This window comes from Cyanistes caeruleus, chromosome 1, assembly GCF_971803275.1.
Source record: "Cyanistes caeruleus chromosome 1, bCyaCae1.hap1.1, whole genome shotgun sequence".
Taxonomy (NCBI): Eukaryota; Metazoa; Chordata; class Aves; order Passeriformes; family Paridae; genus Cyanistes; species Cyanistes caeruleus.
The window spans coordinates 7,490,900-7,635,078 of record NC_141701.1 but is presented as its reverse complement, the minus strand read 5'-3'; the positions used below and the strand labels follow the sequence as shown (position 1 = coordinate 7,635,078).

The window sequence follows — 144,179 nt, the reverse complement described above, 5'->3', positions numbered from 1 at the left end:
GTGGTCTGGATTCAAGGAAAAAAATAGTTCTAATTTTTCTCACATATTTGTCTCATTATATAAAAGACAAGTAACAACACAGTATTGGCATAATTTGGTGAGTGATTTGATCAAGGATGAGTGAGGCAATGGGGGCTGGAACTCATTCCTTGAGCTGTTCTATAGGTTTACTGTAGAATCACAATCACAATGTGATTGTGATTCTACACAATGAAAGAATCACAAATTCATTTTGTGAATGAATCACAATGAAAGAGGAGAAGAAATGGTTAACTATTGTGCATTCCTGAGGTGCAGTTTAGGTGGGGAGAAATTAAAGTCCTTGAAGATTTTTGACAGTTCCTAGTGAACAGCCAACCACTGGATGTGGAGCTTCTAAATTCCCACTCATGTCACAGTTACTGGCTCACACCATCTTTTATAACACTCAACAATCCAATGTTAGAAAAAAAGATTTTGAGGATTTCTGCATCCTGTGTACTCTACAGAACAGCTTGAAAGGAAGATGAATCATAGGCAACCAGTTGGCACCTTAGTCTCCTGTTTATTGAAGTGCATAGTTGAAAAGAGAAAATGTAACAAATATAAATTGGATGAGCTATAAAATTAGTATAATCCTTTAATAACTGGAACTACAAAACATCCAGAGTGTGAAGTTTTAACAAAGCATGTTTTTTGGACAATTGCCATTCTCTTCATTGAGTAAAATCAAAATGATGATGGAGGAAGACTCACTGGGCACTTGTGAAGCTTCTGGACACAGAGTTCCAACATAATGAATCCCTTTTCATGGATGTAAAAGCTATTGTCAGCCTGTTCAAACAAGAACAAAACCCTACAAAATAATGTTGTGTGCTCAGGGCTTGGTTCATCTGTTTGTACAGGCATGCCTGCTCTTACAAAGTCATATTTGCCATATATTTAATTATATCTCTGTCCACTCCTAGTGGCTCCGCATTTAGGTACCAATGGAGGATGGTATTGGGTCACACTGAAATCTTCCTTTGTTTTCCTTCTAATTAGAAAATTGTACTGTGCCATAACAACTATGGAAGGACAATGTTGTACTGTGAGAAAAAAAAAAAAAATCCCTTTCCTTTTTTTTTTTATAGTATCACTTGTATAATATTCCTTTTTGCTTCCTCAAGAATACTGAAACCCAAATGGAATTAATCATCCAAATGAAATCTAAGACATGATAGGGTTTGGTCTTATGTTCAACTGACCTAATTTGATAAGTGTTTTACCAGGATTCCTGTGATAGGAATTACATGGCCTTTGTGTAGTGTAAAAGTCACAAGAAGGGAGGAATTGTGAAAATAACAAAGAGCTTTTAACTGCAAGCTGAAAATAGAAACCACAGCACTTGACAATCTTTTGAGCAGAAGGGCTTTTTGAAAAAGAGCAGTTTGTAAAGGGAGAAACAGAGGTCAAGCGACAAAGAACAGGTCTGTGTTACAGGGAAAGCAGCTGAAAAGTGAAGGTACTGAACTGCAAAGCAAACAGCAAAGGAATTTACTGACTTTACAAATCAGGCACCAGAAGCCCTGCAGAGAAGTTACATTATTTCCTTTTCTCTTGGCCTTTTTTTTTGAGGGGGGGAAAGGAGCATATACATTTCAGAGCAGTGCAGTATGCTGATAGCTGCATTCCACTATTTAAAATTACTCTTTATACCCCTCACTTATTTTCCTTATCATGATTGAGGAGAGTGCTTAAATATGCAATGAATCCTTTAGCAATCAACTGAATGACATGTTTAAATTTTGGCAACTATTAAAATACCTAAGTGAAATGGGGCCTTAAATGAGATTTGGTATGTGACCGAGATAGGCCTTACATAGATATGCAGAGATGACATGTAATGGTCACATCCATTTCTGAAATATTAATATACCTCCATGCATTTCAAAGTCACAATGATTTATGCTGCTAAAGACTTGTCTCACTGTATATATCATATATAAAAACTGTGGGTGTGGGTTGTTAAATAAATATCACTTTTCAGATGAATGAAACACTATGTCAGACAGTATAAAAGCAAAGCTTTTCAAGGAATATTCTGTGACAAGGTCCAGAACAGAAGGTTTAGAGCAAGTTAAGTTAATTTTTAAATTATTAATAAGAAAATTTACACTTTCCCTTGATTTTTTGAAGGGCTAGACACCATTCCTGTCACATGCTGTTGAAATTGAAACATGTCATAATTGAGAAATGCAATATTCCATCAAAGTATAAGAGAAACTGAATAAGGGTCAAGAAATAAAGTCAATCAAAACAACTGTCTATAATGCTGAATTTGTGTTGTTTTCTGCTTAGCACAGATCCATTCTTAATTGGTCTTATTATTAAAACGTATGACTAATAATAACTTAGAATTATAGAAACTTGGAATAACATTGGATGGGTAAAGACCTTGGGATGTCTCCAGCCCAGTTTCCAGCAGTGTTGGTTATGGGGTCAGTCCAGGTTGCTTTGGGTTTTATCCAATTGTGTCTTAAAACCCTCCAAGGATGGAGATGGCACAGCCTTTCTGACTGGGCAGAAGCTCCAGATGGACCATCTCAGTGGTCAATGCCTTCCAGCTTGCTGTCTTTCTTGCACTGGACTGTGGAAAACTGGGTGTGCACTGTCCTAAATGCTTCACAGATTCCTCTGGTATTTGATTTATAACAGCTCAATACTGTTTTGTTTTTTTTTACCACTGACTGTTGAGGTACCATGGTGTAACTGGTTCCCCCAGGGCTGGCAGCAGGGAGCAGGGTGAGCTGCCCCACAAGGTGGCCAGGGCAGGGCCAAGGCAGATCCTGCCCTCCAGCCCAGGTAAGAGCACCAGATATCTCTGTGGGGCTGGGGATAGAGATGGGGATGGGTTTGGACAAGGCCAGGCCATTCACCTGTGGCTCAGGAACAGCAGCTGCCACAGCCAAGCAATGCAGGGCTGCATCCAGCACAGCCACAGCTGGGGCAGGCACTGAGGACCAGAGCTGTGGGGCATGGCAACTCTCCCAAGCCACAAGTCAGCCCAAGTCAAGGTCTGCCCACAGTGCTCCCAGCAGGTTCTCCCCACAGTCACCCAAGGGAAGGGGCTACCAGAGGAAAGGGCCACTCTTGTCCTCACTGGTGCTGAAATGGTCCCCAGCCCTGGCTCTTAAAGGCTCATAGGTTGGGTTTTATCAAAAAAGACAGAAATTTGCCTGCTTAGAAGAATGTCTGTGAAATAAAATCTACATAAAACAAGGTATTAATTTCTTTCAAGTAGGATTCCTCAGATGAGAGAGACAAGGCCCCACGAGAAGGTGAAACAGACTTCTACTCATTCAGTTCTTCAATCTGGTGGAGAGATTTAACACCCTGAGGAAGAAGTTTCAGCCTTATGAAACCCAAGGATGCATGCTTTACTCTGGACTCTGTGCTATTGATCACTTGTGAAGTTCAGAGCACACACCATCACTATTTCAGATATTTTTCCAGCAGAATGGGAACATTCTTTCTTCATGCTGGAAGTGTAGGATCTGTCCATACCAACATAATACTACAGTGCTCTCCACATGAGGATGTCACCCCACAGATGATGATGCTCTACACTGTACCCCTTGACATTTTTATCTCCAGACTGTGAGTTGCAGAAAAACAAGTGTAGAAGCAATAGCAGACCCTCTAGGTTTTATTTATTTCCCTCCTGGGAAAGACACACCAGCAAGTCTGGCTTCCATCACTCAAAAGCTGGTTGAAGCTTTAACAAAGAGTAAGATCACTTTGTTCATGGATAAACACAACACATTGGGTAAAAGTTGCCAAGGGAAATCCTGTTTTACTACTCCAGTCACACTTTCATGGAGATTCAGTATGTGTGTGGCTAATGGATGTGCTGATTACCTTTTGAAAGGTTTTTCATAAGATTTCCATAACATTCCATAACATTATTAAGGAAACCATGTTGTCAAATGACACTAATCCAAGTTTTTGGACTGAAGCTGCTAAAATAGTAAGAAATCACACATTGCAGGACTTAGCAATGGGAGGCCCTTGGATCCTAAGTCAATATCTAAGTCAATAATTCTTAAAAGTAAACAGAACATTTGGAGTGGGGGGATAAGACAGAGATTGTAAGGAACTAAACTTGGAAAGTGCATTAATACACAATTAATTGAGAAGACAATTCCCTGTATCCTTCCCAGGTATCAGGAATTATCATGACCCCTATAGCTGTGAAGAGCTTATGAGTTAACTGACCACTGCTCCCTCCTGTACACCTTCTCACAATTGGTTGTTCTGGTTTGGAGACAGCATTTTGAACCTACCTCCCTGCTTCTCTTCAAAAAATTTCAGCTAAAGTGTTCTGTGTCCCTCATGTTTGGTCATAAATAGGCCCCACACTGGACTCCTTCAATTAGGCTGCCAGTGTCAAAACTCAAGTAATCTGAGGCCCTTACCACTCATGGGGTAATATCCTCCTGTCTCAGCTTCCCAGAGAAAAATCAATGTTATAAAGAATCACATCGATGTTTTGTCCACAAATAAGCCTTTTGAGCAGAAAAATGCTTGTTTCTAGCTGAACTAGTCAAGTTGGTGTTCAAGGTTACTCACCTCCTCCCCAGTCCCTGAATCCCTAGACATGATTCATTTGCCATTTCCTCAGCAGACTGAACTAAGAGCTTCTTTACTATTAAACACAAATATCTCAAAAATCAACAACAAAGTCAGAGAGCATCAGTAGGTTTCTCTTGTCCCACAAAGGTTTCCTCCTACCTGAGTTATTGGATTATTATCTAGGTTTCTCAAAAGCATTTCTGTTCATCTACCAATTCCTCCTTCATTCTCTGAAGATTTAAACTCCACACTTTTCACCTCACACCTTCAGGTAAATTCTGAGAGTGAATGCAATATGCACAGCACAGTCTGCATATGTAACTGTTACAAATCAATATGAAATAGTCACACTTAAATAAACAGAATTAAAAGCTCAATTGAAACTGCACCATCATAATCAGTAACAAATTTAGATGAGAATTCATACTATGTTCAGCATGAAATATGGGTATCATAACAGCTATTTCCAGATGTCTTTCAGTCTGATAAGTAATAACATACTATTCAGAGACACAGAATCAACCCCTTCAGCCCTCCTAACAATGTGAGAACAAATTTCTTTTTGTTCAGTATCTCATTATACTTATTTTGCTGTAGATAATTTTAGTCCTAAACATTCTCTGTGATTGCTGTTTACATTGTGCTTCTGTACCTCAAAGTGACTGTGGAGCTCCATAGGCATTGCATGCCAGTGCTTTCATATTGAATAAGCCCAGTTTAAAACCCAAGGCTTTTTTCTTTTCACTACTTCCAGCTCTACAAAGTCAAGCCAGTGCCCACACTGTGATACCCAGAGCTGGGCTTTTCCACAGTTAGAGCCACACAGACAACTTCACCAAGGGTCTGGAGGATGTGTTTCAGGGCCATGTTTGATCCAGTGTTTTCTTAAACATCCAGTGTTCCTGACTCCCAAAGCCATCTCCCCAAGAGCCAGCTCGCATATCTGAACCCACTGGATACACACAGCTCAGATGTTTGTTTTTATTCTGTGTCACTGCTGGCAATAAAGGTGGTGTCCCATTTTTATCCATATTGTCTTCAGGTCATGTTCCAGCATCTCCACATGATGCCAATCTCCACCTCTACAAGGACATTTTCTGTAGATAAGCTTTTCCTTGGTGTAACTTCGGGGATGAGCAAATGGCAATAGGGTTATGGAGGTGTTATTGAATTGTTACTGCTGGCAATAAAGTGCCAGCCGATCACAGCACAGTGTGACTGCCATATTCCAAACTGAGTTACCACCACTGACAGCTATGAGTACATATCTTTGTGCTGATAAAGTGATCACACTTGACTCAAAGGCCCTGGAACACTGTGTATTTGGGATGATATGTTACAGCCTTTATAGCTACTAATCACAGGAGAAACGTGATTTGCTATAACTTCTTTTAATGCAGACATCTGGATGATACAAGCTAACTGCACTTAGAAAATCTTACAGAAACTTAAATTCTGATCCAAAGTTTTGCAATAACCATGCACACCTACAGCAATGGCTTGAGCTCCCTAATCATTATTGCATGTGTAGTGCACCACTGTGGTAGAATAGTATACTTTATAGTAATTTGTTTTTCAGCACTGAAAATTTAAATATTGTTAACGTCCCTTTAGATTTGATGTAAATTTAACTTGCTTATATAGCAAACTCCAATCTTTCCCTGGATAGATTCTGCATTCCTCTTCTGTCTTGACCTTTGAAAATCTTCCCCATGACTACCAGTCAAAACATTCTAAACATCAGAAATTCTTTCAGATCTTGCTGGAAGATTAATCATTCTGTGTTCCAAAATATTCAGTTGAGAGCCTTTTAGTTAGTTAATTTCCTCAAATCTCACTCGAATAGTATCTAAGTACTAAAAATTGACAGGAATGATTAGTGGCAGTACCCTGCAATTGCCATTGAAAAGGATGTGAATACTTCCTTACCAAAGATATTCATTCCCTGAAGTGTACTTTTTGCTTTCTAAGCTAGCTCCAAAAAGAGACTCCTATGCCCGGAAGCCAATATATGATATTTAGAATCTGTTTCTCCCTAGGCAAAATACTGAACTCTTTCCTGTGTGTCTGAACTCTGGGTATGAGACACAGAGAATCACATTCCACAAAATGAGACCAGGGGCAGCAACTGTGCTGAGCAGAAAACTGACAGGAGCATTTATGCCCACAGTGCAGCCACCTAGGAGCTATCATTAAAAAAATAAAAAAAAAAAATAAAAATAACTGTGGACATAGCTTTAAAACAAAACACCTCTGCTCTGGCTCCTTACACACACTAGGTTCTTTTGAGGAATGCTGAGATTCACAGATAATCCAAGTATAGGAGCAGACAGGTTTAAGAAAGAGCTGTCAAGCTCTATCCAGAAGCTCTCCCAAAGCACATTGGCAATTAGCACAGACACATTCCAAACAACTTGTTGAAGTCAAGCCTCACCATACCCACAAATACAGGATGAAAGTCTGTGTGTGTTTGCAGAGAGGGTTCATGCTGACCTTAATCTCCTGCTCCTTCATCTGTTTGATGGAAGGTAGAAAGATAATTAGATAAAAAGTAATCAAAAAGGGGCTCTGGGATTTGCTGTCCTAACATGACACACCCACTCATGCAGGGGCACACAAGTCCAAGAGATCACTATTCCCACAGGTCTGATTTCTCATTTCTACTGCACTGGAAGCACACATGTCCAAGGAAATGCTCTGAATTTAGAGCAGAGCGAGACAAGTCTTCAACTGCAGGTTCATGTAAGTGTTCATCCCCCCAACACTGCACTTTTCCCCAGAAAGTTATTTTATTTGTAATTCCCTTGTATATCAAAAATCACGTCTGTTATAATTCCTCCTTGGAAATTACCTGCAGGGTCATTCAAGATGAGAGACACTTCAGAAAAAACATTAATTATCTAGGTGATATCAGAATTTTTCTTTTGCAAAGTGTATAACTAATGTCTTAGTAGCTTTCCTTAACTTTGTTTTTGCTTCCAGTAATTGGTATCTCTCTTGGGATTCATCACCACCAGATGGGTAACCATATGGATAGGGACACTTGTTTATAAACCCTGTTATATATGCACCTACAAGGCTACCTAAGGAAAAGAAACTTCCTCTAGATTTTATTAGGAAGACAGACATTAAAGTATTGTCATTCCATATTGGTAGGAATTACGTTTTTCAATAGGAGTTAGAGAAAAACTTGGGCTTTGGTTAGTTTTTGGAGGGTTTTTATAATAACTTCTTAAAGAAAGTGAGGATTTAAATTAAGGTAGAAAGTTACTTGTGCAACTGCATCACTTTTTCTTCTCCAAAGAAAGAGCACACAGAATGGTGAAAGGAAAAAAAATGGGTTTTGCAAGAAGGCTGACTCTAACAAAGAATAGTGTGTTTGACTATCGGTGAGCACCCCAGAAATACCAGCTGGAAAACCAGCAAAGGAAACCTGCATTTTAAATCCCACCAGGAAGAAAAAGGGGTCTGGGGTCTGGTCTATTCCATAAGAAAATATTAAGAAAAGTTTAGTAGCTCTAAGTTAACAGCCATCTGCACTCACACCAGTGTAATTAAGATCAGCCTCTGCCCTGGAAGCTGTAGTAAAACTAATAATGTTAGAATAGCATTTTAGGCTAATGATAATTTACATTACTTAATTTGCCATCTACCTAAAGTCATTTAATCCACCAGAAAAATTAATTCACTGTTAAAAGACCTCTTATATCCCATTGACTTCAGTGGACATCAGATAAACCTTTGTAAGTTCACAGCATTTTTCAAAGGGGATTGATGACAAGTAGCAGGACAGTTTAACACTGGTGAACTGAGCAGTACAAACATTGGCACAGGCTGCCCAGGGCAGTTGTGGAGTCACCATCCCTGGAGGTATTTAACAGATGTGTAGATGTGGCACCTGGGGACAGGGTTAAGTGCTGGGTTAATGGCTGGATTTGGTGATATCAGAGGTATTTTCCAACCTGCAAGAGGAACACGATTAAGTATTTTACACCAAATAATTTATATATAATTCCTATAAGCCAACAAAAGAGTTTTTTCTAACATGAAGTTAATAATTGCCTTACAAACACATACAACAAATGCTATTGCACAGTTTTGCATTCCTGTGTGTGACATTGACTCTGTGTTGATACAACAGATGAGGAAACCTTGTAAAACTATCAACCCAAGTAACAAAACATCTATTCATATTTTTTCTGCAAGCATTAAACAGTCTGATGCCAGGGTTGGACTGAAGGACTGAAACATATGCAATAAAAGGCAGAGTTATACCTTCCCATTCCCATGCCATAGCAGGCCTGCTATGATCCTCCCTAGGCATCATTGTCAAACCTCAAAGACCTCATCCAGCATCTCTTAGCTCAGGTCATCCAGGCTGAACATTCTACTGGCCCTTCTCTTCCCAGTTAATAGACAAAGAAAAAAAAAAAAAAGGTTTCTAGTCCTCATCAGGGCATGAAGTGAAATGTGAGCAGGGTCTGAAAGTTAATACAGAAGCTGGGAACACACAACTCAGATTTGTTTTGGTTTTTTGTTTAGTTTTGTTTTGTGCTTTCAGATATAGCTCAAGAAACTGCTTGATTTGTGTTTAGCCTCCACAGCCACTTGAAAGTGAGGTTATAGCAAAGCTGAGCTAACATTTTCAGATTGTTGGCTTCAGCAACACAGCACTGCAGGGAGTTTTCACAAAGCAGCTCACCTTCAAAGCCCAGTGTGCAGGAATGCCTTACTTCCCCTTTGAAGCCCTGGAAGGGAAAAAACTAGTTGGTGTGAGACAGGGAAAGAAATCTTCTGTTCTGCGATTCTCCACTTTATTTATCTGAAATTCTGCTTTACTTTGATATCAGTTAACTCAGCTGTGAGGTTAAATTTAGGTAGAAGGTTTGCATTGGCACTCCTCCCTCTCCTGTATAATCCCCCAGTAATGCTCACAGCAAATGTAGCAGCAGGCTGGGTACCCAAGAACTGATTTCTCACAACTGTTTAAAAGATACACACTTTCAATGACAGAGCAGCACAGAAAGTGTTTTCTAAGGTCAAAGGTTTCTTCCTGTTTACCTAATAGCCACATTACTGTAGCTTTCCTATAGAATTTATGGCTGTGTCTGCACAGTGCATTAAACAGTGCCAGGAAACATCCCCAGACATGGATATTCAATTGTGCTGTTAAATCACCCAGATGGTCCCTGGGGCTGTTTTGGTCCATGCCAACCAGCAGTCCTCTGAACATTTTGGGAGTTAGCAGAGCCCAGGGATCACTTCTAAGACAAAGTTTGGATGTAGTCACCCTGGTTTGGAAGCCACAAAGGTTCATCAGGATAATTGCTTTAGGGGCAGATGATGGTCTTGGTTACTTTTGACTTTTTAGTATAGCAATAGTCTTTGATTTTGTTGTATGAAAATGTTCATGCCAAGAAAGAGATGCTTAGAAAAGGGTAGAATTTATAGCCATCACAGACCATAAAAATCACATTTCTGTTGTAGTAGGCAGCAGTGCATGTTATTAAGGCAGTTTATAAAAATAATGATAGGATGTAGGGGATGAAGACAATTCCAGACAAGATGGATCCAACAGGTAAAATATACTGTGAGGGTGACCGAGCACTGGCACAGGTTGCTGAGGGAGTTTGTCTCCATCCTTGCAGATATTCAAAAGCCATCTGGATGTAGTCCTGAGCAAATGACTCTAGATGGCCCTGCTTGACCTCCAGAGGTCCCTTCCAGCTTCAACCATTCACTGATTCCATGATTCAAATGAAGAAAAATAATTTTAATTTCTTCTAATTTAATTGTGTCAAAGGCCACAAAGAAGATGAAGGAAAATATCCTTCCTTCTGGACTGTATGGCAACAGAACTGGATGTTTGACTGTGACTGCATAAGGCTTAGGCAACAGAGAGCTTGATCCATGGAAATTCTCTACTCCTGGGTATGCTGCATTACAATGGGCAGGAAAAGAGGAAAAGAGACTGGTGGCCAGGTGAGCTAAGAGAGTAGAACAAAGAAGAAAAAACAGCTTTGCCACTTTTCCCTTTTGTTGATAAAACATCAAACATCAGTACTGACTAACTCCAGCTGGAATGTGACATTTCCCTTTAAAGGCAGAATGTATTACATTACAAAAGGTAATGAATCGTTCAGCTTCTGCCTGGAATGGGAAAAGAACAAGGAATAAAAAAAGAAAACTTCTTTGTCTTGAATTGACAAGCATGTTATTAAAGCTATTTATTCTGCAAACATGCCTCCAGAAGTAAGTTGTTATCTTGTCATCTGAAAGGACTGCAGAGGCCAATGAGTAGGGTGGACATCTGACCACTAGAAACAGGGCTGAGATCACTGCACTCACTTTTGAACCACAGGTTGCAGCATAAAAGGTCTCACATCCAATAATTCATCAGTTTTATAAAGTCAGAAACATGGCCACATTTGTGGTCCTATTTACTGAATATACTTGAGCATCAAAGTACTGAAAAATCTACTTTTAGGCAAAATCTGTAAGAGAAACATTTCAAATATGTCTTGATATTTCACAGCTGGAAGAGGATTATTAGCCCCTTACCTCTCAAATCTCAGAGGGCTGAGAGTTTGGAAGACATGTCTATATCACCCCCTTCTAATAGCAACTGCACCACGATATTCCATCTAAATAATCTACATTTTGGACTAAATACATCAATTTTTTTGGATAACTAAATTGAAATATTTTGACCTTGGACAATTCAGCAGTTGCAGGTACTAGGCAGAGTAACAGCTTGTGAAATGACTGGTGTCAGAGAAATTTGAGCTAGATCAGGGTGGAGGGGGGTGGAAAGGTGTTGGCAAGTGAAACAGAAGTGGAAGGAGTAAATCCAAATGGGGCTCAGCCCAGCTGGAACCCACCACTGAGGCACCTCAGGCAAAGCAGGTTTCTCCTCCTAACCTTGAACTCACTGTGCATACCTAAAATTGCCCTGGAAAATAGGGTAGGTCCCTATCTTTATTTCTACCTGGGCTGGAAGGTAAAAAGAGTAAGAAAGTAGGTTTGCAGTGTCCTGATGATCCCATCCAGTCTGTCCAGAGTCACATAATCATTTTTCCAACCACTGTCTGGAAACTGCAGATTCTGTTTATATTTGCAGTGATACCTGATGGCACTACCAACATTTTCTGTATAACATATCACCTAGTAGATTCCTCTCAGGCAGCAGACTGCACTAGCAGATAAAAGGCTTTCCATCCTTACTGGTGGCATAGATAATCCTTGGAGAAGTACAGCTTCTTTAAAACCACTGTGCCTGAGCAGCACCTTGGACCAGGGTCACATTTTGTAAGTTTCCAACCACTTGTATTGAAGGTAAAGTGCAGCTGCTCCTGCATCTTTAAAAGGACAAGAGTGAATCATCATCACATGAGCTCTTTGATGGACTGTAGGGGCTTTTCCTAAAGAGGACTTCGGGCTCTACTTTCCAAATAGAAGCTCTCTAAAAGACATTTATTGGGACTGCTCATTTCTGGACAACAGTGAAGGTTGGAGAAGCATCCAGATGCTCTGAGCTCTGACAGGGTAGAGTTGATGTAATACCTCATGATAATTAGGAGTGACCTACCTATTGTTACATGTTTTCATTGCATCTTACGTCCATGGAGATCTTGCATGTCACTAATTCAGAAGAAAAATGTTCAGTGCCCCATCTTAGAGCAGTTTTCTTCAAGCACAACAGAAGGAAAAAAAGGGAGAGGAGAAGGAAGAAAGCTGTACCTCTTGCTGAAATGAAACCTCATCCATCCTCTGAGTGCACATTCCTAACTTGTTTTCTTTGCTTAAATCTCTCTTTACATCACATGAAAAGGGAAACCTCTGAGGTCTGGATGCAGTCCCAGGCATCAGGGAACTCCACTTGTAGGTACTTAAGTTGTACACTGAATTAATTCAACAAGAGTCAATAGTGCAAAAAATCTCAATGCCCAATAACCACAGGTCAAACCACAGTAAACAGATCTGAGCTCTGCTGCACTTTCCTAATGACCCTCTGGCTAAGTTAAATTTTCTTCTTCATTGCTCAAAGACAGTGAGTAATGCAGAGAAAGTGATATATCTTGGCATGTGGAAAACACTTTGGAAATCCCCCAAGAAATGGGTATTTCATTGTGTAAGTGAAAACCATTCTCACCACTGTTTGAAAAATAGGCCTTTGTGTCAATCTGACTGATCTCATGAAAACAGATATTACAAGTAGATAATTTAACTTTTCAGTAACTCAGTATTTAGCATTTTTATTCTTGTTATTAATAATGTTGGGATCATTGTTAATCCAGTATCTTACTTAATTTTGTGCCATTAGGATTAAGTCAGACTGGAATTAGTTTGTTTTTTTTCAATATGTGTTAAATGGTAGTTGTTGCTCTTAGACAAATCCTAATGGACAAGCAATAAGAGGTGAGTGTCAGCACCCTCACAAGTGCAATTACTAATGGGAAAGATTGGAGAGCTGAATGGGATTAAGAAGCAGTGTGTGAAAGCAGAAGAGAGGATTTTAAAAATAAACATATTATTTCAGCATTAGTCATCAATATGCATAATTTAGAGCTAATCAATAGTGGTAATTACAACTCCTTACTGACCTAACCATTATCAGATGGCAATATTATATAAACATCCATGTTATTAGAATGGATTGCCACTATTATCCACAGCTGCATAAATTTTTATAGTGACATAATGGTCAGAATCCTTTTCATTCATGCATGGCATATTAAAATTTTAGTTTTGGTACAAAGAAATCTGCACCATCCATCTTAACATAATTCAGCTGCTGCTGATTTTTCTGATTACTTAACCCAAAAGAATTATTCCCACTAAACTTCCATTTTCTCTCCTCTAGTCACAATCTGCATTTCAGAATAGCAGGACAAGCACTGGGAGGTGTCAAGCATTTATAATTTGACTTCAGTGAAAGTTACAGATGCTTGATACTTTTCAGGTCATGAACCACCGTCTGCTTCTCCAGCTCCGGGAACACTAATGCTGTCCATTGTAATTTGAGTTCACTTTCAAATCATGGACTTGATTGTCAATTGCTGGAGTTAATGGCTGTCTTGCCATTCATCCCACACAGGCAAGAGAGAGCTGCATGCAAAGCATAACAGATTAATTTTTTATTTTTTTTTTGCATTATTTCATTGAGTGTTCCATGAGGGAACTAAGTAATAATAGAACAGATTTTATACACAAGTCATAAAATTATTTTGCCAATAGCATGGGGTTGCACTTCATATCCAGCTCCCAGTAATTCAGAAACACTCTTGTGGTAAGATTTGGTTTGGCTTTGCCCCAAGGTCAAGGATCCAGGTAAACAACAAAGTATTCATTTACCAACAAAACAAAATCAAATGCTTCTGTAAATAATTACTTAGTTGGATTATTCAGTAAAACCATCCAAAAAATTAAAAAAAAATTGGCATAAAAATTAGATTAAAATCTGAAAAGAGATAAATACAGAAAGAAATTATTCCAATGCTCACATATGGCCATGTGTTTCTGTGCATACAGATTAGATGGTGTAATGGAGAGGGTCGTATTAATCTCAAATGTTTATCTTTAGGGTGTACAGTACTTCAGCTAAGCATTTTTTAGGCAAAAATACAGTTACATTGACGTTTCAACAAGGGTAAGATCTGATGCACCACTGTTTCTCAGTTGATCTATGTTTACAAAACAGTTCTGAAACTTTCCAAATGGGCTGACCATCCAAGGACTAAAGTCTGTGAGTCCCACTGTGAATGAAGAGGCACTGAGCACATTGCAGTTGCCCAGAATTGCACAACAAAATCTTTTAACTTCACTGAAACTGAAGCTTCATGCAAAAAAAAAAAAGTGACTGAGAAAATGTTGACATCTGGTAGCCATAAACCACTGTGCTCTGCAAAGCAGAGATATGAAGCAGAAGGAGAAAGGTAAATTAAATGTCTTGCATGATGCTACAAATGAAAAATAGTTTCATTAAAAGCTAAGCATTAAGGAAATCTCAGTGCTGAGGTGACAAAGACAGTGTACTACTGTCAAGACCACTGCAAGTTCACAGCTCTCTATTTATTGTATTTTTGGAAGGATTTTGATCTTGAGAGAGATCTTCATCACTTATAAATGAACTAGTCATTAGTAGTCTGCTATGTATCTCCAGAGAGCGATCACAGCTCTCATTAACTGCTGTATCTAAACAACTGAAATCTTCTGTTGCAGCGGCATGTGTTTTCAAGTCTGAATCCTTACCCACTACCATCTCCTATCTCAGAGAAGCAGAATAAAGCCTAAATAAACTAGGGTAAACCACAAAACTTTCATTACTGCCTCAGTTAGTGTTTAGGATGTATACAAGTTATATTGAACTTAACGGTTCAGACTCAAAGATTCCCTCAAGAAAATAAAGGAAAAAGGAAAGGACCACCACGATTTTTTCTTCTGAACTGATAGAACTGAGTTTTTTCCCCAAATTGTTGGTGACCTACTTTGTATCAGTCATTTGCTAGCCACGAATGTGATCATTTAGGTCAGAAAAGAGAACTGTAATAAGAAAATTTTTATACAAAATCAACGTGGACAACTATGGAATTCTATCAAGAAAAGCAGCTGTGTTGCTTGTTTGCTCTTTGTCACAGTTTCCTAGAGGGAAAAAAAAACAAATTCAGAAATGAGTTTTCATCTAATTCTCAGTTTCCACATTGCCCTCTGCATGATTCTTTGTCCTAGAGTGTGTGTGAAAACACTCGATGTACTTAATAAATGAAATAATTTTGCTTCTCTCAGTCATACTATTATCCTTTATTTTAGTTAGAAATTTAAACTATGTCCATACTGAGTTAGAGAACAGGTCCAGACTGACGAGTCCTGTCTGCAACAGTGGCCAGTAGCTGCTTTTTATAGAGAGGCTTAAAATCAGACTGAGATCCAACTGTGTTTTCCCTCACACACATTCCCAGTTTCCAGCAAAAATATAATGTGTTGCTTTGTACTCATCTTTTTTCCCCAATTTCTTCCCTTCCTGCTAACTTGAAGGATTTTATGAAGCACTATAACTACACAATCACTGTCCTCTTTTATGGGCACAGACAACATTTCCCCCCCACCCCCCTCTTTTATTACATTTATAGTCTTTGCCTGCCAAGATACTTTTTATGGCGGTGGAAATGATTGCCTCACCCTTGATAAAGTCTGGAGTATCCCTTGGTGCTCTGTATAACTTGTCACAGCGCTCTCAACAACAGCTCCTCGTGTGCTCCTGAGTGACTGACACTTGTACCAACTCCCCTGATGTGCTTCCTGGCACAGGCAGAGAATATTCTTCTTTACAGCATCTCCCATACAGGGCTCTGCACCCGCTCTTTCCAATGGCTGCTCTTGCTTTCTTCGCTTGTCTTAACTCCTGGGCTTTTGCCTTTGGAGACAATGAAAATTTATATGTTTGCTTTGCACAGTAACTACACAAACAATTTAAAGGAAATCATTTCCTTTGCTGCCTCACATTTCTTTTGAGAGTGTTGTGTGAGAGGTATATCCCCAACCCTTTTTTTAATGTAATCAGAAACCAGGTAAGTTTACCTCATGGTACCTTGTACAGAGCAGCCTGCATTGTTGCAAGCTCTTGGCTTTCCATTCAGCACAGCCTTGTTACCTGCTTCATCTGCATTTTGACTCACAGAGGATTACAAGCGTGCTTTCTGTACTGAAATGTGGGACCTAAAGGCAATAAAAGACCAGGCAACAGTATAAAATTGATTCTTCTTCAGAGATCTAAATGGGAAAGAATTATTGAAGATACTTTTAGGGCCCCTTGCTGAATCATCAAACTATTTTGCAGTGGTAATTGAGACAGCATATAAATACTGCATATATATCTCTTCAGGCCCTCTTCATAGAACAGTTGTATTCCATTAAAGTGCTTTTCTTATACAGGTTAATCTCTCAAAATAAAAGTGGAAAATGCAGCAACAAAACAAGATGATATTTTCACTACTCAATAAACCTCTCTTTCCTTGTCTGTAAATAAATGATTCCCAGAGGCACCCTCTCCAGGGCTCCTGAAAACTCAAAAGGGCAAGGAAAGGAATTAAAAAAATATCACAGACTGTGCCTCACAGTGTTTATGAAAACAAACAAACAAACAAACAAACAAACAAACCAGCACATCAAAGGCTGTCCTGCTTTATCCTGAATTTACATGGTATGAAAGTTAAATCAGATTTGGGTCCAGTCTGCCTGGGGGAGAACACTCCTTGTACCCACCCCCACTGATTGACATAAATGTGAAAACAACCTCCCCATTGATATGAAGCAGGAAAACTGAGGCTTTTTTGAAAATGAGAATGACAAACCAGGCTTAATGATCAGGATGAGTCCTAAATATGAAGAAGGCATAGAATAAGTGCATTATCACCCATTGTATATTTTTGCACATCCTTCATTTTCTTTTCTTCTTGTCCTGTGATTTTTTTTCCCCAGTTCCAGAACTATATCTACAGCAACTGAACAGCATCTGATTTATTTTGGATACTAAGACAGTGTAACTACCAGAGACAAAAATACATTCTCATTACAGCTGCACACATAGGAAGGTATTTCAACACTCAGAGTTGGATTGATTTCACATTATATGTTAAAAAATACAAACATCTCTCCTAAGGGAAGTGAACTCCTGCAGTTTAATGGTTATATTCCAGTAACAGGGTGCTTAAATAAATTGCTTTAATTCATAATATATCTAATTAAATGTACTATCAGCCATTCTGTTTTGACACCTTTGTCCTTCTCTTCCTGTCCCAAACTGGTGTACTGGGTATTTTTCCAGACAACTGTTTCTTGCTCAAGAATTTCTTCACGGGCCTTCTATTTCCTCTCAAAAAGAGTGTTTGAAGGAGTTCATAAAATGCTTTGGGATATTTGAGGGATGAGAAGAACCATATAAATCTTAGTTCTTATTAAAAGAGCACTGAATGAGTTGTCTAGTGTATGTGGTTTGGATCTTCATTGTAAATCATAGAAACCTGCATTACTGGTCTGCTTTACTGTAGATGAAACAAGTGTTGGATGACACCTTGTATTTCACCAGCTGCTTTCCTGCAATTTTTCAAAGAAAGTAACACAATATATGGTCCACCTGCTGTGAGAACATCTGAAATACCACAGACAGTAAAAAGCCTCTGAGTAAAGTTCTTCCAGAGAGTGTTTTTGTTGATATGCTTTATGGCATATGCATATACCTTACATATAACATATACATAACATATACCTTACTCAGTTTTCAGACAGTATCTCTAGTTTCCCATGAAAAAGAACTATGCTTATATCACTATTAACTTTTTTTTTTATGTGAATGGGAATTCAATGAGAATATTATTTTAAAATGTTCTTTTCCTTTTGTTTTAGGCTTCTGGATTTTTAAAAATTTTAATTTAGGTTTCCACAAAGGATCAATCAACCCATTATTTACTCATTGCTATCAAATACAAATTTAGGTACTGCAAGAGTCCTAACAAAGGATTAATTTTGTATCCTTCACCTACGTAAATAAATTGTCAGATGTTGATGGAACTAATTACGAGAACATTGCTTTCTGCTTTCATCAGGACTTCAAGGCCTGATTGAAGCATGGTCAATACACACCACTGTCTTCCAATAACTTTTTTATTTCAGATCTTGATTTAAAAAGTAGTGTCCTCTTTGAAGAGTGTGAAAGAACTTTATAAGAATTAATTCCTGTAGTGACCTGGAAGGGGGCTACAGCCAGTTGCAGCAAGGCTTGCTGGTTCATGTGATAGATCCTCATCAGCCACGTTTTTCATAACCCACACAATTCTCATCATTAAATTCAACTCAATTCTCTACAAACACTCTGTGCCTTTGATTTATACTCAGTTCCTTCAGACCCACAAAGCAGACACTAATTGTTCTGTATGTACACAGTGGAATGGGACCTTAAGGGATAGGTTTTTAGTAACTCATATGACACCTTCCTAGTTAGTGTAGTGTAGCAGGATCCTATTTAAGATTGCTTTGTTTAATTATTTAAGAGCCATTATGGTAACTGGATATATTCTAACTGTAATTTATTAACTCATACACTTGAATTATCCAAGTCTCTACATCCACTTCACAGAATTACAGAGGAACTAGAATAAGATAATGGTATTGAAACACTACAGAATATTCCCTCTGCTGAGAAGTAGAGAAGCTCTCTTATCTCTTATAGCAAAGGGGTTCATAAGCTTTTTAAAACTATGCACTAAGACTACAAGAATCATTTTATACTAGCAGAAGATGTTCATATAGACACTATTAAGAAAATGTGTGCATTTTCTATATATGTATATGTATATATAAGTAAATACCTACACATATATATGCATACATAGGTAAGTCTGCAGTCTAGTACTTCAATTTGCTTTCCTTTTTTTGTGTAAGAAAATGATGCTGCATCAATCTGTTCATTCCTCTTTCTCTGCTCTTCTGGATATGCTTCTTCTTCATGCTCTGATCCTTGTCTCTTTCCACCTTGTGCTTTCTCCTTTCTCCACTAAGTTTGGATGTTGTGTTAGAAGTTTCCTCACTCACTGTAAACACTGCCCATTCCCCTGCATCCTCTTCAGCACTATCCTCTGTGCACACTGCTTGTCTGCCTTCTGCCTGCCTACATGGAACATCCTTTTCCTCTGGAAAATGACTGCTCTGGGAGCAGCACCTTGAGAGTGCTCTGATATAGTGTCTGCTCTTGCCATCAGCAGCTGCATTTTCTTCTTGTCATTTGGGCACTTTTGAGAAGAGCTGTCATTTGCAAAAAGAATAGAGACATACAGAGCAGCAGACAGAGGAAAAAATATCTAGACTAAACCATGTGATCAGCCAGCCCCCTGAAAGCCATAGCAGGTACTCACAGACCAGCTCAGTGTCATAAATTAATTGGGAACTGATTAGAAGGGAAAGTTTTCAGCACTCTGGGTTCTTGTTTACATCAGTCTCTTCAACAGAATATTGCTTTAGTTTCAGCATGTATCTTTCTTAACCTGAGATGCTTCCCACAATTCTGCTGTGCTCCAGACAACAGGTCATAAACATCAGGAATGTGAAGCAGACTTACTATCCAGTCCTGGGCTGGAGCATCCCTGCTGCTCAAATATACTGGCATAGGACAGAAAACTGATAACAGTAATTCTACAGAGCTTTTGGGCCAGGAGAAAAAGAGGATTGCAAACAATTACTGCCTTAGAGGCACAGATGTTCTAGAGCAAAAAGGGGGAAAACTCATAATTTACCTGGACTGACCACTTTTGCAATAAAAAACTAATTTTTTTCTAAATTAAGAGCCTGCCAAAACTGGAAAGTTAGACAGGCATGCCTGAGAAAGATTATTAACAGATACAGAATGTTTTCCTGTGTTATCACTAATGCACAATATCCCTCTTACACTTAACCTTTATGTGCCACCAAAGGCCAGCATCAAGATTGTCCTTCCAGCACATGCCTGTTACTGAAAGCTTTTAATATCCTCCTCCCATCTCTATCAAAGCCAAGATATCAGGAACATAGAAAGATTTAACCACTTATTAAACAGGGCTATCATGTCAGGCAATATGTTCTTTTCTACAGGGCACTAGCAAATTGAATGTGCAAGAGAGACAAAGTGTCTAACAAAGAGAAAGCTGCTGCAGGACAAGCATTGCCTCTCCTCTCCCAAGTAACTCGACTGGCAAGGAAATGTTACAGAGTACAAACCAGAGCAAACCAGTGACAGGAAATGAGGCAGTGGAAAATCACAGAAATAAAGGTGTAGAAAGAAACTTGTGAACATGAACCATTTTGTTTTGGTTTTAGTTTTTGTTTGTTTGTTAGTTTGGGTTTTTGTTTGTTTGTTTAATTGTTTGGGGTTTTTTTAGGTTTTTTTCTTTAAGGATTTTTTTTTTATATATCAATATTTTTTATCAATAATAAACAAAAACTGCTTAGAATCATAGATTCATAGAACAGTTTGGGTTGGAAGGGATCTTAAAGATCATCCAGTTCCCACCCTTCTGCTGTGGGTAGGGATGCCACACATTAAATCAGGTTTCTTAGGGCCCCATCGAAACAGGCTTGAGCCCCATACAAAGTTACTTGTTGGATCCAGCTTAGGATCTAATTGATTTGATTACTTGACAAGATAAACTTGACCTTCCCTTCATCTTTTTCTGCAATGTGGACTTGGAAAACCAGGTCTCACTGTCATGTCTCACATAACCATTGCCCAAACACGGGGCACACCAGACCAGGTACAGAACACAGCTAAAATCAGGCCCTGAGGCAGTCACTGCTATCACAGAACCCCAGAATATCCTGAGCTGGAAGGGACCAACAAGGATTATGGAGTCCAACTCCTGCCCTTGCACAGGACACCCCAAGAGTCACACCACGTGCCTGAGAGCATTTTCTAAGTGCTCACTGAACTCTGTCAGGCTTGGTGCTGTGACCACTCCCCTGGAGAGCTTGTTCCAGTTCCCAACCACCCTCTAGGGGAAGAACCTTTTCCTGCTATCAAACCTAAACCTCCCCTGGCACAGCTTCAGGCCATTCCCTTGGATCCTGTCACTGTCACCTGTCTCTGCCCCTACTTTTCCCCTCATGAGGAAGTTGTAACTGCAATGAGGTCTCCTCTCAGTCTCCTCCAGGCTGAACAGACCAAGTGACCTCAGTCACTGTTGGTATGGATTCCCTTCAAGGCCCTTTTCCATCTTTGCAGCCCTCCTTTGGACACTCTCCAATAGCTTTGTACCCTTATATAAGAGCATGAAACAAATAATTATATAACAACAGATATTTAACATTGTGGGAAAACTGTCATCAGGGATGGTTCCAGTGGAAGAAAACACAACAGAGAGCTCTCCTCAGGCAATATTCACACATCTTTATTGTGCAGCACATATGCATGCACACATACTGACACAGAGAGGTCAGAATGAGCCTGTATCCAGCTAAACTGCCCCACAGCTTCAGCATACTAACACCTGCACTGTCTGAGGACACAAAACAGTTCAAGCAGTCCAGGACTCCTACATTCCCATGCTGCTAACTCTCATCTGCCTCTGAAACTGCTGCTGATACAGATTCACACTACCTGACATTTGTTTCTTGTCTTTAAAGCTGTGTCTAAATCCATAATTACCAGTTGATGCATAGTCATGAGTCATACAGACAAAAGCCACCAGCAATTCCAGGCTCTTCAGTTTCTGAAAACCAACCTGAGACATGTTACAACCTACAACATCTCTCCTCTCCTCTGCAAACCTCTGCTAAACTGGAGAACACAGGGGCTTGGCCACATTTTTGGACAGAATTCTATCCAGGAAAGAAAAAAATGCAGCCAATAATGTATGGGTGCATGGCAGCCATGAGTTTTAGACTTACATTTCAAAATCGTTACCTAAAATCAGCAACTATTTAAGACAAATGTTACCTGTAACTTTTATAGGCATTGGGGGCAGGCATTTTCTCATGGTCATATGAGATCCCAGGTGCAGTACTAAGGTGAGAAAAAAAACAACATCAAAGAAACCCCCAAAACTTCACCCCCAAAGAGAAATTCACTTTCATTTCAGTGGAAAACTAAAATATTAATATAAAAAAATCAGAATCAATTATATTTCTTATTTCACTTTCAAAAAAGCTAATTTTTTCAGTCAGCAAAACAGGCATTTAATTAGGCTTTTCAATTCACATACAATTGAATAAAATACATAGAAAAGAGGTATAACTGCCTCAACTCATTATGCACTATTGTTTGAATGAATACAGCTTGCCCCCATAGCCCCTTCATAGTGACTTTCCACAAATCATCTCTCTGAGGGCTGAGGGGTTGAGTGGGCTTTGTGCAGACAGGTCAAGTGGACCTGTCTGTTCTTGGAGAGTCATAAACATCACAAAAATCTAGTGCATGTAATTAAGCTAAAGGATACAGATTCATTAAATCATTTCCACCAAATGACGAGAAATTTCCAGCAATCAGATTGCTCAGGATGCTGCAAAAGGAATTGCTCTGGATGAAAATTTTTTTCGAGGAATAGAATGCTTTGTGCATCTTCCTTCAGAATCATGTCAAGGCAGAATGAGAAGAAAACAATACATTGAAGTTTCCAGCCTGAGTCTCAATTACTGCAACTGTAGTAAAATAATCATATAAAAAATTCAGAAAAAAGCATCCTGCAGAAGCAGGTAGGGAGGTTCCTGCAGCTCGTTGAACACAACAAAAGTAGGGTACATGTGTGCATTTCGTATTCAAAATACAAAAAGAAACAATTCCATTTATTTCAGCCGAAAATAAGCTGTAAAATGTGACGGCGTCGGGGATGAATGAGCGAGGAAGCCACCGGGAGGCACTATTGCCACTCAGCAAGTGCCGGATCAAAGCCTCTCCTGCAGGTCCTCGGCCATCCTCGTGTGCAGCTCACCTTAGGAGCGACAGCATCACTGGGCAGAAAATACACTTATTTAGAGGCTGGGGCACTTTTACCTACCTCGAATGGTGCTGAAAATGTTTGCAATAAAAGTGATGTGTGACTTTTACTAGTTACCAGAGACTAAAGTGGTTGTGGTTTTTGCTGTTGTTCTTTTGTTTGTTTTTGTTTGCTTTGTTCGTTTTATTGTATAGCATCATCTAACCTTATCCTGAATAAAAAAGAGAGCTGTCATGAACAAGCCGAAGACTTAAGGAATTATGAACGAACTTATTTGTAAATTAGAAATCTAGGAATGTCTGCAGAATGAATACTTACCTTTCAAATATTCAAATTGCTATGCAAAAAAGGAAAATGAAAGTAATGATAATATGACTCTCCTTGCAGTTGAAAAAAAACCCTTTAATTTTGTGTTTTATTAATTTTATACTATATCAGCCACTTTGATTTTAATCTCAGAAGAAAATAACAAAGCTGAGTGCAGTACAGATGAAAAATCAGAAACCACAGAAGCCTGTTCTTATACTGACACTCATCAGAATAAAAGTCCACAAAATCCAACTTCCTTTTTCTTCCATGTACAATTAAATAAAGTCTTATTTTCCATGTAATTAACAATTCTTTGGCAACTTAGAGAATACTGTACATCTTTTAAAACTCTGCATTCAAATACTTTGAAGGAACTTCATAAAAAAATTTGAACTTCACTTATGAAGCATCACAGTAAAAGAAGGGTTTACCTATTATAATTGTCTTATGCATTTACTTTATTTTTAAATGTTGCCATAATCTAGAAAAAATCATATTATTTAGGATTTTTGTCCTTTTATAATGAAAACAGCATATGAAAATTCCATTTAAAATAATGCTTTATGATGTCTATTGATTCATATGTACAAGAGTTTAATTCCTGAATCAGATAACACATATAAAATTTTCCTTTTCTGCTGTTCTCCACAATATTTCAGATGCAGGACATTTCCCCATTTTCACCTCAAGGTAGAAACACATCTTTAATTATTGATAAATGTGATATCAGCTGCCTTGACTGCCCAACAACAATTAACACAGAAAGACTGGCTGATAGCATTAAGTATAGAAATACAATGCCAAGAACCCAAAGTGAACAATTTTAAGGCACATTGTACTTTGAATTATTTAATTCACCACACAGAACTCATTCAGGGTTTCTCAACTGAAACTCCTCCTAAGTGTAGAGGTGTAATGTTAAAGTGAGTTTGGGAGGTTAATCCATGCGAATATCAGATTTTATCTGGCAAATTTGCCTGTGCCAAGAGTGTGTGCTCAGGCAGCTGGAAACAGCTGGCTTAAATTTACTTCTACACAAAGCAAGAAGAATGAAAATCAGCTCCAGGTTTGATAGCTGTGTTCCTGCAAGAGTGTGTCACCTGAGATGATGTCTGTGAGCACAAACTGGAGTCGATGACACTAAATAGCTTTGATTTTATGGCACAACCACACACCTGGTTTGGGCTCTGCTGTGCGACAACGCAGCAGAGTTAGCCCAGGTCAGATGAGGATGGGCACCAGAGGAAAGTGGTTTGTTCCGTGGGGTGCCAAATGAAAGCTAATTGCTGCTCTGCCATAGCTTACCTTTGGACAATTTTCTGTGCCTTGGATCCTCATCTCCAAAAGATTAATTCTCCAATTATCATAGAATTGTACAGATAATTCAATTTATGACTGCATGCTCTTCAATAATGTTGTAATAAGGCTCGTATAAAATACTTGAGAGAGGTCTTTAGAGCTATCCTCTACATAAGCTGGGCAGGCAGAAGTTACATGCCTCAAGCACAAGATAACCAGCAGCTTCAAGAAGAGCAAAAATATCTGCTTATCTCAGGTACTTATTTAGTTCTTATTGCTGGACAAAGGAAACAAAGAGTAATCATTTAGTTCTACTCCAGAGAGAGAGGAAAAAAAAAATGCTAAATTCAAGAATGTATCCACTGAAGAGTGGTGAGGCATTGGAACAGGCTGCCAATGGAAATGGTGGAATCATCATCCCTGGAAATGTTCAAAAAACATTTATAGCACTTGGGGACATGGTTTAGTGCGGGACCTGGCAGTGCTGGGTTAATGGTTGAACTTGATGATCTCAGAGGTCTTTTCCAACCTTCAGAACTCAATGAATCTGTGAAAATATTCTGCCTGTTCTCTTCTACCTTTATTAAAAACACTTATGAAATTATAGTCAAGTTAAATGTGGGATTCAGACCCTCTTGTCTTTATGGAGGATTTCAACTTCCCAGATAAAATTGGGACTATCAACCTGCTGTGACAAGCTGACAGGTATTGAAAATTCTTGAAGTTTGTAGGAGATAACTTCTTGTCACAGGTACTCAGTGAGCCAGCCAGGAAAGATGCCCTCCTAGATCTGTTGTTTGTGAATAGAGAAGGATTCATGTGGGATGTAAGTGACTGTATTGGCCACAGAGATTACAACCATGGTTCTGTTTAAAGTTTTCAGTGCAATGAGAAAAAGGGACAGGAGAATTGTTACCCTGGACTTCAGGAGAGCAAACTCAAAGCTATTCACAAGCTATTTTACAGATTATCCTGGGAATCTGCTTTTGAGGACTTGGAAGTCCTCAAGTGCTGATCAGTCCTCAAGAAAAATCTTTTGGAAGCACAGAGGTTGGCAATTCCACTGTTTTAAGTCAAGCAAGTGGGAAAGAAATCCAGCTTGGCTGAACTCCTCATGGGGCTCAGGAGGGAAAACAAACTGTATGATCTCGTAAGTGAGCTCAGGCTTTTCAGGAAGAATACAGAGATTTGTTTATTGTCCATCACAGCATCTTCTGGAGAAGTTGTCCATCTATGGAAAGATCAGGTACATGGAGCACTGTGTGAAGAACTGGCTGAAGGACAGAGTTCCAAAGGTTGTCATTAATGGTGTTCCTCTGGGTTTGTTTCTAGGGCCAGTCCTGTTCAATATATTTATAAACAACCTGGATGCATTTGGATGCACCATTAGCAAGTTGCTGAGGATACCAAAATGGGAGATGTGGTTTGCTTTTTTGAGAGACAAAAAGCCTTATAGAGGAAACTAGACAGATAGGGGATATGGTTAACAGGATGAAACTTAAAAGCTGAAACTGTGGATTCAGTACCTAGAGCAGTGCAATGCCCTGCAAAATCTAAATAGGGAGAGCAGTGGCTGTAGATCAGCCCTGCAGATATGGATCAGATCTCCAGGAGCCAGCAGTGAGCCCTGGCAGCCCAGAGGGCAAATCCCATCCTGGAGTGCATTAAACACAGCATGTCCAGGCAGGAAAAGAGAGGATTATCCTGCTGTGCTCAGCGTTGGAGCCCTGAGTGCAGGGCTGGGACCCACCAGGTGAGGATGTGAAGGTTCACAGCTGTATCCAGAGGGAAGCAGAGATGGTGACAAGGCTGGAAGTCATGTCCATCCCCCTGTGAGGAGCACCTGGGGACCCTGGGCTTGTCTGGTCTGGAGAGGAGGAGGCTGAGGGGTGACTTCATTGCTCTATAAAAGCTTCCTGAGCAGGGAAGGGGAGAGGGGCTGAGCTCTTCTCCTTGGGATGCAGTGATAGAACATGTTGGAATGGTTCAGAACCATTCTTGGGAGGTGCAGACTGGGCATTGGTAAGTATTTCTATTCTGAAAGGGTATAGACAAATAGGTCAAACAGCAGAAGAGGCTTCCTAGAGATGTGGTTGATACTCCAGGCCTGTCAGTAACATTAAAACACTTTAACTTTTGGTCATCCCTGAACTGGTCAGGCAGTTGGATTAGACAGTCTTGTAAGTCACTCCAACAGAAATAGTCTATTTTGTTTAGTTCTATTCTTGTGACTTGCAGACAGTGATTAGAAATCAGTTCTGCCCCCACACTGCTCATTGTGCTGAGAGCCCCCGAGTTCACTCAGGAACCTGTGACGAGCTGTATGTGTGCTTCCATCTCTGTGCTAATGAGAGTTAACAGGATTACAGAATACATTGCAAAAGCTGCCCTTTCCAACACTGATGTCAGAGGTAACCTGCAGGTAGGAAATAGTTTCATTTGTTTTATTAAACAATTTAGTTGTTCACTTAGCCTAAGCCTTCTGGGGTTACAGGTAACCAGAGCAGGATTCTTGAACCAGTTGCACCCAGTACATCATTGGAGAACCTTTAGAAGATCATATTTCCAATGTTGTTCTTACAAATTAGGCCATTCAGGGTAGATAGTTCCAGAAAAATCTGAAATTTTACCAAATGAAACTCACCATTATTTGGAAGATTAATTTGTACAGGACTGATGATTACTTGCCCTTTTTCTTTTTCTCTGAAGGATTGTTTCTACAAATTGGTACAAATTCTACAAATTCTACAAATTTGAGCTGGTGGGAGCTGGTGGGCGTAGAAAGCTATAAACAACTCCTGATGGGTTGTGAACTGAATAGAATAGTCATAATAATTAATAACTTAGTAATATTCACTACAATGTCATGACCTGGCAGAAACTTTAATCTATAATTAATTCTAGTCCTCATTTTGGGTAGGCTTTTGTTTTAGAAAACGGAATGACAGTATTTGTGCTTATCTATTTAACTGCTAACATGAGTAAAATTTTGGGTTTGATATGCAACAATAAAAACTCAGATGCATGAGCCCTGAAAATTACCTTAAAACTAACTAAAGATTTTCTTGCTTTTACCAAGGTACAAAATTGGATTTTTGTTAATATAAAAATAAGTTAAGAAAATATGTACTTGCATACACATACTGTCTGGAAATTGCTGTCCATTTTTTCCACATGAACAATGAAGCTGTTAGAGCTAAAAGATAGGCTTGGAGGACATTTGTTTTAAAATTTACTCCATGGAGAGTTCCTGGATTTATATGCTTTTATATGGGAAAGGGCAAAACAAAAACAATGTTGAAAACTAGGTTATATAAATAGAGCATGCACCTAGTTATGTACTATAAATCATGCAGATGAGTATTTTTAACTGGGGGAAGGAGACACAAGAACAATGAAGAAATATAGACGTTCCTAAACCCTAAGGTGATGTAATTCTGTTGTTCTGGACACACCAGAAATGCACATAGACATTGAGCTTGCTTCTCAATGAGAACTGAGAAATGTGGGAAGGCATCCCAAGGGGTTCCCTTAGGTTCCCTAATTTTAACAAAATCAAAAGTACTCTTTAGTACAATGCTTTTTCCTAACGTCTTTTCTCAAATAAAATGAATTATGCACAAAGAATGTTTATTTCAGTTTGGGTGCTTTGGAATTTTTGTTATAATAAACATGTCTCTGAGGACTTCTCTGTAAATGCTTTTCCTGATATTTATTTATATCATTTTTATCAATTATCTCAATCCCAACATCTTATCTCCCCCACAAAAAACCCCACAAACCCAAAGATTATTAAATTGTAGATGCTGACATGTTTAAGTTGCTGCCTCTCTGCATCTTTCTATCTACAGAACAAATGGAATCAGAAAGTTTACATTCCTGCAGGATTGATAATTTTTTTTTACATTCATTATATACTTAGAAAATGAATTCTCTGGCTGTTTAAGCTAATTTTAGAACTAAATTAGCTGTAGAATTTAGGAATAGTCATGCACAATTAAAAAGAAAAGTGCAAATAAAAAAAACAACCTGAGGATATTTTTATGGTAACTCCATTCTTTACACAAATATGGCTTTTCTTTTTTTTTTTGCTTTTTTTTTTTTTGCTTTTTTCCCCCCAAACAGATGTAATTCTGTCTGTCTTCTTTTCCTCACCGTCCAAAGCACGAGCTCTGTCAGGATCCAGAAAATATGCACAGCAGTGCCTAAGACTCAGACACCCAGTCTGGAAATCGTCTTCTGAGAATAGTCAGGAGACATACTCAGAAGGACAAAAGCTGCCAAAATACATTTGTAACTTTTTTCTTTATAAAAACTGAGCTGCAGCAGTATCTGTCATTATATTAGCCCAGTAGCCGCAATATTTACCCAGAAACTGTTGAGAACTAACTTGTATTCTTTGTAAAGATTTTCTCTCTTGGAAAGCTACCCTAGTCAGCAATTCATTCTTTCACATCCATTCTCCTCTTGCCATTTGAATCTTTCCTCCTTTTCAACACAGGCAAACCCTTTGAATGTACCCACAGGCTACCATGTTTTGCATTCAATAGATATTGAATTCAAACAGGAAATAATCTTGAGGGCAAGATGTGAGACTCCAGAACTCCACACTCTAAATTCAAGGCATTAAACACTGGTGTCAAAGGGTTTCTGATTGAGTTTTAAACTCAGGTTATTTTGCACAAGAGCATCACAATGCTTTTAGCACAAAAATTTTTCCATTTTTTAGATTAGACATCATCCCTCACAACTGGTTTTGACTCTGGACCCTGAGAAGGTTATTTAGGATGTCCTTTACAGAATTCTGTATGGTGCCTATATTGCGGAAAGGACAGAAAAAATGAACTTCTCCCACATTCAGTGTTTTCCACTGGAAACTTCTGAGGTACCAGCACTGCCCTAGTGAATCTGATTGTCTCCTCAAGGGAAATAGTTCTTCCTGGAGCAATGCAGAGAAGGCATATGGTAGGCTCTGGCTTCCATTTCTTGGGACCAGCCACCTAAAAAAAAAAAAAATTACAAAAAAATCACTGCAGTCCTTTATCCATCTGTCTTTAGTGTGCTGGTGTGAGACAGTTTCACTCCAAATTGCGCATATTGAAGGATTCCTACTTAACTGAAGCACTGCCATGGAAAACAGCTGAGCAGATCAGCTCTTCTTGCAGGTTAACTTTGCTCACTGAAGCAGATGATAGTCATCCACAGACTTACACAATCTTAAAAAAAGCAGGAAGACCCAGAAGGTTCATTTCAGCTAAAATTTTGGTGGCTCTCTGCTCCCATTGTAAGTGTGATCATTAGAGTCCATCATAAGAGGCCTTCACATATGTTTGAAGTTAAACACCTACACAACCTTTTGCTTAACAAGGTCATAGATATTACCAGTTATGCTGGTATTTATTTTTATCTGCTCTCATCCCAGTTTGTTTATAATAGGTTACCAAAGAACTGTAATGTCATTAAATACCATCCAGACATGAAAAGCTTGGTGGAGAACTTCAATCCCTACAGAAAAAAAAAATATGGCTAAGCCACAGATGAACGAGTATTTACATTTTTTAAACATTTTTTTAAATCACTAGCCTTACAGAGTAGACAATCTGTGAAAAGAAATCATCTTATGATAGATTTCTTTGGGGTTAACATCAAGGAAACATCATGTTTTCATTGGATACATCTCAGCCATTTAGAGAAGAATAAATATTGTCTGAAATCAATATATTTGTGTCTTTAACCAAGATGAGAAATCCCAATCATTCCAATAATTTTTGTCTGTAAAAGGAGATGGTGTTTCTCAGAGACTTTCCATAAGCTACAAAGAAATTCTCCACAGATGGGAAAGGTTCAATTCAGTTGTGTAAGCAATCTAGTGCTACTAAATGCTAAGGTGCAGACAGGTAGATAGGCATAAGAGAGAGAGATATCTATATATGTATATATGCACCCTAAGGAACACATATGAGTTATATGTATATATTCTATCCAGCTGGAGGTCAGGTGTGCTATTCCAGATTTGTCACATCACATCAAACACGTGTTTGGTCCCTGCCTCCCTGCCAAGTGAATGCTGTCTCACCTTTGTGCTGAAGAAGAGCTCAATCCTTGCTGTGCACTCGATGCTGAAGCACAGCTGGTGACCTCACTGCCCACCTTTACTGATGGTCAGTAATTCAAACAATGAAGCCAGAACTACACCCATGATTGTCAGCAATTCTTACTTGCCTTCTAGTCTTTCTCCTTCACCTCTACAAGATGTGTTAAGATCTAAGCTAGAGGTAATAATTTTTCATATATGAAATTTAAGCTATACATTTTTATTTCTCAGACATAGTTCACGCAAAACCCAGTTTAGAAATGAGTGTTTTGATTCAAACATTCATTAGTAGGTTTAGATTGACAGCAAAAATAATTCACTGAGAGTTTCTAAAAAAAAAATGTCACACAATTCTGGTGACCCTGTTATAAAATGTAAGAGATCACAGTTTCACAAAGTAAATAGCAAGTCTCATTTTCCTAGAAATTCTCCTCTGTTCAGATTCAACACACTAAAACTGTTCTCCAGTGGTAGAGCAACACCTGCCTGCAGGGGAGCATTGCAGAAAACTGACTTCTACAATGTACTGAAACTACACCCTGCAGACAACAGAGGGGTATAAACTAAAGCTGTATCACCCCACTGAATATTGAAATAATGGGAAAAATTGAGATTCCAACTCCTACTACCAAAAAAAAAACCAAAAAAAACCCACCCCAAAACAGAAACAAAAAAACCCCAAAAAACAAAAACAAAAAACACAAACAAAACCTACAAAAAACCCAAATGAAACAAAAAGCTTCAAAACCAAAAAAACCCAAAGCAAACCTTCAAAAAATCCCAAAATCCACCAAACACCCAAAAAAGCCATCTATCTTAACAAGAGCTCGACAAATGATTTTTTGCATATTGCTGTCAGACCTTACTGTGAAGGAAATAAAGGAACCCAAACCAAATGGTCCTATATTATGCTAATAAAAAAAAAAAAGTCTTTTTTGCAGAAAGAAATCAAAAGACAGGGCCTAAACCCATCAGATAACTCAGACCAAATGGACCAGAAAGGTATGGACCCTTGTTGCACTCTAATGCTCCCTTGCTCATGCCACAGTCTTTAACTGTAAGACAGTTTTACCACACACTACCAACTCTTCATCTCTTTTTTCCCAGGGTGTTAATAAGGATTAATTAGCAAAATAACTATTTGCAGTAGAACTACATTTCCCAGAGTGGTTTTCTTTTTGCAAAGCATTTATTTTTCAATACCTGTCAAGATCCATATAACAGAGAACTTTCTTCTTGAACATTTGTCAGGGAATGGATTTTAAGACCCAATTGAATCAGTCAATATCATTGGTACTGTAGAGTTGTTCTCAATTTAGGATTTTCAGGTATCTATAAATGAAGACAAAAGATGAAGTTTTTACAGGGGCCTTATCTTGTCTCAGCTTACTCCACTGTTGCATCTGTACAATGTTTTATATTATAACTGACTACATCATAACAAAAGTTAAAAGAGGAACACAATTTTCTAAGAATTTCCTCAGCCCAGGAAGTGTTAAATGATATTTGGCATAGGAAACATCTAGGGTTATATTTTGAGATTTTTTGGGGGGCTTAAAAAGTTTTAAAGCACACAAAGGGTTTTTTTAGTGTGAGACAATATTATTTTTCACATTTTTAATGCATATTAACTTTTATTTCTTCCAAGATTTCTTATATTTGAGCTAATGGCCCTTTTGGTGGCTTGGTTCTAAGACTTGGGAGAAGCAGAAATGGATTCAAAATTTCAGGGCTTCTTTTATTCTCAATTTGGATAAAGAAATACATTATAAATAGCAATAGCTCTGTGTGAGGCCTTAGGGTTTTGTGGGTCTTAAGGGTGGACATTAATGGCTTTTTTTAAACCATGTTAGAAATTATTCCAGTAAAGACTCCTGCTGTGTCAGCAGATCTGGATAAAAGTAATCAGTACAAAATGATGTATGGGCTTCTTGTCTTTAATAAAAAACCCATACTAAACCAAACCAAACAAAGCCCCAAAAGAAAACACAAGTTGAGAGCTCAATGTAAATAAGGAAAAGCTAGCTGCTACTGCCACAAATGAGAGGTTTAGGTTGCTTAAAGAATCACCAGCAAGGGATCAGCAAAAGCAGGTTTGATATAAATTTGCAAAAGCATGACAAAGTTTGATGGTTTTACTCTACCACTGACTATATAAATAAAGCCCACAATTAAAAAATGGTTGAGAAGCAACCTACAAAAACTTTTGCTGAGACCAGGGACACAAATGGATAAGTAGGGAAAAGAGTAAAGGACACAACAGGTTAACAGAGATCCCCAAGGTTCTGAGTGGCCCTTGCCAAGCTTATCCCCAGACTGGATCAGCAGTTTAGGTCTAATGGATTTAATATAATAATATCACAGAAAACATTTTCCATATATAGGGAGGAGCACTACAGTGGCTGGTGAATTTAGGCTTTTATCTTTATCTTTTGTTAAATATAAGAAAGGGTAACTGGGCACTTCAATAGAAACTAAGTTTGAAAAATACCACATCATTGTTCACATTCTTTAGGTTGGGTGAATATTACCAAGCAAGATACATTGTGCATAAAATCACCCTGCATAACCTGATCAAGTGGGATAAACTTTATTGTGTTACAGCTGCAGGGCAGAAGCTCAGCTCCTGAAGAGAGCTCTCTCCTGGAGCACTCCAGTGCCTTACATCAAAGCAGGAGTCTGAAGGTGCAAGAGAAGGCCATTACTGGGGGCATTATATCCGAGTTTTGGCAAGGCAGTTCAGCAGATATTAGTGTTCCCTGGACTCTTTCCTTGGGCAAACTGTTGGATTAGATGATCTTGTAGGGTCTGTTTCACTCTCCTTTTCTTTGGTTCTGTATCATGTAGGTCACTGTAAGATTGCACTGTCATGAAAAAAATATTCACGTAGATATTTTTCCTCCCTGTAAAGGACAACATCTGGCAAAGCAATGTTTTATAAAGCTGCACTTGACCACTAATTTGTTAAGGACATTTGAATAGTCTTCCATATTGAAAAACCAGTAAAGACTTTAACACTGCTGTAGATAAATACCATAAATCTTGAAATGAAAGCATATGTTTCTTTCACACATTCCCACTTTTTGCTTCAATTTGTCCCACCCTACCTGAAGTGTTCTTACTGAAATTAGATCTGTTACTAGTATAAAATTATAGCTGTTCTATTTCTGTGATATTAAAAAAAAATAAAAAAATAGAAATGTATCTGGTTATACTTAGCACTGTATATTTTTAGTAATGTTTCCAAATCTTGCTGTGGAAATCTAATGCAATACAGAACATAACAGATCACATTATTATACTTATAGCTATAACATAAGCAATCAGGAATAAAACAAATCAAACAACAAACAATAATGGATATTAAAATCTAATTATTTGTGTCATTTTGAGCATAGTATTTGTTTTATAATACAACCGTGAATATGGCACATTTGTGTAACACATTCTGTTTATTGAAAAACAAATCCAAGATGAGATAATTTTAACTGCATATGGTATCATGGGAACAGGAGATTTGTGGCAAAACACCAGGAAAAAAAATCACAGTAATGAATGAAAAAATCAGTAGCTGAGAAACTTACAGCAAGGGACTCATTTCTTCTTTAGGATTGTTATGCTAATTTTTGGGACTTGCTGGAGCAGCAAAGTAGAGATTTTAGGATGAAGGCATCAATTACCAAATACTAATGTTATAAAGATATCATTAGCTTCTCAAGGTAATTTCAAAAACCCATTCATACCCTACTTTTCAAGCACTGCACTTTTACTTGAACTCTGTAATTGGCAAAACTCTTCAAAAGTCAATAAAACTTAACAGTTTCCTTAAGAAAACAAAAGTGGTTTCCTTGGGAAATGTTATGTACTAATCCCCCACTAATTTGAAAAAATATAATAAACTATCCAGAGGCCTCTAAATAAGACCCAGAATTGAGATATTAAACTACTGTTGTATTATTTTTAAGGAAGTGTGTGCTTGGATACATTTTAAGCCTTACTAAGCACTTCTTACCTGAGTTTACCTTTCTGGCTGTTCACTGCCAAAATAAGGCAGTGCATGAATAAAATTCAAACTATTGATTTTTAGTAACTTATTTTGACAGCAATGTATTTCTCAATATAAGTCAGATAACTGCATTAAGTCAGAATCCCAAATTATTAGGGGAAATGATGGGGTGAGGGGGGGAAACTGCACCTAATGAAAATATTCTAGAAGGAAAGCAAAGATATATTTTTGCCTTAACATTTCACTTTATATATTGATCTTTAATGAAATAGTCTTGCTATAATGAAACAGTCCTGCTTCTTACTTTCCCTCATTTTGTGAAAACTTAATACGTAGATGGAAGTGTTGTGATACTTCCAAATGTATGGTCAGGACTATTTTCTTTCCATTTGAGTTCTAAATTAAAAATCTGAAGTCAGGCCATTATCACCCATTGACTTCTCAGGCATAGTTTATAGAAACAGGTGTTCAGGGGTTTTGCTGGTTTTTGTTTGTTTTATTTTGTTTTTCCAGGGATTTCTTCTCTTCTCACAGCTACATTTCCTTTAACATCCCCCAAACCAACAGCTCTCCCAACTCTTCTTGCAGTATCTTGCAAAGCCAGCTCTTCTTCGGGTGTCCTGTGCAGGGCCAGGAGTTGGGCTCGATGTATTTGGGTCCCTTCCAACTCTGAATATTCTATGATTCTGTCTACGAACTGTCTAAAGTTAAAGAACTACTAACTTAAATACAGAAGACATAGTTTTCTTACTGCAAAAATTTAAAGTAAATTTAAGTAAGTAAACATTTTATTTCAAAATATAGAAGCAAAACAAAATTATTAGAAGTTTCAATAGAAATTACTCTAAACTTAAGTAACAGATTTAAATAACAGATTTCTTGTGAGATAAAATCCATAAATATAGAATGTGACAAAACTCTGCCTTGCTACCCAAGATATTTTTAAAATTAATAGCAATTACCAATGTATATACAGCTGAAATATTTTTAAAAACAATTGTTTTGCATATATCATCTACTTGGCTTAGTGATTTTAAAAAATTAGGCAATGTCATACACATGCAACAGTCAGATCAACATTGTTCAGATGGTATTGATGGGTAGGTTAAAGAAATGGCCTTAGAAAGAAGATGCATTTTGTATTATAAGTGCAAATGACATGGTTTGGAGCTGGACATAAAAACACAACAGCCTTCTCAGCAACTGCTGCTGAGCAAACCTCTGATGGCAAAGGCTGATGATTCTCTTTCTGGTCCTTAACTCTTTGCATCACAAAAGATACCAGGAGCAGGATGCTGAGAACATTTTGCACTGCTTGATCCTTCCACTGTATCCTGGCAGAGTGTATAAAATCCACATTTCACAGACTGATGTGCATGTGTGCTTTGAGAGGGAGCTAAGTCTTGCTCTCTTACATGGTTTCTCTTTCACCTGTTGCCTTGTAGAAGGTACAGAAGGAGCATGGTTCCATTTCCAAACAAAAAATGCTTTATATCTTTTTTGTTTATTTTTTCCACCCCCCATGCTTCCTTTGGGGCTCTCCCACAGCTGCTGCATTGTTTCATAATCTCACTTCAAGTATGCAGAGTCTTGAAGGTCACTAAAGAGCAGCATTACTTTTGTACTCTCTTTGGTCTCAACATAGTATGTGAAGTTTTCATGAACTATGTTTTGGTTCACCCTCCAGCTTTTCAAATAAGACTTTTATTCCAGGAGAAAATGGACATTTTACTGCTATCCCTCCTCCCTCTTAAGAGAAGCCTAAGAAATGCTTTTTTTAAGACTGCTTTTTCACTACTCTGTAAAGTTAAAGTTTAAAAACAAATGCAATAAACCACCATCACCAAAAGGCCTCTATTATATAATAACTTTAGTTTACTCTGACTCTCTGAGGATCTGGGCACTCTGAACAATGTTATTTTCTGATCTATTATCAGAAGAAAAGAAACTGTGGTTTTCATGCAGAATAATGAAAGAAATAGGCCATGGGTAAATCAGAAATGAAATATTGCAGAAAATAGTGGTATATAGAAGATATTAATGCAGCAGATTTATTTCAGGGTTGGAGTAGCTAATATTCTTCACCTTGGTTCCATGAGGTAATAAGGAAAAAGGCACGGATATTTTCAAAGCTCAAGTATCCAGTAAGCTCATGCAAGCAGAAAGGAAAATACAGATTGTAATTTTGAATTGAGTTCTGTTTCTTTTTCAAGGAAACATCACCATACAAAGATAAATGTTGGGAAACACATCACGGTCTTACCAAGACAATGGATAACTTATGGCTGATGAAGCCTTGGTAGTTAGGAAAGACAGTCTGTGAGAGACAAGCTTTTAATGGATTGAATATAAGAAAAAAATAGCAACAAACAATTTCACCCTGTAAAAAGCTGTCCTAAGAACAAAAGAGAACATTCATTAGCACACAACACAATGTGCTAAAAGATGTGAAAGCAGGAAGAGGACAGGTATAACAGAGATAAGGGTATACTGGATTTGACATCACCCACGTTCAGAGCAATAAAAGGAGTATGTGGGAGGACCAGATGCATCAAGGTTTGTAATCCACATTGATTGTCCCAGCACCAGAGAAGGCAGTCACAAAGTGCTCAAAGCAAACCACTTTTGTAAGCATACTAGGCAGGAATATAGGAAATTAAAGAGTATACAATTTTGCAAAAGCTCCTAGCAGAGAAATTTAGCAATAGTATAACATTCCTTTATAGCTACAGTATAAAATCAAGGAAGAGTACTAAAAAAGTATTTATATTCAAATATGACACAAGAGAAAAAGACTATCTAGAAAAAGGTTTTTTTTGCCATGTTAATGTTGAAATCTTTTCCATCATTAGAACTATAGGAAGTGTGTATCTGCAAGTACATAATAGAAAATGACAAAATCTATTTTTTTAACAAATACCTGTACAAAGCAACAAGTTTTAAAATCATTTAACATCATCAATCAAAACCTTATTCAAAACAAGATTAGAAAAGACCCTTTTGATATGACAAAATGCTTCAGAGCAGAGAATACAAAGTTCATCAAGATGCCTCCAGGCACATCATATGACCAAGGCACATGTGTGTGCAGCTCCAGGACTATGTGCACTGCTACAACTGCCATTAGCAAAATATCTAGGGGAGTAAAAAACCCTTCAGATGGTGGCATACTTGAATATAATGACAAAGGTGGTGAGCTCACCGCTCAATGTGTGACTCAATTACTGCACTAGAAATTGGAGAGACTGCTCTGATACAGTGTGTTAGCCTTTAAGACCTAGAAAGAAAGTGACCTGCTCCAGACAATGTAATCGTTTTGCTCTACAGGTCTCATACATTCTGTGTACTGTGTTCTACATTAACTTGGCTGATTACCTTGATTAGGTACAAAAAAAGCCTAAGCTTTGAGTTCAAAGGCAAAATGAGTTCATGAGACAAAATTTGTAAAATGTATAAAAGAGAAAGACGTGAATTTTTAGAGAAAACTCTTGAAAACAATTTGTCATGGATGTTTTGATATGACTACACTTTTATTTGCTTTTTTTATATTTTAAAACACATGCAAGCTTAAACTTTTTTTTTTAATTAAAAAAAAAAAGAAAAAATCCACAGGAATATTGGAGAAAGGAGTACAGTGGTACTTTCATCATGCCTAATAGAAATTGGCAAGTTACACACTGTAATATTAAGGAAGCCAGAACCCTCTTAGCAACATGCTAGTCAGGACTGTGGTGAGTCACATCAATCACTAAATGTGGTATTTGTGACACACTATTTCCCCAAACAGACCATGCTTCTATAGGTCTTCAGCTGTGTGCATTTTATTGAGCTGAAGTCTCAAATAAATAATAATTCTGTAACAGTCTGTTGTGGTCTCAGATTTAAATCAGGAATCCAGGAGTTAATCAGAGGCAAGAACCACATTAGAGGTATGTAAAATCTACCACAGAATTGGAAATGACCCCAGCAGGGTGATAGCCCATGAGTGCAGTGCCTTCTGTATCTGGAGTGAGTGTGCCTTGTAGTAGATCCCAACCACATCCCAACCACAAGGTTGATTTTTCCTAAATTACTGTCTGCTCTGTTTGGTTTTTGTCCTGTGACAAGTGCTCCATCTATTCAATGATCACACCAAGCTGTAACTGACTGTGGTGTGCTTGTATCCCACAGAGCCAACCCTGTCCTGGGCTGCATCCAAAGCCCCATGGGCAGCAGAGAGGTGATTCCAATCCTCTGCCTGGCTCTCATGAGACCCCACCTGCAGTGCTGCATCCAGCTCTGGGGTTCTCAGGACAGGAAAGAAATGGATCTATTGGAGTAGGTCCAGAGTAGCCCACAAAGATGGTCAGAGGTCTGGAACACCTTCCCTGTGAAGACAGGCTGAGTGGGTTGGTACCGTTCAGTCTGCAGATGAGATGGCTCTGGGGAGACCTTATAGCAGCATTTTGGTACTTAAAGGGGGCTTATAAGAAAGATCAGAATAAACATATTGGCAGGAGCTGTTGAGACAAGGTTTTTAAGTAAAAGACAGTAGACTTAGACTAAAGAAATTCTTTACAAAGAGCGTGGTGAAACCTTAGACCAGGCTGCCCAGAGAGGTGATAGATGCCCCATCCCTGAAAACATTCAAGGCCAGTTTTGATGGGGCTCCCAGCAACCTGATCTAGTTGAAGATGTCCCTGCTCATTGCAGGAGCAGAGTTGGACTAGATAACCCTTCCAACCCAAAGCATTCAATGATTCCATGGAAATGACAAATTTTCAGTTGTACTTGCAATATTTGGAACAAAGACTTAAAGGTGAAATTACTGCTTGTAATCACTGCTTGTTATGTTGATCCAACAAACAAAGAAGATTTAAGTTGATTAATTTGTACAGAATCCATATTCCAGAGAGAGGACACAGCTCCGTTTCTGCCTCTTTACACATGATGCCCTCACATCCTGTTGGTATAAGAAAGTGCATCTCACTCCTGAGAGTGATGATACCAACACATACTGATGTTTCTAGCACGTATGAGTATTAATTTTGGCACCTACAATTTTAGCCTATAGATAGGCAGGCACACTGTCAGGTCAGATAACTGGTGCTTAAAAAGGAGCAATAGGGTATTAGTCTGACATGGTTCCTGACTGATGTCTCCTACCAAACTAACTCCCTGAGACTACCACATGCATTAAACAGTGAAGCAGATGTGTACAGTTTAAGAGAAAACACATTTAAGTCATGAGTTATAAAAGTTTGGACTTGTGGCTTTTCAATATTCATGAATCCTAAAGCTAATACTTACCAGGCAGGTCCTTGAGCAAGCTGCTTTTCAAGCTTTGCATACATTTCAGCAGGAAGAAAGCAATCAATCCGTAAAATGGTGTTTCCTGCCTTTCCTGGACAGTAAAAGTGATTCTCAGCAGGCTTTTCCCAGCTAACCACATCCTGGGCTGCTTTCTAGGGCCCAAGGCTCTTAATTTCCCATCCCTTCTGCCCTCGTCATATTTTATTGCATCCTAGTGAATTTCACTGAAGAAAACAATATCCTGCACTTGTTGTGTGCAGGTTTGAGTTTGAACAATAGGGTACAATGTGGATCATTTTATAATTCCTATATTATTACAGACCTAGAGAGAACCAAGTCTCAGACTTCCAGTAAGTCTTTCTCTGTTGAAAGACAGAGGGATTGGTATAATTTGGGAAGAAATACTGTGGTTTCTTGAAACAACAAATGTTTATTTAATCAGTTACCAGGGAGAATATGACTCTTACCAAGAAAGGTGAATTGTGTTTTACACAATTTGTAATAACATAGCTACCCTTCTATCTGAAGTCCTGCACACTTTAGTATGACTTTAAGTACATTTAGGCTTAACAGGCAAAATACGGATTTTTTTGATCCAGGTCACTCAATAAAGATTAGACTCCTACATATTGTTCTGTGTCAGAGTTGTATGTGCCTGCCTGCTTCACAACAGATGGCTGCATTTCAGTGCTTTTATATAGAAGACATATATGGAAGGTTGAAAAAAACATTCATTTTAATTCAACTTCTTCCAGCTGCTTGTATGCTTTAGTTGTATCCATCGAGCTTGATGTCATGCAAGACAATTTTTTTAATAGAATTTTGCAAATGTTTTTCTGTTCATTCTGGATTAAGATTTATTTGGAATGGTTGTACAGAGAGTGTAAATCGAGCATGTTTCATGTTGGAATGTACCAGACACTGTTTCACGGGGTATTGCAATCTGTGAAATACAACAAAGAATAAAATACCTTAAAATATAGTCCTTTGGTTTGTGGGGTGAAAGAGCACTTGCAGTTCTGAGAAGGGAGCCTTAACCTCTGCTTCCAAGCACTCACTTTGAGTGACCATTTCTCATGCTGGTTTACCTTTTCAGGGCATTTTTCCTCCCTGTATTGCAAGGATATGAGTAAGATGCATCGCAGATTTTTTTTTTTTTCATGAAATACAGAAGTAAACATATGATTATTCAATTCACAGATATAAGAATATTTTCAGTGGTCTTTTAAGTCTAGATCATCAAAGTTCCTTATCGGCTTTTCCAGTAAGCATTGATTTAAAATGCTACTTTATGGGTTTGGCTTCAGTGATTTAGTAATTTTCCTCTGCTTTGCCCTTGTGCTCTGTGACAGAGAAGAGCTGGGCTGGCTTCCTCCGGGCTTTTGTCACCAAGATTCATTGATGAGACACCTAAGGACTAATAAGGAAGCGATGTAAAGCCTCAAAGCTGAAGAACAGAGTGAATCATGACCTTGTATAACGAATGCGTTCTCTGAAAAAATAGAAAAAATAGGCTTGAGCAAGGTCTTTTAAACTTTGCTTCTCTTCACTCTTTTAGAACAGGGTGAGTCCCAAATCCACTTAACAGCCGCACATCTGGACATCTCACCCGAAATACGGTTTTCTGGCTGGTATTTATAAAGTGGTTTGTATTACTAGAGGCACAAGCACAGAACGCTGGATAGAGGATACCGCTGTTTGGGTGAGGGAAAAAGAAAATAAAATCGCCTTTGCACTCCTCTCAACGTAGTATCTGCCTTTCTCCGTAAGATCTGATAGGGACGGAAAGGACGCCGTCCTGGATCCCCGACCCCTCTCACAGATCCTACGGCCCCAGGGAGGGTTCCAAAGGGGATTTGTGTGTCGGAGGGGTCGCTGTGGGGTCTGAGAGGGCTCCACAATTCTCGCTGGTCCGCACACAACCCCGAACCCGCCCGGCTCCCGGAGCGGAGCCGCTCTGGGAGTGCTCCCTCAGCACCGGCCCCTCACCGCCCGCGGGGAGGCGGGGCCAGCATCAGCTACCAATGAGAAGCTTTGGATGGCATTTGACTGACAGGTCGCGTCATCCAATAGGAGCCTTCACTTGAGGAAGGGGGCGACACTGGGGGGGCTCTGCTATCCCCGCCCATTGGACGGAGCCGGGGCGGGGCACGGCTCCTGGGCGGGGCTAAGGGAAGCTGAGGGGCGTGGTCTGGGCGGTTTATAAATGAGGTGCGGCGCGTTTTCGCCGCTCAGTCCGCGCAGCGTCGCCGGGCGCACTGTGTGTCCTGCGGGTGTGTGCGCAGCGCGTGCCGCCGCCTAACACTCCTTTTATTGTGTGCGCGGCCCCCGTCTTGCCTCGGTCAGCGGATCCCGGGGCACGTCTCTTCCCTATCTTACCTCCTTGTGCGCTTCCGCAGAGTGGTTTGTCCGCTGCCCTTGCCCGCTGAGGGGGGGCGTCCCCCCAGCCCTCGCCCCTTTTCTTCCCCCTTCCTGGCCGGGGGCTTGCGGCGCTTCCTCCTGGATGCGTCCCCGCAGCCCCGGGCGGGAGGCGGCCAGGGGGAAGCGCTGCCTCCGAGGATTTACCGCTGCCTGGGACTCGGACCGTCTCCTTTCCCGCCGGCGCCCCGGCTCCGCTGCTGCTCCGGGCCGCTGCCATGGACGAGAAGTACCTGCCCGAGCTGATGGCGGAGAAGGACTCGCTGGACCCGTCCTTCACCCACGCCTTGCGGCTGGTCAACCAAGGTGAGGGGCGGCGGGGCACGGCGGGGCGGAGCGGGGCGCCTCGTCCCGCGGTGGGGACGGGCCGGAGCGAGCGGCGGCCGCCGCGGATGCTCAGGCGGAGGCTCACCCTTCCTTAATCCACCGCTTGGAGGGGTTTGTTGTGTTCGGGCTCCTGGTGAGGTTCTCGGTGAGGGCTTCACCCTTGCCTTGTACCGCTTGGTGGGGTTTGTCTGTCAGGCTGTCGGTGTTTGCCGGCTCCCGGCACCTTCCCCTGCCGGGCTGGAGCCTTCCCGCATTGCCCCTCTCCCACCGCTGTTTGCTGTGCCATCGCTCACTGCTCGAGTCGTAGATTATCCCGAGTTGAATGGCTGGGCAAGACGGCTGGGTCTGCTGTGCTCTGCTCGGTCTGCAGTTACAATAGCAGAAGGTTTTCCTATTTAACTCGTTTCTGACCAATGAGCAGCCGATTGTTTACATGTGTGAGCCTTAAGAACGAGCCTACTACCGATGGCTTTTCCTAGAAACTTTGGGCTCTGAGGTTAAGATATTAAGGAACCAATAATGCATTTTATTAAACCTTTTAAAAAACACAAAGCTTATTTTATTTTGCAATTATGTAACTTTAGATAATAAATTATTCCCACCCCTTCTGCATCTCTCACGTCAGGTTTCAAGAGCTATCTTTTTGTTTCAGTGATGCAATACTGACTAGAAAAGTCATTCCATGTGAATTAAAGTATCAATTAATTTACATTTGGAGATACTGTATAATTGGCAGGTTACTTTCAAGTACAGTACTGGAGAGATAAATGCTTGATCTGGTGCTTAGGATGCTCAAGTGAAATAAGCTATGAACTGATCCTCTAATACACCAAGCAGTGACAGCCAAAATGATTCTGGCTCCAACTGCAATGATTACAAAGCTGTGCTTGGTGTTCTTTACATCCTTTAACAGGAACAGGTTTAAGTTAATGTGGGTTCTTCTAAAGCATTATAGGCTTTGGTGTGTAATAGATGGAAATGCCTGTCTCAGAATCAGAAGGAGACCTGCTGTTGTCTGAAATACTCTGGAGTTAGGGGTAGCTGTCAGTTTTAACTGTGGAATGCATTTACTAAGTGAATTGAAGGTCCGTGTCCATGGGTGGTTGGTGTTTTTGCACGTTTTTCAGAACTTTGAATCTGTAAAAATGTCCCTGTTGACTGTAGGAAAAGGAGAATTATGTTAAAAAAAGCAGTTATTTGCTCTGTTTGCTGTAAATGAAAAAAATTTGTAAAAATTAAACTTGATGGCTACAAAGTATTGAAGTTCCTCTCTAGGTAGTGAAGAATATTTTTGCATGTGTAAATTTTTCCAGGGAGTTACAGAAGTATGTGATTTACTCTTTCGTAAACAGTGTTAAAGGAACTAAATCTTTGGAGGTCCTTATTGAAATGATAAATTGGACCACTGAAACTTTTGCCTTTCATCACGGTATCTGTATGTGTACATTCAGCTCCAAAAAACAAAATTATATTGTCAATGAAAAAATGAAGGTGTATGTGCATCCAACCTCTGTAATCTATTAGGCATCTTGATTTTTTGTTTAGTTTTCGTTGGTTTTTTGTGAAGTTTTTGGATTATATCTGAAGTGTTTCACATGTTAGAGGTGGGGAAGAGAAAGACTGAAGGTGACTAAACAACTGGGTAACTGTAATTTGAAACGTAAATTTGTATAATATCAATGTAGAGTAGATAGCTGAGTTGTAGAAACACCAAAAAGCCAGATATAATGAACTGACTATATAATACAGGTGAGAAATATAACTTCAGGAGGGGCTGATTTACAAACCCTTCCTGCCATGACACTAACTTTATCAGGAACTGTTTTGTTTTTTTTCAATTGTAATAATTCTCTGCACTTGAATGACAGTTATAAGGGAAAATGTATAAATAATGGTTCTGGCTTGGATTTTGTGTGCCAGGTCCACTGAGTATTTTCTATATTAATTCATGTGGAGGCAAATGAAATAACTTGTCTAATTTTTTTAACTGGATTTGTTTATCTTTTAAGTTTAAAATGAAACATGTTTCCAAGTTTGGCTTCTTTTGGGTATCTGTGAGAATGTCTTAGCAGAGGTTTTAAGTGCTTTAAATAACCAGCTTAATTATGTAATAGCATTTTGGTGTCTTAGTGGTGTTAAAATTTGTCTGTATTTACTTAAACTTAAATATACTGTACATCAGCTGGCTTTCTTTAAAAACTCAAGACTAGTTTGTAAGGGTTCTATGGATGAGGTAGAATCCTTCTGAGGTGCTGAAGTAATTCAGTTGTGTTTACTGCTTAGACAGAAGAGCCAAATTGCTAAGAAATTTCCAGTCATGTTGAAATTTGGTTTCTAAGGAAAATCCTGTGTCTAGACTTCTGAAATCTAGTAATTATAGTTTTCAAATTGAAGTGGATGGATTTGCGTATTATGCTTATAATTACACATTATAATTTGTGTACACAGAAATTGCATAATTTTAAATTAAAAAAGTGGATCTTGACCTGCTTCAAGTTCTGGAGTAGCATTTCAGTTAAAAAAGAACAATGTAGTAATAACTGAGATGCTGTAAGAATATTTTCATCGTCAGTATTATTAAACCATCTTTCTGAATTAAGATATAACAGAAATTTTTTTGCCTTAAAGCCTTATTTTAAAGCACTAAAATCAAATATCATTATCCTTCAATGTTCCTGCATAGTAAGTCCTAATTTTTCTTGTTAAGAACTTTGTCCAAGGATTTGATGCCCTGTCTCCTTGGAATACAAATACAATACCTAATGCTTAAATTTTGTTTTAAAAAGTTATTGAAACATTTGGCTACTGCTTAAATTTTAGAACAGTGGGAGTCTTTTCCAGGAGACTAGACTTTATCTCCTGTTCTAATTAAGAAGATGTATTTGTATACTTGAACATGAAACCATCCTAAAAAGGGGATTTTTTTTTTGCCTGTAAACCATTAAACATGTTACAGATTGGAAGTAGACTTATTTGCATATGTAATAAGATGATCATGCTGGTAAAATTAATTTGCAGCTGGTACTAGACAGTGGGAACTGGAACATTTTGTCCAGTTATTATCTTATACTAAGTTCTGTAAATGGAGGACCTTGGGAAAGATGAGATTCTGTGATGAAGCAAGAGCTTAGTAAATTTGTGTTTTTCCTATTTTCAACACTCATGTGCTCATCTTTATGCAAAATCTGAAAATTATTTGTCTGTGGGAGTGATGGTAGTTCTGAAATCAAGCCTTATTTTGAAGACTGACTTTGCAGTTGTGGTTGTATGTAAATGTTGGTAAATGTGCAAGTATAGTGTTGTCATAACTTGGTTCATCAGTGATGCTCTAAAAATACTGAAGGATCCGTGAGAGATAAATTACTTTACCTTCTTTCACATTTATTTATAGTAGCGATTCAAGATGAGCAGTTTGTGAATGTTGAATGAAGTATGTGAAACTGCAGATGGAAGAAGCTACCTGTAAATAAAACATGGTGTTACCAGACACAATTCTAGCAGGGGAGACATGAAAATGGGTGCTTGGCAGTTGTTTGGTTTGTGTAGATAATGAAAGTTAGGGCTACTGTCATTGCTGCAAGACAACTCTTTTGTGCAAGCTGGACTCTGGAATTCTTCCTTACAAGCTCATTTTAGCTGCTTTGAGATTTGAGGTAATACCTGAAATTGGCAAGGCTTCCTTTAAAATGTCAATGAGACGATGTACAGGAATACCAAGCCTTCCTATCAATAGATGGCTGTATGAGGTAACTGTATGTTGAATAGCTTCCCTGAGCCACATATCTAGTGGTGATCAGCAGGGGCTTGCTGTTTCTTGTGTCAAATTTTTCTTGGGAGTTCAGCAATCAGAGCTGTACCTCCCTAAATATCAGGGAGAATGGAGTGTGAGGGAGTGTACTTGCTTTCTGCCTTGTGGAGGATATGAGTGGTCTAATATTTATTTATTTTTTTCAGCAGAGATGGCTTTGTAAAAGTGGTTAAGTAGGAGCTTAAAAATCAATTAAGGTTCCATATATATTACTCATTTTTGTTGTGATTTAAGCTCAGCTTGGATGGTAGATACTGTGCAGCCACTTGTTCCCTTTCCCCTGGTGGAATCTGGGGAGAATTGAAAAGAGGTACAACTTGTGGGTTTAATGACTGAAATAAAGTAAAATATAATACTGGAAATGAAAAAGAGGAATAAAACCCAAGAGAAACAAGTGGTGCGTAATGCAGTCATTCCCTGTCTGCTGACTGATGCCCAGGCTGTCCCTGGGCAGCAATCAGTGGCTCTGAGTCAACTCCCCCTGTTTATGTACTGGGCATGCATCCTGTGGTGTGCAGTATTCCTTTGTCCAGCTCAGATCTGGCCATGCTCCTTCTGGGCTTCTTGTGCACCTGCTCCCTGGGAGAGCGTGAGACACTGCAAAGTCCTTGATTTAGAGTAAGCACTACTTAGCAACAACCAAAACATCACTGTGTTCTCAGCTCTCATACTGAATCTGAAGCACTGCACTCTACCAGGCACTAGGAGGAAAATGAACTCTATCCCAGCCAAAACCAGGATAATTTTCAATAAATCCATTTAAATATGCAATGGATGTCATGGTTTTCTTCAGTTTATCAAAAATAAATGAGATTGTTTAGTGTCATATATATGTTGTAATGTAAGTAATCAGTTTACCACTGAGCCATCCACTTTCCCATGTGGACAAGTTGCATGGCATGGCACAGACACATGGTGCTGCTTATTTGTAGTCTCTAATGGTGTTAAATGTACTCCAGCAGTGTAACCTCAAACTCTCCTTGTTGTCCTTCTAGTATCAATCACAGAAACAATACTTGTTTCAAGTGTCCTATTCTTTGAGAATTTCAAAGCACTTCATGAAGGTCATAGGTGTTTTGAAAGTTGATATATGGCTGTGGAAAGCTGATGGTGTTTTAAAATTACTCAGAGCATCATATGAAATATAGTAAATTTGGTGCTCCTCAAATTTTTTTCAGACAGCTTTCAGTTGTCATTCTTAGAGGTTAACCAGAAATAACTCTTTTGATTTTAGTACTAGAAGACAACAGTCAAAGCAAAACGTTTTGGTGGAATTGGATATTATCCAGGCCAAGTGTGATGAGAAATTTAAGTGACAGTAATGGTAATGGATATGATGTAATGGTTGCACCATCAAGCTAGGGAAGGCAGACTTGGATTTTATTTCTGTTTTCTTAAAGCAGCATAAAAAGTAAAAACTCTTGGAGGGCAGAAGGGATGTTTCAGAGTCTCTCACCTCAGCTATCTGTATTCGGTAAAACTTCTGAAGTTTACATTTTTATGGTTGCTCTTTGCCTTTACTTCAGTGAAACTGTATTGGAACAGTCAGAAGGCTTCCTAAAAGCTAGATTTCAATCTTGCTCTCATAAAAGGCTGGGGAAGAGGTTTATCAGATATTCCACTCATGGTAACAGGGCTTCTGCAAAATGCAGCTGAAGCTAATCATACATTCTTTACCCCTGGGCTTGTCTGTTCTGAAGCCTGACTGAGCCTAGAGCCACTCACTGTGCTCACAGTTAGTGTGAAGCTGACTCCTAATTCACTTGCACACTCACTTTGGCAGTCAATGAGAGAGATTGAATTTAAAGGTTTCAAATGCAGGCTGACATGGTTTGTCACTTTCAATCTTTTTTGACACCAGCCATGCAAATTAAAACTGTAACCTTCTGAGTACTTATTTACTGGGGAAATCAGAAAGAAGGTCACAGCACTGTTCTTCTGGCCTGTGGCTTGTTTGACTTTTCTTGCATGTACTTAAAATTTATGTATGTGACCTTTCTGCCCTCTGACTTCGAGTGTAATTAAGAAACAAAAGAATTTAGGATACACTTCTGTTTGAAAGAATTGGGTGTCAAAGTTCAGAGTTGAGAAGCATCTGTAAAGTATTCAGTGTGGTACTGCATGACTTTTTAATTAGTATTTAGCAGGGTTCAGTAAAAAGCATGTTTAAATAGTTTAACTAGTAACTGACACACCTAATATTTTATGGTGAATTAACTGACTGTTCTTAGCTGAGCTCTGCAAGAATCTTGCAAGCTTAATGTTTACATTACTAATACTGTTTTTCAAATAGAAGATACCAAAGGACAAGGCTTCTATACTGGGCACGTGGAGTATCTTGATAAAGTGGGGTCATCTACAGCGAATCATGGGAAGGCAAGTCTCACCCATACCATGAGAGCTGTTTGCTAGGGGTGGTGGTAGTTCTGGGAATTATTTTAGAGCCGTATATTTCTAGCCAAGTGTAGCACTAGCTAGAAAATTAATATCTTTATGGCCTTAAGCTAAGGCCATAAGGGCATATGGACTCAGGAATTTAATTTTCTTGTGACATTCTAGTTCCAGAAGTCCATATGTCTTAATCTTTGAGGAAATCATGGAAAAAATACAATGCTTTGCAAGCTTGAGAAGGTCTGTAGGCCTCTTCCTAGTCTGATTGGTGTGTGAAAGTGATCATTGACTTGTCCTTTGAGAGCCTGACTGCCTTCAGGAGTGAATGAAGGTATGAAGAGGCCTTTTAAACTGTTGGTGAAATGTCTGGCCAAGAAGAACAAATGAAAAATGCACAATACTTGAGCAATGGATGATTAATTCTTAAATCAGATCTAAGGACCAGTAGATTTTGCATGTCTTGACATCTTCGGTTCAAAATGACTTGCAGTTATGGACATTTGATCTCTGCTAAATTGTTAAGCTCTTTGAGCTGTCAATGTCTTGGGCTGTACAGTAGCTGAATGTTGCTTGTTTATGCCAAGGAGAAAATTAAAGAGCAGTAACTGGAGAGGTAGCATGAAGGAGCATTGTTAGACTGACTGATGTATTTTTATACCTCAGCAGCTGAACAGTGCATGTTTTATTCTTTGTGTGTTTATCCTATCTTAAAATTTTCCTTTGCTTACTCACCTTTATCATATTTATCACTTGTGGTTCTTGTGTTGTTGTTTTTCAGCATTTTACTTTATTGTTAAGGTAAACTTATTAAGAAACTAGGCAGTTAAATGGATTTCCTTTCTATTCTCCATCTCTAGTTGCTATTTGCTGGATGCCTTTCATTTCTTATTTTGATGTGTTTATCAGACTTTTGGCTGCAGGTAGCAACTCAACTTCAACAAAGTTGCAAGGCAGCAAAACAATGTCAGTTTAATTCTTGTAGATGGTAAATCTTTCACTTTTTTGGCTTGTATAGGTGGTTTTTTTTTATAGATCTTTATTTTCCAGGAAGAATTTGTTGACAAAGTAATTGGAAATGTAAAAGATTAGAAATCATTTCAGTAAGCCCATTGTACTTGATCCAACAGAAAATTTGTTGCAACAACTGCTGCTCTGCTGATCTTGGTATAAATATAGTGACAGTGAAAACCTTAAGTTGCAAATCCTTTGAGGATTTACTGATTTTATTCAACTTCAATAATCCATCAGGATTGTTCAAAAGGGGTAGTCTGAGGAAGATGCCTTTATGTGGACAAGACAAAGAACTTAGGAAAATGTCTAAAGTCCTGTGTGCAGTTTCAGACACCACAATATAAATCAAAATACAGGAAAGATATAAAACTACTAGAGGGTGTTCAGAGGACTGTGAAAATGATGGCTCTGGAGGAGAAGCCATATGAGATGTGGCTGAGTCTTGGTCTATTCAGCCTGGAGAAGAAGAGGCTGAGGGAAGGCTTCATTGTAGTCTGCAACATCCTCATGAGAGGAAGAGCAGGAGCTGGCACTGATCTCTTCTCTCTGGTGACAGTGACAGGACCTGAGGGAAGGGCCTGAAGCTGGGTCAGGGGAGGTTTAGGTTGGATACTGAGAAAAGGTTCTTCCCCCAGAGGGTGGAACAGGCTCTGGAACCGGCTCCCCAGGGAGGTGGTCACAGCACCAAGCCTGACACAGCTCAAGAAACATTTGAATAATGCTTCAGCCGCATGGTGGGATTCTTGAGCTGGTCTTGTGCAGGGTCAGGAGTTGACTTCAGTCCTTGTGGGTCCCTTGTAACTCAGGACATTCTGTGATTCTATAAATTGAAATTGCTTCTCCTCTCACTGCTGCTGCATTTGTTGAATGCTTGGAGAGTAAATGTGTCTGTAGCCTTTTACTGCCTCAGGCCATTCAGTAACAGTACTCTGGGAAGCAGATGTGTTTGAAAGCAAAAGGTTTTAGATGTTTTCAGCCAATTTTTCCTACTGCTTTGGGATAAAAATGATGATTTTTCAGGTATAGGAATAGAAGGATGCTTTAATGTGGTCATTCTTCCTTTAATGTGTCCTTTTCTGTTTGCTGGTAGTGGACAAAGGTTTTTGTTACTGGTTCATTTTGATCCATGTCCTAATTAACTAGAGGTGGTCAAGTACTGATCCTGATGCTTGTCCCTGGTCAGAAGCCCAGTTTCTGCTCCCTGCAATCACATCCACAGTATTTGAGGTTAAGGAGATTTTTGTTGCCTTTCTTCTGCTATTAAGCAGAAATGCTGTGGTGCCCTCTATGCTGACTTCAGTGATACTGCTCCATGGGGTAAAGCAGTGAAGTAAAGAATTCACGCTTTCCTTTTCTACCCACCTGCAGACTAATGCTAAATGAGAAATTTCACTCCTGTGAAAGGCACTATGGTTCATCATGTCTGTTTGGTTGTTTGACTTTTTATTGTGTTTAACTGTACCCCATCTCCCCTCCTGAGCTTGAAGGAAAGCAGATTTTTCTCAGATACAGAAACACAGTTTGGGTATGATGTTCTTGATCCATTTGTAGAGTCATGAAAGTTCAGAAAGCATTTTTTTTCACTTTACTAAGAATCCAACTGCTTCATGACCACTTCCAGCTTATTATTTTAGGCTCAAGAAGCCCTAATTTTGACAAAACTTGGTCACAAATCAGTTTTCTGCCTTCCTTAAAAGGGTTCCCCAAAATCTTTGTGGTAGGTGGAGATGTTTCTCAAAGCAAAAGAGTTGTTTTTAACGATTGATTCAGTTTCTCTATTTAAGCCTGGTGTATCTGGAGGAGATGCTCTGCTTCCCAGCAGATGGACCACAGTGATACCTTTGGCCCTAGATAACTCTTGCTCCCTGTGTGGAGTTATGGCAGTAACAGCCTAGGCTGGGTAGTCTGTGAGGTGAAATGCAGCACCTTAGTACCAGATCTTAAGGACTGCTAAGACACAGCTGGGACAGCTGACCCCAACTGATGCAAGAGATGTTCCAGACCATATGGCATCATGCCCAGCATATAAAGCTGAGGGGAAGAAGGAAGAGAGGAAGTTTGGGGCAATGGTGTTTGTTTTCCCAACTATGTGTGATAGAGCTCTGCTTTCCTGGGAGGGAATGGCTGAACACGTGGCAAGTGGTGGATGAATTGTTTTGCTTTCCTTATGTGCATGGATTTTGCTTTACCTACTGTTAAATAAACTGTCTTTATCTTGACCCACGAAGTTTATTAATTTTACCCTTGTGGTTTTCTCACCCATCATCCTGGTAAGAGGGGAGCATCTCTGTGGGGCTCAGCTGCTAGCTGGGGCTAAACCATGACAGAGAATTAATGGCCTCTGAAGACTTCCTCCAGCCTTCTATCACCTGTGAGTTTGAGGATCTTGGGCGACTACGAACAATTAATATGGGCAATATGTTCTTTGGAAAGAGTAGAAGCCTTCCACAGTGCGTTTTTCTACAAGATTCTAATACAGCATCTTAAATGTAGCGATGCAGAACTCGTGACGATGTAGCTTATGCAGAAAGATTTGTGAATGCTTCTTTTCCAGGCAACTCTATTACGATTAGGGCACTAGTTATTAGAGGAGGCATTGTGTGTTTCATTTCTGGGGAGCTATTCCGGGAGGGTTTTAGAGCTTTTCGGGATTTCGGGAGCGGTGCCGAGCGCTCCGAGCGCTGCCAGCAGGGGGCGACAGCGGCCCGGCCTTGGGGGGCTCCTGGGCTCGGCCGGGCTAGGCCCGGGAGAGGCGGGCTCGGCCGGGCTAGGCCCGGGAGAGGCGGGCTCGGCTGGGATCCCCCCGGGAGAGGCGGGCGCGGCTGTGGTAGCCCCGGGAGAGGCGGGATCGGGATCAGGTGTCAGCCCCTCGGGAGGGCCGGGATCGGAGCTCCCGGGAGCGGGTGTCGGCCCCTCGGGAGAGCGGAATCGAAGGGGGTGGGAGCGATTGTCAGTGTCCCGGGAGAGACAGGACTAGGGCTCCGGGGAGTGGGTGTCATTCCCGGGAGAGCTGGGATCGGGGGATGGGAGTGGGTGTCAGCCCCTCGGGAGAGCGGGGTCGGGGCTGGGTGCCATGGGTGTTCGCCTGTCACAGCAGCTGTCGCAGCCAGATGTGTTCTGTCTGTTCCGTGTCTCCAGGCTCAGGTGTGTCCCTGTCCTGCTGTAACCCCAGCCCGCAGCTCGGCCCCCGCAGCCGCTCGCTCCCTCCCCCGAGAGGGAATGGGGGAGGGAGTCCCAAGAGTAAAAGCTGCAGAACTCCGCGTTAAGATAGGATACTTTGATGAGCAAGGTACAAGCTGCTCACACAAGCAGATGAAAATAAGGAATCCATTCACCACTTCGCATGAGCAGGCAGATGTTCAGCCATCTCCAGGAGGGCAGGATTCCATCACACCTGATGGACAAACGCCTCCACTTCGAGCATCCTCCCCCTTCCTTATTCCTCCCACTCCGAATGTCCACCTCTTCCTTCTGCCCCTCATTTATATATTGAGGATGGCACCGTACCATACACAGGGATGGTTTTAAACTAAAAGAGGAGAAAGTTGGATTATATATTAGGAAGAAATTCTTCTCCTTGTGCTGAGGCACTGGCACAGGTTGCCCAGAAAAGCTGTGGAAGCCCCTCCCTTGGAGTGTTCCAGGTCAGGTTGGATGGGACTCTGAGAAACCTGGTCTAGGGGAAGGTGTCCCTGCCCATGACAGGGGGCATGGAACTCAATGAGCTAGAAGGTCACTTCCACCCCAAACCCTTCCATGACCTCAAGTAGCTTTGGCCTGTGGTGTTTTCTTCATCTATGCTTAAGACTGCTGTCCGTCCAATTTGATAAATGTTGAATAAAATTTTAAGATAAACTTTCCCAGACTTTTAAACTTTAAGCTCTTAGAATATTCCTTTATTATCAGCTGATGAAATGGAGGGTACAGGGAAATTACCATCATGGCATTTATAAATTATTTATTTATAGATGTGCTTGTACAGTTTGTAGACCTGAAATAATAGGCCTTGTTTGAAACCCTAAGTAATAGTTCAATATAAGGTTAATTAAAAATGCTGGTGTGTATTTCATTACTTACATGAGTGGCACGTAGCTGTCTCTGGGATCAGCTCTATAAAGAATTCTTAAGCAAATCATTCTTTAGATTAAAGCCCTGACAGTGGAAAATGGATGTGATTTGCTTTCTTAACTGGTAGATCATAGTTTTTTTAGACTTCAGTGGTGTGCTGAGCATTGTGCTAACATAATGTATTTTCTGCCTCTGAGTAGGTTGTAGGTCCTGAAGGCACCAATCCCTTATTCCTGTTCATGTGTTCAAAGCAATGACCAAAGCTTCCAATGACTGCCTGGGCTAGGAGGCTGCTTGCTATGATGCCTTGCATGAGGCTGATGCTGAGTATTTATTTAGTTACTCTAGGCAATAGCTAAAGTACTCAACTTGCTGGATAGCTTCCTTTTGGTCATTTTTCTGGGGAAAGCAGTGAAATGGATAGGAAATAATTGAATCAAAGAATTTCTTTCCCACTTGGATAAAGTGTAAGGTAAAACTGTAGGCTCAGTTTTTTACAGCTCTTTCAGAATATTTTGCTTAATATTATTGTGCTGGAGTATTAACAGGCTAGAGGTCCACCCTGTAGCTTGGATTTCAGTAAATGTTTTAGCAGTAATTATTCATTATTTCTAAGTCTGTGCAAATGATGCTAGTCACGTAGATATGTCTTGTCAGAATCTGTATGAGGTATTTTTTGGCTCCTCATTTGGAAAGGTTTCATTGCTGTTATCAAAGCTGAGATTTGAAGTTTTTGTGCAGTAATTGGAAAAGCTGAGTGGAGGGAATGCAGAAAGCAAACATAGTTCCTTTATTCAGATTTGGTACCTTAAACATGGCTGTGCATACTGTTAGTAATGGATGTCAAACTGTGCTGTAATAAAACAAATGTTAGCATTATTTTTCTTTCATTTTATTGATGACTAATTAGCTGTTTGAGCTGTATCAATTATAGTCAATCAACTTTGTGTAATAATACCTTTTCCCCTTACAGTATTTCATCCTCAAGACAGCCATCCTGACATGGGAGAAATTTTACATGTACCTAATTGAAATCCTAACAGAATAGTGAATGCAATTTCAAGCTAAGCTATAAAATGAAGAATTAAGAGCAGATGGCCCCTTCAGAAAAATAGATTAAACAGAATAGATACTCCTGGCCAGCTACATAGTTAATCTCATGCTTCTTGTTAAGGGGTACTGCCAATGGATAGTTATTATGCAAAGGTAAAGTAGAAACTGCATGAATTTACTGAAAAAAGCTTTTCTTCATTCCCAACTCTTTCTGGTAATTCAGTCTTATGTTTGTATTTTTGTAGTTAGTTATAGCAAGTATGAGTGGTAACTTACTAAATTTGTTGTGCCTTGCTTTAGAAAGGGATCCTGCAAAAAGAACAGCTCTGTGAATGTGGTTCCATTTATGATCAACAAAAATTCATTGCAGCATTTCTGGTATTTTCTGGCACTGTGACACAATGATGATTGAGTCTTTAAACTCAAATGTCAGATTTGGTAGAGGGATTTGTGAATGTGTCTTTCCTGTTGGCAGGAGAAAGAACTTATATTCCCTGTGGTTAAATGTTCCTTTCAGATGTATTAGTAGATAGTCAGATTTTTCAATTCAGTGAAGCACCTTTATTTCTTGAGTGTATGCAAAATAAGACATTCCAGCCTTTTTAGGTGGCTGTTCTGTATGTGGCATGCCATTCCTGCACTTGCTCTAAGGTCAATGAATCCAGAGGGGAAGTGAGATTTGAAACTCAGCAATACATGATCCGTTCTCTAGGAAGAGTTCTTTATGGGTAGGCAAGTATCCATTGTGACCGAATTTCTTCCCAAACTCACTTTTTTTTTGCTTTGTTTCTCTCTAGTAGCAAGGAGCAATAAAAAAATCTACCCTATTAATTGGTTATTGCTGTCTCAGCTGTCCTTCATCTTTTAGGTACTCACTCTAAATTTCTTAGGCAGCTGTATTTTTTAAAATTCATTCCCTTTGTCCTCTGCCACATCTAGAAGTTAACTTCTTTCTGTACTTTTGGAAAATGGAGCATCAACATTTTCTTTCCCATATAAAAGCAATTTAAGCATCACTGAATCAAGAAGTAATGGCACCTCAGGTAGTTTGCGTTGGCACTTTTCTTATTGTTTCTTGGCAGACAGAAGTGATGAAGGAGCAGAAACTTGAATATATGGGGCTGTGAATGCAGGTGGGGGACAGGCAGGGCAGCTGTCTGGTTAGAAGCAGCTTCTGCCAGTTCCCAGCACTATTGTTAAAAATATGATCATTTTTGTTTTTCCTGTCGCACCTTGCATGTAGGTGAACTTCCCTGGCTGCGATTTGTCTTGCTGCACTTAAAGGTGTCAGCTGTCTTGTGCCTGTGACACTTCGTAGTAGTTGATTTTTTGGCTTATGATTTGTAGAAATGTACTGAAATCTGCCATTTAAACTATTGAATGCAGGAATTATTCCCCTAAAAGCACACATACTCATCACTGGGAAAAAGTTGTGTTTGGTAAAAATTGGCATTTTGAAATTAACTGGATTAAAACTAAAACGAGTAACGTGTCTAAAGTTAATTCATCAAATATCTACATGACATAATTTGGCTACAGTAAAACTCAGGAATCACATTTTAGAATTCTGTATAAGCATTTGATTTTAAACTGTCTTCAAAACAAATTAGTAAGATGAATGAATTTACAATGTCTTGACTGCACAGAATATGCAGTTTTCCTGATTCTTACAGCTATACCATAACCATGTCTGTTGGAAAGAAACTTAGACCTTTAAAAATACTTTTTACTGAACAAAGATGCTTTCTGTAAACAAATTTACTAACCTGAAATACAACTTACTCAGAAGGAACTGCTTAGTTCTTTTTAAGGTAAACATGAAGATACTTTGTGGAAAAATTTTGAGTCAGAGCTGTTTCTTATGGCAAATAAACCCATACCATAAATGTTATTAAACTGTACTATATTTTAGCTTTGTAAGGTGTGTTTCAGAAAAAGCTTACTGGCATAAGTTGATAGTTACTTCAGATATTTTTGCAGGTATAAAACTTAGTTTGTTTCATTTTTTTCTTAAATATGGAAAGATGAATATGTTCTATTAGGTAAATTCTAGAATTACTAGTTTGAGGGAAAAAAAAACAACAACCCTTTCTTCATAGACGCCATGGAAGTTGGAAGATTGCCTTCTTCAGGAAAGAAGTCGTCTTCTTCTGTGGACAGACACATGGTCCTGCAGAGGCAGAGATTTATTGCAGCTGTAGATGTGGCTGCTTTCCTGCAGAAACAGGTCTTGAAAGATGTTTGGTCCCTTCCTTATGATTTGGAGCTGGATTGAATCCATAAGATGGAATTTCAAGTTTTATGACACTTCTTTGGGAGTCTGATTTGTGAGTTGCACAATTCTGTGAAGTGGTTCAACTAACTTCATGAGGATAAGTTTAACAGCATAGTATTTGGGAAAAAAAATTGAATGTGGTAGCAATATGCATTAATTCTGTGTAATATGTGTCTTCATACACAGAAAATAATTTGGATTTGCATGCTATTGAGCATTTGGAATGCATTATAATTAATGTTATCCCTATGCTAGTTAAAAATTAACTTGGATGCTAGAAGTTTTTAACATCCAATTTATGTTGAAACTCATACATAAAATTACTGCACAAATTTCTTTAAGCACTTTCCCATAGGACAGTAGATGTGCAAGCTGCCTTTGTACGTTTTTCCTGCCAAATTACATTACTGCAGCCCAGGACTGTAATGGGTGACAAAAAATAAAAGGACTGCCTACAATAATTTTGACATAAGTGGTGCTTTGCCTCTTTATCTGCTGGATAAAGTGCACAGTGGAAGTGCCTTCCTTCTGAAGGAATCATGGAGTGGTTTGGGTTGGAAGGACCTTAAAGGCCATCTAGTTCCAATCACCTTCCACAGGACCAGCTTGCTCAAAGCCCAACCTGGCTTTGAGGTTAGAGGATTAAGGTTGTGTTATCCTAATCCAGGATGGTGTGTTGGAATTAGTCCCTTTTCTTTCACATGTGCCAACTAATGTCCATAGGTTTGTTTCTTACATCTGTGGATCAGAATGCACAAATGCTTTAGGATGCTTTAGGTTGTTACCTTTTCCATAAATATTATGAAAACATTTTGAAAAAATTTGTGATTTTTTGTTTGTTTTACAGAGTAATATACAGTTCATCTATTTTACGACCCATGACATCCACCTGTTTTTGTGGTTTTGTGTTCTTTCTGTACAAGATTTCTTTTTCACAGCTTACTTGCACTTCAATAGTTTGTTTTAAAAAACAAAGTTTCAGACATTTGAGTCTCAGGATTCTGAGAAATTTCCATCAACGGACCAGGAAGCTTGTTTTAAAATTCAGCAAGATGAGAAAATTATGAACAACAGGTTGAAACAAGAGATTATACAAGAATGTTACTCCAGTGTACACTGTTTCCAATGGCTCATCTTTTTGAGACTTTAAGCAGCGATTGCATTCACTTTGAGTTCACTTCATCAGTGCAATGCCACAGAATATATAGATTTTTTTTAATCAGTTCTGTAGTAAGATTGAGGTTATACTTGGTGGTAGAGCTTACGTAGGATCAGTGGGTGTGAGTTTCAGTCATAAGTGTCTGGTGCTAACTCTGAATTTCACTGACTTATATATAAGAATTAAAAAACATAATAATACTTGAAATAGCAGGTATTCTGTGTGGAATATGGACAGTGACAAGTTTTTATTGGACAGAAAAATGCATTTTGCACAATGTGGTGTTCTGGGAAGCAGTGGGAAGAGCTGCATGCTGTGTACATTTTCAGCCAGGCACAATGGAGAGGGAAAACAATGGACTGCTTTACTCTGAGTCTGTCCATATCTGTTTTTCTAGGCTGTTTTAGCATTCCTAAGGTGAGTGAATAACATTTATCTCTACTGTGCTTTCAGGTTACAAATCATGGCTTTCTATGTTCCAGTATTTCATGAGAAATAAATCTTGGGCTGGAGGCAGAATTTATTAGAACTAGTATTTTTTCAAAATACCAAAGATGCAAAAAAAAAAATCTTTCCTTCAAAAAATAATTTTAAAACTCTACAGCAAAACAGAAGAAATCAAGATGCTTTCTAAAACTTGCATGAGACGAAGGATCACCACTTCCAAAGTGCTGGCAGTGCTGTTCTGGTGCAGCCCAGGTTGTGGTGGCCTTTGCAAGTGCACCTTCCCTGCTGGTGTTGGGCTTGTTCGAGCTTCAGGTCCTCTTCTGCACAGCTCCTTTCTGCTTGTTTGGTTTCCAGGCCATTCTCTTGTATGGGGTTACTCCTTCCCAGGCACAGGGCTTTGCACTTCCCTTTGAGCAGTGTAGGACTGCTGTCAGCCCATTCCTCCAGCTCTTCAAGGCAACCCTCTGGTGTTTGAATCGCTCCCAGTTTCCTCTTAAGTGTAAAGCTGCTGAAACTTCACTCTGTGCTATCAAGCCAGGTCATTGATGAAGATATTAAATATCACTGATCCTCAGAGCTCACCACTGCTGTCTGGCCCCTGGCTGGCCTGGTTGTGATACCCCTGCCAGAGTCCTTTGAGCCAGGCAGGTCAGTTTTCAGTCCCCCTCAAGGTCCATGTCTCCATCCTGTGCCTCATCAGCCTACATGAGGATGGGGTGTGGGAGGCTTATCAAAAGCCCTGTTACAGATAGGGTGGACACATCAGCTCTTGTCTCATCTCATATTGTTCATAGCACTGTTTAGTACCTGTGACTTCCCCGCCATAAATTTGTGCAGGCTGTGCTCTCATCTTGTCCTTCTATGCTTGGAAATGGTTTTCAAGAGCTGTTTACTCCATGACCTTCTAAGACATCAAGGCGAGTTTTACCACACTGTGGTAAAGATCCTCCTCCCTGCTCTTGAAGATAGGATTTGTACTTGATTTGCCTCAGTCCTCAGGGACATTCCCTGGTGACCATGACCTTTCAAAAACAGTGGCCTGGTGATGGCATCAGCCAGCTCCCTCAGTATTTGTGGATGTTTCCTGAAACACCTACTTTGGTGATGATTTCAAGTAAATTGTGACTTAAAGAGGTGTGAGTTGGGTTTTACTGGTATTTATCAGTGGGATATGACATGTTAACTGAATTAAGGATTGCCAGAGTGTGGGGCTCTACCTTGGCCTTCTGTCATGGGGATGGAGGCTCCTGGCAAAGCTCTAGTTGCCTAAAAATGATCTTTAGAGAAGTAAAAGATAACACTACTTTGTCTTGCTGACGGCTACATAAATCTTGCATAATGCTAAGTAAACAGCTGTACACTTACTTGTGTAACTATCAATTATACAAAACACAGGGATGTGTTTTGTTAGCATAGCTATCTTCTATCTTGTTTGAATCTGCTGGCAGATTTTTAGACTGCAGTCTTTGCCAGTGCCTTAAAGTGTGGTCTTAATAGTGCTCAAGTCTGTCTGTTTTAAGGGTCAACAACTGGATGTGCTTTGGCTACTGCTTCACCATGGCAATAGTTTAAAATGTGATATTTGCATATTGGGAGCTGCAGGTTGTATCCATTTTTCAATCGAGATCTGACTTACATGTTTTCTTGTGAAAGTTGTCAGAGGAGTCAGAGAAAGTTTGTAGTACTCTGCAGTTCCATGTACATGGTAAGGAAGAAAGATTATAGACCCTTCTTGATGTCTCACCAAAATGTCAAGTGAAATCTTGTGTAAGAGCTACCTGTCTGTGTTCATATGCATAAATAGAAAAGGTGGAACAGCTGCTTGTAAGGACTCCTGATACATAATATTAACTTGAGTCCTGTGCACCAAGTAGTGTAAGATGGTCTGTATATTGGATTTTAAGTTTCAAAAGTAATGAGTTGACTTTTTGTAGTTAGTGGATGCCTGACTTTGCTAATTTAAAAATATTGGTGCTTAAAGAAAGATCTGCAGTAGGTAAATGTACAGTTGGTAAATCATACAGCTGACTTCAGCTTTTTGTTATAAGTTAGCTTCACAATGAGATAAATAATTTTCAGTGGAGTAGGTTGAGGATATGGGACTGAAGTCTATGTCTGCATCTTGTTTTCTTCCTGAGCAAGACTGATTAAACATCTATTAATACCTTATACATGATTTTGACAGTTCCTACTGTGGTACTTCCTACCTTCCTGCTAATATTAATCAGTCTAAACAGATTTTAGTGGAGTAATTTTTGATGTGAAGGTAATAGGCGTTCAATTAGTTTTGAATTGCTTAAATAAAAAAGCCCATTCAAAATGTTTGTCATTTTGGTGACTGAAATGTATTTTCAGATCAGTGCAGATAGTAGTACTTAGACTGTAAAATAGAACTTATAATGCCTGTGAATGCAATTTAAATAAAGATTGGTTTGAGTTCTTCAACAGGATATTATTATTAATTTGAGGATTCTGAATGCTGTAGACATCATTCTAGCATGAACTGCTTATTTTATTGTAAATTGAAATTAGATTCATTGTCAGTTGCTTTTACAAAATTAAGGTGGTGTGTGAAAGACAGTTATTCGGAATTCAACTGTTGTAATAATATGCATTAGTTGAAGCAAATTAGTGTGGTTTTTTTATGCACAATTCATGGTCTTAATGCATTACTTTCTATGCCAGTTCAGAATTAGGACCTATTATGGATGCAGAACTTGTGATTTTTAAAAAGTCTTTTTGGAGGATTAAAATGTTGGCTGAGGAGAATTGGTGAAGTTTTCTGAGGCTCTTAAAGAAATGGGTGTGGGTGCAGTAATAGAGTAACAGCATTAAAAATTGAAAATTCTGTTGAATTTTTTATTTGTGTTTTAGACCCATTCAGGACAAGTCTAAATGTTGCCATTCCACATATACTTAGTTTCCTTATTTTAAATACTTGGAGGCTATTTTTTTTTTGATTTTGAAGTTTGATTACTTTAGTTTTCTAATTTTTCTTTCTTTTTTTTTTAAATGAGGATATGCTAATTAGTATTTACTTTGGAAATATCTTGGAGGGTGTAAAAAGGGATATTTGTCTAAGCATTTACTCATATCAGAAATTGTTTAGTTGCTGAACTTAATTGTGTGTTTTTCTGAGGGATTGTCATGCTCTATACAGTTGAAACTGGGACATTATGCATTTTTTTGTGAATGTCTTCACAGAGAAACTGCTTTGAAGCAAACTAGACTATGCTAGACATGTTTTAAGGTATTCAAAAGTAGGAGGCTAAGGTTGCCTCTTCTGTTTAGTGCAAAAATTGGGAAGGTTGTCCAGCTTCATGCTGATCAAGAGGATGGGGAGTGAGTAGTAGGTCTCTTGGAGGCTGCTGCAAAGAAATCTGTGGGGTTTATTTCAGCAAGTCTTTTGAAATGTATTAAAGCCTTGGTGTGGTGCTTCTATTTCAGGTTCATGCTGTGCAGTACTGTTTTCAGCTCAAAAGATGAGAAATATTGGTTGGAGAGGTGCTGATTCAAAGAACTTTTAATCATCCCCTAGTAGAACAGGGAATAAAGGAGTTGAGGGTAAAAAATGTATAAACTGAATCAAGACCATTTTACTACAACAATAATGAGATTAAGCTTTCATCAATTTAATTGAACTTGGAATTGTAATTGGGTTCACCATCTTGTTTTACTGTACTCTGGTTTTACAGAACTCCTGGAATTAGTCAATGTGAGCAATTAGCATCTGGCACAGCAAACTTCCTATGACTTGGCTTAGTTGGGAAAGCTGTAATATTTTTTTAAGAGTAGTTATTCTTGAAATGTGTCTTCTGAGATAAGTTATGGTTTTTGCCACAGCAAAAATTTCCAAATAAACAGTATGGAATGCTGATATTCCATTAAGGAAAACCTATTTTTTTTCTGAAATCCTGCTACAACTGACTTGGAAATCCCCCTTTTCCTCTGGGAGCTTTTCTATTACCAAAGCTTGAATGCGTTCATTAAAGGAGGTCTTCATAAAATGCAAACTAATACATCAAGGTCTGTTTTTTGTAGTACCATCACTTTGATTTTTTTTTTTTCTAAGGTGAAACCAAAAGGAATCCTGCAGCCAGAGGAGCTGGTCATCCAGCTCAATGTTCTGTCTCCAGCAATGGTGAAAAGCAGTGAGTTTTCAAGAGCTAAAAGGACAGGGGAAGTATGTAAAGATACTCAGCCTTCAGTTTGACTTAAGAGCTTTCTGAATTGAGGGGGGTGTGATTTTTCTAAGTCAACTGTGAAGGTTTGAGGAGTCACTGAGAAATATTATTGCTCTTGGGCTATGCTTCAGTAGTTGTATAACATGCTTGATTGAGTCAGTTTAAATTTTGATGTTTCCTTTTCTCAGATACAAGGCAATAAAATTGCCAAAATAAAGCAAAATCTATTGCTTCTATTGTATAATGTCAGTAATTTTCAAACCCACTTGATTTTGGAGTATTTTTAAAGGATAATGTAATTCTTAGAATATCTTCACTTTGAAAATGGATGTAGAAACTACTTCTAGTGCAATTGCAGTGCAGTTCCATTAATGCCGTGTTCTCTTAAGCCATGATCATGTGGATATCCTTGAGTAGCCTTGCATTTTTCACTTGTTCTTCCATCTGAAGTAGGAAAAAGTTAGTACAAAATTATTTGGATATTATGGAGTATTTGGTAAGACATCTGAATCTCAGGAAATATAGTAGGAACTTTCTTAAGGATTTGCAGGCAAATTGACCTGGTTTCTGCTTCTCCTGATCTTGTGTAAAGGAAATATTGCCTTAAGGACAAATGCAGTAAACATTTCTGTTTACTTTGAGGTTGACATTTGATCTTGTATTTATTATATTGATTTACTACAGACAAATAGGGCATCACTTGGCTCAGTGTTAAACACAAGTATTTATATTGGCTTAGCCGAGGGAGCTGGAATCCTGGATTCCAGTAGTTCTGCCCCAGGAAGATTAATTCTAACTGTAGAATAATATGAAACAATTCTACTTCGTCATTATCTGATGTATCTACCACTGTTACTTGGTGAATTATCTGGGGACTAATCATTGCTTAGATCTCTGCTATGATTAAATGTAAAGAAAAAAAAAATCCATGGAGTTAAATTCCTGTTGCATTAGCTGCATCCTTGGTCTGAGAACATGAGATTTTAATCTCTAGCATTATGGGAAGCTTTAATCACATGTTTATTTACTGTTTGTGATCTAGGAAATGGCATTGCTTCATATAGCTAAGCAGTGCAGAATGTAATCTAAGGATTAAGAAAAGGCAAATCTTCCTATCCATTTGACCTTGAAAATCTGATTGGATTTCCTGTGTGATCTGGCATGATTTTTCCCTAATTATCTAAAGCTTGATGTATGTGAATGATATTGCAAGAGCTGTGCAGATATGGTTAAAATTCTAATTCTTAGCAGTATTTCCCGTTTATCTTGGATTTCAAGTTCAAAGAAATAAAAAAAAAGTAAAAGCTGAGATAAACTGTGATCAGTGGACTGGACTTTGTTCATACAAAACTGAAGTCCTTTACAATACCAACGAAGAGGCAGAAAGTCGTAAATAAGTTTGATTAACATTAGGCCATAATAGGAAAAAATTACTTAATCTTACTTTGCACTGCTTTGGTAATGGACTGTGGCTATTTGTTGGTGAAGTGATTTGTCTTTAAAACAAATGGAGAAAATTGTGATCCATTTTGCTGAGAGCTTGTTTTGCAGCCTCTTAATGGGTTTCAGTAGCTTCTTCAAGCAAAAAGAAAGTTGTTTAAACAGTGCAGGTAAAAGAATAAAGGGATTTTGCACAAAATGTTCAATAAAGTATGTAGATACTTGGCGTAGGAGAACTGATTTTTGGAGTAAATAATGTGTTTCTTTTAATAATTACTTTAGGGACTAGAAGTTCAGTATCTACTAGAGCAAGAGAAAGGTCTTTTTATGATTTTTATTAGTCAAAGTAGTCCCATATTATGAGCGTATTTAGCATTAGTCACGTTGTTGCAACCAAATACCTAAATTCAAATACCTAATTCAAATAACTTTTCTAAGCTAAAGTATTTAGGAAATACAATTAGCAGTTTATTGATCTCTTAAGAATTTATGCAGCTGGCTCAGCTGAAGAATGTTACTGAGGTAGAGCTCTGTGCTTAACTCTTCAAGTGCATTTTAAGTGCATCTGAGATGTCTGAAATAACTCATTTCCAGGTGTAATATTTTTTGGCAGTTTTTAGGAAGTTCCTCAAACCACTGTTGATTCATAAATTTGTGGTTCTCACTTTCAGGTAGGCAGGGGGATTGCATTGTATGCCATGCTGTGTATTTAGGGATAACAGCATATGACTCAACATGAGAAAACAAATTTTTAGCTTTATCAGTTCATAAAAACTTGGCGGGCTTTGTTGTTGAAGGTACTTTTATTTTATAAGTTTAGATTCTTCAGGAAAATCTTTTACTGTAATTACAGTGACTGAGAACTTGTAAAGGTCTTGTATCAGACTAGGATCAATTGAACTACATGGGGGTCTTGATGAACTGCTCTGTCACAAAAAATACAGCAAAATGCATTAATGGAACTCAATGTTGAGTGGAGTTTCATTGTGCTTTTTGGATTTGGAACAAATTTTAGTCCTAACACTTAAAATCAATATTAAATGAAGAAATATCAAATTTTGTTGCAACTGCATTTGCCTCATTCATAACAAATGGATGTATTTCTATTACAGTTTTAATAATCAGCATTTTGTGGTATAAAATATTGCTAAAAACCAGCAGATTTCTGGTCAATTTTAAGCTTTGAATGTTTATACTGATAGTGTAATACCAACAGCAGCCTTAAAAATTAATGTTGTGTTTTTACTTGTAAAACATAAAAACCTCTAAGTAACTAATCTTGTTTTTCAAGATAAATTAGAGTTTTGTCACTACTGCCTGCCCTTGTTACATGAGGAAAGAGGGGTGTTAGATGTATATCTGTATATGAATGCTGTGATAGTTTTATACTTTTACAACTGACTGTGGTATTTGGAAACTGACTTATGAAAGCTATCAGTCATCTGATTTCTGAGTGGGAGCATCACTCTCTATAAAATTTTAGTCTTGATTTCACCTGGAAATGAGTTCCAAATTAAACTGATGCAACTTTACATCTGTTTAATTGCCTGTAATTCCCTAGTCTGTAATTGTGGCATTTCCAAATTTCCATTTTTACCTGGATCTCGACTATTACAAAGTTCTTCAGTTGTTGTTAGCTGGTGGGATAATGGTGCTGGAGGCTTTTTTTTACTGAGCATGATGAAACAAAGGACATGCTTGAGCATGGAGGTTGTTTTGAAAGGGCTCCTCTAGAATTTTTAAATTGCTACAATCCATAGGAATCAAAAAATTCCTAGAGACTTGACAAGAAGTTTTGAAAGTACAGGTGGGGAATTATTTTCCTTCAAGAAACCTTCAGATAGTTTGAGGCTGGTTTGACTTTTTTAGTTTTCAGACACTGAACAGTAACTTAGATCAATTGTCTATTTCCTGTTATGTGTTAGTGAAATTAAAATTTGTATGGAAGTTTCAGTTATTAAAAAATATGTTGGCATCTTAATTTCCACAGTGGTACATGGAAATGAACTGGTATTCATTAAACAAATCTGATAACAGTGCTTGGATCTTATTCCGTAGTTAGAAATTTGTTGGTTTATTCTGGTTTTCATTGGACCTAATTTCAAACCAGATTGCCTTTGAAAGTGTTCTAAAGGCTGGTTTTGCCTATGTTTTTGATTGGTTTCTTTGTGCTCAAGTTTTCATTACAGTCTCCTCTTGGCATAAGACCACATTCCCATTAAAGAAATTATAAGGTCTTGATGAATATCCTTCATTCTAGTGGTTGAGTAGATTAGAAGGGTGTTTCTTGTTGTGGCAAATTAACAAGGTATATGGAAGTGCTTGTGAAGGAAAAGTGCTAGATTCCCAAAGAAGAACTGCTGTGGCACTTCTGAATTGGGTTGGGTTTTGGTGTGTGCTAACAAGTTTAATGCTGCAGCTCCCAGCATGATGGACCCAATCCAGCAAATACCTCAAGAAGTGCTTCAGTTTGTCTCCCTGTATGCTCCTTGTTAATCCTCTCTAATGAAATGAAATCTGCAATTTTTCATTAGCACCCTGGAGAGTCAATATTTTGAGGAAAGTATAATCAAGAGTTAGTTTTGTGTGTATCTCTGAAATGAATAGAGTAATGCAAGCCAGGGTTTGAACTTCTAAATCCCATTCCTAATAATGTCATTGTTGGTAGAACACTAATCTCAGGTTTTTGGGTATGATCTATATGCCTCAGTTACATTCCTGAAATTCTGAAAGATTAACTTGACATTTGCTCATAAGTGCACAGTAGAAAGCCACCATTGAAACTGCATACTTTATTTATAGAAGAGGAATAAAATTGTTGAATATTAAACTGTTATGTATTTTTAATTTAAACATGCTTAAAGGTATCTAGGAATAGTTTTCACTTCTTGAGCCATACAAAAGAATGTATACTAAGTGTTAAATGAATACAGTGTTTGCAATGCTAATTCAGCATGCTGATATAAACATGAATATAAAAACAGGGAAACATGCTTTACTCTATTGGCCTTGTATAACAAATTACATGTATTAATTACACAATATATCATATGTATGCTATACATTATTAGCTTTGAAACTTATACTTAATTTGAAGATTCTTAACATTTAGGTTGTTGCATTAAACTGAAAAAATAACTTTTTTCTTTAACAGAAATTGAAAAATTTCAAAAAGGGGAAGGAAAGGAAGAAGAAAAGTATATTGATGTAGTCATCAATAAGAATATGAAGTTGGGACAAAAAGTTCTGATTCCAGTTAAACAATTCCCTAAGGTAAGCCAAACTTTCTTTTGATAAATTTAAGTTCTTATAAAAGATATTTCACTACTATCTTAACTCTTTCTTTTAATGTAACATTTAAAACTATTACCAGTCACTACTGTTACTGTTCTGCAATCTGTTCTGTAGGCACTCTAAGGTAGAAGTGGTTCTTGTTGGAATAAATGTGCAGGAAAGTGGTGCTGGTCACACAAAATGGTATGTTGAGTGCAAAAATTGAACCATAATTTTGGGGTAGCAGGATCTTCTTCAGAATATTGAAAGGAAAAACAAATTTTGAAGTTGAATCTGATGCCAGGCTTTGAAACTTCCTTATTGTAGCTGGAAGTGCAGCTTAAAATGCACCATTAAGGAACTATTTGTGTAAATTTTCTTATCCTCTTAAGTTTCAGCCATTATTATTCTTGAATGAATTGTAGCTTGACGGCTAAATTATGCAGTCTGTTCTGGAGGGGTAGAGACTGCTTCATTAATATTTTTGCCCACCATGAATTCTTAACACTTCTTTACTGCCAAGTATTATCCTGCACTAAAATATTGCTGCCTGGAAGCATTTATGCAACATTCAGTAGGCTCTGGAACTTTATTATTTTGGTGCTGCTTAAAATTTTAAGGTTAATGTTATGACAATCAGATTACCATTTTTTTAATTTGTTTGAAATGGCTTTTTCTTCCTACTAGAAATTTCAAGACTTTCTGTTCATGGAGGAAAAAAATCACCATTCCTTCCTCTTGTTTAGGAAAACCTTTTATAATTGGGGTTTTTTTCTGCACAGTATCACTGTTTTTTGCTCAGGCTTTTGCAGGGTAACTTGTATTGATTTCCTTGCTGCTGTTCAAAGTTTCATGAAATATTCCTTGAGTGAGTGCAGGGCGACACATCATGTGGGCATCTCTTTGGAACTCTGACTTAAGTCATCTTTATGACTAAGTAGAGCTATATATAAGCATAAAGAAACATAAAGATTGGAAGGTAAAATATATGAGCCCCTTACTCCATGGTCAGTGTTTGCAAACAGGATGTTTTTCTTCTAAATGTTGAGATGTAGATAGTTGAGCTCAGGGGCAAGAAAGGCAAACTGCTATTAAAAAAGGAAACTGCCTTCTGAAAGATACTTCTGCTTCTTTATCTAGTGTCAACTTTCTTTATCGGTCTAAACACTGAAATTATTTGGGATAGCTAGTAGGACAGCCCTTGTATATTCTGAATGGCTAGAGATGTTCTGCTGTTTGGTCAGTACTTCTGACTCATGGAGACACTGAACTGGAATAAAGCCTGGTGTGTGATATGGAAAGAAGCCTGAACTGAGGTCCAAGCAGATCCAGGGGTGCAAAATAAAATAGCTGTGCAGAACAGGCATGTCATGTGAGTTCCTCCATTTCCACTAGGACTGCTCCACAGAAAGCAAAATATGGTTATCTCTATTCACATGAATTTCTCTTCTGACAGAGTGAAGAAAATCCTAGATATTTTTACCATTATATTTGGGGGATCAACTTCTCTTAGAAATTTCCCTTTTATTAAGTATAGATTGATATTTGTTAAAGGTTGCTCATTAAAGTTTCTGTAGAGTCAAAATGAACTAAAATTTCTCGTATAGGAGTAGTCTGGGAGGTATCAGCTCAAAATTGTGATAGGTACTCTTGGTATCTCTGAAAAGCACCTGCCCTAAACCACAACCAGTTGCTGCAATTTACTATCACTTGGTATTAGAACCAGGCTTGTGGTTTTGTTTTTGAGATCTAATAAATTAGGATACATTGTATGAAGTGACATAGCTTCAACATGGCAAGCTAAGAACCTTGTCCTGGCATACTGTAGTCTGCAGTAAGTGACATGAGTTTTAAATGCCTGTACATTGGAGAACAAAATGTTTTTGCATCAATAAATTTTTGAAGTGCTAATCCTATTTCTGTTCCATGTGTTCAGAGAAGGGCCGAAAAGTTAGAGATGCTTTCTGGAAATTTGTGGGATGGATATGGGGCTATTCCAATCATCTTGGTTCCCCTGAGCTGTATGTAGAGTGCAAGTGTTGGATATTTACCTGATTATGATAGAAAAGGTGACTTCACTAAGGCAAGTGCCTGACAAAACTGGTGAACTCCTTTGACAGGGTTACAGGGTTGGTAGATAGGGGGAAATGCAAGTGATGTCATCTACATGGATTTGTGCAAAGCACTGACACTGTCCCATGTGTCACTCTGATCTCTAAACTGCAGAGATGTGGACTTGATGGATGGACCACTTGGACTTCTTACCAAGGGCATGGAGTGATTGGACAAGTGGGAATGGCTTTAAATTGAAAGAAGAGAGATTTAGATTAGATAATAGGATGAAATTCTTCACTAAAAGAGCAGCGAGACATCTGGTGTAGCTGCCCAGAGGAGCTGTGGATGCACTCCATCCCTGGAAATGTTCAAGGCCAGGCTGGATGGGGCTTTGAGCCACCTGATTGACTGGAAGGTGTCCCTGCCTATGGAAAGGACAGGATGATCATGACCATGGATGATCTTTAAGATACTTTCCATGCAGTACTTTTCTGTTATTCTCTTCTGCAGAACTTACCAGAAAATATTGTGGTCCTCATAAAAGCCTGAAACAGCGTTGCACATAAATGCTCTGTGCCTCTGCACTGCTGTTCTCTGTGTTGGTGTGCAGTTTCCTAGACCATTTTACCTGTGGTAGGTGTTGTTATTGCTGCAAATGTGTTGTTGGTTGAAAATAATAAGGGAGAATTCCTTGGAAAACTGCTTAAAATATTTTTCTCATTTTCGAGGTTTCTTTCTTCTGATCAGTGTTAGTGACAAATGTTTCAGATTAATGAAATTCCAGACATATATGGATGAAATCTGTGCAAAAGAATCTTCTGCATGACAATACTGAATTCAGAGTTCTCCTATCATTCTGGCACATTTGCCTGCAGTCCACACTAATGTTGCTACCTATTGCACAAGATCCTGAACAGACATCTCCATATTTTGAGGAGATAGCATATTTATGGGGTTAGTGACCTGGGAATTTGCTGTTTGGAGCTGACAAAATCGTTATTATACTTGATAAATATCTCAAATAATCATTGGGTTACTAGTTTGGGTTTAGTCTAATTAATTTTGGTAACCAGGAAGTAGTGAGAAAAACCAAGTTTGCATCAACTTCATTTACAGAATAGTCCCCTAAATAAACAGTTCTGCTTTTAAACTAAATCTAAAAATGCTGAAGTTACTAAAATTGTTAAATCCTTAACAGGGATAATAGATGAAAATGAAGCTAACCACAAATAAAAGTGATTTTTCCCAGCAGAAAGTATTATTTTGTTTGTTTGCCAGGGATGACTATGGGAAAGAAAGGTGCCTCTGCTGTTTGTGTATTGATATGTTATTAATCCTATCCTAATTTTTTATTATAAAAGAAGTCTGTGAACAAAACAACCCATCAGTACCCTGTCCCCAAGCAAGACAGCTTGCTAGAACTGAGATATATATTACATAGCCTTTTCCTTCTTTAAAACTTTTCTGTAACTCTGACTCCTTGAATAAATCATAATAGCCTCAACACAGGTCAGGCAGTCCAAGCTCTATCAGATCAGCCTGGCATGGTAATGCTTGCTCACATTTCCTGTCCTGTCAGATACATTCTCATGAGCCCATGGCTGGATCCTGTGCAATTACCTCAGACAGCCCTGGAAGGTGACAGGTTAAGTGCAGCAGAAACTCTTCAACTAAAGTGCAGAGCAGCTGGGTTTCTGTTGGAAAAGAATCTGGTAGACTGGATTTAAAAGTATCTACTGCACTTTTTTAAGCATCTTTGTTTACTTTGGAAAAACACTGAATTTCTGGTCCTTCCCTTAGTGCAGAAACAGCTGAGTGTTCCTGGTGATGTGCTTAACTGGCCTCCTACCTGAGAGTTCTTTCTGTGATACTCTGTAGTTACATCCTTTAACTGGGAGCTTTTGTCTTGCTCAACCCTTGATAGTGTTAGTTAATATGCTTAATCTCATGCTACAGATAGTTGGTCTAAATGTGTTTTGTTGGTTTTTTTTCATATCTGGACCCTGATAGAAAGTGACAGAATAAACAAGACAACCTGAATTTTGTCTGTGCTATGAAATAACTCAAGATGGTTAGTCCCAGGAGTTATGCTCAGTTTCTCCTTGAGGCTGGTTGTGTATTTGAATAAATTTCTTTGTTATTTACAGACTTATGTAAAAAAAGTTCCTGATTTAATATGTCTTGATATGGTGACAGATAGTCTTACCTGGTAAGACAGAACCTTGTGGAAACTCCTTTATAGACTCCTTTATAGACTTCAGACCCAGTCACATCTTTTGAAGATATGATTGTGTAGAGTCTTAGAGGTTTTAGCTTTGGTCCAGCTCTGCGGATGCCTCCGAGAGTCCTGAAGTGCTGTGATACAGAAATTAATCTGAGGTATTTAGGTGAAGCTTGAATAAGCTTTGGTAATGCTGTCTGCAATCCTGTTGTAACTGGGACATCTACTACAAGTAAGGATTAGAGAGGTTGGGCTTTTATGCAGTCTTACAGGAAAAGGGCCAAGTTTTTAAGGTAGAACTGATTTCTAAATCAAGTTACCTATAGATAGAAGTCCATGTGGATGCTGGATGTCTAAGCTGCAGGTAGTGGAATGAGGTCTTGTCAGCTTAGGACATTGAGGTTAGAGTGACTTGCTGTTTGATCAGCTGAATACCTCAACTGACTCTGGGTCATGTGTGGAAATGTGACCCTTAAACCTGTGTTTCTATTGTGTTTCATGCTTGAAAATCAGCATGGAACTTGCACCAGACTTAAAGGCATAATAGGTGAGCTGGCCTCAGGAAGGTCCTGATGAGGTTGTGTTGGTGGAGGGACTCTGTGGATCTGTCCCAACTCTGCTATGAAGAGCCATCCATCACGCGTGAAAGGTGTTTTAGAGTTTTGTTGTGTACTTCTGAGGCAGGGAGGTGTTATCCCCCTCCCATACATTCAATGAACATGCATTGTGAAGTAGTTTGGTCTCAGAATGCTGATTTTGCTTTGACAGTTTGCTGAACTTGGGTGTTCTGAATTAAGTGAAAAAAATAGCTTCCATGGATGATAAATGGAATCATGATGGTTTTCCATGAGAGGGGTCAAAACTGTGGGGAATAATTACTTCCATTTTGACAGGCTACCATTTTAAAAATTGCTCATAGATCTACACTTAAATACTGGGTAAATCTCAGAAGTTAGGAAGAAATGGTCTGTTATTCCCCAAAGTGATGCTTTCAATATATTTTCTCAAAAGTTACTGACTTGTGGAACTGGTATCCATTTAAGTCCTTTAGCTCAACTTTTAAAGTGAAATACCTGTTTTAAAATATCATTATTACATATATCTGCTGTTATGTAAAGTCATGGAGAGATTAATATTTTAATCATATGACTAGTTAGAAAGCACTATTTTTCATAATACCTCAGCTCTAAATATTTCTTAAAGCAGAAATGAGAAAATGTGGTTGCATAACCAGAAGTGATGTGGAGGAACAAGCATCAGTTGTAATAGCAGGGATAACTTTTGAGCAACTTTATAGTAAAATTGACCAAGCTTTCTGCTATGAATAAATGTTTAAAGAACTACTACCCTGTTACATGAAGGAGAGTAGTTTGTGGTGTAACATAGATACTTGAAGCATTTACCTTTCTGTAGAAACTTTCTGAGATGAATAGAAAAAAAAGCTTGACGTTTGCCTTTTTTCAGGTCATTCTAAGGGAAAGTGCCCTGAATCTTAATTAACTTTTTTTTTCTAGTGACCCTGTCACAGACAAACCATTTCAGAAAACTAATATGTCAAGAAAGCTTTCTATGGCTTTAATAATAATGGAGTGCTTAAAGCTTTACGGGAAAGCATTTGGTCAAGCATTTATACTTTCACTAAGTATTTTAAGCTGGATGAACCATTCTTAGCAGACTTGCCTTGGTTGGGGATAAACAAGGATTACTTTTTCTATTATATCCCCTTTTCTGTAATATATACATTTAAAAATACTGTAGCACTAGCACTAATTCTTTTTTTTTTTTTGCTATAATTCATATAGTAGATTAAATGGTTCTAAAGATAATATCATGTTCTTTGAATGTTCTTTGTAATTGTCTTTCTCCAGAAATGTTTTCAGGGGAAAGTGTCAAGCAGTGATGTGGTGATAAGGAACCAAATCTCTAGACAGCTGTTCCAGTCATGTTTTGATTTGGTGATTCTAAAGAAGTGGGTGCTATGCAGTGATGCTGGTAATCTCTTTTGTATGATAACTGAAAAAATGCTTCTTTAAATGAGGATTTATGAACATCTAAGAAAGGAAAAATATTTGAAGCAAAAACCTTATAATATTTTTTTTGTTTCTATTGTGAAAGATGTTTTCCTTTTAAGATGTATTTTAAATTTGAGATTTTTGTTGCAGACTTTAGGATAATTGGTAAAAGAGAAAGATTCTTTCAGTACAGTTAACCAGTATTTGCCAGCTAATGGACACCATGATCAAGAGAAAATCCTGTATCCTAGGAATTTGAGGAAGGGCTATTGCACTGTACGGTGTATCTTTACCCACAAAGTAAACCAGAGGTACAGAAGGATGTGCTTTCAGTGATCATAGATTTTAGGAATAAGAATACCTCTCAAATCTTGAATCCTTTTGCTCAAACTAATGTATTATCAGATGACATTTTGTTCAATATTTGGTTGGAAGTGTAGCTGAGGTACTAATTTTTCCCATTTTCTGTTTCCTCCCAGATCTGTTAATCTGAATATTGATACTGTTTTTGCAAAGATGCCTGTAATTTTGCTTGAGATACCATATTGAGATACCAAGTCCTTTGGAGCTGGTCTAAAAGCAAATTTGAATTGGGGACTTTATCCCCTCTCTTACATGCGATTGTCCATAGTTTACTGGTACTTGCCTAATACATTAGAAGCTGGCTTGTGCAGAGACAACTTCTGATTTAACAAAGGTGATCTATGATTATGGTTGACTCTGTGGTGGAGTTCATCTGTCCTGTAGAACTGAAAACTTCACCAGGTTGCACTGGAATTTAGTGACTGCTTTAATACCATATTAAGCTGAAGCTGGTGAAGGTGAGAATGATTTTTGGTATTTACATCAGTTTGGAGGTGATTGTGGTGTATCAAGAGGGACGAGTAAAGAGGAGAGTCTGGCATGTCTGATTCTCATCCAGAACTACTGAATGTGACTGCTCTGACAAGGGCAGAGCTGCTCAGATGTCCCATTTTTTACTATCCAGTGTATCTAATTCAGAGATAGTTTAAAAGCTTCAGTTCAATAATAAACCTGAATTTCTTTGTTCTTGTGCTCTTGGGGCAAGTAATCCCTAAATGTGGAACATGGGAAGCACCAATGCAATTTATATGTGAGCAATCTTGTGTAAGAGCTAACCTGGATCTTCCAGGCTTACTCACTTCTGTAACACTGGCAGATAAACAGGATTTGCTAATTTTGTAACTAAAATTTGTTTTACTGTGTGCTGCATTTGTACACTTAGGTTTGCATCCTTCTGCTATTTGATTGAAAGCAGTGAATAACAGTAAGTTAGTGACTGATACTTTGAGTGTTTCTATATCTATGAAATATTTCAAAATAAACCTTTGATCAGATATTTCCAATTTGATATAAAAGGGAGATAAACCAATAGTTTAAACAAAATGCAGTGCCTGCTCAAATTGAATAATTTGTTTTCTCCTGAAAGTATTCCTTCAATATCATAAATGGGTTTTATTTATGGAATAATCAACTGAAATGTTTCAAAGCCTTTTAGTTTTGTTATGTGGGAGCAAAAATGCTTTGTGACTGCATTGTAAGCCATATTTTACTAACCTTTGTGCTTTTAAGCTACACGTAGAGGTACTGTGCTTTCAAATCAGCAGAATTTCAACTTGCAACACAATCTTCTTTTGCTTCAGACTTGTCAAATCAAATATTTGGAGTCTCAGTGCACAGAAAAGAATAGTTCAGTGGATCTCAGGATACAGACAATACATTTTCATATTCATTAAATGTGTCTAGAATATGTCATCTGTGCAGTCCTTGTATAGCTTCTGTAATGTCTGACTTTGGTGCTAGAGATTTCATGGTTTTTAAAAGATGCCAACTTTTGGAGGTATTAAAGTTTGGTAGGTCAAGTTTTAGATTTACACAACATTAAGCTACTTGGTTTTAACTAAAAGAATACAGCTGCAGTAAAGAGTAACTGCTTCTTTTTGTTGCCAGTAGCTTAAAATGCTATTATAAGTAGACATAAGTAATCTTAAGTAATGCTTGAAAAAATGAGGTGTTATTTCACTATGTGAAAGCTTTATTTTGAGCTAAACTATGAGCTATACTAAACTGTGAGCTTCCTTTCAGGAAACTCTGGATAGGGAATAATTGACTCTCAAAGTTCAAATTTGTAACAAATTGTTGCAATTTGTTTGCTTTCCTTAGTTGTACCTTCAGAAACAATAAAATCAGAAGTCCCAGTTAAAAGGAATTTCTAGAGAACATCTGCACCTTCAGATGTTCAACCTTCTGTTGAAATGATGGTAAATTAAATTGCACAGGACTCCATCAGTGGCCTGAGTCCTGAATATTCTCAGCAAGGGAAATTTCTACTTGTATCTGTTCAATCTTTCTGATGAATATTTTTCTTGACTGTATCTTAGGACCTATATAAAAAAAAAACATTAAAGAAATTGCCCGAGAATTTTTTGATGTGACCTGATAATTTAAGAAAAGACTGGTTCATGGAAGGCCTTAAATTTAATAGTTTGTGGAGTATATTAATCTATAAGCCATTTTCTTAATAGTATTGTGACAGTTCTACATTGGGAATTAAAACTAGTAAGAGGAATAAACTTATATTTTCATATTTAGTTGACCTTTAATGCTTGCTTTCCTTTTTGTCTAAAACTGAGAGAAAAAAGCTTTACTGGAGTTGTAGACTTTCTGCATTTTAGGGTGAGTGCAGCTGGGCCTTTGTTCCATCATCATTTCCAGTTCAGGAACAAGAGATTTGGGACTGCCATTGCCCCATTGTGAAGTCCTTTCAAATAACTCCAGGTGAACAGGGAAAGGGCCCATTTTGGCTCTTCAGTGACAAGGCAGTAGAAGGACAAGCAAAGAACTTGCAAACTGTTTTATAAATTTGGGCCACAAAGCTTAAGCTTGTTTGCTGTTCAGCAATTTTATTTCTGCCTAAAACTATCTTCTTAACATGATTGTGTCACTTCAGTTGTTGAGTACCTCAGCCTTCTAATCTGTTGTAACCAGTTTTCCATCATGATTTATCAGTGGGAGGTAACATCTTTTTAACCTTCTTTTTCTGGTTGGGTCATCTGGAGGAACCCTTTCTGTTATTCTTTGTGTCCTTTGCCAGATTCAGTTTCAGCTTCATCTGGGCCTTCCTCACCCCAGCTCTACACATCCAGACTTCTCTATATATCTTCTTCTCTATAGACCCTGAGGGCAGTCTCTCAGGACATCCTACTGATCCCACTGCTCCCCAAAGAGCAAGGAATCTGCTTTCCTAAAGTTCATGAGCCCAGCTGTATTCCTCATGTGGTCCATTTCCAATGCACCATCCCTGCCTCCAATCTTGGTGTCCCCAGTGAGCTCATCTGTGTTGGTGGCCAACAGGTCCAGTAACACCTCCCCTCTGGTAGGTCTGTCTGTTACCTGGCTCAGGAAGTTATCCCACATGCATTCCAGGAGTCTCCAGGGTTGCCTGTGGCTCACCTTGCCACTTTCCCAGGAGATGTTGGGGTGGTTGGAGTCCCTTAGCAGGACAAAAGCCTTGGGCACGATGCTTCCTCTTAGCTGGAGCAAGATGACTTTATCAACAGGCTCCCTTTGATCTGGCAGCCTGTAGTGGACACCAAGTTATCCTTGAGTTCAGATATTTCTGTGTTGTTAGAGCCACTGGCATTCTATTAATTGTACTATACAATTGTACTTAATGTTTTTTGGTTTTTTTAATTTATGGTCTAATCATTTGCATCTCTGACCAAAAGTTGTTTCAGCAAAATGTCTCTTTTAATTTTCTCATTGCCCATTAATTTACAATTAGAAATCCACTGAAGTTAATGTGTTGGATTTTTGGTTTTTTTTTTGTTTTCTTACAGTTCAACTTTGTGGGAAAACTTTTGGGTCCACGTGGTAATTCCCTAAAGCGTTTACAGGAAGAAACACTGACAAAAATGTCTATTTTGGGAAAAGGTTCTATGAGGGACAAGACAAAGGTAAGGCCTGAGTATGTCAGTGGAATTTTGTTACTTAACTTAAATTTCTGAGGAAGGGAGCAAACCTTGTAATGATAATTGGAACAAATAAAAAGCATAAGAGATCCTAATACTGTTTATTGGTTAATGTTTCTCTTTGGCCAGTCAAGCCAAGATTCCACATGCAGTGGGCAAACCAAGCCAATAGATGTCAAGTAACACATGATGGAATTTTATGGGATCTAAATAACTGTCAAAAAGGGACACTGGAATGGGAACAATGTGGCTTCTGTATTGGTTTTTTTGGGAAATGAAAAAAACCTGAAATGCTTCATGTGTTCTCAAGGTTGTGAGATGCAGCCAGTGAGTGAGCTGATTTTCATTTGTGTGGTGTTATAAGAGCCTTAGTGTGTAGTGTTTTCATAGAATCACAGAATATCCCAAGTTAGAAGGTACCTGCATGTATCATCAAAGTCCAACTTCTGGCCTTGCAATTAATGGAGAAAGTAATGGAAGCATTGACAAGTCATGTTAAAGAACTAAAATAAAATACAATAATAAAAACTAAATTGGCAAAAAAAGCACAGAATTACTTTAAAAGTTTGATTATGGGAATGATCTTATTAGAAAACCATGAAATTCTGTATCTTTTGTTAAAAGTGCTTACTGAAATGCTTTTTTTACCAGGTCCTATGCAGAAAATTATGACTTGCTTTCTTTATTGCTGTTATCAGCCAACTTGATTGATAAACACAGAAAGGAGGTTGCTTAGCACTTTGTCTTCTGCACAAACTAACCACACAGTGATTTTTTTCTCCTTTAGGAGAAAAGGACAGGGAGTGTGTAGTGCAAGTATATACCAAAAAAACAGTATATGGGGAATTCAACTTCCAGTGCTTGTGGCTCATATATTTTGAGTAACTGTGCCTAAAGTATTTAACTGAGAAGCAGTTTCTCTTAAAACTAAATATTTGAACTGTGGCATTTATATTAGATTACTTTCTATTTTTAAAATCTCTTATTTGTATTGGCAAAATAATGATTTTGCTGACAGTCTAATCCTGCTGAGTGACCTCTTAATATTCTTGGTCTAGGTATACTGACAGTGATCTAGACTGTTTTTTTTAAAAAAAACCACTTTCATAGTTAAACACAAATCATGTTGATAAGAATGTTATGCATGAGGAGCAGAAATAGATTGTCACATATAAAACTCAGCCTGTAATTAGGGGTGTGCAGGGGAGGAGATTTCAGCTATCATTGCAACTTTTTGTTTTTGTAATCTAAACGGTGAAGTGATTACCTGGCACTTGCAAAATACAGGAAACTGCAGGGGAGTGTTAGTTTTGTAGACAGCAGAACTGCTAATTATTTGACATAATGTTATCTGATAAAACACTGAAATTATTTCTAGTGCTGGTTTCATCCCTTGGACCTGTCAAGTGCACATGGGCAAGGGGCAGCCCAAGAAAAAGCAAGTGCTGTCCTTTTGGTCTGTGAATATCTTGCATGTGAATGTCAGTATTTGAGAACTGAGCTCTGCTTCACTCTGTTGAACTCAGCTTTGCAGTCATTGAATTGGCTTGGGTGAAGGAAGATGAAAGAAATAAGCTTGCTTCTGAAATAGCTGGTGAACTCTTTTTGTTAATATTCTCTTCCCTCATCTCATATGCTGTTAGCTTTATGTCCAAATAGCACAGTTCTGGGAAGGATGCACTCATTGGATAAAAACTTCAGTGAGAACAGAAAATAAGTATCAAAGCAGCATAGTAATATTGAGATTGAAATAATATTGGTAAAGGGAGCTTGCTCATGTGGAATATTAGATCAAACCTGTTTCTGTAGACTTTCAAGAAAAGAGTGTCTTCTTCATGAAACTAGTGCATCTGGAAAAACTCTTGGCAGCATTCCTCCTTGTGCTACAGTTTCTGTATGTGAGCAGAAGCTGTTGGCTCTTAACTTCATGTTACTTTTTCAGTTGTAGGCATCTGAATATGAGTGAACAGTGTCTGCAAATTCCTCTAGAGAAACTTCAATACTTGCATTAGAATGTTTTGAACAAAAATGTGTAAAACCATTTTTCTTATTTCCTAGGAGGAAGAGTTAAGAAAAAGTGGAGAGGCAAAGTATTTCCACCTAAATGATGACCTACATGTTTTAATTGAAGTATTTGCTCCACCTGCAGAAGCATATGCCAGAATGGGACATGCATTGGAAGAAATCAAGAAGTTCCTCATCCCTGTTAGTATTTTATTTTTTTTTTTATTGAGAATTCTGGTGGTCTTGAGTGAGAAGTTTTATCTTTAAAACTGAGTAAGCTTGTCTAGTGAAGGTGTCCCTGCCCATTGCAGGGGATTGGAACTGGATGATGTTCCAGTCCAAACTATCATTCTGAACAGTCCACAGTATTGGTCAGGTCTTGTTATTTAATTTAATTTATGAAATAAATTGATTGTTAAATACTTTGCATTTTGATACAAGCAGTTGCTGGGTGAATGTGTAACTGTCCACACAGATTTTATGACCTGCCCTGTAGTAAAAGAGAAACTTATTCTTGCTTAACTAGTCATATGCAAAGTATCACTTTTAGACTGCAGATAATTGTAAAAAAAAATCTATAAATGTGTGCCTTTTCTGGCTTCTTGGTACATGTGAAGCATCAATTCTGTTTAAGAATTAATATATTTGAAGCTGTAGTATTTCTCTCACCTGTAATCCTGGTTTAGTATTGAGTGCTGAGAATCAATACAGGTTTATCTTGTATCTTTATTTTTATCACAATACTAGTGATGCATTAGCTATACTTGCTTTCTGGTGTATACTTCAGCTTCTTTAATATGGATATAAGAAATGACATCTGGTTTCCAGTACAATTTTGTACTCCAGGATATATCTTGGTAATGGGTTTATAATGTCTTCCATCAGAAGATAACTTCATCTGCTCCTCATGTAAGAACCAACCTTACTTTGCAATATTAAACTGCTTGAAAAAAATCCAGCCTCTCTTAGGAAGCTCTGGAGCACTTGAGGTGATGTTTGTGTGTGAAGTTCCCAGCTATTTCAGCTCTTGAGTGAATATTTCTTCAGTCTATATTGGTGATCAAAGGATTGGTATAGAAAGCAAAGCATTCTCAAGGTGCATTGACTTCTGTTTATTTTTACTGCTGAAAATGTTACCCAAGTGTTAATCTTTATTTGTGTCAGATCAGGGAAGTGTGGGGACCTGGGTAAGGAAAGTTTCCTGAGGCGCGTATCTGAGTGACAGCAGCTTGTAAATGTCTGAGTGGAGCCAGCATGCTGTACTGGGGACCAGTTGGGGATGTCTCTTGTACAGCAGTTGGTGCTGATGGTTTAACAGTGCTCCTGTATGTATTTTGGGAATTACAGTTTGTACCAAACCTAGTCCACATCTATGAAACCACCCAGAGAGTGGTTGGGCACCACACCAGGGTCCCCAGGGAAATGGTCACAGCACCAAGCCTGACAGAGTTCAAGAAATGGACAGTGCTCTGAGGCCCATGGTGTGGGATTCTAGGGGTGTCCTGTGCAGGGCCATGATTTTGACTTGAAGGATCCCTGTGGGTCTCTTCCAGCTCAAAGTATCTCATGAAACTAGGTCCCAGGTGACTGGAGCTGTGTGCTCCTCGAGTGCTTCTTCTGACCTGTTTTTGTCTGAATGAAGCGAGTTCATGAGCCCCAGTACTACAGCATGGTATGAACCAGAGCAGGATAAATGACAGTTCACTAGGAATATGTCCTGATGTGAAGCAACCCTAATGCAGATGTACTTTAGGACAGTTAAAAAACAAAGATGTCCTGGGCATTATGTTCTCATAAAAAAAATCAAACATCACTGTACATTTCTCTGCAGGTTCTAAATTTCTTTTTTCTTGGTGCTTATGAAAAGAGCTGAATGAGCATACTACTGTTCAGGCATCCTAACTGATCCAACAGAGGATACTCAACAGAATATTTGTAGGAATGCTGGGCTGTCATAATGAAGGTTATTCTGTTTACGATTCATGCTTTAAGGGTGTGGAGGGATAAGGGAGAATTAAGTTCTTGGCTATTCTAGACAGCAAACAGCTGCCCTTTTTTAAACAGAAATATGTTCAATTTGATAAATGCTTCTTGCATGTGCTGGAAGCAAGGATGTGTCTCATCCCCATGTCCCCTCAATCAGTTGTCTTTTTTTTCATTCAGCTTGATTTCCCTAATGTTGATATAAACGAAGTAATCTTATCAACACCTGGTCATTAGTGTGTTAAGCCAGTAGAATTATAGACTGATAATGAGCAATCTCATTGACTGGTGTTATACACTTTTCCATCTTTATTTTTGATCATTGCATCTTATACTGAGCTGAACTGATGCTACATAATCTTTCCTGAACTGTGGGATCAGGCCAACACTTTTAATTTCCCTTTGGCTTTTCAAACGTAAGCCTATCAGAATTGCTCTAAAAGCCTTACTCTCTTTCACCTCTCCCCTCCCACCTTCCAGCAGCCACTGAAGGAGCAGCAGCTTTTCCTTTAGAAATAGTGTTTGGTTCACTGCTGCCAAATGCAACTTGGTTTTTATTTTCTCCAAGGTCTGTTGTGGCTTTCTTAAGAAATTACCTGTTTTATTTCAGGAAAGATGTCTTGCTATGAATATATATGATTATGATCATAATTTGCATTATCCTTACAATGTAGGGTCTCTATGACTTCCTACAGTTTTAGATGCTAGATCAAATTTATGAATATGATTATTGTTCATCTCTCAGATCAGTGCTGAACATAACATCACATTTGGTGCAAGAATACAGAATATCCTTGTGGTAGCTGACTATAGCAAAAATGCCTCAGTCTCTTTTTTGGCATCTTCAGATCCATGGGCAAGTATCCTTGCATTCAAGTTTAACCTCAAGCAGATGCAGTGGTGTAATTTCATTTAAACTATTGGCATAGCTCAACCCAAAACATAAGAACTGGTTCTGAGGGTATTTTTGGCTGTGCTGACGTTGCCTTGAGTGTTAACTTTCTTCTGCAGCTAGAATTGTGGCTTCTGACTTTAAGTACATTCTTTCATTTTCTTTTAAATTAGCCAGTCCCTTTATTCTGGCCAGACTCTGGTCAGCACTCTTGTTTGAATATTAGATTGATGGGTGTTGTGCTTGATACTGGTTTTGAGAATTATTTCTGTCAGGTCAAAAAGCCAGGTACTTTCAACCTCATCCCTCCCTGGTTGCTTTATTAGGCCAGGGTTTCAAGGCCAGGCTGGATGGGGCCCTGAGCAACCTGATCTGGTGGAAAGTGGAAAAAAAAACCTCCCTGCCTGTGGCTGGAGAGTTGGAATGAGATGTTCTTTAAGGCCTTTTCCACCCCAAACCATTCTGTGATTCTATGGTTATGGCAGTATGGACCGTTAGAACTTAGTCTGTTTTGCTTAACTTTTGAGTGGCAGTCATTTGTCTTCTGACAGATATAGCACTAATTACCCTTTGCCATTGGTAACCAGAGTTTGTTTTCCTTGTCTTTAAAGCAAAATATAGAAATGTCTTTGAGAGAACAATCTATACCAGTTATATGACAATGTGAGCAGAATTCACAACCTTCTCCTGTAGCCTGTACCTTCTGCACATTTGGCTTGTAAGATGTGATTAAATAGCTTTTGATGGCATTTTGTGGAGCTTGGTGGCCTTTGGAATCTCTCACTTTTAAGGAAAGACTTTTCCTTAAGCTGGCAAGTAACTGTAAGGTATAAAAAAAGGTGGCTGGAAACCTGATAATTATTGATTGCTCACTGTCAGGATAAAGATCTACTTGAGTGCTTTGCAAAGCTGCAAAGGGTTTTGTGGGGATCTGTCCTAACATGATATAAATAAATAGGATTGCTAATAGTTTGAGTGATAAATTGAAATAAGTTCTTAAGCTAGAGTGATCCCAAGAGATGCTGCCAATGTGTTGATGTGGCTGGGTGAAAATCATAGATAAAATTTTAAAGGTTTAGTTAGATCATGTAAGTATGGGGACTTGTGGGATGAAAATGTCTTGCATGGATCTTGATGTAAATGCAGCCTCCATGGCTAATGGATAAGACTGTAGCTAGTCAGGCTAGTCAATTTATTCATAAAATCAGAGTACACCTGTTCAATTGAAATTCAGCAGCAGCATTTGACTGAAATTCAAGTGCTGCTACTGCCTAAGATATTCAGAGGAGGGATGCAGTCTAAAGAGTTTCCACGTCCATCTTCTAGGTGAGGAAAAGATTGTCTGCTTAATTTGACTTGAAGTGTGCTGTTTCCTGCAGTGAGTATTCATAAATTGACCATCTGCTACTTTTAATTGAGGAATCCATTTCGGTGTCTAATGGATTAACACTGCAGCTTATCGTGGCTGCCTTGTGCTGCCCCTTCACTCTGCATCCTCCTGCTGCCTCTGGTGTGTGTGATAAGGGCCATGTTTTCTGTTCTGTCCTGTGCACAGCAGAGCCCTTCTCTGTGACCTGAGGCTGCTGCTGTGTCTGGTAATGTGCTGCAGGAAAGTGAGAAAGTGTCAGGGAGAAAAGAAAAGGGACACAACACACAAAGTGGCAACCCGAGCATGTCTTTGCTAAGGAATTAAATTAACTGAGTATAAAATCATCAAAGGCATTTTTCCAGGGGCCCAGTTCTGAAAAAGATATTTTGTGAAGAAATTATAAAGGGCATCTGACACAGGCTGTCAGAACTTTGATATTGTATGTTGGTGGTACAGTTTCTTGGCAAGGTTTCTTTGTATTAAGGTTGAATTTTTTCTCTATACAGGGCATAGAATTTTGCATTTGTAGCCAGTTCTGATCCAGCAACAGATAAAAAATACAAAGTGGGTTTCTGTACAGTAGCTGGCCAGAATAGTGTTCAGTTTCCTGTTTGTAATCTACTCCCTGTGATGGATTGGCTATGTATTGGGTCCTGGGCATTTAATAATGAAATCTGTTTATCAAAAGCTTCAATTATGTCATTTGAAGCAGTTATTTCAGTCTTCTAGACCTTTCTCATATTTGGTTTCTGCTGATAAATAGAGGATGATATCAGGTGGGCAGTTGGGAGTTAAATTTCAGAACCTATTTAAGGCAGTTTGGACAAAATGCTGTTACAGTGCTTCTTTAAACACCAGTAACATTCTTCAGCAATAGCATATAAAGGACAACTTTATTTCCTTTTATAGAAGTCTAGGAGAAACAGAATGTTTCAAGGATAATTGAGAGATTTGAATTCATGGAAGTTTTAATCTTCATTCAATGCAGGGTTATGTTTCAAAGTCTGTAAGACTGCCTGACAATCTTTTGGTCCCTGTCTAGTGAATAAATGTAATAAACTCAGATTTGCAGTGAGATGCAGATTCTTTGTGTTGTCATTGAATTGTAAAATGGGTGGTGTTAGAATAAACCTTTCTTCTTGAAATGGGAGGATTTGCAGAAGAGCTGTTGTAGCTGGAGTATCCCTTCGTTCCTATGGGAGTACCTATTAATATTTTGATACTCAGTACGATTGCACTTTGGGAAAAATAGTTATCTTTAATTCACCTTTATGGCTGCATTCTGCATGGCTCACTTTAAGTGGAGGAGAAATGATAGAAAAATACTTCTATTTCAAGAGTTCAGTGCTGGGTCTGTGTTATTCCTGTGTGCTCTGCTTGTTTCAGAGGCTGACTCAAGGTCCCTGAAAACTTGTGCTTGAGAAGTACCATATTAATTCTGTATGTAAACACCTGAGCTTTCTTTTTGCTAGACCTTGAGAGTAGAGGATTTGTGCAGACAGAAACAAGTCATATGTCCTTGGCATTTTTACCATTGCATGTTACAGAATTTAATTTTTTGAGCTCTTCTTATTAGATAACAGTTCTTGTATGTATTTAATGAATTCATGTGTTTATTCTGTAACTCCTGACTTTTAAAGTGTGGATTCCTAATCCATTCCTTCATTTTCATGTGCTGTTCTCATCAGTGTAGCTGTTCTGTACTCTTTTGCAGCTCTCTCTCTCTCCCCTCTTTTTTCTGATTTTAACACATAGTCATTCTACAGCTGGAACTACAAACTGGATCTCAGTTCAGAATATGGGATCTTGATATTTTTTTCTGGTGTTCTCCTATCTCTGCAGCATTTTAACATTGCCATTTTAATTGGTAAAGCTACATAAAAATATGCAAAGGGAAAGAAAAAAAACATGCCTGAACAAAAATGGCAGTTATTATGTAGAATTCTGTAATAATGTTTGGACTGAATGTTATTCTTATCTTACTATGCATATTAAACTTTTTCAGTGGAATGTTCAGCTTTTTAAGAGTTTGCTGACAGAGGTGGGTAAACAATTTGATTTTTTTTTCTCACTCTGCCTCCCCCTTGTTTTAGGACTACAACGATGAAATCAGACAGGCGCAGCTTCAGGAATTAACATATTTAAATGGTGGCTCAGAAAGTGCAGAAGTTCCAGTTGTCCGTGGAAAAGCATCAATTCGAGCAAGAGGAGTACCTGTTCCTGCTTTGTCCAGGTATGTGGAATTTCATTTGAATGTGTTTCAAGCTTCTCCCTTCAAATAAAATTCCTCCCCCAGATATAACACAGTAACACACTAAAATACACGGATTCCCAAAAGAAGAGCAAAAGGTTGGGGAAATAACCTTTTTTTATTGATGAAAGTTGAGTTCATTTGGACTGAACTAACCATGGTCCTGTGGAACTTGAACACTGCCTTTGTCAAGAAGCAATGCACAGTATAGGAGATACTCAATCCTACTTGAGCAACTTGATTTCTAGCCTTGTATTGCTACTTGGGTGCAGTCTGTGTTTGGAGTTCAAAGCAGGAAATCTATGTTACCTGGATTGTCATGAATTTCAGGCAGTATCTCCAACTTATACAGTATGCTTTTCTTTTTTTATGTTACTGCTTTGTTTTCATAGTCATGATGAAATGATACAGAAGTGCGCTCTGGAGGTAGAATTTAGATTTTCTTGTCTGAGTGGCACTTACTTTGTGAAAAGTGGCTTTTGTTTGTTTGGGAGTAGGCAGCATCTACTGCTTTTTCTGTTTTTCTTTGTCACAGATGTTTTATTTTTACTCTAACATCCTCCATCTTCATTGTAGTACTGAGATGACAGTTTCAACTCCTTCAAGTTCTGAAGTGTGAAAACAAAACCTAAATAAAGTTCATAACTGTTTATATTACAGAGTACAGCTGTATTCTGCAGTACCTAAGTGTTGCTGTTAGCTGTGGTTATCTTTTGTTTTGTGTGCAGTTCTTGTTAATGCAGCTTGAAACTTGCATTTCTGAATGAAAGTTGTAAACTAATTTCTTGTTTCAGTGCATTTCTCAAACTAATTCCTGAATAATACCCTGAAGCATTTTACCTCAGGTGATAGTGTATCAGAAGAAGCAGCTCTAAGGAAATATTCCATTTATATAGATCTGCTTAGTTAAATGTATCCTGACAATAATTCAAATGCAATTCAGAGTGAATCTTAATTTAAAGAAATTATTCTTATTGTGGATTGTGTCCTGTGAGAAAAAAAATTCTCTCAATCATCAAATTGCTGTTCTTCTGTTTTGTAATACTGTGTAAAAATATATATGTATTCTGCTTTTCTTGATTTTAATGTTCTGAGTAATGTTAATTATGTACCAAGGTTCACCCCTTGGCACTGTAATCAGCCATACAAGAGTTCTTTCAAATTTTAGAGGAGTTCTTTTTTGCAGGTTTTTGTTTTGTTTTTAAATAGCTATTTGTAACTTTGTCACAGATGTCTGTAATGATTCTGCTATGAAAGCTGAGTACAGATGCATTTGCAGTACTATTTCAAGTTTGTTTCATTTTCCATGTCCTTCAGCTAATATTTCTGGGGCACAGAAGCTGTTGTTTGGTCACATCCTGTCACCAAGGCACAATAACTACTTCACACTGTTAGTACCTAGTATGTGCATATGTAAATAGTTTTTTAGAGTACTACATTTCTAGCACTGCCGGTTCTGTCCTCCGGATTTTGGTAAATTGTTTTTTCAAATCTGCATTTTATGCAAGAGATACTGTTACACAGCTTACAGAATCCAGCATAGTTGGTCTACAGCTCTTGAAGTGTCTTCAGGGTAAATATAAATGTTATTACTGTTTGATTTGGAGGTGGCAGTAAAAGGTTGTTTTGTCATCACCATTTTTCACATATATTCTAAAGGAAAGTGGAAAAGTGTCTGTTTGACTTGTCCTTACTTCAAGGCTTATCTTAAACTCCAAGACACTTTTCTCTCAAATTGAATTGCTCGGTTAGCATGTTCCTTTAGTGAAGTTCAATTCTGTTGCTACTGAGATTGTACAGCCATTGAGCTGAAGATCTCAAACTCAGTTATAGTGCTCTGATTCTTTTTTAGCAGAAATGGATTTCAATGGATAATACTTTTGTTGAAGCAAAGCTTTAAAGGCTTTGTCTCAGTGTTGGATAAAACAGTTTCAATAGGCAGCATCCCTGAGATTTCCAGGAGAAGTTGAAGCAAAGCCTCAGAAGACTCGCAAAACAAAGTCTAAAACCTTGATTCCAACCTTTCTTTGTGATCTGCAGAATGGTTTTATGATACCAGCCTTGATACGTGAAACATCTTGTTGAGTGTGTTTAAGTTCCCACTTTTGAAACCTTTATTACTCCTGAATAGTTTCAAAGAAAAAAAAAGTACTAATTTATGCCTTTTTTGCTCCTTATCAGACATGTGGCAACTGAATATAATACATCTTATCAAATCTATTTTTAGATCCATAACAAAATTTTTTGTATAGAATAGTACTTTTGTGTTTGCATACAAAAAACCTAGCTTATGTGCAGACATTCCTGTGGGGTAAGTAATTGCCTATTGGTTGTGGTTTGGCAACTGTGTTCTTTTTTCTGGATTGTTTCAAATTTTCTTGACAAATTTTTTTCTTGCTGTAGAGGCAAGGAAGGTTTTGGGGGTAACTGGATGGAATTTATTCTGGGAGAGCTGCATGTGTGTTGCAAGCTTTACATTCAGGAATGTTCTTTTCTTATTGTTGATCTTGGAGGATACAGCTGCTTCCTTCAGCTATTTCCTTTTTCCCCACCTTGCCCCAAGTCTTTGTCCCTAATACTATTAAAGATGACCTTCAGATGTAATCACAGCACTTCTATTTTCTGTTGTGTTCATGCTGAGCAGTTAAACTATTTTGACATAATCCCACTTCTGTACAACAAAGAGGGAAAGTGGTAAAAGTCTGTTTTCTGTTTGTTTTTATTACGATCTTAAATTCTTTTCTGGAGGCAACTTGTATAAAATGATCATACCAGTTGCTTTTTAATTTATTGTGATAGCAAGCTTAGAAGGATCCATGGTGTTTAATATGAGAAGGTATAAAACTAGAAAATATAACTCATTAGGCATCAGTGTTTCTTCAGTGCATTTGTATTCCCATCTTGAATCAGTGCATTATAAATGATAGCAACCAAAATATGAATTTTGATTTCTGGTTAACTAAAGTCTTAAAACAAAACTAAACACTTAAACACGTGTTAATGTTCTAGTGGAAGGTGTCCCTGCCCTTGTTCCCAAGAGAGCTGGAATTTGATAATCTTTAAGGTCCCTTCCAACCCAAACCTTCCTATGACTTAATAGATGTTAATGTACACCTCTAAGGAGGTTTTGCAACTAAAACAGCCTTTCTCTCTAAAAGTTCTCTCTACTTCAAGAAAATAATAAATTCAACGATCACTCAATTGTTACTCCAACTCTTGTTTTAGAAAAGTGAAATTCTAGAGGATGCTAATAAGTCTCAGAATTTGGCTAAAAGTTCCTTAATGCCTTGGGGGGTGGCACGGAGTGAACCACTTTGTTCACTTATAGGTAGAAATCTGTGCTAGAATCACAGAATGGTTTGGGCTGGAAGGGACCCTTAAAGACCATCTCATTTCACCCCCTGCCATGGGCAGGGCATCTTCCCCTAGACCAGGTTGCTCAAAGTGTCCCACCCTGGCCTTGAACACTTCTAGGGATGGAGCATCTGCAACTTCTCTGGGCCACCTGTTCCAGCATTGTCTCACCACCTTTATCATAAATTTCTTCCTTATGTCCAATCTCAACCTGCCCTCCTCAACTGAAAGCTGTTGTCCCTTGTCCTATCAGTACAGACCCTGATAAAGTTACTCTTTCTTATGAGCAGCTCCACTTAGTTACTGAAAGACCACAATAAGGTGGAGCTACCTGATTTCACTCCCCAGATTGAAACAGATTGTATTTGAAAACAATACTCTTGTTAAAGAAAAGGCAGATTTCTGGTTTGTGCTTTCAAGAGGGTGTGCAGTTGATTATTTCTTTTTACTTTTCCATTTATTATTCATATTTCAGTCTGTGCATGGCTGGGGTCCTAATGGTTGAATAACTGTCACTGGGGAAAAATAAAAGTGCTGCAGGAGCTGTGAGTTAGAACTTGCTGTCTTACATGTTAGAAGTAAGATGAGCTGATGTGGATCACTGCTGCATTGTGTTCAAACCTTCCAGCTGCTTTCCTGCCACCACTGGAATGAACTGGTTTCTTTTTTTGAAGAAAAACTTTTTCTTGAGAACATGTAGGTAGTGAAATGCAAAAGATTATGTATCACAAAATAATTATTTCACAAAGCCTCTTTGGGATCTAGGTCAAAGGCAGATACTATTATTGTTCACTGTGTTTTCCTTTGCTTTTGTGATCTCCCATTTTCCACAAAATTGAAGCATGACCATATGTGTTACTGTTTTAAAATATAAATATGAAATAAATAACACTCCTGTGTAAGAGTGTTAATTCACTGGTGGGATTTTTTTTTTTCCAAAAAGGATGAAAAGTCAGGAATCTGAGTTTTGAGTTGAATCCAGATATCGGTGTTTTAGTATTTTAAAATGCCAGCAATGAAATGACAGGTTTGTTATTTTTCAGACGTCTAATATAAAATAAAAGTATTTATTGTTTGAAGAACATTGGATGTAGCTGGCTGTGCTCAAATGCCAATAATATATCAGCATCTGGTAACCAAATCTGTTAGATCTATTTATTGTACAGTGTAAATCCCTGCTGATACATGGAACTATGAGTGCTAATGTTAAATAATTTCAAATGTTTCCTCTTAAGAACTGGTCCTAAATTTTCAGACTATTTTTTATTTTAAAGCTATTCTTCCATTTAGTGTTTCTGGGGGAGACACTGAAAAGGCTCTTCATACCATCAACTGTTCCAATTTTTTGTTTCACTAAAAGTGCAGGGAAGCTGTGAACTGACTCTAGTTGTGATTTCATGATCAGAATAATTTTACTAACTCAGCCATCCAGTGATAGCTAAAGTTGAAATAAGAATCAGTGTGATTCTAGAGCGGAGAAAGTGCTAAATTAAATGTGAAAGTGTCTATTGATGAGGGCATCTGGAGATGAATATGAGGTACTGTGCCTGCTTCTGTGGTCAAGGGCAGTAACTTAGTTTGCTGGAAGTAAATCCTAGAAACACTGTGGGACTACTAGAAAGCAAAAATGTCAAATATTATTGCTAACAAAGGCCAAAGAGGAAGTAACTAAGTTGTATAAGTTGGTAAAATACTATTTGAGTGGGAATCAATGATTAGATTAGTACTTGTGAATTCCTTCTGAACATTAACACAAGTATTTTGAATCTAACATTGTGTAGCATAGTTCTAAGAGGTATTAGATTTTGGTATTAGATTTCCTTGAGAATGTTTTCACACACAATAAATTTAGGATTTAAACAATGAGATGTTAATCACAAAATTCAACACTTTAGTAATACTATAAGTGGATACAGTTTGTATTTTCACATTTTCAGACATTAACCATCTTCTATCATTATTCCACAGTGTTCACAAATCACATTAGCACCTTCTGACACTTTTGTTAGAGGCTTTTTCTCCCCTTCTCTAGTGTGTTTATATATTTACAGAAATTGTGCTTCACTTTGTATTTTCTTTTTATACTGAATTGCAAGTATAAGTAATGAAATAATGTCATGAGAGGAGAGTTATATTCCAAAAAAAAGAGCTTTCATGACAGTATCTTGAAGGGATGATGTGGTATGTGAGTTAAATTAGATTATTCCTCCTGTTTTCTAGTGAAACAAAAGATATTAAATGAGTTACTGGGATTTGTTTTACTTAGTCTGGTCCATGGTACAGATATAGATATAAAAGATACTGATATAAAAGCATTTTTTAATGCAGAGCCTACAAGATAATTACTCATCTTTGGGGGTAACATTATTCAGGATTTAACAATCTGAATTATTGGAGTAATGGAGAAGTGTTAACTTCTTAACTGTATTCACCACTGCCAAATTAATAAATTCAGGAAAATCAAACTCAAAGTGATTATGAAGATGAAACAAATATTTCAAATTTTCTTAAAGAAGTAATAATCTGGCAAAAAATGTTTCTTTGAGAGCATAGATGAGCATTTTGTTGTTAAAGCCTTTTTGGAAGTGACAATAACAGCACGTGGCTCAGCAATAGGATTTGCTGTGTGTTTCCTGACAATAATTAAGTACTAGTGTGTGTTTGATAGAAATTGCAGTTAATAGGTACTTCAAATTTTTCTCAAAAAGATAAAAAAATCAAATGTTATTGTCCTATGTGATAGTCCGGTACTTGTGTACTGCAGTGTTGTACTCTGAGGGGTTATTGGCAAGGGCCTCTTTATTTCACCTTTCCTGAAAATAAGGCTCTTTAACCCTGTTCCAAAGTATTTGCACAAAGTGCTTAAAAAGATTGGAGACAGATCAGTGGGAGGTTCAGTGCTTATTTGTGCATTCCATTGGCCTTGGATATATGGACTGAGCACTGTAGGAAGTTCTTACGGGTTCTTACTCATAAGGGGTTCTTCTTGAGGACATTGGAAAGATTTCTGACAGGGACAGAGGTGACACCATGACAGGAGAGAGAATAAAGACAAAAAAATACCTTTCTTGTATTTTAGAATATGAGCTGGTATCCAAGGCTGACAATGGGCTGACAAACCAGCTTTGATAATGTGTAACTTGTTACAAAGGTTTTATAAGGAAATAAAACTAATCAGCAGTTTGGTAGCAAAGACAAGGAGAGTTGGTGGCACCTGAAATTTGGCCTGCAGAAGGATGTCCTTGGGCAAAGAAGCAGGCAGTGGAAGTAGTCTAGGAGCCATGAGAAGTTTGATTTGATGGTAAGGTATCTCTCAATGTGATAAAACAGCTGGAATAAAATATGTACAATAATTGTTCTAATTATTAGCAGTTGCACAAAGATTCTTTAATTTATAGCTGTAGAAGGGAAAGGGTAGCGAACAAGACCCTGTGTGCAGTTTCTTCAGAGGTTTTGGAAGCAGATGGATACCTCTCAAAAGTAGTTGATTAAGAGATGAAAAGTTCAGGAAAGAACAAAATTTCAAAATCGGTTTCATTCAGTTTTTTTTCATTCAGTTTCGTTCAGTACAGTCCTGTATCTTGTTACCAGAGAGGAGCCCAGCACCTCCTGTTCCACTGCTCCCCTTGAAGAGGGTGTAGATTGTTCTGAGGACACCCTCAGCCTTCTCCATTCCTCCAGTGTTTGTTGGCTGCATCAGATAAGCCTCAGTTGTCATTTGTAGTATGAAGTGCCTTAATCTACTTAATTGTTCCTGATATGCGAATGGTTCTAGACTGCTCGTCATCTTCAACATAGTTTCTGATGCACTTCCAGTTATTTTATGTTTGGGGTTTTTTTAATGTGGAAATAAGCTGATTTAGGAAACAAGTCTGTGAATACATAGTGGAGTAGTGAAGTTTTGTGTGTACTCTTACATTTTCTAAAACTGTAGTTTTTAGTGTCCTGACCTCTGGGCCAGTCTTAATTCTAGATGTTCTATAGGCAGTCATAGTGCAGAACCTGTTAGTTTGTGTAATGGTAGGATATATAAATTTATATGTGTGTGTATTAACTCCCAAGAGTCCCTCCCCTCCTGCAAGTTGGACTTTTTTAGCTATTTTCTTTTCTAAAACATCCAGGTTGGGATTCAGCTACAGATTAGAGTAGGCATCTGAACCTCTGTTGCAGTTTATTGAAAAATAGTGCACATACTTTTATTTGTTCCTTTTTTCTGTAATTTGTCTCTAAAGCATTGGCAGCACTATCCAGTGGATTACTGTAAGAACAGCTCTACCATGAGACACTCCTTCAGTTATTCTTGATTGTGTAGCAAAATCTGCATGTGCATGTAGGCATTCATATATACAAACTGATCTGCACTGGAGATTGAGGCTCACTCTGGGAGGTTTACTGATTCTGGGACAAATGAAGGAACGGCTTTTCTGAGTATTTTGTTTTACTAGGATTCTTCCTTTGAGGTTAGAGTTGGGTTCAGCCTTTCAAGTGATACCTCTTAAACCCTGTTCTTGCCTTACTGAGCTCCTATTGCCCTTTCTTAAGCTTTTTCTTTTCTGATAATTGTGTACTTGCTCTGACTTCCCATAGAATTGCTGACTCCCCATACCACAGATGTACATTTTACTCTTAAGTATTTTTAAACATAATTTTTATAGCTTCCCTTTTCAAATTAAGGAATACTTGGGCAGATCTGTTGTTTTTGCAAAGGTTCCTGTTCAAATGGTTCCTCAATATTTTGAGTCTGTTCATTGTAAATATCCATCAAGCTTCTTTAGTTTCCCTACGACTTCTCTTAGAAATAACAATTCTTAAATTAAAAGAATATACAATTTACACTACATCAACTTCTATGCAAGTTAGAAGAAGTAACAATTCACAGTTTCTAAAATTTCCTCCTAGCATCATAACCTTCTACAACTTAAGTCTGTGGTGCTGATTGAACTCTCCTGTTCAATCCTGTCCCTGAGTTTTGTTTTGGTGCTTTTCCAGTTTCCTCCATCCTGGTGCAGTAACCATAAGAACCATACATCTCAGATTATGAGATTGTGTACGAGGAATGAACAAAGCTATGAAAAGATAAGATCATAATACAAGAGAAATATCATTTCCCACTCATCACCATTCCAATCCTATTAACTGCTTTTTGAAATGCAGAAAAGACCTCATCATATGGATCTGGTTTTGTAATTTCTTTTCAAGAATAAATCTATCCTACCTTGAAAAACTGTACCTTTTTTCTTCCCTTAAATGTTTTTCCATGTTTTTCAGCATATCCCATTTCCTGCTTTCACTTGCACCCTGCCAGAAGGATGCTGTCATGATTATGCCTAGTGACTCTTGAATCTTTTTACTGACCTTTTTCTTTCTTTTTTATTTTTTTTTTTTTTACTTGATATTGACTGTAGTCTATGCCACTAGGTTCATTTCCCTTTCTCTGGCTTCTCTTGGAAAGTATCACATTTGCTATTTCTTTATATTACTTCAGTGGGCTGTGTCTGGGAACTTCACTACTCCCCCCTGCCCCCACTAAAATGAAGTCAAATAAGCAGCTGATACTTATCCTGAGGAGGCGTTCTACAGGTTAGCCAAAACCAAGTAATAAGCACAGTTTTAAATCACTCTCTAGGCTTGTTTGAAATACTTTGTGGCTGTATTTTGGTCAGTAATTAAAACTAATGAAATCTATCTGGGTTGTATCTTTACATTTTTTGCATTCCTCATTCAGTGATGCAGTTTTTTAAATGCTACTTATTTGTGGTAAAAGGATTGCCTTTTTTTGTTTTCTGATTTTTTTATTGATGTGAAATTATATGACTTGTATGAAATGGGATAGGAAATCCTAAGGCCAAATCTGGATCTTTGTAATACTGTTCAAGTTGGAAAATTTCTACTAAAATGAGGACATTTTTACTCAATTATTGTTCTTGAGATTAATTAGATAATGCCTTGGTAGGTAGAAAGATAAAGCAGAGCTTGTGGCTTGTTTCCTTCTATGTATCTGTTAGAGTACATGATAAGGGTCTGGCTTCTTTGGAACAATTCTATTGCCAACAGCAGTCATTCAGACTCAATTATAGTTCATGGGTTGAAATTATATCCATAAAAAGATGTCTATTAGCAATGTTTTAGATGTCCTGTTTGAGAGTAAATGATGCAAATTTCTCACAGATTACTGTACCTCTAAAGGTCTCTTGCTTTACTAAAGAGAGTCAGAAGAAAAAGCCGCTTCTAAATAGATCAAATGTTTTTTGAAAACTGTTCCAACTCATGTCTTATAGTTTTCATCCATATGTTAACTGTCTAAAGTAATGGGATGCAAGTTAGTGCTTATCATACTTTCAGAATTTTTAGACCAAATATACTGTTATTTAGTGTTCTTAAATACATATATGACATCAGGTTACATCCTATAATCACCCTGCATGTTTTATTATGCTTGGCTTTCCTGAAACAGATGGAAATCTCTTCAGAAGCAGAAGAAAATGTATTTTTTTGACCCACTCAGTATCTCACACCCAGTGGGATTTTTAGGTTGCGTTCAGAAGCTTTCACAGGATCAGAAGGGAGTGGCAACTGATTCCTTTGTGCAGGGTTTGAGTATGATATGGCCTGACACCTTCAAATGAAGCTGTTATTATTCTGTGCTTGTGATTTCACATACTAGAAGTCAAATTGCAGTGAAGTTGACTGATTCCAGCAGATTGTTTTGGGTGTGTCTGCGTGTGTGAGAATGACTCAAGCCAGGACAATACATCACTGAATCCCGTGTCCAGTTTGTATCTTCCAGCATTTTTTGCATAATGCTTGTAATCGGATTTAAGCCTACAGAGAAATGACAAACTCTGAATCTCTTTTCGATTTTTTTCTGGCTGTAGCAAAGCAGAACTGTCATGATGTGGGGGAGGGAGGTGTTGGAAGGGGAGCCCTGGGTATAGTGTTTAATGGTGAGTGATCCGTGTGTTCGCAGGGGCCGTGGGGGAGTGCCTCCACCACCAGCAGGAGTGCCCAGAGGGGCACCAGCTCCCAGGGGAGTCCCTCCCAGCAGAGGACCAGTCAGTCGGAGCCGGGGACTTCTGGCACCCAGAGCACGAGGAGTTCCTCCCCCGGCAGGGTACCGGCCCCTGCCGCCGCCCCCGGCGCAGGAGACCTACGGGGAATATGTAAGTGGAGCTGTGGATGTGCTGTGCATGCAGCATGTGTCATTCTGGAGAGGTCAGATCCCTTCAGAACTCCATACAGTCTCTGGAATTAGCACCTAATTATGTCCTACACCCAACATCTCTGACAAATGTGGTCATCTCTTTTACTGTTTCAGACTTGAACTGGTTAATTATTTTCAAAAATCAGGTTATATGTGTACAGCACCATAAAGACATTTACAGTGCATTTGGCAAAATAGTTATGTACCTCTTAAATGTTTAATATTAGGTTTTTGCTTTCCAAGAAATCTGAGAAATCACAATGTTGTAGGCTTTTAATTCTCAACTAAAACAGAATAATATTCTAATCTTCCTAAGCCTATCTTTGTGGTCATGTAGTTGTTTAATGATTGGACAAGTAAAATATTTTTATGAAAGCTTCAGAACTAATCCTAAAATTTTAACAGTGCACAGTTTATCTCAATAAGCCATACATATCCATCTTGATTTTATTGTATTAAGTATTAAAATCATATCAAAACACTTTTTATGTTATATATGACAAAATTATGCTTTTCTGAATTAAGGAAACCTTAAGTTGAACTTACAAAGCAGTAAGATACAGAAAAGAGATCATTAAATCAAAGCAATAGTGATAAAAATGAATTTAGTCTTAGAGAAAAATAATACCTTCAAGGACAATGCTTTTAATGCTTTTTTATATAAATAAATGTTTTAGTGTACCCTCTTTACAGCTAAGGGTGTCTGGACTTTGTTGCTTAGACTAGCAGGAAAGGAGATTCTGCATTCCTGAAGATGGTTTTGCTATTTAGATTTTTTTTTACTTTTCTCTAAACCTTTCTTTACCTCCATTACCTTCAAAAATCCCCACCAAAACCATCTAAATCAAATAACAGGTTTTTTTTTCCTTTTGCCAGAAACACAGTTTTCTATATAACACTTGTAGCTTTATTAGGGAAGAAGTTTAATGTTGTTAATGTAAACATTTATGCATATAACTGAACAATTCAGAATAAGTTAATGCAGTTCATTAATTTTGAGGAAGAATACTTAAGCAATGTGTCGAAATTTCCCCTGGCTATACTTGACTAGTCAGAGTGGGTACTGAAAATAAGTGGTTCTAACACAATGCTTTCAGAAGAATCACTCCTCATTGAACAGCCTGTTTCCAGGACATACATTCTAAAACACAGAGAGGTGGTAGAATATAAACCTCCTTGAGTAACTTCATATTTATATATCATCTATTATTTATAGCCTGTGTCTATAGAAGTGGTGGGGAAGTAACAGCTGTTTGCCTCAGTATCCTGAAGTATGCTTCACTTTTGGGAGAATAATTAGAAAATAGCACTGTACAGAAAAATAGTGCTGTGCTAAATAACTTCTAAAAATTTTTTTTCAATCTAGATCACTTATTTTCTTAAAAAGATACCTTAGCTGGGATAGATACAGTTAGATAGGTAAAGCTGTAGTTGATAAAGCAGTGCTAGGTGGTCTATTTTTTCTTTAGAAGAAATTCAGCAGGGACGTAAGCCGCTGGTGTATTGCATGTTCAGTGTTAAATTTGATGCTTGGTATTTTTTTACTGTTTTTTACAGTACATTATCTGAGTGCCTTAACTATGTCTTCTACAGGTTAAGGGAGCATGGTAGGAGTCAGTAGTAGTATTTCTGCCCCTTCTTTACGAAGTCCTTTTTAGTTATATCTAATACTAAGACATTTGCCAATCTGGACAGAGTAAGGTCTTGTTGAATGAGGAGTGTCTGTACAATGAGAACATCAGAAAGACTGGGGGGTTCCATAAGTTATTTAAGCACCATCAAAGCTTTGGGGACTGAGATATCCAGAGAGCTTACAGAGAAACCTTTAGCAGTATATTGGGTTTTTGTGGCCAGGTTTTCGTAACAGAGGGGTGCAGGGGTGGCTTCTGTGAGATGCTTCTGGAAGCTTCCCCCATGTCCAGCGGAGCCTGTGCCAGCCAGCTCCAAGGTGGTCCTGCTGCTGGCCAAGCAAAGCCCAGCAGCAATGGCAGTACTGCCTCTGGGGTAACAAACATATTTAAGAGAGGGAAAAACCCAGTCAGGAGCAGTCTGTTCCTAAAGAGCTTCACCCCATGGAAGGGGCCTACACTGGAACAGTTCATGGAGAGCTGCAGCTCAAGGGAAGGGCTCATATTGGAGGAGTTAGTGGTCTGACTGTACCTCTGGGAGGGATCTGATGCTGGAGCAGGTGAAGAATGGGAGGTGTCCTGTCCCTGAGGAGGAGCAAGCAGAGACAAGGTGTGGTGAACTAACCACAGCCCCATTCCAATCCCCCTATGTTGCTGTGAGGGAACGAGTAGAGAATTCTGGAGTGCAGTTGAGACTGGGAAAGATGGGAAGAGTGCAGGGAAGGTGTTGCTAAATTGAGTTTTTATTTCTCATCATCTTACTCTGATTTCACTGGTAATATGCCAATTCCCCCCAGCTGGGCTTGCCTTTGCCTGGGACAGTAACTGGTGAGGATCTCTCTCTGCTCCTAAGCCATGAGACTTTTGTTATGGGTTTCTCTCCCCTGTCCACCTGAGGGATGGGAGTGACAGAGTGGCTTTGGTGGGCACCTGGTGTCCAGTCAGGGTCAACCTACCACAATGACTTTCCATTGAGGATTGGAAAGTCCTGAGGATTCATGAAGTTTTTCATTCCCTTAGGCTTACTAGCTTTGCTTTGTACTTGTTAAACTAATGTGAAACACTGTGCAAGTCCAGGAGGAAGCAAACTGTGTAAATGGAAGCTTTGAACTACTCACTCCTTTAACTGTGAATATCTCAAAGGTGATTTAGGACTTTCAATATATAAAGTTCTTGCCTATTTCCTCTGTTGAGTGCTATTAAATCTACCTTGTTGCAGACAATGAATTACGAACAGCTTCCCTTTTCCTTCACTCCCTTTGCTAACTCTGTGTAGTTCTTGAAACCAATGAATTTTTAACATCTGTGACTAACTCAGTTCTGCCTCCTGCTTATCCTGATATCTTTCCTTCCTCTTCTTGATTAAGGAGCTGGGTTATTTTTGGAAGTTATCATCAAAATGGGAAGGGAATGCCTATTTCATATGAAAAATTGGAAGGGGTACTTCTGGAGGCAGTATTTCACATGGGAAAAATATCACAGCAAGAAGTTGTTAATTTGAGATGCATTTTAATGTGGGCTCAGGATCAAGAAAACCGTGTGAACATTGCTGTCCTTTGTTTAGAGGCCACAGGGAAGTGTTCCAGAACGTTGCCCATTACAGAAAGCTCTACTCAGTGAGATGCCTCGGTCTTCTGTCAGCATTCTGGGGTCTTTGCATTGGTGGCCTTTGAATGCTTTGGCTTTCTCTGCAGAAGTCACACAGTATACTGGACTAGCAGCAATATTTGTGCATCTTTCCAGTTCAGTATAAGTATTTTTCCCACTCTACTGCTGCCAGTCTCATTTATGTATGAGTCTCAGCTGCAGAACTTACTCCTCCTGAGACCCCACCACACTGTACCGTGATGAAGCCCTTGAAGCCACTAAATAACAGTTCCTTATCATTTTCTCTGAAGACTGACTCTTTAATAGCTGTAGCATCAGCTTAGATAGGAAAAATTCTGGCCTCTATGGTCAGCCAGCTTTATAATCGCTGCTCTGACCTCACTGCTCTGGTTGCTGTGATAAACTTTCTCTGAAGACTAAGAGGACTCTAATTTTTCTTTTCCTCAGCTCCTCAGGTCAGGAGAAAACATGTTGTGACATGTGAAGCATGGCCAGGATTATTTTTGTAATAGTTGGATGAGGTGGATGCTACATTTGTTGGGGCACTTACAGATGGTTTCAGAAACATTTTTCTCTTCATTAAATGTGATTTTTTCTTTACTCATTGAACTACACTGTGTAATAGATAAAAAATATTTTTCATGGATTTTTAAGCTGACAACTTATTCTACTAAGAAATAGAAACTGTATCTAACTACTAGCTAAAAAATCCAAGCTTTTCCACAATTTTCCAATAAGCAGGAAATTAGTAACAGTGTAAGGTCAAATCCTTAGCAAATGTTGAGTCAAACATAGGTTAAAACAGAACTGTTCAGTCTCAGTTCCTCTCTCAACATTTGCTGCTCTTGGCCTCTTCCTGCTGTCATCTTAGCAGCTTCCAACCTCTGAGGCTTTTTTCCAAATTAGCAACACAGCAGTGGGACTGAAGCTTTATAAGAGTAGTTTTTTTATTTGATGCTGTTTTCATTTTACAAAGGCAAATATTTTGCAAATACTCTGTTGGTCTTTCACTTCTCTACGTTGCATGATGATTTGTTATGTTGTTTGTGATGATGTTGTGTTAAGTCCTGTTTTGGCTGCTTAATTGTGTTAAATGCAAAGTGAATTTTATCTGAGTTCATAACCAGATTTTTAGGCATTAAGAACTTTAAACATGGATTTAAAACCTGCTGCTTTGGAAGTGTGGAATGTCTACACTAAAAAATAACTTATTAGTCTAGCATGTTGTGGTTAAGACTTATTTCAACACTACTTTGGAAGGTAGATCTAAACATTCCTCCCTGTTCTGGGGAAGATTTGTGTCAGAGCTTTATTTTTGGTTTTGGCTAATTTTATTGGTATCTTCTGGTGCTCAGACAAGGGTTAACTGATGCACTGACCCACATGCATTATTTCTGGCAGCTAACGCTTCAGTGACATTGCTTTGTGTATTAAGAAGTGGAACTAAGATGGAATGACTACCAATAAGATATTGGTATTTAAGTATAATATTACTTCTAATGTTAAGTAAATTGTAACCTGAAAAAGAGCACTGTGAATTATTTCCAATTAGATTTCAAGATTTTTTCAATTTGGATACAGATAACAGGCCTCTCAAAAGGATGTATGGAACAGTCACATGCAAAAAAAGGTTACTGGTAACAACAAACTTCAAAACCTACCTAAAATGTACTTTTAGTTATTTATTCTTTCTGCAAAACCATGAAGGTTAGGCATGTTTTTAAGCTTTATAGCTCATGAAGCATTAATTTGTAGATATTTCCAGACATGCATTGTTTTAACTGAAAAACAAAGCAGACTTCAGACACAAGATTGTAGTTCTCACACTGAGTCTGTATTGTGAGACTGTAATTAGCACTGTGTATACTTCAAAGTACATCTGTATTACAAATATTACAATACTATGAGACTATGCTTGTCCTGTTTCCCATGATAAATGGGGAAGATCCAAAGCATTACCATAACCTGCTGTCTAACAAGATCTTGCCCAAATTGATGAGATGATGGTGTGTTTCTCTGTCTCTCTTTGTAAATGAAATCTCAGTATTTTTCTGGTAGTGGAAGGCCTGTGGTTCAAATTCCTGTTACAGGTATTCATATGCCCTGGTTGTATCCACCAGGATACTGTCCCAGCATATACAGTGCTTTCTGTCCTTTTCATTTTGCAGGAAATCCTACAAGTTTGGTAAGCCTTAAGCAAAGTTGATTCACAAATAAGTATTTGTCTGGATGGCTAAGAAATTAATTTCATAATCCAGTGATTATTACAAAATACAAATATACGTACACATTAGAGAAAAGAATGACTGCAGTCGTGCTATTTACAGGGAAGAGCCCATTCATTGAAGACCTTGAGCCTGTTATTTAGTTCACTTCCTTAGAAAGCCAGTGCAAATTCTGTTTTAATCTCCAGCCTTAAGCTTGAATTCCCTGTCTCCATGTTGAGATCATAATTAATTTAGATTTTGAAAAACTGAAAATTAGGATTAATGTGGAAGCAATTTCTGGGAGCTATTAATACACTGCTGATTTTGCATGGTGAACTGTTTTTAAAGCAGAGTTTTTTTATTAACATTCACTTGCTGTTTGGGGTTGAAAAAGGTAAGATCTGTTGGGGAAAAAAAAGAAAAATCTGTTTACCATATAAAAAAACTAATTTTTTTTTTTATTTACGATTAAAGACTTATTGAAGTTGAGGTAGCAAAATATTAGTGAAAGTAAGGGCTAGTCCAGATGACATAAGACTTTGAAAATAATTTAAATTCTTGAATGGAGTTCAAGTATCATTTCAGTGTCAATTAGCAAGATCTCTACACCATATTTTAATTTATCTTGGTCTTGTGAATGTTGATAGCTTCCTAATGACATGCAGCATTTTAAATCAGTGAGTTTATTTGCTTAGTTGTTTTGAATGTGAATCTTTTTGTTTGGGTTCCTGGAAAAGGGCTTGTATTAGCTTCAGTTTCTAAGAACTAGAGAAATTATCTTTTGTCCATACTGTCCCTGTTCCCCTTTGTGGATAATGTTGTAATTTCCATTTAGGTATTGCACCATTTTTTAAGCAGTTTGTTCACTTTTTCGTTCTGGCTTTTTAGAAGTTCCACCACTGTTCTTAAATTCAGGGGGAATTTGTGTTAGACTTTTAGAAAGCAAATTCATAACATGAAAACATTTTCTTGGCTTTTTCTTTCCAATATTATGTTCTTTTTCAAAGTAAATAAATAGGAAGATGAAATAAATGTGGGGAGAAAAAATGATTTTGTATTTTAAATCCTTCAATTAGTTGTTTTGTGTAATTTTAAATGTTTTATCTTCTCTGGAGTTTTCAGGGTGAGATAGAGAATGCAAAATGTTTCAGTTTTCCCAGGAACTGGGGTAACATTGGCTGTGGAAAAAGTGGAGTGTATTGGGGGAAAGGCTCAGGCTTTTCCTCTTGCCTAACTCAATGTTCACCTATTAAGTTCCTATAAAATTCTTTTCCAAGTATTTTAGGTTAAGCTGCTTATCTGAAACTTGGTATTATTGAATGAATCCTCCTGATTCTGACACTGCTCCCTGCTGTTGTGTATAGAAAATCAGACTTGTTTTGGTCTGATAGTAATTTGGTTTAAACGTTGCTGTCTATATTCATTAGCAACTCCTCAGGGACTTCTGGAGGTGCATGAAAAACAATCCACTCCTGCATCTCTCATTCTAGGAAAACCTTATTTGTTCTGGTTGGATATGCACTCTGCTCCTTCTGGAAGAAAACAGATGAAAATCTCCAAAATAAGAGCTTACAGTCTCTGCATGTTTGCTGCTAATATCCTTGATGTGGGCACTCAGAGTTAAGATGATTGTAGCTACCCATATTTGTTTTGATTGCCCCATATTCCCTGTTGATTAAATGAGGGGGGATGTTATTACCATGTAACAAAAGGCTCTTCCTTCCCTTTACAGTTCTAATTTGCCAAAAGTTCATTGCAATGCACTTACTTTTGTGTTTTCTCCTTCAAGTTCATCTCTGCACAAACTTTTCTGGTTTTTTTATTTGATAGTTTTTATCTAAAAGGTATATGTTCATCCAGTGTTCTGGGATAAAGTAGTGGTCTAAGTATTAATTCAGGAGAATGATGAGGAAAAGAAACAGTGTAAAAATAAAACATTTTAGCTGTTGTGGTAATGGCCTTATTTTTTTTCCCTTGGATGGATTTCCTTAGATAGGAACAGCTGGAAAATTGATTTCTTGTTGATTACAGGATCTTTTTTCCCAGTTCTGCAAATGGCCTTTTTGTTAAAGGCCACTTTTACCTTCTTTCTCCCTGTTTCTGTCTTGTTCTTTGAAACATTGTTCATTTTCCTTAGAGAGGGTCCAAGCAGTAGTCTGTCACTGTCACTGCCAGCAGATTACAATTTAAAACTACCATTACCTATTCTTCACATGCAAGGGTTTGTTCAGAGTGCTGTTGTAATTAAAAAGCACTGATGAGCAAGGCTTAGTATGATTTATAATGTTTTGGGGAGTGCAGAGGTTTTGGCAAAGATTGTTTTTATCATTTTTTGACCCATGATAGTAACTTAATATATTTGCATGGTGCATATTTACACATTGTCTTTGATTCTTTTAATGAAAAATGTCTGTACTTTACATGGAGCAATTACAGCTACCACTGCTGCTCTTTGGATTTATTTCACCTGTGGGCACCATCATTTAGACCACTGCAAGCAGAAGCTCTCTTTAAGTAGAAACACTTATATGTTGGCTTAATAAAGGACTTCATGAATAAAGATTTTACAGAGTAATTTCATATTCTTTTTGGATGATATGTGTTAGAACTCCAACTTTTCTGTTACTTGGGGGGAAGATCCTTAAGCCTGGAGTCAGGACAGTTGCTCTTGATACCTTCCTGGTGGATACTTTAAATGTTGGGGGATAAATACCTGTAGTTCAAAAGGACTTCAGCGTTTTCAGCTCTTTTTTTCCTGCATTTCTGTTGTAAGCACAGACTGTCCAGCACTCTTGCTGCCTTTTGATCAGACTACTCTGATAAGAGTTAAGTTTTCTAGGTTATCCTGAAAAGTAGAATAATAAAGAAAAGGCTTCTGTTCATGGAATGAAGACATGATCTGGTGTGGGCTTTTGGGTTTTGAAGAGGGAGATGAATATGTAGTATGAATAGAGAGGGAAGTCCATTGAATTACATTTAGTAGGTGGAAAAATAGAGACACTGTCATCTATGTGAAGAAGAATAATGACTTTAAATATAAAAGTGAATGCCTTTATGAGTACCAAAGATGCCCAAAAATCAGCAGGAAAAATGTAATGAGAAGGTTCTTATGAAGGTGTGATTCTTTTGTTATTACCTAGAAAGAAATCTGTATAGAGATGCTTGGGCTTAGTAGAATGTACTTAGTACAAAGGTGTACTTTAGTACAGACTTTCTATGCATTTAAGTTCAGTTCTGTCCATTTTAGTTATTTTCATTTCAGTTAGCATGCCATTTTATAGCACTGAACATGCCAGATGGTCAAGGATATTTCACCTAAATACTAAATAAAGAAAACGTTCACTGAAGCCACTAGAGGCCTGATTCAGAAAGAAAATACTCAAGTAGCGTAGATTTAATTTAAAATGTAAAAAAAATCTGTCTTGGCTGACCTTATTTGTAACCTCCTGAAAGAGAAAGTTTTCAAATACTGCATGACTAAGAGCAAATACTGTCAGACCTAGTTCAGGGAAAGCTCAGAAACATACTTCAGCTGCTTCTGCCTAATTGCTACTTCAAAGGAATCGTGCAGAGCAAACATATATTTTGGAATTTGAATCTCTTATTTCTTAACAGAACAAGCTATTGAGACCAAACCCATTTTATTTTTGGAGCATGTTGCAAATATTTATGTTGTTTTTACTGTAAACTTTGAGGCTTATAGCTAAATATTAGGGGAAAATTCTTTCCTGTGAGTATGGTGAGGCTCTGGCACAGGCTGCCCAGAGAAGCTGTGGCAGCCCCATCCCTGGAGGTGTTCATGGCCAGGCTGGATGGGACTCTGAGCAACCTGGTCTATTCCAGACATATGGAAGGTGTCCCTGTCCATGACAGGGGTTGGAACAAGATGATCATTAAGGTCCCTTCTAACCCAGACCATTCTGTGATTCTGTGAAATACATCAATAAAAGATAATTGATCTGTTTAAGCAGATTATAGTTATCTCAAAAGCACAGGTTGACAATTTTAATTCTGACAGTAATCCCACATATAAACTACTAACCAGATATCTTTCCATGAAAGCCTTCTAAGAGCCACCATCAACAATATCATAATGCAGGGCTTAATTTTAGCAGTTGTCAATTTACTAACACATGAAGTGGTGAACAGTAATGAATCTTGGGCAAAAATTCTCTGGAAGACAAGTGCTAATAAAATAAGTAGTTCAGTCTGACACAGAATAAACCTCCCCCAGATTTTCCTTTTGTTCTGCTGAACATCTTATGAAGGATCTTCTCATTTCAAATTTATTTTGTTCCTCTGTTTTCAAGAAGTCATAGAAACCCATAACTTCAAAGTTGTCTCTTACCATCTTTCTTTCATGATCCATTTTTTCAGTGAAGTAGTTAATATACATGTGACTGAGAGGACTGATTGCTCAAGAGGTCTCTAATGATTCCTTAGGGGCAAAGCTTGTCTAACACATTAAAAAGTTAATTTCAGTCCTCTGCTTTCTTTTGTTGCCACTGCTGGATGTGCCCAGTTTGAAGTTTGGAAGCCTCTCTCAGGGATGGCTGGTTCACAGTTGTGAGAGTCTATGAGAGGAGACCAAATGTCATGTAAATTTTCTGGAACAGAGCAAAGAAATTGGCTCAGGCAGCTTCTGCTGTTGGTCAGGGTCTGTATTGTTAACAGATGTCTGTGTATTGCATCAATAAGGAATAAAATGCCTGATTGGAATAACTGCCAGGAGGCATTGGGGTTGGGGGTTTAGTCTGTAGCTTATCAAGGAAAACCCATATCTGATGGACAAAAAAAAAAATCCTAAAAGTCTGTTTTAACTTTTAGTTTCAAGGCAGTGTATTACCGAAAGAGAATATAAAATTCCTTCTAAGAGTGACTATTTATTCATGGATTTCCATGCAACTGACAGTTGAAAGAATCCTAGTTTCTTCTTCTAAATCAATAAATAAACTCACTCAACTGTGCTGGCAAATGTTCACAGTCCTCCTTCTCCTAATCACTGCTGGGAAACAGTCATGTGCACTGATCTAACAGTGGTGAAGCTCTGTCAATAGACAGGTTGCCTGTTTTCCATAGAAGCAATTTCAAATGACTGGAAAACTTGCTACAAACTCATAGGAAATTAGGTTTTCCATCAATTATTTTGAGGATGTTACTGGCTTCTGCTATAGAAAGCTGTCAGAGTCCCATCACTGGAGATGTTTTCTACTAGAGTTAGACAATCCATCATTTGTCATTCCTATCTAAATTGATTCTATTTGTTAGTTTAGTTTTCTGTCTCTGCTGAAAGATTCTTAAGTGTTCTTTTTCATGAAAATGTTGGCTCTTTCATGAGGCTTTATCCTTTAATTGTCAGGGCTGGATACACACTTATTCAGAAAACACCATTTTTACTTATTTAGATATATATACACACACTCATACCTATATGAAAGATGATCCCCCAGTCTTCAAAGTATCTTCTCTTTAGATCATTCTTATCTGGCAACATACTCCTAAATACCCATCATTGAGGTCTTTGGGATATTTAGATAGAATTTAGATATTAGGATTTCCTAGGAATCAATGCAGTGGATGTGCCATTTTTGCTTTTCCTGTGTTTAGAGCAGTTAGGTGTATTGTTGGGCAAAACAGTAAATTGAGTACAGTTCTTCAGGTTTCTCTAGCTCATCCTTCTCTTTGAAAACACATAATTACTGTCACTTGTTTTTATCCCAAACTTTTACATAGCTGGGGTTAGTAGTTTGTTCAAATTGGTGTTGAAATACAGCACTGTTTTGGGAAGATTGTTACGGTGTATATTTAAATAGTGTGAATATGTGGAGACAAGTAAGAAATCCTTACTTCTAATTTCTTGTTCGGTGCTGAACTCCAACAAGTTGAAGAGTATTCAGAGGGCTTTCAGAGTGGTAAAACTATCATTCCTGCTAGTCTTATCTCCAGGAAAGTCCTTTCCTATTCAAAGTTACGTAGAATATTGAATTTATGATCCAGAAATAAGTCAGGTACCTAAGTCAGCTGTACAATATTTATTCAGATGTTTTGATTCCTGAGATGCTTTCCAGAGCTTTCTTCAAGATCAGTAGCTCACTCAAACTCAAGAACATGGAGGCATGATATGTTTGTACTGTCATCTGCACAAGCCAGTGTTAACTAAAAAACATCTTCTCAAAGCACATTGCCAATAACTTAAAATACCTTTAAAGAAATCATGGTCTAAGATTTATTGATAGAAGTAGTCTCAATATTAAGATTTTGCCACTCCATGGTGTACATATATACATACATTTCAGGAGAGTGTTGTCTTTCCCACTTAGAAGAATTAGGTTACTGCTCTGTTTCTGGAGTGTGATTAAAGTTAATATTTACATCTTTTGCATCATTTCAGGAGTATGATGATGGCTATGGAGCTGCTTATGATGAACAAAGCTATGATTCCTATGATAACAGCTATAGCACTCAAGCACAAAGGTAAGCCTCCAAATCAACTTCAACTATGTTTGAAAAATTCGGTGGTTGACCAGTTAGTTTTACTTAGTGTTGTTCAATTCCATCTGTAACAGCAAAAATTTTATGTTTTTACTGTCGCATAAGTATAAATTTCAGAGTGGCTGACAAGAAACAGAACTGACAACTTGTAACAGTTTTAGTGATGCCAAACCCTAAATCAAAATTTTCAAAGGTTCAGGAAATTCAGGGAAATTTTCAGATTCATTGTGGGAGGGAGGATTGGGTAAGGAGGGGAGAGGAGAAAAAAGACAACTTTACAGAAGGTATTAAATTTTCTGAAACACAATTGATGAAATTTTCTAACTACTTTTGCAAAGTTATATTTTAGTATTTTACCTGTATTTGACTGTTGCGCAACCCTGGGACTGGATTGGTCAGGGGCGAGTGGCAAATAAAAATAATTGGGATAGGAATGATTGAGACTCTTGGAAAAGAACTTCGAATAACAGAGTAAAACAACAAATGAGTGAAGCTGCACCACATATGGGGTACCAGGAGGTTGGGCAGACACAACAATATATGTGGAACATCTGAGGGCAGAGAACCAATCAAGATCTGGGATTAGGAATATACAAAATAATATGGAAAACAACAACCAATTAGAGGGAGAATTGAGAACATTCTGGAAGCATAACCACATGTGAAATAACTTTATCTACATAACAATTCCTGTGATACCATTCTTCTCACTACAACCTAACAAGAAGTTTCCCACGGCCTAAGGCTGAGTGAGCCACTGGGGCTACCCCATTGCCCATTTCAACATTTGCCTGTAGGAAAAATACACCTGCCAGTTTGTTTTAACCCTATGTGGAACTCCTTGTATGCTTGAATCTCTTGCCATTTGTTTGCCTTCTCCTGCTTCATTTTCAGCAGTATTTTTAAGCACTTTTTATTTTTTTTAAATTTTGCTTTCTGTTTTGCTTTCTTCAAAGGAGTCAGACAATATTTGGCAACTCTATGGGTAACAGTCTGACCCAACAATGGTAAACATGCTGTGAAGTACAAAGTACTTCCTTTATGTGCTTTGAACTTCATGGCAGAAATCCCATTACAAATGTAGCAGCTTGGATGATCATCTCCACTTCTGGGTATTTCCAGTGTGCCTGTCTGGAAACAGAACTTCTGTCCACCTTTTACTGAATTGTAATTTATTTTCATTCTTTTTCTCTCAGACCAAGTATTCATAATTTGGTCAATAGTAGGTGTTTTAATGTCTTTAAAAATGTCCCAAAATTTTATGATAAAGTTATGACCTGCCTCTGAGGTAGGGTTACTGAGGTTCCTAAAGGTTAATAAATCCCTTGTGGTGAATTAAACTGAAGAGTGTATTTGAGAGAGATTTGTTCTACCTTCTGCCAAGTATATGTGAGTTTTACAATGCAGCTTTATCTGAAATAGCGCAGATCTGTTTACAGCTAAGTTGAGAACAAAACTGTTTACACCTGGCATCTGCTCTGCTGTAGCATTGTCGCACACAGCTTCAGTTTTGTTGTGTAAATGAATATTTTTCTGTGCTCAACAACTTAGTCATTGTGAAAAAGCATAGTGGAAAGTTCAAGTGTCATTATTGTTGAGAACTAAAATAATGAAATTACCTTTGTGCCTCATTCTTGGCTCCTGCAGACTCTAAGCTTGATAAAAATATGATTTAAGAAATCTGTAGTGTAGAACCTTCAAAATATGAGACTCTGTAGAGTGTTACATTTCAAGAACAGTTGCTGGTAATGGATTTTTTTTTTTTTCCCCCCCAAAAGACAACTGACAAAGTAGTTCTCAACTTTTTTGTTGGAAGTTCTGTTCTGCCTTTCTGCTTTACTGTTAGTAAATGTGTTTATTGCACACAAACATTTGGACTTCATTACAAAGTCATTTTCCTGAGCCAAAATTCAACATTACTTTGATTTTTTTTTCTGCATTAAGAAGGTTTTTACTGAGATTTTTCTCCTTTGAACTAAAATTAGAAAAAAAGTAATTCTCCCAAGGAATGAAATTGCTCTTGTAAATGATTAATATATAAGAATATGTATAACATTCTTAGATACATGTGCACGTGCTTAGCTGTCTAGAAGGAGATATTTCATAAAATGATTGCTTTACTTTATATTTTACCTGTAGTTTCACAAAACATATATTGTTAGATTTTAACGAATTTGTTGCCTTCTTAATGATTACTTGACTTTTAGTGCCCTGTGGTAAAAGAATACAAATTATTCACTTGCATGTTTCTCAGAGGATATCAACACTCATTTTCTGGCATATTTTCTGGCTTGGCAGAAAAATTTTTTAGGATACTATTGGCAAGCAAAAAGTAATAACTGTAAACAGCCATCTGAGCTACCTAGACCAGCATTCCTGTCTTTGATGTGAATATTAAGTAATAGCCCATATTGCAAAATATTCTGTAACCACAATGAGATACCATATTTAGGTGCATTACAATGCCCTTACTATGGAGGAAAGTAGGGAGAAGTCCATTGTTTTCATAGTTTAGCTTTATTTATTCTTGATTTTTTCCCTTATAAAGTATGGGAGGAAACTGCATTTGTACATGGAGAGCAGTGATGTGTTTAAAATGCATCATTTGGTGACCAGCATGTGGAAATAACTTATTCTTTCCTTTACTAAATTGAAAAGAGTAATCTTGAAGTATTTCTAGTATGTCTTCTGATACTGATTTCTCTAGAAATACTGTGACATTAGCAATACTGTGTGTTAAAGAGGAAGTCAGAGAAACAGGTAGTCAACTGAAAATTAATTGTCTCATTAAGTTATTTGCAGTGGCTTTTAGTATATGACTAAATTTGAGTGCAGGAACATGGCTTAATGCTCCTAAGTGCATAATGTGTGATATGGTGGAAACAGCTAAAAGTTTTCATTCTTGTTTTAAACATTTTGCTTATTTAGTTATTTCTCTGTTAAAAACAAAAACTTGCAATAGAATCTAAAATATCTTTAGGAATTTTGGAGATCTCTAAGAGATTGCATGACAGCAAATCTTCAATTTTGACAACACAGTGTGACTCTCCTTTATTACTCTTCTAATCTGGACATTTCAAATGTATGTCCCAGAAATGGCCATATCTGAGTTGGATTAGGATGAGTGACATGTTCAGATAGGAAAAATAGGAAACTCCTAAGTTCTGTGTGCATTAAGGTAGTTGAGACTTTGTTTATTTTGTAAATAAATGACTCCATTGTGTGTACTAACTGCTAGCTGATATGTGTTAGCAGTTAGAAGTTTACTGGTATTTCATTTGACATTGTGTGAGACTCTATCCTTCCTTGTGCCTGGCAATCTGAAGTTTGAGTTAAAGCCTGCCACAGCACTAACAGACAGAGAAACATGAGAGTTTCCTGAGTTCTCATCTATCTTAACGCCCTGTAATCCTATAAAAAAATGTTGTTTTCCTTTAGAACATTTTATTATCCACTGCTGCCTGTTCATGCAACAAAGCCCCAAATAGTGCTTCAGGATGTCCTTTAACAGAATTATTTTTTATGGTCGAAAAGACTTAAAATATCCCTTGAAGCTGTATTGCACTTTACTAGATACCTAATTGGTTTTTAGAAGATTAAATTACTTGTATAGTTTTTTGCAGTGGGATTGTTAGATAATTTTGTCAGTATAAACTGGGATGTTTAATCAACTGGATTGTTTACTTTTGTTTTAAAAAACCAAAACAATCTAAAATTTAAAAAATATTTTGCAGTTTCTGAATATCAGAGGGTAGCAAACGCTTTGTAAAATTATAGAACAGTTTGGGTAGGAAAGGACCTCAAGGATCATTCAGTTCCATTCCTTCCATGGGCAGGAGCAACTTCCAGGAGACCAGGTTGCTCCATCCAACCTGGCCTGGAACACTTCCTGAGACACAGCATTCATATATTCTCCAGGCAGCCTCTCCCAGTGTCTCACCATCCTCACAGTAAAGAATTTCTTTCTAATATCTAATCTAAATCTCTCCTCTTTTAGTTTGAAGCCATATCCTCTTATCCTATCACTTCATGCTACAATATGCAATTAGGCTTTAGGATTACATGATATGCAGTTAGGGGAATGTTATGTAGTCAGAAATTCCTTCTTAAAATTTCTTCTATATACATATGTATGTATTTCATGTGTGCAGTTGTGTGCCAAAATCCTTTTTAGGATCTTATGGTAAAATATGAATTGTAATTGTGAAAGCCAAACTTGTGACTCCTGATGCTGATATTTGCCTATGTGAGACCCATGTAGACTTGTCACCAGCATATATGCATCCTTATACAATTTAGCTCAGTCTTAAAGGACTTCCCAAGCCTGTCTAGAATTTTAACTATTTATTTGCATTTATTGCAGAAAATAGTGTGTGCTTTAATGGCCTAGTGTTAATGCCAGACCAATTTTATTATGAAAATTCACCTAATAGTATTGTGGAGGAATTAAGAGGATTTAGTTGAATCTTCATTTAAAACTGTAGTTTAGACATTTTCAGCATGAAAAAAATCTAGTTATTTTAAATCTCCGAAATAGGCTTCAAATTGAGCCAAAGTGCTTTTGGTCCCTTAGTGACTCCATACATGATCTGCACAAGTGTTTGTGAGGACAATAATATGGCAAAGGGAAATGGATGCTAATAAATCAATTGTCACTGTCAGCTCACTGTTTAATGTTCTCTAGAATACATAAGATTTATCACTGAGGAATTGTAGAATAATGGTGGTATATGGAAACAAAGTCCACCAGGGAGATGTACTACATCATTCGGATTTAGCACTGCCATCTGCTTAATGGCATTGAGATGACTACAGAGGTACTTATGATCAACCATTCATAGCAGTGACAGATGCTGCAGAGAGTTAACATGCCAGGGAACGGCGTTTGGTGCTGAAATCCAGATTATGTAGCAAGGTTGCTGAGAAAGGGGGCTGGGTTTGTTACCTCTCCAGTAGCATTAGAGGCTTTACTGTCTGCTTTTAGGTTTACTATCGAGAGAATGGCTAACACAGTTACTGTAGTGCAAAAAAGAATGTAGGCAAACCCCATCTGTCTGCTTCACACACTCAGAAGTTTCAAAGAACTTCTTTAGGCTTGTCTGCTAGCATTTAAAATGGGATACTTTTCCTAGGGAAAAAAAAAAGGTTTTTCTAGATTTATTTTTCAGCCTACAGCAGAGATTGAAGCCTAAACTATAAGAGGAACACTTTGTGTAGCTGTATGCCAGTGTCTGGTGAGGAACAAGAATGAGTCATTTATGTAGTCATTTTGTGTTTAATTATAATTCATAATTTTAGAAGTATTTTAGATCTTCAGTCAAAGCAATCTCACCTTCACTCAGTTGCAGAATTTAATCTAAACGCATGCAGAAAAATGGAAAAATTAGGACTTGGAGAAATTGCTGGATTTGCTGGCAGTTTTCTGCATTGTACTGTGGTTTCCACATTTACCTAATAGTGCTGTAGATTTCTCTTGGCAACAACCATTCTACCACTGGCTTAAATTGTGTTTCTCAACTGCTCTTTGTGAATATCTAACTATAATTACTGTCACTTCCAATCATACCAAAATGCGATAAATTCAAATCCCTGCTAGTTACTTGTGAGCCTTGGAGACACACAGTTAACCTAATCTAAGCTGAGGGAATTGGGAAGTTCTCTTTAGTACACCTAAGTTTATTCAGTGCCACTAAATCATTCTGTGCTTATTGTTGATGTTATGTTGAAAGTAAGAATTTCCATGCTGCAACTTTGTTAGATCATTTACTTAAATGCATAAAAACATAACTGTCCCTCTGGTAAGTCCTATTCATGTTAAAAACATGGTATTATGGATTATATAATTGTTCAGCTTGGAAAAGACCTCCAAGATGAGATAAAATTGTTAACCCAGAACCCCCATGTTCACCACCAAACCACATCCCCAAGTGCCACATCCACACTTCTTTTAAGATTTTCACTGTTTCCTGGCCAGCCTGTTTCTGTGCCTGACCACCCTTTCAGTGAAGGAATTTTTCCCAATATCCAGTGCTTCTCACATGGCAGAAGTGACCTTGACATCACAACCTCCTTTCAGGTAGTTGTAGGGAGTGATAAAGTTCCCCCAGAGCCTCCTTTATCATCCATTACCTTTTTTACCATTTATTTCAAAAGTGACTGATTCAAGACAGAAAATTTATTTCTAATAGGGAAGACTATACACAAAAGCCCTTTGGTGTAAAAGGTTTGAGGAATTTTGTTTGGTAGCTTGTGGTAGTTACCTAACAACGGAGAAACTGGATTTGTGTTGAAAAGGACTTAGAAAAAAGGACTTAGAAAAACACCTTGAAATCCAGCCCATTTTCCAAGTGCCCATTGTTCAACTGATGCCTGAAGAATACAACTAAATTGGTGTGCTAAAATCCTTCAAATCTCAAAGTACTGCTTTTTATGTTATACCAGAGGCACTTCAGTTATAAGAGAAGCTGATCTTAGTATGTTCCTCTTGGAAATACCCTCCTCATTTCCCACTAGAGCTTAAATTTTCAGGTGTTTTCTGAAACTATGCTTAGTAGTCACACAAAAGATGATGACATTCCTGTTTAATAGGAGGATTTTCATGAAGAGCTGAGCATATGGATGTGAAATTGGCTTATGGAGATGTTGCTATTGGTATTTGAAAGTTAATTGCTAACAGTTTGTTTGTGATGCTCAGTGTTTTAAATTTACATTGTTGAGTTTGTCAGCAATCATGCATTTCCAGGATGTATAAATATGCATTATATGCAAACGAGTGTCTGTTACTGTAGTTTTCCAAGATGTAATTCTCTCCATTTTAATGCTTGTAGCTGTTTGTATTTCATGCTTTGACTTAAAAATCAAATCAGTCTGCAGGAGTTTGATTTCTTGGGATCGTGCAAAGGGTTGGCATTTTGTGTTGCTGTTGTTTATGAACACCTGGTATGTACCAGAGTGTACTGGTGGTTATAATTCTGCAAAATAAAGCCTTAAAGCATTAGCATAAATAAGCTAATGTAGGTTTTGAATGAAAATCCTGGCATGTAGTTTCCTGCTTAATTTTTGTGCTTGTATTATTGAAAAAGATTATTTACTGCAGTTTTTCAGATCTAATTTTTCAGGTTTAGATAGCTGCTTTCCTTTTAATTACACGTTGAGATGTGACAAGGTAAAGCATACAGAAGTGCCTCAGTAGCATAGATACTTTTAATTGTGAATTTAGTGTATTTTAATTTTTTAATTGATTTACAGAAATCTGGTTTGAAATGTCAGTAAAAAGGAATAAGATTAAGATGATTCAGCTGTAGTGGTGGAAAAAACACAAACGTATCTCATGGTGCACTCATAAAACTGGAAAAGGTTTTTTGAATCCTCATGGTGATGTTGGTAGATGGCTTCACTAAAAATTAACGTTTTAAAAACGTTAGGATTACTCTTGATCTGTGCCAATTGTAGTCAATAAAATTGTTTTTCTTCATGGTTTTGCTATTAAATTTAACTGTGTCTGTGCCTTCATATTTAGAAAACAAGTAAAAATGCATTTGAAAATAAATTTAGAAAACAGCTAGAGAAAACTAATATGCAGGTGTTCCAGTAGTACAAAAAGTATTAACATCAAATTATAAGTATTGAGAAATCAAGAAAAGTCATTAGTTCATAAAAATTGTATTAATTTTGCATGATTGGTTTAATATTACTTAGGTGATTTTACAGCATCTTAATCTGGGTGGTTAAATTCCACAATACAATTAAAGAGGATTAGTAGTTGGTAGGATTTCGATTTTTTTTTTTCCTTGACTGATTACACAAGTGAAAACATGAGGAAGGGAGAGGTCAAAGTGTATCTTCCAAGTCCAATGTAGGGAAAAAAAAAAATCAGTAATGGGGAATATTTTTTAAGCATGAAGTGCTGTATTTTACCTGTTAGTGTGACTTGTGGAATCAGTCACAGTTTAAAAAATCTTAATTATATGATGGCTTCAAATTAATTACAGTTTGTTTTAAAAATAAGGTTCTGTATGCTTGAAGGATGGAGGTAACAAAGAGAAAGGGAGAATATCCAGTTGCCAGGCATCAGCAGGATGCTATAGAAATGGTGCTGGGTATATGGGCTTTGGAGACAGAACACAGATAATCAATCTTGCAAATTAAAGTTATTCATCTAGGAAGGACTTCTCAAACATCTCACTTTATAATTAACTTTCCAGCAGTTTGATTAAGAGATACAAAGAAAAAGGAAAGAGACTACATAATCTCTCCAGACTAGAGAAAGGACATCTTAAATTTACGTTTGCAGAGTAGAGAATGACATGTAGAAATATATATTTATATATATAGAGAGAGGAAAGGCATTTTGTTTCCTCTGGTGTGGGGTGAAGAAGGAACTTTACTGGAAGTGCACAGTTGGAAGCCAGTGCCTATTAGCTGACTGAGAAATTGGGCTGCATCAGCTCAGAACATATTTTTGTCACAGAATATGTTTTGTAGTTGAAGATTTGACACTGTTTTGCTGGGTGACAGTCAACACACTTTGGCTGCTTACTAGCAGTAATTGCAGTTGCAGTTTTCTGAGTACCCTGTTGCATTCAGTTTGCTTTTCAAGGAAGGAAAAATACTGCTTCTTTCTGTTGATAAGGAAATACCTACTTAATTGGACAACTTAAAAACTGGGAGATGGCTGCAGGAAAACTTTATACTGGTCTTAATTGTTTGTCCTTGTATTTGATTTCAGTAGAAACATCGAGGGCTGTAAATCATGCTCTTAAGCACAATTTTGATATAGTTCAAGTATAGGTGGTGGAAAATAATGTATTAGTAACCATCATAACCACATTTATCTTGGTGGAATTGTATCGTGAGTTCTGTATATAAAGCACCTGAAACATGTGTGTGGATAGAAGTAGTGGAGCTCACATGAGGCCAGGAAATGAGTCTTTGCATTTAAATGGATTGAATTGTCCTTAGGAGGAAGAGTCCTACCTTACTGTACTTGGAGAGGCAAGGTTTGGACCCTGCTGCTGGTGTAAAGGATGTTAGGGAAGTACTGGAAAGATCTTGATAATGGTAAAGCTTAGGATTATGCAGCCCTAGTTTGATCTTTGATCAAATGTATTCCTTGATGACACTTTCATTATTTTTAAGTTATATAAAACCAGGATGGAATACCTTTTCTCTCAAATGTTCTTCAATTTCAACTGGTAAGGCCCCAAATTTTTAGAAATGTGTTGAAAGTTTGTTCCTCCAGTAAATTAGAAAGATAAGACAGTGTGATGTATATTTTCTGGAGCAGTATTTGTGATGATGGAATGGTGACAAACCACCTGTGCACTTTTTGAGGACAGTGTGTTAGAGGCAGTGTTGTCTTGTACTCCATTCTGTGAAAAGTGACATAGTTTTGGATCTCTGACAACAACATATGCAGAACTTGGCAGATAATCAAGAATTAGCTGGAATAATATCCCAGATCTTTCCATTATTTCAGTGAATAGTCTGAGGATTTTTTGACTGCTATCTCTCAGAATTATCACTGTTCTCTACTGCTTCCACAGCCCAGAGTAATCTTGTCTGTTTGGAGAGAGAGGGAAGAAAACATCTTTTTCTGATGTTAATGTTGTTTCATGTCTTTTTTCTCCATTTAGCAGCTGGAATATGATTAGTACACACCTGGATAGTTAAAGACTTCAAGTTTAGCTTCCTCTGGTAGCAGTTCACAACCTGCTTTGCAAAGCAGATAGGCAAGGTGTGGGGTGTCTGAGGCTTGGTTCTTACCAATTCAACCAAAATGCTGAGTTTATGCAACCTGAATTTATAGCTTTTCTGCTGGTACTAAATGTATTGAGTTTTTGACATTCATATGGTTAGCATTTCTCATGTTCAGGGATGTATTGTTGCTGTGTCCTATTCATAGTCACAAGGTAAAGCTGTAGCTCCTGCTGCTGCTGTTCCTGAGAAACCTTATTTGCACCATGTGCTTCAGTTACCTCTTTTAATTGCCATTTTCCTTTCCTCTTTTGAGAGATAGCTTATGAGAATGTAGTAGGGAAAGACTAATTGAGTTGAGACGGCAATAACTGGACATTTCAGATGGTAAAACTGCTCTAGGCAACCGTGTAGAGTTCTGCTAGAAGTATCTAGATAGGTCTGTGCTTGGTAGAAAGTACCAGAATGCACATTCCTCTGAGGATGTTTCACTATTCAGAAGTGAAATTTTTCATTTCTGCCATAAAAAGTAATTTCTAAATAGTGATAGCTAAGGGGATCCTTGAGAGGGCACTCTGGTCACCTTTTAGGATTACTGGTAATAAATCTGCTGTTTGTATGATCTATTTGAGAGTATAATAGGCTATAATTCAAGAAATATTGTGCAGTTTTTCTGTATTTTATAAAATGCTCACATAGGGGTCTCAGTTGTTGTCTGAGTTCATTATCTGTTTGACAGACAGAAACTGAGCTGCAGGGATAAAAGTATGTACTAAAGAAATCTCTACTAAGTAGCAGCAGAACTGGGTATTAACTAAAAATTTATCTGCAAGGTGCAAGAAAATATGTGTGTCTCCCCTTCAAACTTGGGATTTCTGCTGTCCTGCTGTAAGCTGGGTTCCAGAATAGGGTGTTCTAGTGGTCCACAGAAGCAGCTACTCAGTGTTTGAGACATGATGGAGATGTGAGAAGCTTCACTGCAGTGGTTGTTGTCTTGGTCATTCTTCCTGTTTGCTGTTGACAGATGCTTTTTGTTATCAGAAGTAGCTGAGCATGAAGATCTGACAGGAATGATGGAAAGATGCTTATGCTTATGGAAGAGTTCTCTTCAGATGTGATCATATCAGTCAGGGTTTATCATTATAGAACTGTGGCTACAGAGATCCTCATTTGCTTTTTCTGTTTAGTTGTTCTGTTCAACTCTGGGTGGAAGCACAAACAAAGGATGGTGTTTGTTGGAGCTTCCCTTGGCACAAAAGGAAACCTTGGTGTTTGCAAGGGCTTTACTGTCACTTTCTGAAACTGCCCTGGTTTCTGCCTAAAGGGATCAGAATTACTTGTGATACTCGTGTGAAAAAGAAAAAGCCAAGATTTTGGTCAGTTTGTCCCTAATAAGCATTACTGGAAGCTGAACTGTTGGCCAAGGCTGTTTTTCATAAGAAGCCAAAGTAAGTTTCAGATCATTCAGTGCTTATAGCAGGCCTGTCAGTGCTTAAGTCTGGGATTTTCCAGTAAACTAGAAGCTTTCAGTCAGAGACCTTTTAATCTTCCCTTTTGCAAACAGGCTCCCTGCCACACTTCTTCTGTTCCAAACACAGAAATGTCATAATGGCCATTCTAAAAGATGTCTGTATCAAATATAAAGAGCTGTGGCAATCACATGAATTAAGTACAATATATTTTTACTACCTTTGTGCATTTTTGGAAGTACACTTGGACTGTGTGTGGTTGATCTGCCTGTTTTAGGATTGTCCCAAAAATAGCTTAGTGACCTCTTCTGATATGGAATCACAGGATCATTAAGTCTGGGAAAGACCTCCCAAGACAAGTCCAATCTTTGACCAAACACCACCAAATCAGTTAAACCACAGCCCTCAGCACCACATGCAGACATTTCTTGAACACTTCCAGGGATGGTGGTTCTACCAATGAGAGTTGGGTTGAAGCTACTCTTCTGTTGATTCCTGTCCTATGTGAATATTCCAGTATCTCTAGGTAGATTAACCTAATAGTTAATAAAGTATAAAAAGTAAAGTTCCTTAAGACTTCACAGTCATGTCAGGAGCTGTTACTCCTATTTGTTTTTTATAAACATTTGTTCTATTATGGTTCATCAAGATATTCTCAGAAACAAATCAGCTTAGTAGAAAAGCCTGAGAAATTGAGGTCATTTTTCATAGGGCCTTTGAAGGCTTATGTTGAATACCTCTAAATTAAAGTATTTTAAGATACTTCTGTAGTGATTCTAGAGAAATTGCAGGAAGCTTCCCAGTCCTCTAGTTTAAATAAAGCCTTAGAGAAGCATTTCTGCTTCATCAGTGCTGCTGTGCTAAAATCAGAGCTTGCTCCTGTCTGAAGCTTTTTTCTCTTAACACAGAAAAGAGGTTCTTCCCCTGGCCTCACACTATTCAAGCCTCATTTCACACTTCCTCTGAACATGGTAGGATTACTGCCCAGCCCTCAGGAATTAAAAGCAACATACTTAAATTTATTGTTGTTTTTTAATCCTTCCATAGCATTAAGTATTTTTAAGTTTTTATGCTGACATGGAAAATCAAAGCAATTTTTCTTTGCCGTCTCTGTCTTCTCTCTTGTCAACCCACAGCCATTATGCTGGAATGGGAATACAAAAGAAGTTAAAAAGAGGGGATATAAGCAAAAGGTGTGTGTGTACAAAAGATCTGAATCACAGCTGATACTCCAGTGTTAATTGCTGTAGGAACATGCTTGACAACTCAGCCGGCTATAGCATGTAATCCAATTATTTATCTAAAAAAGCAGATGCATAGGGAATGAGGAAAAATAAAGTGATTTCATGAAGACAATTCATATTGCAAAACAAAAGCACTCCAAGCAGAGTCCACATCTAATCTTGTTGGGTTAAAAAGGGAATAATCTATGTCATGTTTTCTCCTTTTTTTGTGAAAGGAGTGAGTCACATGAGATAAAAAAGAAAATTAACTGTTAGAGGATTTTTTTTTTCCTTTCTATGAGACAAAATAAAAGGAAGAGAAGCAACATGAGCTATCTGGTTAGTGGAAGGTGTTGCTGCCCATGGAATTAGGTGATGTTTATGGTCCCTTCCAACCCAAGCCTTTCTGTGATTCTATAAAAAGGCTTCCTTTCCTTGCAGAATAAGTCCATTAAAGGAAATAAAAAGTTTGATAGTCTTTAGTCATACTGATACGATGTCAGAGAATTTATATATAAAAGATTCTAAATCTAAAGGATGATTTTAAAGCAAAAATGTATATTATATCTTTCTTCACAGGAAGAATTATTCAATATAGATACTTAAGTCTTTGCAGCAGAAATTACCTCAATTATCTCAGTTAATGAGTTAAAATGTACAGTTTAGAAGTTTAGTATTGCTGAAGGGTGCTTTGAATAAGTTTGCTTTTTGCAGGCAGTTGCTTTGAAACAAAATAAAATTCTGTAAACTGTGGGTTCATATACAGTGCTAGAATTTTTTGTGATTCTAAAACTCAAACCCACTAGCAGTGGTCTTGGTTGTGAACACCACAGAATAGTCACACTCTAACAAATTAAACAAAAAAATATCTTTTAAGTATTTGGGGTCTTTTTCACCCAGACCTCCTTACACAACCATCTGTACCTTTTCTTTGGGTCTTGAGGTTTTCTCATCAGAAGCTTTGGATTTGTTTAACACAGAGTTGTCTGGAGAATGTTGGCATTATTCATAGAATATGAATGAAGTAGAGCAGGGAGTACTGAATTACACTGGACAAGTTTATGTCTCATTGTACCTTGTACTTTCCAGACAGGTTATTAGTTTTGAAGGGTTTGTCTGTTAATAAAGATGAGTTGTGATGTACTTTCAGTATAAGTGAAAGGTTCCTTCCTTTCTGATATTTGTTTTGCAGTTTGTGTGCTGTAAAATGAGTAATTTCTTTGTTTAATAGTTGTATTAGTTCTATGAAATGAGACCCCACAAAGTCATTCTGACAGAATTGACAGATACAGAGATGGAGCTCAGCTGCTTTAGACTTCCAAACTCGATCACAGTCCTAAAATAAATAAGTTCTCTGTGGAAGGGTAGTGAATGTCAGTTTTCAGTTCATTGTCAGAATAAAGACTTTTATTACTGGCTGCTGCAGGGAGAAAATAACTTCTTATTCAAACTTTGGCCTTATTCTGGGGTCCTCATCGCCTGAGAAACAATTGAGAAAAGGTTTTGTAGAGATAATTCTTTCTGAGTCTTCAAAGTGCAGTTGGTTAATTTTTTTTTTTTAGTAAGCATTATCCCAGCAATAAAATATACTCATCCAGCATTTTTAGGTAAGCATTTGCACATGCCAAAACTGAATTTTTTTCTGGCCTGGTTATTTTGAGGGGTTTAAAACTTTTAGTTTAAAAAGACAAACAAACTAAAGCAGAACTCAAGCACAGCGAAGTCTTTTGTCAGTTCAGAAGTAATTGTGATGTGTTGTTTGTTTTATATAAATGCTTTACCTGCTAATTCATGTTAAGGCTATAAATTGTTTATTTTCACTCTGGTGTTTATTTTGTTAGCAATCAATCTAATGTTAGGAACATTTTGTCAATATCAGTAATTACTTGCTAGTGATCATATATTAGTGATTTCCTTCTCACTCAGGAGGTGATTCTATGAAAAGGTCTTTCCTTGCAGAATCAATCCATAAAGGAAAATAAAAAGTTTGAGTGCTAATCTGGTAGCATCATTTCATAGAGTATTTTCCAAATACTGTCAGCCCTGAGGCTGGCTGTGGTTAGTAAGAAAAGGAAAATAAATATTTAGGCATTTGCTTTTCACATTCTACAAACTTTTACTGTAGTAAAAGACTAAACATACCTAGACTTGAATGAAATACGAAAGCATAATAGAATGATGTGTAATAAGGGTTGTTCTTCTGTTTCCATTCAGGGGTCTTAATACAAATATAAAAATCATTATGAAATGGAGGACTGTTTCAGGCCATGAATATGTAATTCATCCACTCTTGAAAAAATCCTAAACGAAATTAAATATAGTTTTTAATTAATAAACAAGCAGGACCTCAGTTATCACTGTCACATGGATACTTACCTTTCTTAGGGCATGTCCTATATCCTGCAAGCTTTCTTTTCAGAGGTAGAATGTGTAATAAGTATTTCTTCTCATGTTTTCTTTCTCCTTCTCTCCGTGCCCCTCCTGCCCTGCAGTGGAGCAGATTACTACGACTATGGCCACGGACTGAGTGAAGACACCTACGACTCCTACGGTGAGTGGCTTTGTGAGCTCAGTCACTGCAGCAGCAGACTCTTGAAAGGAAAAAAAACCACAAAACTTAATGAAAGGAAAATTTCTGTGAGACAAGGCTTAGTCCTGCAGCAGGTAGTGGCTTCTCAGGGATTCCTGAGCTCTCACAGAGCTCCTCTGGTACTTATTGAGAAAAATGCCTTCTGTGGTCTGTTAGCAGTCATGGGAAACTAAAACCAAAGAAGCAGAGGAAATGAAACTTAAATCATGATGCATGCAGCCTTTTCATATCACATTCAATGAGATTTATGGAAAAAAAATGGGGATGGAGGACCTATTTCCAGGAACTTCTGACTGCCAAAAGCAAATGCTTCTGGTGTGGCACAGCTTGCATTGAGACTTGGTAGAAGGTAGGTATCTGCTGAAGCTTGCACCTGAATTGGGGCCTAATTGAGTGTGTTTTAGCCTTGTATGGTCCTTTTGTTTTAGTTCATTTCCATGCATCAGTCTTGGGAAGTCAAGCAGAGAGTCATTATGTAAAGGTTAGGGAAGTACTTTAGGTAGCTAACAGACATGAGGGCAGTGGGTTACTCTGTATAGAGACAAAACAATGAGTAATGAAGCAAAAAACATATGCCAGTTGTAAAAATCACTTTTTTCTTTTTTATAATATAGAAGTGTGGTGGTGACAGGTTTAATTAAAGAAGTCTGTTACGGGTTAGAAGCATAAAGCATTTTAAAAGGCACCTTTCCTTAAGGGATAAATGTTAAGTCTCTGGCTAGAGATCAGAGAAATAAAATCTAGGTCTCTCAAATCTCAAACATTTGAGGGTTGTTAGTAACCTGTGTAAAAGTTGTGATTCTGAGTAATGAATGCTTCAATGACCACTTGAAATTTTCTGAGGTCTATTTCTGTAACTCCATGTGGAAGTGTTTCCTGCTTGAAACTGAAATGACCTTATCTGAGTTGTGATAAATGCACCTAATGCAGTAGTTTGCCCAGTGTATCTGCTTAAACTAATTATTTTGCTTAAGGAGAAAGACAGTTCATCAAAAGAAGAGGTCACTTGAAATTCCTCTGTCCCTCAGCACTTTCAGTTGGTGTTGATAGATATATAACTTAAATCATTATTTCAGCATTAAAATAAACTGTTTTCCATTATATACCTGATATTTCTAAGACTATTTCATTAATGTAAAATTGATGGGGGAAAAAAAAGTATGAAACTGCTTAATGTAGATAGAATGATGGGGGAGAGCTATTGATTGCAGTATTTAAGGTTGAAAATATGGATTTTTCATTGCTTTTGCATTTAAAATTGGTTTTCTATTTATCAAAACACTGCCACTTAGAATATTAAGTGATACATTTATTCAAGTTGAGAGAAAGACTATAAATACCTTGAAGAATGACTATGGGTTGCAGCCACTGTAGTTTTTGCACATATAAGTAGTTGCACACTTAATTTCTTAAGTATATCCCTTAAAAGCAGAGTTAGAGAAGAATAACCATCTTCACTGTGTGTAAAGAACATTATATGCCTCAAAATAAGTAACACTGCCTAGTGAGCAGGTAGTTGTCTAGTGCTGCCAGGAGGAAATTCAGATTTGCAGGATGTATCTGAACTTCCCTTCTGAGAAATTCATCATGTGACAACCCAGAGGATGTAGGAAGAATTTCAGTATTTTTAGGATTTGGAGCTCTGAACATTACCAAAATGAAAACTGAGAAACTTTAAGGTAACTCTTTGCACTTCTGATTTGATGAACTGTTTGAAAAAGAGCAAGTATTCCCCTTAAACTGTAACTACTACTTCTCTTTTCATTTAAACAGTTCTTGCAGGAGTGTTTAAAATATTTTTAATTCCTACCCCTCAGTCAGCTGCCCATAGATTTAGGTCCTTTTTTTAATGTAAATCTTGCTTTCTGTGTGATGAAGAAGCACAAGAAGTTGTTACCAGATGCTCGTGAAAATCGCCTGAGGTGAAGGTTTAATTCTTTCAGCCTTACACTGAATTTGAACTTGTTCCTTTTACCTCCTAGGCCAATGTCCTGACCACCTGGGTATGATTTATAGCCTGGACCCTGCAGGCAGCCACCTACCACCTACATTATTAAAAAGCAGTTAGGATGAGGCTTCTGCGAAGGGATTGTGAAACTGAGCCCTTGACATATGGGATCCTTGTCATCTAATTTCAGATATCTCATGTCAGAGCAAGTTACCTCAGCATTCAAAAGTGCAGAGGTTCTTTGAGTTGTTTGGTTTTTTTGGGTTTTTTTTTTAATGGACTAGAAAGACAAAGTGATGTCTACGTTTTATTCTACTATATATTTGGATTCTGCCTTTAGTTTCTGGATTGCATTGGGTCACTGGAGCACCTGTCTGTTTAGGGCAGGGCAGTTCTGCAAAAATAAGTATGGAAGCACACAGACTGTTTTAAGGTGTGTTTACTTTGGGGGATTTTTTTTTGGTGCTGCTTTTTTATGTTTTCTCTGGCAGATGTGACATGATACTCTCATTTGTTTACATCATTAAACTGTACCTAAGTACTTCTTCCTTATACTCTGCATTTAGTCCTGTGTTTTCCCTTTTTCAACTGCTTGGCATAGAAGGTCTGACTCTCATCTAAGATAATTTTTTCTACTTTTTAAAAATACTTATTTCCATTAAAAGGTGGTAGAATTATGAATCATTAAATATAGCACAATCTTTTTTACAAGCTTGTTTTATAGCCAGAATTCAAATAACCAATGATCCTTGTGCTTTTAATATATTTTTTTTAATAATGTGCCATCCTATTTCTTGCATTTCAGAGGAGGTGTATGTTTGCATATTATTATTTACATGTTTTCTTTAGAATGTTAAAAGCCTCAGGTGTTTGTAGTGATACTCAAGGCTTGGTTTGCATGTTTGAATTAGGCCTAAATTGGCACTGATGCAGAGAAACTTATTTCTGAGGGCAGCTTGTTTCCTTATGCATATTTCATACCTTCCAGTCATTTCATCCCATTGCAATTATTGGTGTGCCTGCTATGGGAGCTGACATTTCTGTGCATTTGCAACAAGCAGGTCCAGCTGAATTTCCGCAGCCGTAAATATTTTTGCCATTAGCCTGTCATGTTCCCTGCTCCTGTGTGCTGAGAAATCACTGTGGGATAGCTCAGATAGATGTGCTGTTCCCAGATTTTTTGTTTCAAGTGTTAGACTTGTACACCTTGGTTTCTGTTAACAGGATGTGGCTGTTTGGTTCACAGATAAGAAAAATTACATTCAGCATCTGAGAATGTTGGAGGGGCTCTGACCATATTTTCTTTCCTTGTAGGGCAAGAAGAATGGACCAACTCACGACACAAGACACCTTCTGCAAGGACAACAAAAGGAGTCTACAGAGACCAGCCATATGCCAGATACTGATTGTACTGTCTGATGTTGTGAAATATCCAATCTCCACCAGTCCTGTATACTGTTCAAAGTAATTTTTTCTATGAACAATCCCTTTTTATTAACTCAAAGTGCATAAAAAATCTGAATGGATGGACTGAACTTAAAACATTTTGTTGAAAGAACAACCTGGACAGAAAGATATGTAAAACAAGGAACTTTGTTATTTCCAAACTGTGTTTGAAAAAATAGGTGATCAAAAAAATAACCTTTGATTAACTAGTGTTAAACAAAAAATAGGTTTACTAAATACGTTAGTCCATTCTTTTTAACATAAGCGTAACCTTTTATTTTAAAGGTTTTCAACAATTTAGTTTTTAGCTTTTATTTTCAGCCATTTGCTAGATTTTCTCTTTGCAAACATGCGTAAAAAGGGAAGCAAACTACAAATGCGAATAATGTGGTTTTTGTAACTCAAGTCTTGAAATGTTCTGTAGTGTTAAGCAAAGTTTTACCCTTGCTTGATACTAAATAAACTTTTGAAAGAAAATCAGTGTGTGTGAGATTAATTTTATGCTCTATCTTATAATAAAACTTCATAAATAGTAGTAAACAGGGAGAAATGTTTAACAGCGATCAGCATAAAAGGCTCATATTAAACATTGTGCAACTTCTTTTAAAACAAAATGGTTTAAACCTAAATGTATCTCTCTATATACTCACAGTAGATATAAATGCTGTTTAAAATATCCAGATGGTATGGATCTGCTTGAGTGCCACATTAAATCAAAATACTTTTGTTAAAAAATGGTTTAAAATAGCTAATGAATTTTCTGGAAAAAGATGTGACTAGTTTTCACCTTGTTGAGCATTTTTTCACTAGTGCAACTTTGGAATTTTTATGAGAATTTTGGTACGTTAATGACCACCTCGCTCCGTGCCGGAAGCAATAAACACAAAGCTTTTAAAGAATTTCTGACTTGACTAATTGAGGTCGCTTTCGTCAGAGGCAGAGGATGTGTAACCCTTAAAACGGTCTTCATTTGCAAAGGTAAATAAATCAAATAAGATTTTAATCTCACTTAAGTTATCTCAATATAACCAATAAAAACAGGGAGGCTACAACTTAGAAAGTTTCATTTTAGAATGTAGGAAAGACTTGTGAGGACACCTAAATTCTCATTTTAAAACGTTTAATTTGTATTAGTCATCTAAAAAGCCTTAGCTTAGCTAGTTAAATTTGGACAAACTATTCCCTATTAAACTACTGTAAAACCTCATAACCAATAGTTTGTAATATATTATTTTTCCATAAATTCTACTAGCTTAAACATTGCAAATGTTATCTAAAGCCTTTTTTTAAGCATTGTTTCTATTAATTATAGTTTGATTTACGTTGTTTTCTTTAGATTTTATTTGAAATGCTTTGAAATTTAGTAAAAACATCTTTTCTTTTCTCTCTCTCGTCAGGAAACTCACCTCCTTGGACAGCCAAGAGAACAAAAACCCTGATCTTCTGATACTTTGGTAGGTATCTTTACTCATCTGTGAAATTATTAGATAGATAATGGAACTTTTGATTGAGTCCTTAATTTTGCACAAAGCTTTAAGTTAGGTGTCACTGTCTGTGTCAATTCTGGTAGGGAAAGTAGTAAACTTTAATTAATCAGGACCTTGAGCTGTCTCAGTGTGTGGACGCTCCCCTGGCAGTTTATTGAAGGGTGTGCATAGCTTTGGCAATATCTCAAACAATTAAGTGTTTGATTGGACAGAGGAAGCTGAAGAAACTGAATGTAATTTGATGCTTTTAGTTTTCAAACAGGAATTTGAAACTCATGTTGTGAGCAAACACATCTAAAATATGAAAAATACATTCTGTGAACTGATTTTCAAATTCAAGCATTTCTGCACAAGTAGCAGACTGATTTTTGGCATTAATTGAAGGGAGAACAAATCCATTAAGAAACATTAGCTAAAGAGAAGCTGGCTCTACTGTTTCTGGTCAATTCAATATATAAAGTAAGACATAATTGAACTGATTTTATGCTCAGATAGTGTATATTTTAAATAAAACAGATTTTTTTTTTCTACTTGGAATAGTAATTCTTCCTGCTAACCTCATGATCTCAGTGCTTTTAGTTGACAAGGCTCAGATAAATAGAGCTCTGTACTGTGAAATATTGCATAAGTTGCACTGCCTCTGTGTACTGCAGTAAATTTAAGAGGCTGCTGTCACAGGCTAAAGGAACCCTTTGTACATAGAAAATGGCTTTAGAACTGTTTTGAGTGTTTTAAGGGCTTAAATCAAAGGACTCTGAGTAGGAGAGCTTGAAGAAGATTTCTCCCCTTTGGGGCTCAGAGGGCAGAGATTTAATAACAACTGCTAGAATTGCTGTGCCAAAACTGAATATATAAGTATCTTTTAAAAATATTTATAACAATTGGCACAATCTCTCTTTCTGGTCACATCTTAAATCACATAATATGATGAATTACCTAGGAAGTGCTCATCTGCAAACATCATGTATTATATTAAACAGACAGAATGAAACTTCAGGGGTTGAAACGAAAATACCTAGTGGCAAGGGTGGCTAGTAGATAAATAATTGAATCAGAAGTGGATTCAGTGTTCTGTGTTGTTTATCCAACTCTCTTTTATTTAGTGCCATATTTTCTTATTGCCTCCAGTATGGAGGATGAGCATGTGATCAGCATGTGTGATTTGTGCCACTTCTCTGCTACTGTGCCCTGAAGTCCTAGAGAAGCTTAAATTGTTTAAGGTTCCCTTTGGGGCAGAAAAATGTATCTCCCTGATAATAGAGGCTGGCTCTAAGTGCACCAGAGAATGATTACCATATGAATTAAGTCTTCCTTCTTCCAATGCTCTACATAGATACATCTTATTTCTCCTAAGAAAATGTATTTCCATGCCTCTTCAAAAAAAAAAGTATCAATTCTCATGTCCTGTGTGTGCACAGTAAATTACATCAGTTCAAACAAATTGTGTTGGATATTCTTCAAAACTATATTTTTGCAGTGCAAAACTTATCTTGGCATTTTGTCAAATAATATGCACTAGCATTGTTCTACTGTTACATTTCTCTTGTGGGTTTTTTTTGTTTGTTTGTTTTTGGGTTTTTTGGTTGTGGTTTTTTTTTTTTTGTTGATCAGTCTCTTAAATCCATTTGATTTTGAGCAGTGGGAAAAATAAGCTGGATGGAAAGGTCTCTACATGAAAGGAAACCAATGTAGAAGGCAGCCTTTCTTCCATTGTGACAGACTCAGAAGTGTGTTTTCATTCTAGTAGTTTTGCATTCTGACACATGACTGTTACTGGTGAAAAAAGTAATGTTAGTGGTCATAATTAGTCATATCAATTATTTATCTTTATTGACAATTTTTATAAAATTTCCACTGGATTTCAATGATAGCAGTTTCTGCAGTGCTTGCCTAGATCTCCATACATTTATTATGTGCATAATTGTCTGATTCCTCTACTTGCAATCTGCCAGGTTTCAGACAATTCATGCTCTCTAGTCTCAAGATATTAAATAATATCTTAAATATTATTTAAATCTTAAATAAAGTGTATTTTGCTCTTTTTCAGGAGCTTCTGCCATGTTAATTACGGACTGCTTAGAGCACTGTACTTACCCTGTGCTCAGACACTGACGAGACCGAGTCTGAAAATCCTGCTCAGCGTTTCTTGTATGAAAGCCTTAAAGTGTATAACAGCATACACTTTTTAAACCATTGTATATTGAAACTCTTAACTGTATAGTGATGCAACAATGTTTTATTTGGAGCTCAATAAAGAATTTCCATCTAAGTTCCTGTTACAAAGCAATAACGCAACCTCCTGTTCTTTAGTGACTCTTTTTAGCCTTATGCAGCAAGTGTAAGAGAGCGTGTGAGGTCTCATGACTTAAATGCTTTTGGAAATAGCTTGTCTAATGTATGAATGACATGGATAAGTTAAAATGAAGATTGGTGTTTTCTGCTGAAGCTTTTCTTAATAGCTAAGTGTAAACAAGTCTGCTCCAGACAAGACTCTTGGGTAGAAATAATGCTCCAACTTCCATTTCCTTCTAAAACTTGTATAACAAGATGTTTAATCCTTGTCAGTAATACTATGCTGCTTATTCTCTTTCACTTGGTGTTTGATGCATAGAAATGTTTTCTCTAATTCACAGTCACAGGTTTTCTAGCAGTAGAGTCTTGGATAAGGCTTTTACACCTTGATAAATCTTGTATCCAACAGTCATGTTTCCTCAGTGCTTTCTGTTTTATATTAATTGTGATTGTGATAATTTGTAACAGAAATAAAGTTCTGATAATTTATTTACTTGTGTTCTTTTTTGTAAATGCAAGCAGAGCATGTGTGCCCCATTCGTCAATTACTGTTCCATCAGATGCATTTTTCTTTGCTGAATCTCAATTTATTGCCAACAAAAGCATAATTTGGTTCTGTGTTGTTGCTGTTTTGAACATAAACAATACCAGTTGACAGTTTCACAACAAAATGCTGCCTCTTCAACAGTTTTTCATAACTTCTAATTCCATATACTGACTACTAAAAAATAGCTTTGAAGTTGTGGGGATGTGAATAAAAATAAGATTTCCTATTAACTGTGGCACCAATCAAATTATCGTAAGGCAATTTTCAATAGACTTAGAAAACTGACCATTAAAAAGCCTGTATTTTTAACCTCTGAATATTTAAGGTGATTTTGTCAGTTAATCTTACCATCTGGAGAGGTTTTCCCTGCTTTCATCTCTCACTATGCTAAAACTGCATTTCTAAACAGTTTTCTCCAGCCAGCAATAGTAATTATTTAAATAAGTGAAAGCAAAATAAAAAACAAAATTCTTTGAATAAGCTCAAGAGATGTATAATAATGATTCCTTCAGACTGACAGGCAGGAGCCTCTGGTGTGGAACAGCACCTGACATTTTAAATGCAGGCCAAGTATAAAAACTGTATATAGATACTGTGTGGGGAATTTAGATAAGCAGAATGCAATTTCACTTTCTGTAATTTGGACATCAGAACTTTCCAGCACAAGCTCATTTGAGGAGTGCTATGAACTACTCAAGGAGTGAAGTGTCACCTTCCACTCTGGAATCATGAACAACAGGGCTGCTTAATGGCAATGCTGAAATATTTTGTTAGTATGACTTATTATGTGGCTACCAAGGCTATCTAGCACATGTGGTTTTGCTGGGCTCTTGTCTGATTGTTGAGTGGCCTCACAGGAACCACTGGGGTCTGGTCAAGGTGGGCTGGCTTTGGCCATCCAGCTGTTGGGGTTACAAGAACTTGGCTTTGTTTCACTGAGGGTTTAAGGACTGGCTGTCTCCTGTCTTTGCAGCCTGGACTTCAGGCCCTTCCATCCCAAACCATTCTCTGATTCTGTGGCTCTATTTCTGCTGAGTTTTATCATCACTAGGTAAAAATTTAAGTCGTTGTGCTGGTGTTTTTGACGAAATCTGGGTCTCATTTGTCACTCACTTCAAGAGCACACGTGCAGCCTCAGTAATGTCACACAGCAGGACAGTCCTGATGTTCTGTTCCCAGGTACCAGATCTGGGTGACATCAACTTATTTCAAGGTTCTGAGCAAGGATATGAGCCTTCAAATGTGTCCAGGTCTGTGTTGCAGCCTTTCCCCTTGTGTCTGCTCTTTTGGGGATTGTGCTGAGGTACGTAATAAATCTATGAAAAGATTTTTGTTCTGGGACTATGAATTAGAACATACTTTGAGGTCAGATATCTAAAGTGGTGCTGAAGAGCATACATTTCATGTTGGAACTTCATCCTTCTGGTAATGAAAATTTAAAGATCAGAATGCAAAGCTCAACTTGAAATGCATATATCATGATTTGATATAAATAAAAACAAATCTGTTCTTGAGTGGTTCTGCTCCAATTTCCCCACATCGAATTTTGTAATCTTTTTGAAACTATTTTATCTATTGTATTTCTGTAGTGAGTTCACAAATATGTGCTAAAAGGCCAAATTGGTAGAAGAATTTCCAGATTCTCAATGTTCAAGGATACCAGCATTGTTGGCAGCTCAAGTAAATGCACACCAAGTATTTAATATCTTTGACTTTATGAAAAAGACTAATTGGGTGAAGGGGCTGAGAATTACTTTCACAAGCTCAGCAGTTTTGTCCAAGACTGCTGCATTTGTTTAATGGGGAGAAAAAACCCTTTGGTAATGGAAATTATTGAAGGTATTCAGTATTAAAGCAGATATTGTGAAGATAAATGTTTGTGCAGCCTTAGATACTTCATTGTTCATTGACCCTTGTCTTTAGGCAGGCTTTCCACATGACTGCAAGTCAAGAGAACATATCTGGCAAACCTGGATTTTAAAGATGTTTAAGCTGTAGCCAAGGTCTGAAATAAAGCAGCTTTCCTGCATAGTTCTTTTATAGATATTTTTTTCTCATCATTTTGAAGGTATTGAAAAAGTGAGATGTTGACACTCCTAAAAATAGGACATTAGGAAATAGGCTTAATGGACAGTTTCACTTTTTGATCAAATACGTACTTGAAAAATACAAAATTGAAATAAAATTTATACTTAGTGAAGGTTTATGGCAAAATTTATCAGGAATCTATATATTCAGTAATCAAAAAAATCCTCATGCTCTTTCAAGATACCCACTGAGCCAGAAGTCCTGACTAAACAAGATTCTGATCTTATTACCTGGAGAAAAATCAAATATAAACCAAATATAAGTCCTTGGAGTATAGTTTCTGCTTTTGCAAAGCTAAATACTGAACCCATTCTTTATGCATAGAACAGTTTGGCATGAAATAGCATAAATAATTTTATCTTTATGTTCTTAGTGAAATTTAGAATAAAATAAAAATTTCCACCTGAAGTGAAATTCTGACCCCTTTGTAAAGATAAAGGGAAGTTGTGGGGTTTTTCACTGACCCTCCACAGAGTGATTTTTTTCCTCCCTTAGACAAAACACGATAAATGCTTACTCAAGCAGTAACCCAGGAACTCAAGTTTTTTATCTTCAGGGGTGAGTCAGTGGTGCTCTTGCTGTTCATCTGGTTGTGAAGATCAACACAAAGATCCTGATGTACTAAACATCTCAGGAGGATTAAACACTTTTTATTCATTTATTCAAATGAATAAAAACCTGCCTTGTGTTTTTTGTTCCTCTGTTAAGAGTTGTGGTTTCTTAGTGTGGAGCTAGCTGTTTGTTGTCATTCTTACTGAAAGAAGATATGTAGACTCTATCTCAGAATTAACTGCTCTTACTAGGCTATTTAAACAAAAAAAAAAGAAAAAGGAAAATACATTTGCCCTTGAATTATTTCTTCTGATGGTGCAATTACCAATTCAGAAATCCATGGATAAAGATGCTCTTGCTTCAGATAGTGAGACTGCTGCAGGATTATCCTGTTAAATCTGCATGCATGAACTCTGGCCTTTTGCTGAATCATTTTGCAACATTTATATTACAACATAAATATTTACTATTTAGAAAATTTTATGGATGTTTCAGGATAGTTAATTACAGTTTAAAATCTAATGAGAAGACTGTATAGACTCATGCCTGAGTGCATACTAGAAATCATCTGACTAATGATTATCAGAATTATCCATGTGTGAAAGTTAATCTTTTTAGTAGAAATTTACAGATTTACAGAAAGGGAGTTGGAAGGGACCCACAAGGATCATCAAGTCCAGCTATTCAGTAAGTGTCCCATACAGGGACTGACCCCACAACGTTGGTGTTACCAGCACCGTGCTCTGACCACCTGAGCCAGTCTCAATTATACAGAACTAATAAGACTGCACAAACCTGCTTTCAAAATTTAAAATTAGAGCATATGCCATGCACAGTTTCACTATTTTACAGCACTTGAGGGTCTAACTTCAAATGGTTTGAATAGAAAATTCCCTTAGATATTTAAAATACTCCAGTGATGATTTTCTCATGCAGCTTACTAATAAGAAAAGTGTGTGTGGTTTTTTCATTATTCACTTTAAGACTATTTTTTTTTTCATCAGAAATAGGATCATTCTAAGACTGACAGAATTAATAAGTCAAGAAAGCAGAGCTGGTCCTCAGGCAGTTCTCCTGAATGAGCTATGAATGCATAAGGGATTGTGGCAGAGTTTTGTGGTGTGTTTGATGGTGGTGACCATGAAATGCATTTACCTTACTAAACTAATTATGGGCTTGGGGAATTGAAAATGTAAAAAATAATATAAACATATTATAAACACAACAGGAAACTGAGAAGTGGTTGTTAAAAAGAAGGCTAAATACTAAAAGACAATTTGGATTTTAAAATCTGGAATAGAAGAAGAAAACCACCATGTTCCAGAACATATCTTCCCTAAGCCAGCTTGGGGAGCCATGCAGTAGCTGCTATTTTTTATTTTTTATTTTTTTTCTAGGCTATTCCAACTATTTTTACCTGAAGTTCACTCTTGATTTAAACATATTTGATGTTAGGAAGTTAGAGTCCTAATCCAGAGTGGCAAGATAAACACGGGCCGCAGTTATGGTCTGTTGTAATTTTTTTTTTTTATTCTGGCTATATGTAACTGGTCTTGCATTGAAATTCCTCACATAGTAGGAACAGCAGCACTAATTTTTGGTGATACACTTCAAAGATACAAGCATATGACTTTCGTAAATGCCACAATCAATATTCCTTTGAAAGGTCACTTTGTGTACTGAATAATATTTATAGGCATGTGTACATAATTTAATGGTTTTGGTAAGGGCCCTTCAGAAGAATAATTCAAAGGACAGAAGGTGATATCTTACTGTGAGAGACTTAAAAAGCTTGATTATGGTTTATAATTGCTTGCACAGGGAGAAAATAACAAGTACTAAATTACTCTAATCTAGTAGTGAGAAAAAGTTAGAACTAATGCTGAGTAAAAACCCTGCAGTCTTAAATGAGAAATTAGGCTGAAATGAGAGTGATTAACCACAGCAGCAAGCTACATGAAAAGAATGGGCTTCTCTTGTTTTTACTACATAGTAGCTAGATTGGATGATCTAATAACTGTGTCTGAGCTTGGGAGTCACGGATCAATGATTGTTGTATAATAATTTTCACTGTTACTTTCTTTAGCTGATTTTCAGACTAGTAATATGTAAGAGTTAAGATGATCAAAGTTCCTTTTATTCACATTTCTGTCTATGTTATGTGCACATCCTACTGTCCTTGCAGGCTGGAAGAGATATCAGTTGGTATTTACTGGTACTGACACACCAACACAACCCTTGTTCCTCATACAGGCTGCACCTAGAAATTCTGGGTATTGCTGTGGTAGCCTCACAAATTACACTTTTTAAAAGACACCATCCACTTTTAAAATTAACAGAAGGAATTCACCTTTTTTAAAGAAATAGGCTGGAGTTTTTTAGCTCTGATTTATGTATGTAGAACTCAGATGACAAACCGTTTGACCAGGCTCTCTTATCATCGACCAAGAGAAGCAATCTCAAGGGATAAATCAACTTTTTGAGAGAGAAATACATTGAGCTCAGGGGACTGACTCACCCTCTGAAAGCACCTGGCTCTTCCCCCTTGAGCCATGTGGGTGATTAAACTTACTTGGATGTGTAAACCTTAGATGTCTGAAGTAAATCATGATGGATATCACTCAAATTTCTGTTCCAAAACCACCTTTGTTGGTACCTTAAAAACAACAGCGAGGAACAAAGAAAGGCAGATGCTTTTTTGATGGCTTCTGCTCCAAATACTTCTCTATCAGCCTTCTAGTATATGTATTGATCAGAGGTTTTCATGCTCAGTATTTGTTTCCAGAGCCTTCTGTTAAACACAGCCACATGCTTTTGGTCATCATCTTAAATCTCAGGATTAGGTAGAATATTGGCTGAGAGGGAATTTCCCTTCCAATTCAGGATATTCTCTGAATCTATATTCTTGGGGCTATCCTGTGCAGGAGCTGGACTTTGGTGATCCTTATGAGTCTTCCAGCTCTGGAAATGCAATGATTCTATGAGTTTATGGTTATGTTGTAAATGTTAGTCGCTGTTTAAGTGAAAGTTTTAAATTCTGAAGGAAGAGACCAGAAAAAGCAAATGAATTTCTGTGCATAAATACTTAGAACAATGTGAAGTTAAAGTTTCTCAGTCTAGTGTTTAAAATATTAGTATCCAGTCCCCACTAATAACCATTAGATGTTACACAGAAGGAAAATAAAAACCTCCAGTGTACTTATCCAGTTATCCAGAATGGTTTAAATAACATTATCTATACTTTGGAATATGTGTGGGGTATCTTTCAACTAGGAAGGAGAAAATATGCAGCTCTTCTTCTAGTGAATATCTAAGACTTTATACCTCTGTGGCTCATGACACTTAGGGAATTCACTAACTTCCAAGCACTGTTCTGTTAAGGGAGTGGTGATGCAAGTAGATAATTTTTGCACTACACAGAAAAGGAACTAAAGCAAGCCTGAAGTTTAGCATTGGTGAAATATTCCTCAGAAGCTGCAATTTTCCCAGAAAAACATGGGTTTGCAGAAAAAAACAAACAAACAAACAATGGAAACAGAGTTACTGTTTAATTTAAAATAACTTATTTCAAAATTTCTTTTAAGAAATGTATCTTTTTAAGGGATGATGTTCTTTCAGGACAGAGTACTAATCAGCATTTACCCAACACCCAAAGAAGGTAGTTGTGAGGAACCTAAACCAATACAGGTCCTTCCTTCTTCCACTTCTGTAAAAAAAGTGCATTAGAAAGAGGTTAAAAATACTCTGCATGCTTTCTTGCTGTTACTTTTTCTTCTCAAATCCATCAAGGTGAATGAAAGATGTTTACATATCTTTATTTCCCCCTCAGCCAGCAGGACCATTAGAACTTTTATTTAATAGTTTGGAAGCGTCTGCACAGCACCAATGTCCACTGAAGCTCGTGTATTTCAGGTGTGTTAGACCCAGATAATGTGACCCAAAGTCTGGCCTGTAGCTGTTCTGGGCTCCCTTACAGACAGATGTGGTAGAGAGCCATCAAAGAGAGGGGGGAGCAGTGTGCCAGGTGTGATTTGGATACCCTGGGAAACATCAGGAATTCTGCTCTGAGGCCAAGGGTTGCTCATTTGGTTTGCTCAGGTTATCTCACATCTCCTTACTGGCTCAAGGAAATGGCTTTTGAAATAAGTGCAGTTCTTAATAGTGTAAAAAAAATAATTTAATAATTTATAAATGCACTAAATATGAAGATGGTGCTCCCTCCTCTGTTTTCCATAGTGTGCAAACAGAGACTTTAGGAGAGCTGATAAGAAATAAGTTCACAGTGATCAGTACATGTCAGCAGGAAAGAGTTTCTTTCCTTAATGCTACTCCACCACCAGTCCTGTTATTGTCCTCCACTGCTGGAACCTTGTTCTGCTCATTCCAGTGAAGGACTGTGTAAGTGAAAATACTGTTAATCAGATGGTGCTTGAGGAACAGTGCTACAGATTAATTATCCCTGCAGATCTTTTGTTCTACTACAGGTACATCTAGAGAACAAGGCAGAATTTTCATAATAATATAGGCAGGCAATTATTTTTCAAGGAGCTTCTCAGTATTAAAGCATCAGAAAATTTAGCAGACTGCAATACATTATTTATTTCTTTCTCAGCACCTACTGAGTATTTCAGGTCGAGTGAGCAGGACACAACTCTGCAGCAGTACAAGTATCTGTGAATGGCTTTTTCCTATTAGCTCCATGTAAGAGGCATTACAATTTAAAAGGCCCAAAATTAAAAAACTATATTTTAGGACATGCCTCATGATGTATCAGCATCTTTCAAAAGAACAATCAGAATTTTAATTCCCTGGCCACAGTATATTTAGTTACAATGGAGACAGGCTAGGAAGCTTAGTAACTTTGAATTAGAGAGATAATCTTCTGAGCACAGGTCACTGACCTTTAGGCAAAGTTCAAAACTTTGGGGACATATTTGCAAATCAGGGCTGAAGGGAATAGAAATATTGAAAAAAGAGAAAAAAGTAGAAAAAACACTCTGTAAAGGAGATATGATCAAATAAATTGCAATTGGAACAAAAAAAAAAGGAAATGGGGTGACTACAACCAAATGGACTGAAATTAAATAAGGAGCAGTGAAAAGGAGAAAAACTTGCCAGAATTATTCTCATGGACATCCCAAAATCAGGCAAGAAAGGTAAACAAAAAGAGAGGAGTAGTAATTGAAGAAATTAAATGCTCCAGAGTGATGAGAGAAAATTCTGAAAAAAAAGTGAAAACAAGAAAAGTGAATGAGATGACATGAAGTGCACAGAAATGGCCCAAACCCTGCCCAATTGGTCTTCATTGAAATCTTCAAATCAGAGAAAAAAGTGGAACAAACACTTTGGAAAGGAGATATGATCAAATCAATTTCAATCAGGAAAAGATCCACAAATCTGCAGATGGAGTGACTACAACCAAATGGACTGAGATGAAATGAGGAGCAGTGAAAATTACTAAAAATTGCCAAAATTATTCCCATTGACATCCCAAAATCAGGCAAAAAAAGTAAACAAAAGGACAGGAGAAGAAATTGAAAACAATAAATGCTTCAAAATGATGAAAGAAAATTCTGAAAAAAGTGAAAGCAAGAAAAGTGACTGAGATGACATGAAATGCATGGCCCAAACCTGGCTCAATTGATCTTCACTGAAATCACAAGTTTTCATTTTCTTTTCTGGCCTCTAAGCTACTCTTTTAGCCTTCTTCCTAACTGCTCAGGGGAGAAAATATAATGAAAGGCTCATTTGTGTGTGGAGATTTGGATAGGGAGTGATCACTCAGCAATTACCACCACGGTGTTAACTGAGGTTGAGAAGCATTGTTTACCATGGAAATTTCCAGACTGATGGTTTGAATGCCTCATTTCTTTGGGCTGCTGGACCCTGTGTCCAAATACAGTGAATGGGAAGAGCTGAACTGACTCACAAATTGCTGGAAATGGTTGGGTTTTTTTGGGTACAGATCTGGTCTCCAGTGGGTCTTGGCAGCATCAGTTCAGCTGTGTCTCCCTCTTCACTTAAGCCTTAGATGGATATTAGGAACATTTTCTTCTCTGGTGGTCAAGTGCTGGAAGAGTCTGCCCAGGGAAATGATGGAATCACTGTCCTTGGAAGTGTTCAGAAAATGTGTAGATGTGGTGCTTAGGGGATGGTTTAGTGCTGGACCTGGCAGTGCTGGCTTAATGTTTGGCCTCAATTTTCCAACCTTTATGTTTCAGTGTTTAGTTATAGTGTGCCACTCCCCAGCCACCCAGGCTGCTCAGGCAAAGGCCATTTGTACAAATCAAGGACAGCTCTGGAATGACCTATCAGATCCCCTCCACTCCTCCTGGTGATTTGTGAGCCCCCACTGCCTCAGTGCTCCTTCTCTGGGTGCCTTTTACATTTACCAATGCTTTAATTAGGTGTAGCAAAATTCCTTTATGGGCAAATCCATCCCCACCTCCTAAGCCTCTGGTGAACCTTGTTATTTGTTTCTTAGATTTCCAGCAACAGTGTTAATTTTCACCCTGCACTTCCCCCTTTAAGAAGGGAGTAAACCATATTGATGAGCTCTTAATATTCATCCAGAGCCAGGTATTTATTATCTCATTTCAGTTTCATGTTGCCTCAGTAAGTGGTACATTTTTGAGTCATATTTGGATCTCTGCCTTTCCTGTTCTTCAAGATTCTTTTTTTTTTTTTTTCTTTTTTCTTTTCCTTTTTTTTCCCCCACCCCCTTTTTGAAAGCAGCCAAAGTTATTTGCAGCAGCAAACTCTGTCTTTAAGCAGACTTTGCTCGTGAATGAACTGCATCTGCTGTTGTGAAGCAGCAGCAGCAGAGCAAAGGGCTCTGTGAGATGGTGGTTGCCTGGCTCCAAATAAGATATCAGACTTCAGACTTTGCCACAGAGGAATGTTTAAGGGCCCTGTGCTACAGGAAGCCTAATTTCCATCTCTGTCCCGAAAATCTGAAAGGGTAATGACTGCACAGTTTGTCTAGTGAAGTTCCTGGTGCTGCTGTGCTTTCACGTGCAATTTTTCCTTTCCTGTCAAGTTCCTGTGTGGCATCACTATGTGTTATTACACAGCTGCTTCTCTTTACCCCAGAGAGAGCAGCATTTCAGCAGAAGACAAAGCAATTGCTGTTCTTCAAGCATGTGAAATTCCCTGGGAGTAAAGAGCTCCTAATCTTCTGCCTTATTTGACTTTAAAATCTCTTTTCAAACATCTGCAGACTTAAAATTTGATGTTTGGATATTGGTAGGGATGCATCCTTAAATTATTATATCCTTGCAGATGACTACTTCTTTTCACCTCCCTCCCCACAGAAAACATATTTTGCAGATCTCTTCTAGATGAAATAGATCAGACTTTCAGGCTTACTAAATCAGACTAAATAGTTGTAATTAAATATCAGTGTACTAGAGGTCATTTGTATCTGAAACTAAAAAAATATCTTTAAAATCCTACCAGATGTGCTCCTTCTGTCTGTTCTTGGGATGAGTTATGTTTAATTTGAGTTTGTGTTTATTCCTACTGTAGTTTTTCAGCTGACTTCCTCCATCTATACCAGAAGATCTGACATAAGTGTTTTGGTAAAATTAGATAATAAGTAAACAACCTATTATGCAAACAAGATGTTAAAAATAATAAATAAAAAAAAAAAAAAAACAAGGAAAAAACCCACAAAACACATCCATACACCAAATATCTATTTTTTCTTTTGAGAAGGGAGATGTATCATCAATTTCACATAGCAAAGAATGAGGACCATGAAATGATCCCGATGCAGCTCGTTCAGATTAGCCATATGTGCTGTGCAAGCTCCTTCCTGTCACAGAGAAAAGTCTAATCATGAGCTGTTTCTGGTTTTCAGAATTAGCCAAGCCGAGCTTAGAGGTGGCTCCTACAATATTCAAGGACGTTAATTTTCCCAGACCCTTAGGATTGGTCTTTGGGTACAGCTCACCTAAAAAATAGTGTTCCCACAAAGAGTCTCTGTGCATGTATGAAATTCAGTTTCCTGCTGTGCAGTATCCATAGCTTGCCTTCATTTCAGCAATTTTATCTTTTTTAAAGTAGAGGGTTGAAAGAATTTCCACCATGAAGAATAAGTACTTGACATGTTAAAAGGGTTGTGTCTTGTGAACTGGACAAATCATGGTCATGATTGGGTTGGATGATGAGTAGGAGTGCTTCCCTGAATGATGGATATCAGATAACAAATCCAAGTGAAGCAAAGACATAAATTCAAGTAGGTTAATTAAAAGCCATTCAGTTTTATATGAGATTCTCTGATTAATAGAATGATAAAATGGTTTGGATTGGAAGGTACCTTAAAGACCATCTCATTCTAACACCCCTGCCATGACCAGGGACACCTTCCAGTGTCCCAGGTTGCTCTGAGCCCCATCCACCCTGGCCTTGGACACTTCCAGGGATGGGGCATCCACAGCTTCTCTGGGAAAAACAGCTGAACAGGCTGTAAGAAGTGGTGAAAGGAGGCAGGAGTTTCCCTTGTACGCATCTAAAAAAGCTTCTTTTGGTTCTGGTTCACAGTGGTGGATTCTACAAACCTCAGTTTCAAATCTGGAAATCAGCTGCTAAAGCTCAGTGAGGTGGTGCCTGGTTTGGACACTGAGTCTGAGCTGGGATATTTTAGCCAGGAAGATTTAACAGTGACAACCAAAGCCAAGTGCTTTTATCCCTCAGCACTTCCATCCTATTTCCCACCTCTCATAATAAGTATGTTGCTATGGGACATGCTAATGGACATGTATTTCTGCAACGTGTGTTCCCCTGTGTACAGAGAGACATATTCTGCATTTATTTCCTCTCTAACAAAATTATAAAAGGTCATTCTAGCTCTCATTTGAACCATCATTAATTGTAGTTTGCTCATTAACAACTGTAACAAACTGGAGGGAAGGGCCACAGCAAATGGAGCACAGAATACCTAAATCTGATGCCCTTTTTCTTCATATTTTAAGAATGTAATGAAACTTATGGAAACTATAAGTGCTAATCTGATAGCATTAACTTGTACTGCAAGAAATTATTAAGCCTTAGCTAAATTACTGTGCTCTGATTGCACTGGGTGCAGCACAAGGAATCTCAGTCCTGCTGCTGGCACTCATATTCATTCAGCAGAATGGGCTCAAAGGTCTTTTCCCCCTCAAAAAATGTAAATTCAACAATTCTTTCCAAACATGGATGGAAGGATCTCAAACCTTGTTTAAACAACCACAGAAGGCATTTCCTGCCCTTCCTTTCCCTGTGTAAGTATGGTGCTTATTCCAGCTCTTAACAATATTATTTCTAGGTTATCATCACTGATTTTAAGGTTGAATTTTGTAGTCTCTAGCTTCCAGCTCTTGTTAACAGTGCCAAAATAAATATTAAGGTGTTTGCATGCAATCCTATGGACTGAAGTATCCCAGACCTGATACCAACTATTTATATTTTACACTAGGAAAGCATAGGTGATGAGAATTTTACATTCTGTTTGACTAGGAGATGCAAGTCTAGAAGGTGGCACAGTAATATATTTCTAAAATTTCATAGCATGTCACTTCACAAATGTCAGAACTGACACAGTAGAGAAAGTCTGAGGAAATCAAGTAGAATCTGTCTCCAATAACACAAACACCACAGGGAGAATAGCTATTAGGAGAATAAACTCTTG

At 37.7% G+C, this 144,179-nt stretch overlaps 1 protein-coding gene across 3 annotated transcripts; it reads left to right on the top strand.

Moving 5' to 3' along the window:
- The first annotated feature begins 41,398 nt into the window (after positions 1-41,398).
- On the top strand, positions 41,399-131,811 carry KHDRBS3 (KH RNA binding domain containing, signal transduction associated 3). Of its 3 annotated transcripts, XR_015283572.1 has the most exons (11): positions 42,241-42,772; positions 67,784-67,902; positions 78,051-78,167; positions 80,241-80,387; positions 86,524-86,663; positions 97,003-97,195; positions 109,071-109,153; positions 124,052-124,110; positions 127,412-127,561; positions 128,941-128,997; positions 131,078-131,811. XR_015283572.1 is itself a non-coding variant. In XM_086878260.1 (10 exons), the coding sequence occupies exons 2-10, from the start codon at positions 53,223-53,225 to the stop codon at positions 127,501-127,503; spliced, it is 1,020 nt and encodes a 339-aa protein (XP_086734386.1). In that variant the 5' UTR covers positions 52,738-52,861; positions 53,142-53,222; the 3' UTR covers positions 127,504-128,020. The 3 variants fall into 3 exon arrangements, 2 of the variants coding, with proteins under 2 accessions (XP_086734376.1, XP_086734386.1); XM_086878260.1 differs by lacking the exons at positions 42,241-42,772; positions 128,941-128,997; positions 131,078-131,811 and adding exons at positions 52,738-52,861; positions 53,142-53,292 and having other exon boundaries at positions 127,412-128,020; XM_086878250.1 differs by lacking the exons at positions 128,941-128,997; positions 131,078-131,811 and having other exon boundaries at positions 41,399-42,772; positions 127,412-128,020.
- Positions 131,812-144,179: the final 12,368 nt, after the last annotated feature.

Excerpts from the sequence above, each read along its gene's own strand:
- KHDRBS3 (XM_086878250.1), top strand. The coding sequence starts at position 42,685 with ATGGACGAGAAGTACCTGCCCGAGCTGATGGCGGAGAAGGACTCGCTG. Across the intron at positions 78,168-80,240 it reads CTATGAGGGACAAGACAAAG|GAGGAAGAGTTAAGAAAAAG; the intron begins GTAAGGCCTGAG and ends CTTATTTCCTAG. Across the intron at positions 109,154-124,051 it reads TATAGCACTCAAGCACAAAG|TGGAGCAGATTACTACGACT; the intron begins GTAAGCCTCCAA and ends CCTGCCCTGCAG.